A 144,179-nucleotide genomic window follows, 5' to 3' on the forward strand; every position below is an offset into this window, starting at 1 on the left:
GCATTATGCTTTTTTAAACGCCTAGTTCATTTTTTCTGACTCTATTGTCCAGTGACACACTGAGAAAAAGTGTTCATGTTCATATTCATAGTATTCTGGATTCATGTTCATGAATCCAGAATAGTAATGATCTATAAATTCTCACCTATGTAAAAATAAAAAAATGAAAGCTTCGTAAGAATAATGAATTGAACAAAGGTAGATAAAAACTGAAGATCCATGGAAGTAGTAATGTCATGGTTCTCTAGGCCAATCTACTCAGCAAATATATGTGCAGGATGTTTATCCTGAAAAAAAATTAAAAGTACAATAGGTACACAGTTGAATCTACATGAAGTAGTGATACAGTGATATTAGTATTTCATAAGATCATTTTCCTATTCTTCTTTAGAGAAATCATGATGTTTGGATTATCAACTCTTAATAAAATCTTATACTTCACAATTTAGCATTTGAGGTATTTTATTGATATAGCAATCTTATTTCAAAATGGCATTATTACAAAATGTAAAAATCCAGCTAAACCAGAAAAACAGAGATTATTTTTCCTGGGCCTTCAAACTCATTGGTCTCAACCTCCACATTCACCAAAATTACAATTTCCATTGCTGGCCTTATTAAACTGGTGCAAGGTGTGCCAGAATGGCCTTGTATAGATAAATACATCGAGATAGGTAAAAGCTGTAAAGCTAGCTGCATGCAACAGGTTCTACCAGGAAAAATCCCCCTTGAAGATAACCATGAGATCTAAAGAGCAATGCAGAAGCAAGAGTTCTGTTTTAGTCATCTTTGTCTTTTGCTCCATGTTTCAGGATGCGTGTGAACTCAATGTAATTGAAATTGCCCTTTTTATCAATTGGTGCCTCTCTGAACAGCTCATCAACTTCTTCATCTGTAAATCTGTCTCCCATTGTTGTCAACAATTCTCTCAAGTAGTCTTCTTGAATGAAGCCTAGAAATGTGAAAAGATTTCAAGACAGAATTTTAATACAAGAAATTTTAGTATAACGTATTATACACAAAAATGCAAAAATGAAACAAAGGGCTCTAAGTGCTTTTAAATTTTTACTGATTCAGCAGTTATTTATACTTTAGGAAATAAGTGATTACATGAACAAATAAAATGATTGTAGTTATTTAGCAAATAATTGCTACTAAATAGCATTTTTTCTACTCTAAATAAACTTTGTGGATTCAAGTCTGAAGTCTTACAGAATTTGATTATGTCAGTTATGGCTGACAACAAATTTAAAGCTGACAACAAATTTAAAGTTAGGACTAAGATCTTAAATAAAACTATTTTAGTAAATGGCCTAGGCTACTGGAAATAATAAAGTGTGAATGATGCTGTGGTATCATTATCAAGCAGTTGAACATATCAGAGAAGCAAGGATCAGAAATTTCTAATTCTGATTGTGAAACCAAATGATTTATTCCCCAAATGAGAAAAGTTTCCATTTTTAGAATAATCCATACCAAACCATTCCTTTGCAGAAAATATCCCTAATTTTTGAGGTTTTAAAAATTAAATGTCACAGCTTTGCTTTTTAGCAACCTATTTTGCCATTGTGTTGGAAGGTGTTTCATTCTTTTGCCTTGAACTTGTATATAATTTTACACATAAGTAGCCAAGATTATATATTTGTAGTCAAAAGCTATGAAATTATTTCTGATACTTTGTAGCTTCTTACCTGTTGCTTCTTCATCAAAACATGCAAAGGCATTCCTGATTACATCTTCTGGATCAGTACCATTTAATTTTTCGCCAAACATTGTGAGAAACATAGTGAAGTTTATGGGTCCTGGAGCCTCATTCATCATGGCATCTAGATATTCATCAGTTGGATTTTTCCCTACAATCAATTAACATTTAAAATTGAGCCACATCAATAGTTGGAGGGTTATATTTCAAGGCGCAGCTCTAAAGTATTAAATAAACATTCCTTACACTTAAACGGGGGAGCAAATTTGCTAGAAGAGACATAACTGAAGTAAAATAGAAAAAGTGATTACCAAGTGAAGCAAGCATATCATGCAGATCTTCTTTGTCAATAAAACCATCTCTGTTTTGATCAATCATATTGAATGCCTCTTTAAATTCTTGTATCTGTGACTGATCAAACATAGCAAATACATTGGACGTAGCACGCTGAGGGCGCTTCTTAGTGGTCTTTGTCTTTGCTCTTTTGCTTGACATGTTGGCTGCTAGACTCTAGGAGACAAAAAAAGTCACCGAAGTAAGGAACAGTAGAGAAAAGAAGCAACAATCTATCTATCTTCAAGGCTGTTTAGCTTAATTTAACAATTCATCACCACCACAGTTACAATTTGTTCTAAACGGAGAACTCTTCACTGTAAAAGCATGATAGGAAAACAAAAATAGTGTGAAGAAAAAGCCAACAGGTTGTATTCAAATATTTAAAAATCAAATTTAAATGACACGTTACTCCCTGAACTTCAGACTTACATACCCTGTGACATTCTTGTTTTATTTACACTTTGAGAAAGCAGGAGAGAGACTGCAATTTAACAGACCCGATAACTTATAACTGTATAGATTTGGGAATGCTCACCCTTCCACTGAAAACAAGTTCATAAATGAAGATCAATCTGTTTTCAGCAGCCCACTAAAATATGTTTTGATTCCTTTGCTGTTAAATCAAAGTGCTGAATTTCTAACTGAATTAGAAAATAAATATTAAAAGCTATTTAAAAATTAAAACACTTTTTAAAATCACATATCTGGATTTTATGTTAATTTATATACTAGAGAAAAACCTTACCATGATTCAAAATAGATTACAGCCCAATAGTTTAGTCAAACTTCAGACAGCAGGAAAAGATGCTGCTGGTGGTTATATATTGAAAGGAAAGATCTATAAATAGGTAATACTGATATCATCCACTGATTAACTTCACAATTTTAAACTTGTGTTCCATCTATTACAACAGTCCCCTGACATATAAGAACCCAAATTACTGTCTGACTAAAAATAAGCTCATGCACAAGTCACCCAGCAAACATTCATTACTCCATAGCTAGAACAAGCATAATGTTTAGAATCTTCCATTCAAGTATCTTCAATTTTCTTTCAGATATTAAATGATCTAAGTCAAAATTACTAGAATTAAAAATATTCATATTTTTCCATATACAGTTAGATATAAAATCTCTCCAGGTATAATTGCACACACCTACTGCTCCAATTATCCTGGAGACTACTGTTTTATTTAGCTGAAATATTATTTATTCAGCACCATACAGTAACATATGCTGCATACAGGAAAAATTTTCTAAATGTCAAAATAGCTGAGGAAAAACTGATGTGAAAAAATAATTTAAAAATAACTGCAATGGACTTTATTACAAGAACTGACACTAGAAATCCGATCATGTGATAAAGCTAATCTCTGGACAATCACCCTACCATCAAATTAAAAAAAAACATTCAAGAGTTTTTAAAAATATTTAAAATTTATGACGAATAAGCACACTATAGATCAGGGGTGTCAAACTCATGGCCTGCGGGCCAGATGTGTCACATGCTGGCCATGCACAACCCGTTTAGCGAAAGGGGGGGGAGTCACGATACATCACATGACAACAATGTGACATAAATTTGACACCTGTGCTATAGATTGTTGTCAACTTACAACCATTTGTTTAATGACTGTTTAAAGTTACGATGGCACTGAAAAAAGTGATTTATGGCAAGTTCTCACATTTACAACCCCATGGTCACATGATCAAAATTCAGTTGCATGGCAATTGGCATATTTTTAAAACAGCTGTACTGTTCCAGGGCCATGTGATCAGCATTTGTGACCTTTCCATCTGGTTTCCAACCAGCAAAGTCAATGAGGGAAGCCAGATTCACTTAACAATCACATGATTCACTTAACAACTATGGCAAAAAAGTCATAAAATGGGGCAAAAATCATTAACTGCTTTGCTTAGCAACATAAATGTTGCCTTCAATTGTGATAGTAAGTTGAGGACCAGCTATATAAAGAACTACAAATAGTACTTTGGAAAACCATGAAAATTCCTTTTTAACATAAATGTAAAGTCTGGTTACTATAATTAAGATAAATTTAATCTTAGAAATTTACAACTTCCAAATATCTTATTTTTTACGTAAAATTTAAAAATACAAAGTAGAACAGAACAGAACAAAAAGCAAACAAAAAAGTGCATTAAAGAAAAAAAAGAATAAAAATCAACCCACCCACCCTGGTTAAATATTAATAAATATATTTCAACACTAACAGTTTTCCCTCCTTGCGAAATAGTCTACAATATATAAGCTATTTACCCTAGCAATTTCACCTACCATTTATCTACAGTAAAAAAAAAAAAAAAGTTCATAGGTAAGCCCAACGCCAAACTTCAAAACCACTCTGTTAACAATCTATCATTCTATTTAAAGTCTGCAACTGCTTCAATTTCAGGCTTATCCATTACAGTCATTGTTTCTGATCTGCCCATGATCAAATATCCTTGAATGATTCCTGATAATATAACTTTTCCTTAAAATTATAAGTAGGGTATTTCCATATAATTTCATTTCATTCCCCAAAGTTATAGATCTCTGTTGTAAATATTTTCACAGCATGCTTTTTTTTAAAAGTCCATGAATTTTCTTAAGAAAGTCCAATTCATTACTGAACCACCATGACTGGATTCATCACCCATTCAGACTTCCTCACCAAACTTTTGTTTCCAACAAAGTTCCTCCAACCCTATCAGCAACAAATTAATTTCCAATCCATTGGATTGACTACACCTGAGTATCCTCTTTTAAGTTGATTTATAATTGTTGCTACATTAAACAGCAACAAATAGTTGTTGCTATTAAACCTATTATCTAAATTTTCAAAGACAGCTTATAAGTTAAAAAGCATTCTTATTTTGAAGGCTTTCAAGAAGGCTTTTGTTATTTTCATTTTTAATGTAGTCCAAGAACATAGGCATTTCCTCTTAAGGATGGTCTGTTCCATCACTGGCTAACCGCAGGAAGGACTGAAATAATTTTTCCCACCATAGAGAATGAATAGAAGAGACAAAGGGAAAAGTTCCTCTCTTAAAAAAAACAACCAGAGAAATATTCAGAAATAAAGTACAGTAAAACAGCAAAGTTCTTATAAAAACTGGTAAAATACAAATTCCTTACTGCAAGAATCCAGAGTTCATCAGATTGCAATCACTAGAAAAGAAGAAATCTTCACCCCATCAAATTCCATATGGCAAAAGCGAAAGTATTTTGTTACTCCCTCCCAAAAAAGTAAAAATAGTTTTAAAAATTATGTTTATAATCCAGCATGGCAGTTCAGCATTCAATCAGATGTTAAGCATTTAAAATGTAAGTCAGAATCAAAAGAAAAGAGTTTCAAAAAGTGATGTTAAAGCAAAGATGCAGCTTAAGAATCTGAACAAGTGATAGGAAAAGATGGGGACTCCACTCTCTCGCCATTCTGACCATGAACTTCAACCACTAAGATTTCTCATTACAGGTAAGTAATTGCATCATCCGAAAGTCATCTAGGGTTGTTCCTAGTTGCTCCCCATTAAAATCTGGGCAGCATGCTGCCAAAAAACCAGTTTTTGCAGCAAAATCTACTATTAGTCAGCAGGGGAGAGAGAGAAAAAAAAAGCTTCCAGTCACTCAGGGCGCCATTTTCAGAGGATCCTGACCTCTAAATATCTGATAATGATTGAGGCTATATAAATTAATTAAAATTAGAAAGCTGGCAGAAGACAAAAATAAACATTCCTATTTTTTTATATACACAATCTTAAGGAATGTTTTTCTTTTAGGAAATTTAGGAACCCTTTTCCGTACTGCTTAAAGCAACTAAAACTCCAACACAAATATTTTAGAACTAAGAAAGTAGTAAAACATATTTTTTTTTTTTTATTTCTATCCCAGCTTTATTATTTTACCAATAACTCAAGGCAGCAAACATATGTAACACACCATTCTCCTGCTATTTTCCCCACTTCAGAAACCCTGTGAAGTGGAGTGGGCTAAAAGAGAATGACTGGCCCAAAGTCACTCAGCTGGGTTTCATAACTAAGGTGGAAATCAAACTCCTGCTTTCTAGCTTGATGCCTTATGCACTAGACCAGGGGTGTCAAACTCACATTGTCATGTGATGTATTGCGGGTTTTTCTCCCACTAAACCAGGTGTGGCCAGTGTGTGATGCATCCAGGCCAGGGGCTGCAAGTTTGACACCCCTGCACTTGACCAAAGATGTAAGATGTACTGTATCTTAATCAATTAATAGCCAGGGGATTAATAACCCTTCTTATAAATCAAATACTTTAGCCAATTTTAAATTATCAGAATTCTAGAAGGCAAATGTAATGCAGTATACTTCTATTCAGGATTCAAAAGTGTCCATTACATTCATCAGTCACCACTTTCCCCCCCTTTCCTTTAATCAGTCTAGCTTATACCAAATGAGAATGCTCAGTCCTCACTGGCCTCTTTTAGTGATATCCTTTCTCCTCAATTTTTCCTTTTAAAATTATTTTTTGTTTCTGAAACCTCCCAAATCCCAATGACAGTACTGATACCTCTCTGAGCGAACAGATCTTTTCAGCAACCTAGAGTCAAAAGCACTGAAGTATGATTTATAAAAATGAGGCTTATAATAAAATGATACTATTTCTACCACATGGTTTTCTGATTTCTCCTCCTTGAAAACAACCAGCATTTTAAGCCTAGTGTGTGCATTCCTTTTTCAAAGTGGTGGTACAAGAGAGAAGCACTGACTTTGGACAGATATTCACAACCTTTTATTTCACACAAGTCCTGTCCTACTTTGCATACTCAAAACATAAGAACTTCTGAGTGTAGGTAAGTCTACGAACATTAAGTGATCTGCCATTAGATTTCGTAGATGAGCATTCCCCTAAAATGTGCTGGATAGCACAAAACAAAACCCAAACAATCTGTATAGGCAATCCTCGACTTAGCAACATAAATTTTGGGATCAACTGTGGTCGTAAGTGAAACATTTGTTAAGTGAATTTTGCTTCATTTTATGACTTTTCTTGCAACAGTGAATCACTGTAGTTATTAAGTTAATCGAATCTAGCTTCTGCGTTGACTTTGCCTGTAAGAAAGACACAAGAGGATCACATGACCCTGGGACATTGCAACTGTCATAAATATGAGTCAGTTGCCAAAAGCACCTGAATTTTGATCATGTGACCATGGGGATGCTGCAACCCTTGTAAGTGTGAAAAACGGACATAAGTCATTTTTTTCAGTGATGTTGTAACTTTGAATGGTCACTAAATGAACTGTTGTAAGTCAAGAACTATCTGTATTCATTTCAAACTTTATTTTCCAGAGTAAGGTGAGCATGAAACCACCTACTGTCTTTCTAGATTGTGTTCACTATACAGACTTTGAGATTAGGGTTCGGAATACAGAAGAAACTATTTTGTTAGAAACTATTTTTTTTTAAATTGTTTTTAGAATTGGGTTTGCCAATTTCAGTACTGTAACTGGAAACTAGCAGAGTGCAAATCTTTTTTTAACATGGCTTCCTTTGGAATGTGCAAAGCAGAATGAGCTAAAAGGGCTGGGAAAATAGTTCAAATTCCTCACCACCATCAGCACATTTTCAGAGCCCAAGGTTTTCCAGACTTATTTTTTTCAGTCATTTTCTCACAGAAACGATAAACATCTTCCTGTGCTAAATTCTATGAATTTTAATTCAGATCAGCTTTATCATTTTTCTGAGCTTGAAAATACTATGCATGTACGATCACAATGAGCGAGAAGAATGTATCTGTTCCCAAGTTGAATACAAAAACCATATTTTAGGTCTTCGTTTTGGAACAAATCAAATTCTCAAGTGTTATTAGTTATTCATTCCTTAAAAGAATAGATCAGAGAAACATCCTCTATAAAAGTAGCTGTGCTCAACTCAGAATAGTTTGTTTAGTGACCATTTGAAGTTATGACAACCTTGAAAAGTGACTTATGACCATTCTTCACATTTATGACTGTTGTAGTGCCCCATGTTCATGAGATCAAAATTCAGACATTGGCAATTGACTCATACTTATGACAGTTGCAGTGTCTCAAGCTCACCTTTTGCAACCTTCTGATAAGCAAAGTCAATGGGGAAGCCAGATTTGCTTTACAACCATGTTACTAGCTTAACAATTGCAATGATTCACTTAATTGTGGCAAGAAAGATCATAAAATGGGGGGGGGGGGAATCACTCAACAACTATTCCATTTAGCAATATAAATTTTGGGGTCAATTGGGGACATTAGTCAAGGACTACCTGTACATGGTAGCGTACTGTACACACGTGAGTTCTCCACACAGACTAATTTATGTAGCAATTTACAGAGTACTTCTTCTTCCACCTAATGCCTGCTAGATGTAGGATGGCAAATCCCACAGTTCCCAGCCAGCACAAGTTGCCAAACTGGAAGGAGAACCTGGGACTTATAGTGTTATCCTCCCCAACCTGTGAAGCTGTAAGAGGACTATTAGGGGAAATATTTTTTAAATTCCAATTAACAAAATAAAGGCAATACTGAGCCCAACTTATGTCAGTCCTGCTGGGCTCATTAAGCGCAATGTTATATGACCACATCTTGCGACTTCCTGCAGTTTCCCCACTCTGCTTGTCAGAAGCCAGCTGCCCAGGTTGCAAACAGGAAGCTATAACCATTAAATAAATTCACACAGTTGATTGCTAAGCATCCTAAACTGTGATCCCATGGATGTTCTGGCTATCTTAAGTCATAAACTTACTGTTTCAGCACCATTGTAAGTTTGGATGGTTAATAAGCAGGACAGTCATCAACCAAAAATTAACGTGTAACTTACATCTCCTCTGATATTGTAGGTTCTGCACTGCATTGAGGGCTTTTTGAAGTTTTCTGAAATGCAATGCTTTGGTTGGATCCACCTACTACTATACTTACACTATGGAGTTCTGTAACTATAGCTGGAGTAAATTCACCTCAACCATGCATCCCAAGGGGTCTGCGAATCAGGCCTTCCGGATGCATTTGACAGATCTGGCCCCCAAAGCAAGAGATGTGGCTTTGGCTTTTCGATAGGAAAAGAAAAATCGGCACCATCTCATAGCAAGACGGGTTTGAGGAAACCACCAACTACACAATACCGCTTGTTGGGAAATCCGGCCAAGCAGAAGAGCAAGCAGCACCGAATCTGCTTTGCTTTTTTTTTTTTTTTTTTTTGGGGGGGAGGAATAGAATAGAATTAGAATAAGAATAAGAATTAGAATAAGAGCTAGAATAAGAATTAGAATAGAATAATAGTCAAAGCACTTCAGAAAGTATTTGGTTCAGGAAATTATCCCATAAATTTCCATCCTCCAGACCAGAGGCTTCCAAACATGGCCACTTGAAGTCTTGTGGACTTCAACTCCCAGAATTCTCCAGCCAGCAAAGCTGGCTGGAGAATTCTGGGACTTGAAGTCCACAAGTCTTCAAGTGGCCAAGTTTGGGGACCTTCTCCGGACAGATTGGTCAGCTCCAACCGTTTCCTTACAACACCAAATTGCGAAAGGCAAGAGCAGCCTTCGCGGGTTCCTTCCACCCCACCCCACCCGCTTCCTTTATGTTTCCAGGCTTCTCGTTTTATCCGATCCAGTTACCATCGCTCCCATCGCCCTTAATTAAACCAGCTCTGGTCTGCTGCGGATGATGGGGGGCGGGGAGCCAATCCACCCAGCGAAGATCCAACCAGTCTCTTCAAAGCATTCAGAAACGGCTTCAACTTTTGCCTCTCGCTCCCCTCCTCTCCCCCCCCCTTCACTTTCGGTCGGGGCCAGGTAAAACCAACGGCTCAGCCTTCCGCCGGACAACCCGGCCCCAGACCGGAGATCAGCCGAGGTTTGCAGGCTTCGGGAGATCGGCCGTGACCGGTGAGGCTCCTAACCCCTTTTCCTGTTCTCCAGCCAGCCCACCCAGTCCCGGGACTCGCCGCCGAACACCCCGGCCATCGAGATCTGCCCAGCCGTTGAAAAGTAACCGAACTTCACAACGGCAACGGAAAAACGGGAGGGGCGGGAAGGGAGAGGAGGAGGAGGAGGGAGGGAAAGAAGAGAACCACAGGGGGAACCTCCAGTCTTTCTCCCCACCACCCACCCACCCACCTCCGCATCCTTTATTCCAGCTCCCTCTCGCCAACGAATCCGCCCGTCAGCCCAACCGCCGCCGTGTTTCCCTCACCTCGATCCTTAACGGAAGAAATTCGGCGCCGATAGATCGCGGCAAAAGACGAACGGCCGTTCGAAGCGAGGAAACGAACAGCCCCGGCACTTCCGGAGAGCGCGACGGCGGGAGAAACCACAGTGGCGCCAAGAGGGGGAGGGAAGTGGGAGCAAAATCTTTAATTAGACGGTGCAGTCGGTAAAAAAAAAAAACATAGCCTGCTACTAATAAGGCAGGCGGCAACTACAGGTTTTGTTTTCTTCTAATGTTCAGGTACGCGCTGGAACCCAAAAATCCGACAGGAAAGGAGTGGCTGGTCCAACACTTCCCTCCGTTATTTTATTATTGATTTGGTACAGTCCGATCGGCTCGCCGCATTCCAGGAGACGGGGTGTGGCTAAAATGGGAAGGAGAACTTGGGGGGCGCATGCGCGAGTGCGCCTGATGACCTTGTAAGGGAATTGAAACTCTTTTCCTGTTCAGTTGTAGTGGGTAGGGCGCCGGTGACGTCAGGAGGCTCGCGCAGACCCCGCTGACGTGTTTCAAGTCGCACTCTCGAGGAGGAGGAGGGGATCGCAGCTTTGTCTGAACGGAGCGGGAAGCTCCTCTTGCGGGGTTTTGAGCTTTCCCGCTTTTGAGATATCTTCCTTCGGTTCTAGGAGGTTCCCTCGGCTCTTCCCACTTACTCGTTCCCAGTACGGGAAGCTTGATCCAAGGGATGCCCCATTTATTTTTATTTTTTGTTTATTTGATTTGATTTGCCAATTGTTTACAAGATAATAAGTATAAGCGTATACATAGTTGTGAATACATGAAATGGGTACATATAAGAAAAATAAAAGAATAAGAGAAACAATAGGACAGGGACGGTAGGCACGTTGGTGCGCTTATGCACGCCCCCTACAGACCTCTTAGGAAGGGGTGAGGTCAATAGTAGACAGTCTAAGGTTAAAGTTTTTGGGGTTTGGGGAAGAGACTACAGAGTCGGGTAGAGTATTCCAGACGTTGACCACTCTGTTGCTGAAGTCGTATTTCCTGCAATCAAGTTTGGTGCGGTTTACTTTGAGTTTGTATCTATTGTGTGCTCTTGTGTTGTTATGGTTGAAGCTGAAGTATTCATTGACAGGTAGGACATTGCAATGTATGATTTTATATACCATGCTTAAGTCAGACCGAAGACGGCGTAATTCAAGGTTTTCTAGTTCTAGAATTTCAAGTCTGGTGGCATAAGGTATTCTACAATGAGTAGAAGAGTGGAGAACTCTCCTTGTGAAATATTTCTGGACTTTCTCAATTGTGCTAATATCAGATACGTAATGAGGGTTCCAGACTGATGAACTGTATTCGAGTATTGGTCTAGCAAATGTTTTGTATGCTCTGGTTAGTAGTGTGATATTACCAGAGAAAAAGCTACGTAGGATTAGGTTAACAACTCTTAATGCCTTTTTGGCTATGTAGTTGCAGTGGGCTCTAGCACTTAGATCATTAGAGATGAGTATTCCAAGGTCCTTTACAGAGCTTGGGTCATCAACAAGTTCTTGACTATTCAGCTTGTATTTTATTTTCTGATTTTTTTTGCCAATATGTAAGACAGAGCATTTATTTGTTGAGATTTGAAGTTGCCATTTGTTTGACCATTCAGATACATAGTCGAGATCTTTTGAAGGGTAGCAGTATTGTCTGTGGTATTGAACAGCTTTACATCATCAGCGAAAAGAACGCAATTGCTCTTAATATGATCGCAGAGGTCATTTATGTAGAGTATGAAGAGAGTTGGTCCTAGAACACTGCCCTGGGGGACACCACTATTGACAGGTACTGGATTTGATAGGACGCTCCCGATTTTGACCATTTGTTGTCTGTTTGCCAGGAATGCTTCTATCCAGTTATTCAGTTGTCCAGAGATACCATAGGATTTTATTTTTAGGAGTAGTTTGTCGTGTACCACTGAATCAAAGGCTTTACAGAAGTCTATGTAGATTGCATCTATTGCTTTGCCCTGGTCGAGTTGTTGTGTCGTCCATATGTTTTTGCAGTGTAAGAGTTGCAGATTACAGGATAGTTTTTTCTGAAACCAAATTGTTTATTGGAGAGTAGGTTGTTTGTCTCTAAGTGGAGGATAATGGATTGGTTAATAATTGATTCCATGACTTTACAGGTGACGCAGCATAAGGAGATTGGCCTGTAATTTTCAACTAGGCTTGGGTCTCCCTTTTTGAAGATGGGGATGACTGTGGCTTGTGACCATAGGTTAGGCAAGGAGCTGGTTCTGAAAGATTTTTCAAAGATTATGCTTAGAGGTTTGGCTATGGCAGTGGATAGCTTTCTTAAGAAGTAGGCACATATTCCATCCGGTCCAATAGATAGAGATGGTTTTAGATTGCGTAGTGATTTTTCAACATTGTCTTCTGTGAAATCGATATGTATTAGATCATTGTTGTTATCTGTGGTATGGCTAGGAAATACTGGGCATGATCCATTGTGTTTACAAATACTGAGCTGAAGAATGTGTTAAAGATGTTGGATTTAATGGTGTCGTCGTTGCAGTCTTTACCATCAGGTCCTATCAAGGGAAGGATGGACCTTGAGTCTTTTAGTTTGTTGTTTACAAAATTGTAAAAAGCACGGGTGGAATTGGTGCTTAGAAGGTTTTCCTCTAGTTTAATGTGATAATTGGTGCATTCGGTCTTTATCTGGTGGCATAAATTTTTGTATCGGTTTTTGAAATTGGCAACGTGACCAGATTTGTTTTTCCGCCAGAGTGATCTCTTTTTGGATTGAAGTTTCCTTACTGATATGGGTAATCTGCTTTTTTGTTTTGTTTTGGGAGTTGTTGTTGGAACATATAGTTTGATGACTCTTAAGTTTGATGACCCATAAAGCACTCCAGACTTGATTGCAGGAAATACGATTTTAGCAACAGGGTGGTCAATGTCTGGAACTCACTATCTGATTCTGTTGTCACCTGCTCAAACCCCCACTCCTTTCCCCTCAAACTAACCTCTATGGACCTCACCCCATTCCTAAGAGGTCTGTAAAGGGGCGCACATAAGAGCACCATCGTGCCTACCATCCCTGTCCTATTGTCCCCAATTATTAGTTACTATTTCTTACATTTAAACTATGTTTATTCTTATTTCTATTGTAAGCTTTTGAGCTGACTGAATAAATAAATAAATAAATAACCAGGCTTTGGTTTTGGCTAGTCTTAAAGAAAAGTAGGACTAGGGGTGACAGTATTCCAGTACTTGAGGGGCTTCCACAAAGGAAAGGGGGTCAAATTATTCTCCAAAGCGCCAGAGGGCAGGACAAAAAACAATGGTTAGAAACTAATCAAAGAGAAGCAACCTAGAGTTAAGGAGAAACCTAATAGGACAATTAACCAGTGGAACAGCTTGCCTCCAGAAACCATGGGTGCTCCATCACTGGATGTTTTTAAGAAGAGTCTACACCAGGGCTATCAAACTTCTGGCCCTTGGGACGGATGTGTCATACGCTGGCCATGCCCATGCCCAGTTTAGTGAAGGGGGGGGAAAGTCACGATACGTCACTTGTTGCTGCTGTGACAATGCGAGTTTGACACCCCAGGTCTAGACACTAGACAGTCACTTATCAGAAATGCTATATGTTGTCCTGCTTGAGCAGGGGGCTGGACTAGAAGACCTCCAAGGTCCCTTCCATCTCAATCCATCTATTCTAACTAAATCTGTGGCTCCTAATATATGACGAGTCTCTCTTTTAAAGCTCAGGTATAAGATGTCTAGGTGTACAGTATAATAAAAGCATTCTCATCAAACTCTTCTGGTTTTTTGCATCACACGGTCTTTTTTTTTTTTTTTTTACCCGCTATATTTAGGGTCAACTCGAGGTGGATGCACCTAATACTCCTTTTTCCTCCTCCTTTCCCAAGAACAACAACCCTGTGAAATTGGCAGGACTGAGAGAGAGGGGCTGGCCCAAAGTCATCCATGCATCCATTGCATGTCTAAAAGAGGTTTTTACTGTAGGTTGCTAGGCCAACCACATAACCTTAACCACTACATCACACTGGTTGTCTTCTATATTTTTGAATATAGAGCTGTTAACACTTTCATGGCTTCTTTCTCTCCCAGCAATTCAGTTGCTATTTTATCTGTTCTTGGAGATTTGCTATTTGACAGCCTGTCATACTTCAATTTTTAATGGAGACAGTTCTTCAATACATTTTTTTTCCAAATGTTTTTGTCATTTTATTCCCTAAAAGTTTAAGTACAATCTTTCTCTAACCTCATTTCCATTATAGAGCCTTTGCCTGACTACTCTTGATTAATACTACTTGGCTCTAAAATTTCCTATGATTTTGCTAATCACTCATTTTATGGTTATTCTATATTTTTTCACATTGTAGTTAATATATGATTCGTGTATTTTCTATCTTAGAAATATGGATTCACCTGTCAGACAATGCCCTATGGTTTCATCTGTCTTTCTTTGCCTATTCTGATAGTATGTGTCTTATACCATAATTTATGTGACAACCAGGATTGTCGGGATGATTACATCACATCCAATGTTTTTAATAATATCTTAAACCAAAATAGGAGGAGAAAGATGTGTTGAATGTGTTTGCTGCCTTGTTTGTAAAAAATGATAAAGGTGGGAAATAAATAAATCTGCCTATATTCTTGGAGAATTCTGTTATCAAAGTGTGTGACATCAGTATGATCCCCACAATCAAGGGCCTGATTTGCCAGTACAAAGGGGGAAAGATGCTACAAATGGAATAAATTATATGCTGATAATTTCTCAGCCTTTCAACCTTGAAGTTTGCTAGCTAAGGAAAACAGATGTCTTCTTTGGGTATTGAAACAAAAGTATAATTTATCATTCAAATTAAATATTAATGAAAAATTAGCAAAAGAAATGTTTTAAACTGAGGCATTCATATGAAGAAAAACAGTAATGAGAAAATAGTGTTGATAAAATAATAGACACGCTCTTAAAAAAAAATTCTCAAAATCTATAAGGAGGCCGTAAACATGGGACAGACCCATGCTTTGTTTGTCCTGCTCATCAAAGCACTCATATTAATTGAATTTCTACAATGACAGTTAACTTTGGATATAATAGTTATTGTAGGCAAAGATTGTAACCAGCATACATTTTACCAATATTTAAGGGATAAACGCAGTTCAAGAAAAAAATCCTTTTTGTTCCTTTGAATTCCTCATAATTATAACCTTTAAAGGTGGGGTACAATGGATAAGGAGTTAAAGACACTGAGCTTGTCAGCTGGAAAGCTGATAGCCCAGGTTCGAGACCCGAGTGCTGAATGACAGGGTAAGCTCCCATTACTTGCCCTAGCTCCTGCCAACCCAGCAATTCGGTAGCAACGTGACTGGATGAATAGGTACCACTTTGATGGTTCTATAACAGCATTCTGTGTGCCTTGGCATATAGTCATGCTGGCCACATAACTAAGGAAGTGTCTTCATTTTCTTGTCTAAGAAACAGAGATGAGTATCACCCCTTAGAGGCAAACATGACTGGGCAAGGGGAAACCTTTACCTTTATAACTGTTAAGCGATTTTCACTTCAGCTACCATAGCTTAAATACATTGTTATAATACTGTATTCCTTTTTCCTGAAGATCTGTTTCCCATTTCACATGATAAAGGGTAGGGTTGGGGGAATATTCCTAAGCGTTTCCACCATGCCTCAGTCAAGTTCCTCCATATTCATTTGATAAATGGTCTCTCTACCCTGGATATCCCATTAGGTCTAGCAGAAAAGGTCCCGTCTACAAGGGAATGCCATCTGTCATGGTCTAGGAAGAGACCCTTTTTTCGTCTTGCCCTTTGGAACATCATCCTGGGGAGATCAGACTGGCCTTGACCCTACTAGTCTTTTATAAGGCTTTAAATATATGACTTTATTCAATTATTCAATGTTGATGCAACAAAGCCCTCCTTTTCCATAGTAGTTATTTTGTAAGAATAATTCACATAGTTTTCTGTCAAAATTCCAACACACCAAACTAGCCCATCAAATCATCAGTAACTTTAAATCCAGAGACAGTGTGACAAAGCATTGGATATCTCAATTGCTTTCTTTGACTGTGAAATCATTACCTAATTTGATACAAGCATTTTTCTGAAGTGTATAATGATTAAAATAATTTAACTGTGTAGATAAATTACATGTTAGAAAGCGTATTGACTTCATGATTCCATTGGATAGTCTGTCATCCAAACACTATAAACACTAACAGGCAACAAGACAGGCAACAAGTTGACAATCATTTTAAGTAACTTTGGGGAGCAAAATACCATTTTAAAAACTACATTTGAAGTTATTTTGTTTACTATTTGAAAGAAAATTAGGGGATTTTACATACATCAGCCCATAAGGCAAATTTTTACATGGAATTGTTTTCAAGTTAAATGTAGATAGGATTCTGCTGTGTAAAAAAACAAAACACACACACACACACACACAGACTAAAACTCTTCTAATTAATGGCAGCATTAACAAGTACCAGTAATATTCCCCAGATACAATTCTTAGTCAGAGAGAAGGTTGATTGAAAACCACAAATGTAAATATTTAACTAATGATGCATCATAATGAAACAGTAATTCCCTGAGGGGGTCTAGAAACTTTGGAATGAATTGCATGTGCTGTGCTATATTTGTGTACAGGGAACTATGATCCTTTAAAAAGAAAATAGGTTCACAGAATATTCAAATAAAGCAATTGAAGGAATCTTTATAAATCTCATCTGTGATTATAATCATATACGTAATATGCTAAGAGTGGGCCTCTAAATAAAACAAATATTTTTTTGTTAATGAATTTAAACATTCTCCTTCCTGGATCAAAATGTTTGTCTTTACTAAATATAAAAAATATGTATTTAATATTTTGAAATGCTACATTTCTAAAATTCCTATTGCAAGTTGTGCAAAATTTTAAGGCCTTCCCAAATATTTTATATTGAGATTATTAGTATGTATTCTACCATTACAGAGGGAGGGCCAAATATGTAGTTATTTAATTAAATTTCAGGGATCTTGACTCCTGTTTTAAATATTCATTTGTAGATTACAGTAGACATTATTATTTGTCAAAGAGAAACTTCATTAAACTGAAGTCAGCTATATAAATAGAAACACAAAGAGATGGAAAGTACACTGTATGGAAATAATGATGACACAAGAAGTTAATGCTTGTTTATATTATGCCACTGTTTTTTTAATTAGAAAAGTTTTTTTCATGTAAAAGGTTAGCTAAGTCAGGATTCACAAGTTTTTATCAGTGTTTATTTTGCTAAAAGCCCAATAATGACATTCAGCTACAGGTAATCCTTGGATTACAATGACATTTGGGATTGGAATTTCCACTGTCACTAAATGATGTCATAAAAGTGTAATATCATGTGATTGCATCACCTAGTGATAGCAAACTCAGCAGTCCTGGTTGCCATCATAATCCCAGGACAGTGTGGGTCATTAAGTGAGAACCTCATGTGACTGCAATGTGGGAAGAGGTGAAATCCCAGACAACCAGACCAGTAGGTCACAGGTTTTTTTTAAATTTTTCTTATATGTATCCATGTATTCTTAACTATGTTTTTACTTATACCTATTATCTTGTAAGCAATTGACAAAAATAAATAAATAAATAATAAATAAATAAAATAAGTGTGTACATGTGCACAGATGCTGTGGTGAGGTAAGCAGGAGCTGTGGGGAGGTGCTCTGGGGTGTGAATGCTGCAGCTAGGAGCTACTGGTTTGTAGCTGGGTATTTTGGGCAGTGAGTACTATGGAATATGGGGCTGTGGAACATGGGTGGATGCAATATGGAAAGAGTCTTGTCCTTTCCTTCTTTTCCATCCATGCAGGAAAGGCAAGCAATGATCTCCTAGTGGCTTCTTTTAAGGGATGTTTATTTCTTCATTGGTCCCTATGGTTTCCTTTGCTTTCTCATCCTTTCCCATATTAATATTAAAGCAAACTCTTTCTCTTTTGCCCTTCATGTAGCATTGCTGATCTTATGCTACAATAATCAAAGCAACTACAGAACAAACTGTACTTTGTTTTCTTAAATTCCTCTGTAGATTCATGGAAACTTTGTATAAGGAAGAACTGATAGTTCAGCTTTACAGAAATAAAGTAGCAATCTTCCTATTTTATAGTATAAAGGGGCAGTGGTGGGATTCAAATAATTTAACAACCAGTTCTCTGGCCTAATGATTTCTACCAACAACCAGTTCACCAAATTGCTCAGAAAGTTAACAACCAGTTCTCCCGAAGTGGTGTGAACTGGCTGAATCTGACCACTGTAAAGGGGCCTAAAATTTAGAAAAAGAGGAAGAGGGAAGCTTTGCAATTATGTGGCTAGGAGATGGGAAAGGAAGAAGATTATGCTTTGCCAAGTGAGCAGAAACTGAAAGAATGCCTACTTGGAGATATAAGGGTTGAATGAAACATGATCTTCTAGGCTTAGGGTAGTTCATTGATTTCATGAGACAGTGTTGAAACAGTGTTGGATCAACTGCAAAATCATGGACAAAAAAATCATGGAGAAAAAAAATCCAGCAGGACAAACTAGCTGGACCAGCCACTGGAAAACAGGTAGTCCTTGACTTACAACAGTTTATTTGTGATTGTTCAAAGATGCAACGGCACTGAAAAAAGTGACTTATGACATTTTTCACATGTATGACGGTTGCAGCAGCCCTGTGGTCTTATGATCCCCTTTTGCAACCTTCTGACAAGCAAACTTAATGGGAAAGCCAGATTCACTTAACAACCATGTTTCTAACTTGACAACTGCAATGGTTCACTTAACAAATGGGACAAAAAAAGGTCGTAGAATGGAGGCAAAACTCACTTAACAAATTTCTCACTTAGCAACCTAAGTTTTGTACCCAGTTGTACAGTTGTGGTCATAAGTTGTGGTCATAAGTTATCATTGCAGCATAGTGCTCTGACATATTTAATCAGATAGTTAAACTCGATGATGATGATGAAGATGATGATGATCACAATTACAATCCTACTTCAATGTATCTGTCTTTCAGACGATGTGTCCCAGATCTCAAGTTAGGAGGTACTGCCAAGCTGTCTTGACATGTTAGAACAAATAAATCCTTATGAGGCAAAAATTTTAAAAACAGGAAATAGCTGAAATTTAAATAAACTGGCCAACCTTTGATTTAAGGCTCCTAATTTGTTTTTATTCCTAAATAAATTGTTTTACTTGACACTATGTTCTTAATTTGGAACCTTATCTTAATAGATACTGTGAACCTCAGCTTTCAAACTGAAGAAAAAAAAAAATTAAAATGCTAGTAAGGGCTTTATTTTAGCCCTGTTCTGTAGGCCACCATCTTTGCCCCATCACTGAAGTTTTCATTTCTGCCCGACTGCATAGTACCAAGCAGTGGTCCTTTCATTCTCCTTCTTGTTCTGACCAACTTTTCTTCCAACCAACTAATAGTAGAATGCCAAAACCAGGAGGCAGCCAACTCCCCAACTCCCCATTCCTGCTCTTCTCTGTGCAGGCTTAGTTGTATACAGTAAGGGATGAAGAAAGAAAAAGGGATGGGGGAAAAAACACACGATCACTGTTAGAGGAGTGCCAAAGCTGCTCATCTGTTGGGTGGCAGGAATTGGGGAAACCAAAGCACTGTGACATCTTGGTTTTGGTAAGGAGGGGAGGGGGGAATCTTAAAAAAGAAGCAGCATGAGGAGGGAATCCACACTGTCAACTTGAGGAAGCACTGCAAAAACAATGATCACAGCATCTTCCCTCATGCACATGTCAAGTCGATTTAACTTCAGAGTTAATTGGTGCTGCTTTCTGAGACAGCTAGGAATCCCGCAACTTTGTGAAAACACAATTTCCCAACATTGTATGGGAAAAGGGGATGTAGATATTTGTCACCAATTGATTTAGCTTCTATTTTAGAGGGAGGGTATTAGTGCTACCACATTTCTAAATTAGATTTATTTATTTAAAAAGTAGCACAACCACACTTATATCATTTCTAAGCTGTCAGAAAGGACTTAGTTATGATTTGGAGACAGAAAAGTTATAGCTTAAAGCTGCTGTCATCATATATTTGCAGAAAGATTGTGAGCGTTCTAGCTGCCTCTTTGCTATTGCTATTTTTAACAACCTTCGCAGCCTTAAAAGGTTGTGAGTGTTGCTTTGACATTCCAGTGACTGCTGGCATTATTTTTGTTCTGGACTTGAGAGCCCATCCTCAACACAAGTCTTGTCTTCCACTTTGCTAGACTGATCTTTAATTGGATTTCTCTCTTCCTCTCATTCATCCTCATACAAGATTGAAATACTGTAATACTGAACCTGGCTTCTGGTAAGTTTATATAAATATTGCTCAAACATATTTGCTTTGTATGTTAAACTGTGGACAAAATGCCACTTTTTCTTTCATTTCTAACTCTTGCACAGATAATTGTTACATTTGTGCAATTATTATGAGTTTAGCAGTAGCCTGGGAAATTTCTGGTAATTGTGGTAACAAACCAAAGGAATCTTAAAGCCAAATAATAAAAAAATCTTAATATTTTACTAATTTAGCTATTAAAATCTTTCATTTATTTTTCATATTTGATGTAATGGCTAAAATAAAAAGATTAGCTGAGCAACAATTATCCTCTACATTTGGATTTGTGTTATGAGAACTTATTTCAATTTTTTTTTCTGATTACCAAAGTGCTAATATTCTCTTACACAGAGATTTTAGTGTACTTTTCAAAAGCATTTTACTTTCATGCATTCAAATATAAGAAGTTTTATAGTATCTTGTTAGCACTGATATTTTCTATCTATGTTCTGGTGAATGTAACTATGTCAACCAGTAGTTGTTTCTTTATTGGAAAAAAAATTCACTCTTTTTTTTAAATTAATTTTACTAAACTAAAATTAACAACACAGACACCTACAGAAACACCTACATAGACCAAAATAGACATCTAATATGTACTGGTGAAAGAGATATCAACATTTTTTCCTAAAAAATTAAAAGAGAATAGGCTAAAGAAACTCCCAAGAATGAATGTTTCACAAATCAGGATTAATTTAAGAAAAGGATGTACATTGCCACCCCAGCAGAACATCTTCATAAGGCCTTCTTCCAACTGGATAGGTTTATAATCAGAGAATCTGTTCCTTGGATAGTTTCTATTATTTAAAGAATTATATTATCGATATTTGGGTTGTTGTTTTTTTGCCATCATGCAAAATTAACTTAATGTCAATTAAATTACACAAAGATGTTTTGAAATCCTTTCTCACAAGCCTGTTATATATTGTAAAGCTGATGGCAATGTGTAGAGCGAACAGTGTTTTTAAGCAATGGTCCACAAGCAGGTAAGACTGACAAAATGAAGGTCAAGAGGTTTATAAATGTGTGGGATGACATTTTATGTACTGCTCTTGAACAAAATTATAATTGTATAAATCTTCAGCTCCAGAGTACAATGAATAAGAAGAGACTATTGGTTTCCATTCATCTGGATTAATATAAAAGAGAACCAACAGGCATGAAAATAATAAATAAATCACAATTACAATGGTGAATATTTTAAAATGTAAACTCTACCTATATTAGGATTTAGAACAATTACATATTCCCATCTTGCTTCTTTGTTTTGCAAGAGCCAATAACTGAAAAAACTTATTTTTATGGGAGCTGCTTTTTTATGTTAAGTTTTGATTTGATAGATTTTTACATTAGATTAAATGGATATTTTGTTATATTTTTAACCAGTATCCATTACCAGTTTTTTTTTTCACAGTATCCATTACCAGTTTTTTTCCCCACATAAAACACATTCAGATATCAGAATCTGTATTTTAAAAAAATATGCCAGCAGTCATAAATATGAAGTAAAAAGTATTTTTTGTGTAACTAGTATTCTTAAGACATTATTTGTGCATATTCTAAGTTTTATTTATATTCCTGTGAATATTTTGTTCTTAAAACTTGACATTGTATAATGTTAGCATTTTTAATGTTATATCTTGGTGGCAGATTTTTTTTTAATAAGTTCATGGAGAAATATTCATTTGATGGTTTTGCTATCTTTACAAAAACATAAAACATACTGTTAAGTTGAGAATAATGACTAACTAGTTTTTTTTCTTTTCACAGTTTATCCAAAGTGTGAATTGAGTTAGGAGAAATCCAAAAAATGTCTATACCATTCTATCAGAGGCACCATCAGCATTTCGACCGAGCTTATCGTCACAAAGAGCTAGAATCCACACTAAGTCAATATCAGAAAGAAGAAAAGCAGAAATCTGCCATTTATACACAAGGCTCTACCGCCTACAGTCACAGAAGCGCATCAGCCTACCATCAGGAGTCAGCTTTTTCTGACCAAAAGTCTGCAGAAGCCAGCCGAGAATTAATAGAAGCTCATGCCCACAAATCTGCAGCTCACAGTAAACGATCTGCAGCTTACAGTCTAGGATCTGAGTTGGTCAGTAAGAAAGCTGAAGCATATCATCATGGATCTGAACTGATCAATAAGAAAGCTGAAGCATATCGTCTTGGATATGACCCATACAGTCTCGGGTAGAGTAAAATACAATTTTATGTAGTATGGTAGCTTTCCATCCATTTTCATTTCCTGGGTATCAAATTTTGTGATCATAAATATTTTTTGGGACAATAAGCTTTCTCAGATTACCTTTTTACAAAATGTTTCTTTCTGTTTTTGTATATTTGGCTTGTAAAGCCATTTATATGCCATGTTGTACACTACAATGGATGTTACATTATCAGAGTCATAAACCAATCTGTTGATAGCACTTTAACTAGTTATGTAGTCTGTGGGTTTGACTGAGGAAATGGAGAAACATTACTCGAAATCTTCTTAGCCATTTCCCCCTTATTCAGAACATTCAGCACAGCTGCTTTTCTGTCTATAGAAAGAATACATCCTTCTCTGGGTGGAAAAGTAATTTAATCAAATATTTGATGATAAATAAAATAGCTGGAGGGAAAACTTTCTACTTAGTGCTTCTGCTGAGTTCTAGCTCAGACTCATAATCCCACTGCTGTTTTTCTGGAGGAGAAAAGTGTTACAGGAATGTTGCATATACTTGTTGTGTTATGCTTATTCTGGCTTTGAATTCATAATATTTAACCCGGTGATTTATTCTATAATGCTATAGTCAGAGAAATTAAAGATAATTCATCTATTTGTGTTACCAAATAAACATAAATAAAAAGAACCCATTTACGGTAATTTAACTACTGTTTGAATTGTATCAGCTATCAGTGACTATAGTAGTCTTATTTAAAGATAAAGACAAATTATTTTTTACCATAATTTAAGTTCATACTTTATTCTGATAATTTCAGAATAAATGCTGGCAGTTGAAATCCAATACAGTAAGGAAATACAGTGCAATCTATCAGCAGATTTAAAAGAAAAGGATTTTTTTTCTGAAGCGATTAATTTATATGTTAGATGGATTTAGGCTTGTGGGTAAACCCAATGTCAACCTGTATAATTGGATTATTGTTACTCCTAAACATATAATCACATTCATTATTTTACTGGCTGTGTTATTTCAGGTTCAGAAAGCAGTTTTAATGGTAGATGCCGAAAGATCAACTGGATTATTTAATAGCTAGAATTCGTGGCTAGTTTCGTTTACAAGATTATGTAGTGAGAAGGATAAAAAGATAAATTCCTTACTTGAAATCCAACGATAATAATTTGGTCTTACTGTCTTTTATTTTCTAAACTTTTTTACCATCTTGTAGAAATGTTTCTTTTCTTCTGTAATATAAAAATTCATTTGAAAAGTGTTAAGTTTTTGGTTGTTACAGTAATTTCTTGATCATATGGCCAAATATTACAATATTTCTTTGCCAGAGGTGAAATCCTCAATTCAGCAGACTGAACGTAACTTGAAGACATTCCTTTTGGTATATTATGTCTTTAGTCATCAGCTGAGATGTAGAGAAAGGCGTGGGGGGAATGTAGACATTTGATTCCTAATTAGCTTGTCCTGCAGGCTTAGAAGCAGTTTACACTTTTCAGCTGCCTCATGGTGAATGTTTTAAATTGCTTGACTTGATAGATTTTATAATGCGGTGAGTAGCTGATGAGTAAAGCAATGGTTTCTAACATTTAGAGGCCTGTGGCCCCATTTGTATTACAAGTCTGCTGCTATTGCTTTCTGGTTTGTCCAAAAAGTAGCTGCCATGGAAAAGGGCCTAGTCCCAAAAGAAGATCTCCAAGAAGTTCAGTGCAAGACAGAGATTGGCATTTTTTTCTCCTCCAAAACATTATCTCCTACAATAACAAATTTTGCCAAATATGTATTTAATGGAAAGAGAGCTCAGCACAAATAGGAAAATAACCTTCAGGATAAGCTACGTAAAGAGGACTAAGTGTGCTTAGACTTTAAAAGCCTTATTTGCCTTGTTAAAGTGAAATCAAATAATAATACATTAATACTTAACAAAATACCCAATGATAATATGCTCCGAGTGCCTTTCCAGACACCTGAGCTTAACTTTTAGAAGTAACAGGTTCCTCTTCATCCAGAAGTAGTATTCAGCAGGTTCTGACCAGTTCTGGAGAACCAGTAGCGGAAATTTTGAGTAGTTCAGAGAACCAGCAAATACCACCTCTGACTGGAGATTTTACAATATCCTTCCCCTGCCACGCCCACCAAGCCACGCCCACAGAACTGGTAGTAAAAAAATTTGAATCCCACCACTGTCTTAATCCCACTTCTTTAAAAAAAACACATTTATTTAAATATTTGGCTTGTCCAGGTATAGTATACTATTCCTTTCCTTAGAACGTTTGCAGCCCCACAGATTTTCCAATCCTAGAAAGATGATGGTTAGTTGGAAGACAATTCTTTGCTGACTATTAAAATCAATGGTACTTTCTATTTCTTAGTAAGATTAACCAGTGGTGGGCTGCTGGATGGTCGGCAGGTTCAGGCGAACCCCTAGCTGGGATCTCTGGCTGGGCCCACCCACCCGCACTTGTGGTATGCTTTCCCTAAATAGCTAACTTTTCCCTCACCCAGGTTATCCAGGTGAGTTCTGCGCTGCCCTGCTATACTGACTGGAGCTGCCTCAGTCGATTAGCTGCCTGTTTGAAGCTGTGTTTCAGCCCCAAAGTGGCACATGCACACTCACGACCAGCGAACCCCTTGCAAATGAAAGTGCAGCTCACCTCTGAGATTAACTATAAGTTAGGAATCTAAATTAAAATATAACACACAAGATACATGTAAAAATTCCCCCAAAAAAAAACCCCACAGTGGATCCGTAATTTATAATTATGTTATAAATTAATGAAAAACACAAACAATTGTTATATTGTGATAAATTGAATAGGGTTTAAGGACCTACAGATTTGTCTCTTGTTTTACTGCTGAAGATTGATAGGGCTACTCATCAGGAAATTTATAAAAATATTAATAATACCTTATATCTTGATTATTACGGATGAAAAAACAATTGTTTCTCAATTTTCACATACAGATTTCAAACTCTTACTAATCAGCTAAGGATGTTCAACTAAGGTTCAGCTTCCATTATGTTCAACATGCATTACAGTAGATAATATTAAGGAAGATGTCTTTAAAAATTTAATAATATGACATTTCTTTCAGAAGTCTGGAAGATCATACTCTAAAGTTGAGTCCTAAAGCAAAAAGAGCCAAACAAAGTATATTGTCAGATGAAAAAGAAAACACCATTATTGAGTATGTTGTCCCTGTATTCAGTGGAAGGTATGTGTCTTTACTGTTGTTTTGTGAATGGGCCAAAAAAAAATAATGATTGAGATAGAGAGTAATTTTTTTTTACAGCATTATAATGGCTTCAATGCTAAATTTCACCATATAAATACATTGCTAATGAGTCTTTCTATTGCCCATAAAAGTGCACAAATGGTGAGGTTGATTAAAAATATAATCTCCCTGACATTAACTGTCAATAATAGTGCAGTCCTATCTATGTTTCCTCTGAAGTTTTGAGTCTTTATCCTTAAGAATCTGTTTACTTATATGTGGTATTTCAATTATGAATGAACAATTGAAAAGCAAGAGAATCAATAACGGAGAGAAAACAGAAAGATAAACTGAACTAAATACTTAATGCTATCTTTTAAGTATCTCACTGTTTTGCATTTTCTGTGACATTTTTAATAGAAAAATTGGTCCTCTGTCAATATAAACATATTAGAACAGGGGTGTAGACTCGATTTCATTGAGGGCCACGTCAGGGTTGTGTTTGACCTTGGGGGGCCGGGGGTGGGCATGGTCAGGAGTGCGCATGGCCATGGTGGGCATGACACAGGACTCATGTTGGGGGCACCTGTAGTGGCCAAGTGCTAAGGCAGCACTTCTCTGAGACCATCCCTCATTCTCATTATAATCTTCCTTCCTTCCCTTTTTCCTTCCTTCTTCTTTTTCCTTTCTATTTCCTTCCCCTTTTTCCTTATTTTTTCTTCTCTTCCCATCTTTCTCTCTTTTTCTTTGTTTTTCCTCTTTCCCTTTCTCCTTTCCTGTCCCTTCTTGCACGCAAAAGCAAAAGGGGAAACAGTTCTTCTTTTGTTTTGTTTTTAGTTTGTTTTGATTGGCTTCCTGCAGCCCTCTGCCAGTGAAAATAGAACTCCAGGGGGCTGTGCTTCATTTTCACTGGCAGAGGGGTGCAGGAGGCCATCATGGTCAAAAATGGGGTGCAGGGGGCCCCAAGGTCCATTTTCATTGGCAGAGGCACCGCAGGCCAGCCTTTGCTGTTTCTAGGCCAGCCCCAGGGACCATATCTAAGCATCCCATTGGCCGAATCTGGCCTTGAGTTTGACACCCCTGTATTAGATGATATATTTGAGTTGTAGTATATCTGAACTTGAATTTAAGACTTTTTACACAGAATATTGATGGGTTTGAAATTTACAGAGGAGGCTATGTTTTTAACAGAAATTGCTACTGAAATTCTTGAATTCTTTCAATGTTTGTTTTCTGTACAATGTCAGCATAATTGTTTTCAACAATTATCTGACAATGTGATTTCAGTCTGGATATATTTGTTGCTGTTTCCAAAGTATTTTTAGATTTAGAGAATTTACTTTAAATCTTAGCATATAAAACAAATATCATAATATATAATTTTGTTGTCTTGTCAATTTAGTCTCTGCCAGTCTTTCTTAAAGGAATAAACATTTAATTTGATTCATAATAAGTCTAACCTTTCTTTGTGCCGGAAAGTATTGGACTGTGTGATACCACTGCCACCTATTTATTATCTGAAAGATACAGATTCATGTTATACTTGTAAACCATATCTAAATTATTAATTAGATCAGTTTGCATCTTTCCATTATGAGATAATTGTTAGAGACAGACCGTGTAATTTTAAAAAAATCTAATTCCTTTTAGGGAGCTGATAGTTTGTATTGATTGCTGGCCAACTGATAAAGATAGATTTGGACCCAAAATAATTGGATTCCAAAGCTAATTTAGGAATGTTCTACTAGAATGCTGTGATGAAAGACATCCACTTTTAGACTGCTGACTTGTACACCCTTGGTTTACATTTAGTGCCACAAAAACATTTTAGAAGGTTTTGCATTTTGGACATGATTTAAAAATAATCCTTACCATAGATTAGTCAAATTTATGAATTCTACTTATTTTCACTGCAATTATTTTCCCACTCCTATCGCTAGATTATTAACATTTCAAAATTAATAATATTTGACATCTACTTTGATTTGTTGGTGTTCTGAAGGAAGCCTTTTCCAAACAAATGACCTTCAGAGGTATTTTGGATTTAAGTGTACATAACCCCTAGCCAAGCCAAGAGTTACTGAATGTCATCATCTAAAATATAACTATTACTGTGCTAATATTCCAAAGGTATAATTCAGTCATCTGATTTTATATGAAAATCTGCCAATCTACACTCTCTGGCTAAAGTTTAAAATCTTTAAGAATTGCATTCAGGATCAGCCTAAACATTTGGCACTTCATCTCAAGAATGCTTTCTGTACCTATTCTAATTGCTCAACATTTGAATTAATGTTTAGAATGATATGGATAGCCATTTCATACCTTTGATATTCAGAGTGACTATATGTGTTAATTATATAGTGATAAATTATATATATGGATTTGACCACAAAACTCATATGCACATTTCAATGAATTGGCATTTATATTAAAATATTGATAAAGTATTAAAAGAATACAAGATTGGATATATACTGTAGATACATGTGAAGATTTGCTTTATAATCAGTAACTGCAGCTGCTAACTGAAAAGCTAAATAAATAGCCCATTACTGTTGCCTTTTCCAATCCCAGGTGCTAGCTTTCTAAGCAATTGTTTGCTGCATTCATAGTCTTAATTATGATTTATATTGCAGAAGTATATTACTTTGATATTGAAATATACTGTATTTATACCAGATGTAAAAGACTAATAGCTATAATGTATTTAAAAAGGATCAAGCTAGTTTGATAACATCGGCATCTTGTACAAGTATTGGTATCTTTTAATACTTACCTTTATTTTCTTAAACTAAAGAGACAATAAGATGATAACTAATATTTTTCAAGAAAATCATGAAAAACAGCTTCTCCACCCCACAACATATTATGCAGAAAATTGGACTAAAATTTGTGTCATCCATAACCTTTATTCCTAAATTTTATGTCTACAGCACAAATTAGGAAAAACTGATATAGAAAGGCCATTGTCTTGATATATTCGGTGGACTATATTTAATTTATTATGTTAAGATTAACATATAATGTCTTGTTTTCCAATATGCAATGGTTTTTTTTTTAATTATTGCAGAGAAAACTACATTAGTGGAATTACAGATAAAGAAGAAGAAAGAATTAAGGAAAGTGCTGCTTATATTGCTAGAAGGAATCTTTTTTCTACTGGGGAAGGGATCACTACAACAAAAAAGAAAATTTCCTCTTTTGTAGAAGAAGAACACCATGAGAAAAAATCAAGAAAAGTAGCAATACGGGAGACAGCTGAAAAATTGGCTTTAAAGAAAACGGTATTAAATTACTTATTCATTAATGATGTGAGGCTTTGTTGTTGTTTAGTGTTGTTAAAAATATCAAAATACAGGACAAGGTTACAAAGGTAAGCCATTATTAATTATTATGTTTCTGATTGATTTCAAATGGGGGAGAAAAACATAATTTCTGAACTATTAGGACTTAAACATTTAGCAAGATTCAGAATCTAAATATGAAACATTGTAGAATATATTTTTCAGGTATTGTTCCTGTATCTCTACAAATAAAAATAAGAGAATTATAGGTCTATAAAGATTGGGCAGAGTATGAATCCTATCTGTTTCCTTTGAGAAAAACTCCAGCATCTTTCTTGGCATCTGTTGAAGGGCAAGAATGTAGAAGGATCAGTTTCCCATCCCCAGTACTCTCTTTGTTTAAATAAAAGGAATTCCCTCCTGTTGAAGCCAATAAATAAATCAACGTCAGCTCCAGAACTGCTGTAGACTGTTTTTTTTGGCTTGGAGTATGACTGTGCATACCAAAATGGTTTTGCAACCAGCAGATCTATTGTCCCAACTGGCACGTGCTGTGGCCAATTTCTGACCCCTCTATATTTCACTTCATGTAAGGAAAAGGAGCAAAATTCCAAATTAGATACTAATATTTCCATAAATTCACATTTCTCTTTTACTTGGCCTCATTGCTTCCTTTAACAGCATGATTTCTGTGTTGTTCTCACCTCTTTCTTAAGCCAACTTCAAAAATGCCTGACCCAAATGCAGAGAGTTGGCAATGGAGCTATGTGTTCAGTCCAGATCATGGCTGAATGTCATTTCTCTGTTATTTCCCTTTCAATCCATGCAGAGAAGAGACCTCATTGGCTGATTCGGTGCCACTTCTTATTTTCAGTGATTGTTCCCTTTTTACTAGTTGCAATTCCATGTGCCTTTTCTTATATTTCCCAGTTGTTTGTGTACATGGATACCTTCTCTTCTCACATTATCTTTTTTTACCCCAATCCAGACTTTTTCTCCCCCCACAAGATGAAAGCAGCAGGAAACAGGTTTCTTTTTCATTCCTACATCTTCCTGCATGGACACTTTGTAATAAGAAATAATTGATAGTTTAGCTTCAAAAAGCAAAGCAGCAACTACAGAAGCAGCTTTACTATTCTTTGAAAAATAAAAAGGGAAGCTTTGCTTTCCCTGGACTGGGTAGAAAGGAAAGGATGTCCACTGGAAAATAGATCATGAGCTTCCAGAGTTAAGAATGGTTCATTGTAAACTGTAAACATTGCATTTTAAACAATAAGATTATTGTTATAGATTTTTTTAAAGGTAGATACAATCAGGAGAAAACATAGCAACCCAATTGCTGTGCAGTATAATGATTAGTCACTGGAGGTTGCCAGGCAGCACAGCCATTGGAGACAAGTTTTTATCTAGATTAGAAGAAAATTCCAAAAACCATCAACTCTGAAGGTCTTAAAATAATAGAAAACATCCATTTGAATCAAAGCTGGAAAACACGGATATGGGGAACACTTGCAATTTCCTGAGACTGAGAGTGGGATGGGGAAGTGGAAGGAAGAGAAGAGGGAGTAGGGTATCATTAGTTTCTGCACTTAGGAAGTAATGGGCAGTCAATTCTAGATTTGTCTAGAACAGGGGTCCTCAAGCTGGCTGGAGAATTCTGGGAAGACTTGAAGTCCACAAGTCTTAAAGTTGCCAAGTTTGGAGAGCTCTGGTCTAGAATCTGGAGAAAGCAATAATGTTTTCACTTTATTCCATGGTCATCTTCTTTAAGAAAACATTGCTTAAATGGCATGTTGAAAATTATGATAATATTTTATTATATTTATGAGATGTTCAACAAATATATTTTATATAATAGTCTACATCAAAGCTAAGGCTAGTGTATGTCTAGAGGATGATTTTTAAGGTGAAATGTTTGTACTTACAGTTAATAGAGACAATGGAATTCCACAAAAAGTTAAATGAAGATAGTCTGCTACATGCTCCTGAATTTGTTATCAAACCTCGTTCACACACTGTCTGGGAAAAACAGAATGCCAGGTTGCACTGCACTGTGAGAGGCTGGCCAGAACCTCGTGTTACATGGTATGTTTGTCTGTTTATCAGCATTGTCAGTTGATGAAGTAATGAATTTAGAATAGGTTAGCATAAAAACAAAGTTTATTATACATATTGTATTGAGAAGTAATCAAATTCAACTCCTAACATTATCTAGTGAATTTTTGCATGCTTAAAGTAATTAACACATTATTATATAAATTCATGTTTTTACTTTAATTCAGTACATGTATTCATTGTGGGCTATCTTATCCCTGCTATATCTTAGAGAACTTATACCTGCTACATTATATCTTATTCTTGCAGAGGGCTTGAGAATAATGGCTATTATTAAGTGTGCTAAACACAACAATTAACTTTTGCCTCAATGCAACAATTAATTCTAAATGAGAATGTTCCAAACCACACAAGGAATAATATTTCCATAATTTATCAATTTATGTTTCTATATTGTATGTTTTATGGCTAAAAGCCATTTAATGGTGACTTGCAATTTAAATCTAAATGAATAATAGTATACATATCTACTCATTTCAAGAAAGGAATCAATATCTATTTATTTTGGGTGTAAATACCGATGTTGGCAGCCTTATTGAAAAGAGCCAGAGCTTTCAAGTGAGAAAAAAATTCAGGTGTTAGTGGTTTGAATGAGGAGGAAATTCATGTTTGATATAAATTTATCAGACTGCACTTCTTGAAACAATATGCATTAACAGTTTGATTTTGGCACTACCATATTTTGTGGCACAATTTGCCAATTAAAAAGCATTTATTTCATAAAAAGGTGTGCTCCAAATACATTTATATGAAGAAAAGTTTGCAAATCTGACAGTGAAAGGCATTACATTTATATATTTTAGGAGGAATGTGTACAAAAAGGTTCTATATTTTAAAAATGAATGCAACTTGATTAAGAAATAAGAAAAAAACTTTTTCAAGGTCAGAAATACGACAACATGGTTACTTTGTCATAATGATGTCTAACCCAAATAAATATATTGATCCCATTACTCTTCTCAGTTGTTTTCGACTAGATAGCGTGCCTGGAATATAATTTGAGAATGTGAATGATTTAGAATTGCATCACTCCAATATTGTTATAGAAGCTACATCCAAGAATTGAATTCACGTTAAATTAAATTAGCTATAAATATATCTACTTAGATATGTGTATGTAATGTGACGCAGTACTTTTATTTTTTATTTATTTATTTTTATTTATTTGATTTGCCAATTGTTTAAATTGTGGTAACACTGAATATTTAAGTTTTGGTCCTATATATCTAGGAATTCAGTGTGATTTGCTACTGACTGAAACATGCAGAGAATTGCATTTTTAGTACTTAGTTATCAGTGGAAAGAATGAGCATCAGGCAGGTGTTTGCTTTGGGATATGAAATGAAATCTGATAACTCTCGCTTATCATTTGTTAAGTAGATGTCATTCACATGCTTGAAACAAACAGCACTTACACAACATGGAAATGTGATAAAAGTTGTGAACCCTTAGTGTTCTCAGTTGAATAAATGTTTATACTGCATAGTGAATTATATTACATTCAATCATGTTGTTTTATTAGCTTTACTAGGAAAAATAAGGAAAACCCATATTATTTGTGAGTTCAGCTGTCTGTTTGAACTGCTAACCCATAAAAAAGAGTAAATGTGTTGCAGTTCCAAATTAGCAAATGACTTCCCTCTTCTGGAATGTTGGTAATCAGATACTAAAAGTGTGTGACTTTTATTTCATGTCATAAATAAAATGGTATTCCTTAAAATAAGCTAAAGATGAAGAAGAACATGTTGGATGCAGTACATGTCAGATGCAGTAGCTTCTAAAGTGACAGAAAAGAAGGGTTTCCAGAATTGTTCATGATGTAAAATGATGCAAGAAGAAAGAAAACAAAATTTAAGTCAGATATTGTGTTGTTGACTTCAGTTTAATACATCAGTTCAGGTTGCTTCTAGAATTGGTACTTTGAAGAACATTGACAAAAAATGACAATTATTACAACTTCGACAATACTGATCCAAACGTAATAAAAGTTTCTGCTAAATTTGACAGTAGATTTGGTCTTTCAGATAATTTACATTTGCATACCTTAGACCTGAGCAATGATTAGAAATAATGGGAGCTACATCCCAAAAATGTTTGAAGGGCAGTATAGTGCCTATTTCTCTGAGTATAAGGATGCTCTGAATATCAGGGAAGAGCTAGAGTGTTCTGAGATAGGACTTCGTTTTATCATTCACCCCATTTCCATTCCCCACTCTTGAAATAGCTTTAATGAAATATAATAATTTAAATTAGAAAAAGAGATGGGAGGAGAAGATTAAATGCTGCCTCCCAATATTTTCCCAGTTTCCAGAGATTATCCTGCTGTTGCTGATTTTCAAAACAAGAAAAGATGTGAACTTGTAATCCCTGATTTCTGGACCATATTCTGCTTCACTAATATTGTGGGAATGTGGAAATCCAGCCTTACTTAAAGAGATAAGCTGGACAGAAATGGAGAAGAGTAGGGGAAATATGTATACTATTCTCAATTTCTAGAAAAATGGCAAAGATCTTGAATTACTATAATGCAATTTCATGACATTGGTGATCTGAAACTTCTGTAATCGTAAAAGAATTGCTTCTTAGAAAACATTAATTTTGAGTTTCTGAATGCATTTTCTAGGTTTTCATCTTGTGCATCGTATAAAAGTATAATTCTTTTCTTTATTAAAATTATGTGCTCTGGTACATACATAGAAACCTGACATAACTCTTGCATTGTTTTTTAACAGATTGTTTGTTTATGTATATTATTTGTTCCTAACCTGATCTTTCAAGTCTCCCAATCATGCCCTCACAGCCACCATAATTTTTCTTTTTCTGTATGGCAACATCAGCAAGTTGACACCTCAAAGGCTTTAATTCAGTAGCACCATAAAGACCATTAGTACTGCAGGATCCAATCTGAGTCGGTCACTGGGACCACAGATAACAGATAATCAGAGTAGGAAGGGACCTTGTAGGTCATCTAGTCCAAACCCGCCCCCCCGCGCCCAAGCGGGAGACCCTACACCATTTCTGACAAATGGCAGTCCAATCTCTTCTTGAAAGCCTCAAGTGATGACGCTCCCACAACTTCTGAGGGCAAGCTGTTCCATTGGTTGATTGTTCTCACTGTCAGAAAGTTTCTCCTTATTTCCTGGTTAAATATCTCCTTATTCAGTTTCATCTTCCAAGCTTTTGGACTCATGCTGGAGCCCATCCTCAGGGAACTTCTTGTTCTGACGTAGGCTTCCCAAGATCATGAAACAGACTCCTCATCCTGATAAAACCCCTTTTATTTAGGTTAAAGTGAATTCCTCTCCATAAAGTCCTGGCAAACAGTCTTTCATGAGATTCCGTAACTACAGACCTTTATCAGGCTTGAAGAGTTGCTAGGCCGATATCTTCCAAACCAGTGGTAGGATTCAAATTTTTTACTACTAGTTCTGGGCGCAGCTTGGTGGGCATGGCAGGGGAAGGATACTGTAAAATCTCCCTTCCCTCCCTACTTCTGGAGGAAGGTTACCACCAGTTCTCCGAACTACTCAAAATTTCTGCTAACGGTTCTATAGAACTGGTCAGAAACTGCTGAAAACCACCTCTGTTCCAAACACCACATTGTAGCAGAAATTACTTGGCAATTAATTGGCAAGAAATTAAATGAACTAATTGTCTCCTGCAAACCCCATTCTTCTTTCGCTCCTCTTTATCCCCTATGGGAGGGACCATTCACCTTCCACCTGTGTCCTTACTCCCAAGTCGACCCTTGTTCATTAACTGTTCCCTTCTCCTGGCAGCTCTGTGCATGTGCACACTGGCAAAATGCTCCAGCTGTTCTTCTGCCTCACTGAACTCCGACTCTGAAGGCAGCTAATAACTGTCAGATGGCCCTGGCCCTATCTCTGCCTCCAATGCAGAGCACTTGTCAGAGCCTTCCCCAGACTCCAGGACTGGCCCATGTTTGTCCCCAACCTCCTCACTGTCTGAGTCTGCTGCCAGCTCTGCTGGCGAGCCACAACACTTCTCTCTAGCAGAGTATGTGCTTTGGGCTATTCTGTGTGTGGTATTTATATGGTGCCTGGTTGTGCGTGGCAACAACTAAAAAGGATGGTCCAGCACGAGTCCAAAAGCTCGGAAGACTAAACCTCTGGTCCCAGTGACTGACCTAGACTGGATTCTGCAACATTATCCTAGGACACATATATTCGCCTTCATCATTAGCACTCTGAAAGATCCTCGGCTCATCTGGCACTTTATTGTTCATCATTTTATTGTCTATCCAGTGATTTTCTTAGTAAAAATACAGCAGTTGTTTACCCTTGCCTTTTTGCATGTAGTATGAATTGATGTCTTTGCCATTGTCTTTAAAGCGATTATCTGCCTCCTCATGTTTCTATAACTGATTCCCAATATAGGTGCCAGCTTGCTTAAATTGGGCAGCTGGGATGACCTTCATACTTTGGGTGACCCTGCCGGAATGTATAATCTTGGCATACACTCGTGACATTCTTTGCCCATGCCGCCCAGGAACACCCTCCCATTTCATGATAAGGCCCCACAGCAGAGTTTGGGGAGACTTTAATTATTAGTTTTGAAGAAAAATATTGATTCTTCTGAAAATTAGTACTCCGTATTTAAGAGCAGCCTGAAATAAAACATTCTTAAAGTTTCTTAAATATGTGGAAGTTGCTATATCTTGTCTACATCAACAATTCCAGGTCATTTTGTTTATGCATGTATGCAATCTATTCTGGGACATTCCATTTGAAGAAGGAGATATATTCACATATTTAGAGATGAAAAAACAAGACAAATAGCTACATTATATTTATACTACAGTGAAGAATCAGGGTAGCTTTTTAATTAGGGCTGAAGTAAGTTTTGTATAATCATGCTTTCATAAAAACATCCTTTCATAAAAAAAAAGCATGCTTTCATATAAGCATCATAAAAACTATAGGTAACTCGATATTATGCAAATCAGCTTATTAAAAAAATTATTTTTGCATTTCAAACATTTCAAAAGTAAACATATTAATACATACACACACACACACACACACACACACACACACACACACACACACGTAGAGATAGAAAGAGAGGGAGGGAAGGACGGAGGGGAGTCATTTTTAAGTCTCTATTTGTTGAGAATATTATCTGACCTCATAGTTCCTGAATCTAATCCAACCAATTACTCTGTTCTCTCTCAGTCACATATATTTGTTTAAATTATTAAGGTATTGTAATTAAGAACAGAATAAGAACATCTGTTCTGATATTTGTATGCACCAGGTAAATTCCTATTCATGTAAAAAAAATCATAGGTTCATTCAGTTTAGTATTTTGCTATTTAGAATATTCAGAATATTAGACTATGCAGAGTATTCAGAATAGATAGTTATATTTAATAACTTTATATCTTTAGTCCAAGTAATTTAGTTCAAAGTCAACTTCAGCTTAACTTTTTTTCATATAATTGTTAATACAAGATTAACAGGGGTGGGATTCAAAAATTTTAACAACCGGTTCTGTGGGTGTGGCTTAGGTGGTGGGCGTGGTTTGGTGGTCATGTGACTGGGTAGACATGGCTTGGTGGTCATGTTATTGGCTGGGTTTGGCCAATTCAATATCACTCACATCGAGGCACGCATCTGCTCGCCTGGCCTCTCATGACTGTGAGGATGCTGCAACAGTTGTAAGTGTGAAAAATGGTCATAAGTCACTTTTTTCAGTGCCATTGTAACTTTAAATGGTCACTCCACACAAGCAAAGTACCAGCAAAGGAGGGAGAAAAAACTCCAGAGACATTCCTGAGACAGGAAATCTAGTCCTGCCAAGAATGTAATAAGGGTTAATGGAGAGGCAGTTTCTGTAAGCAACACCAGAATGTTTCCTTCCTGCCTTCCTTACAGGATTAGGCCAGTAATCTCTTCTAACAACTGGTTGTCCAAACTGCTTAGAATGTTAACAACCAGTTCTAGCGAATAGGTGCGAACTGGTAGAATCCCACCCCTGAAGATTAACGAAGTATTGTTATACTGCAAAATAATTTGTAGTTGAAAAGTGAGGAAACTTAAGTTTTGTTGCTGGAAATTGGAGAAAAATGTAGAAGTTTTTTTTTTAAAAAATCTAGCATAGGCTTATTCTTGATTTAACTTTTTTCCTGTACATGTGTACTAATTGTTAATATGCTAAACTAAATAATCCTTAAGAACCCACTGCTTTAGTGCAGCTGTTAATTGAGGTAAAATTTGGTCCCATTTAAATTTAATATAACAAGTGTGTGCTGATCTACATTTTCCATGACACAAGCTGTTGAAAGGCAACACCTTTGAATGTGAAGAGGGATAGAAGACATATTTTTTGTTGTGTCTTTCATTAGAAGAGCTAAATATAATAATTTTGGATCTTATCCAACTAGATGTCACAGCTGTTTATCAAAAGGAACCATGCTGATCATAGAACAGTACTGCAAATTACATTTTTTGTCATAAACCAAAATCATGGATTAGACTATAATCACAAAACAATACTGTACAAGTAAACTGTAAGTTAAGAATTTGAGACATAAAAAATAATATAATCAAGTATACAATCTATATAAGGTAATAGAATAATAAAATAGTAAAATTATTGATCTAAAATATATTGGTCCATTTTAATACTAAAATTGATGGAAAAATGGAAAATTAATATTATTATTACTATTATTATTATTACTATTATCATCATCATCATCATCATCATCATCATCATTATATCTAGAGAAAATGTAGTAATGTAATGAATAAGGAAGAATAATACATAAAGAGGGATTTTGGTTTCAAAATTAAGAGTCAATTCCAGCCTTGATCCCTCCCAGTTCCAAGCCTCAGTTCTTCCAAGGTGTAAGGGATTGCCTCCCCTTCAACTCTCTCCAACTACCTATTCCTTCTCATCTCTTTTGGCCACCTTGCACCCTCCATTGACCTGAGAACTATGTGGTCCTGGGGCTCCTTGCCATGCTGAGGCTTACGGGCTCTTTGGTACAATATGGCTCTGGGTCTCCAAGAAGCCCCTGAGAAAGCTACAGTCACCTCTGAAAGTCTCAGCTGCCACAATCTGGTCCAGCAACACAGTGCAAACTCCAGTCTTTCCGGTCTCCAGTGTGACACAAAGCAACAATTGCTCCAGAAGTCCAGCAGTATGGTCAAAGCCACAATCATCCTAGTCAGTCTCAGTGGCCCACCACAGTAGTCTTCTCCATCCTATATCTTGAATCCCTGCCACCCTGGATGCCACCACCTCAGCTGACTTCTTGCTCTTAATGCTGACAAGGTGTGTATGCCCTGGCCATTCATTAGGCAACTTCTGGCTAGCTGAAGCCATCATTCCCTGGTTTCACAAAGAAACTGCTGGGTACGATCTTAGCAAGAATGTGTCCTGCAGCCCACAGTTGCCTTACCATGGGCCACACTGGGCATGCTTGGTCAGCAGCAGGAGCAATAAGAAAGCTAAGGTCAGCTAGGGCATCAGGGGCCATGGAGTGCAAGGGACCAAAAAGGCATAGATGAGGGTGGAGGTAGGCAGGTGAAGGAGCTGAAGCACCCCTTGTTTCAGCTCCTTCACCTGAAGTGTGGATGAGCTGCAAAGTAATAAGTTTTGCTGACATGACTGCAAGAACACAGCACTGGTCATAACTTCAAGGACCAGTCATAAGTAACTTCAAATGGTCTCTGAACAACTAGTATAACTCGAGGACTCTCTTATGCAAATATTGCAAAGCATGAATCATAAACCATCCCAAACAATACAGAAACACAAACCAAGATCAGATTTTTAAAAAGAGTTTTACAAAAGAGAATGTGGTAAGGTAAATAATTGAATATTCATTAATTAAGATTTTAAAGTTCAATAGTACTACCAACAAATGCTTCATATTCCATGCTGATGGAAATATTTGCTGCCATCTTCTGGACATTTTCCCCCCTCAAATGTTTTTCAAAGCTAAAAAAAGCCTCAGCAGTCTTTTTATTATTACTACGTATTCCTTTTCATAAATATATACAAATGAATATGTCATTTTTTTTCTACCCTGCAATATTCCAGTTAGATACTTAAATAATTATCAATTGGTTTATTTGTGAACAAGGAGTTCAATTTAGTTTCATTCTTCCGTTTTTGTTAAATCTATTTTTATGAAATTTATAATTTTTCATTTCTTCTTCATGTTTGATGTGTTTATCAGAAATCCATTTTTATTCCATAGGTATAAAAACAATGTTCCCATCAATATCCATACTCATCCTGGTAAATATGAAATCAAAAGTCGGTATGGGATGCACTCTTTGGAAATTAACAAGTAAGAGAACAATATATAGTTTTTGTAATCTTTTCCCTTTTTCTTTAGAATTACAGTATATAATAATTTCCTATAGTATATGAGTATGTATTTTGAAGATGGTGCTACCGGTAGCAATATCATACTGGAAGAATCTGTTGAAATAGAAATTACTGGTTTTTATTTTATTGCAGACCCCGAACCATCTTATAAAAAGTGATACATATTCCGAAACTCCTTGTAAAAGTATAAGATACCCTGAAGCTGATTTTATGTTTTGTATGTCCTTCTTGATAAATTTCTACCAGTACTGTATTAAGATTACTTATCTAGCATAATTAATATTAATTAATTAATATGTTAATGTTTATATTTAACATATACTTAGATAACTTACTGAATTCTAGGCACATTAAATTCTAGGTAATTTCTAATGGTTGAAATTAATATTTCAATGCCAGGTAATGCTCTTAATCTTTAAGGGATTTTGGCCTTTAAAAAGAAACATAATATGTCTGTGTTATTGGACTTTTTAAAATTCATAATTAAAAGTTTTTTTTTCAAATCTTGTCCTTACAAGGAACCTTTTAAATCTCTCAATATAATCTGGGTCTTGAACACCACCAAAATATTTTTATATCTTTTCCACATAAGACCATCTATCATAAATGGCTTCAGCCAATTCAAGTAGAATTCTGCAATTTCTTATTTAACCAAGTACAAAAACTCATGGTTAAGGAGCAAGAGGTCCTGTTGAGCTTTCACAAATTTTAATTTCCCATGACTGCAGGGCACACAAGGAACTCTGCTGGCCCTGCTCAAGCTTCATATTTTGGGATGCTGTTGCTAGAAGAACAAAACGTGTATATGTTTATGGGATGTGTAACCCTGGAAAATATGGGAGGAAGAACTGGATGATTGAAAGCTATCTTGGCCTACTGGGACAATAACAAATTATGAAAGCTATCAATATATCTGTGCTTTGAATCACCTAAATAAGATTTTGTGATTATTTTATTATATTGCATGTAATTGTTTTTTTAAAAAAACATGTTAGCATAAGGAGAATGGTGTAGTAATGAGAAGTTTGACAACTGTACATGTTATAGGAAACTATGGCAGACAGCCTTAAAACCAATTTAATGTACCTTTATTTAGAAATTAGATTAATTATTATTTAAATTATTATAGGAAAGAATGTATAATAACTCAATCATTTGCTGATTTGACCTTATGTAGAATAAAAGGTACTAATTAAATTACAAATATTTAATCTTTTTTATTGACTAAGTATGCCAACATAGCAGAAAGTTTACAAAAGTAACTTACAAATCTAATAGTTTGTGGAAAATATAAAATGTATCCAAAGAAGGTTTTGTTGTACTAGGTATGTTCCTTATAACATTTTACGGCCTAGTATGTGTTTTGGTAGCAGGAGTAATAAATTATATAATATGGTATTCTTATTATACTATATTCTTAAATACCTTTAAGAGTAAGAAATACCTCTTGATGTTAATATAGACTTTACATTTTTGCATATGTCCAGTTCTCAAATGCTGGTATAAACTTATATTATTGTAAAAATAAGTAGTGAAAGCATTGTGGAGGATGTTTGTTTTGGAGGATGAGATTTTCAGAGTTTTTGTTGTCTTTTCCCTGTATTTATCTTTTCTTGGTGCTCCAAAAAATTAAGAATATATGGAATATCAATTATTTTAATATAGAAAAGATTTAAACTAAAATGTCTGCATTTAGGTAATACAATAAATGAAAATGTGTATATGGATTCAACACAATGTTGAAATATAAGTTATATAGCCTATGAATCTACATCTATTTGCTAAAAGGAGAAATATGACATATCATTTTAGTAAATAAATGTATACTTATAGGACATTTTACTGTAGAAGTAACCCTTTTCATAATTTTGGGCAGTATATATTAAGGGCAAAGGAGACCAGGTTAATATAGTGCCTTCTTTTCCTTACTCCCCTTCCTTTTATTATATTAAGCATAATTAGCTATTCCCTGGTTTTCAGCAAACAATTAACATATTAGACTTGCCAACAAAACTGGCTCTATAAATTTTGGTAATCTAGGCAAAGACATATTCTGGTGGTCCCTAAGATTTTACTTATCTTTTGATTTTGTTTTTACATTGAGCTTTTGAGTTTAACATTTATGATATTCTGTCCTGGACAATTTATTTTCTCAAACATTTTCACCCTATTTACACTGCAAAATTATATTTAATTCATGAGCAGGGATGCTGGTGTGCAGTTACTGTTTATAGTTTTTTATTGCATTTTTGGAAGTCTTTTAAATTGTGGCACCCCTTAAAATTTGATGCCCCTAGGCTGGTGCCCACTCAGGCTTTAGACTAGATCTGGCTCTGCTTGTCAGTGCAGATATTATCTCACAGAGAATGGAGGATGATAGGATTTAGCATTGGAATCAACTAACATGTCTTCATTTTCTGTTAATTTCAAGGGAAGATCAAATGCCCAAACAAGCTATTGTCTGTCAATAGAAAAAAATTGGGAATGGGAAAGCATTTCTTGAAGGATGTGAAGTGCCAGAATTAAAGATTGAAAAATGGCTACTGGTGGAAGAAGCTAGAGATAAAATGATAGTGTTGTTGTAGTGGAAATTTATCTAGATTCTAGATATGTATTGGTTGCTTGCCCATCCAGCAAGCAGAATCCATGTAATTTAAATCGCTATCCCAAAGCTTGAAAGATTTGTAAGGTAGTCAATAAGAGAAACATGTAATCCAGGATCTGATTATCTTATCAATATAACATTGTCTGATCAATGCAGGTAACATAGGATGATGAATCTAGTTGAATTTGTCCTGTTCAATAACTGGTCTGACTTTGGTGATATGAAGGTGGGCTAGTGTGGGATCACTGGTTAAGTCTCCCTGCAAGTTGCTTCATCTAGCCTACACCAAATTCTGAGTTATGATTCTAAAGCTTGTGTTTTCAGAAGTGTACAATGGTAAACTTGCTGTCCTGGTGCTCAACAGTTTTTCTACCTTGTCAAGGTGTTCTTAAATGTCATGTTAGAGTATACCAGCCATTTTCTTCTAGAAATGTTGATGTCTACACTGAAATCTTGTCAGAAGTAATCATGGCCTTCATAATTACTCTATGTAAGGTATTTTATAACTGCAGTTAAACTAAAAACTCATTAGCAAAGTATTTTTGGTGCCCCAAGCAATGTCCGGATATATCACAATGTAGATTTTTAACAGGATATACAACTTTATGAATGAACATCAGGTTTTCATTGATATGTTCCACTAGCTCTTGTACAATGTTATTACAGTATAAGGAATGTGATCAAAGATCATTAAGAAATAATGTTTCCTTGCTGAGATATTGTTTTAACTGAAACTATTATTTACAGATTAACTGTTTTCCAGATAATTGTGTGAGCATATGATATCTAGATCCTCCTTCTATATCTAAAATTTCAACTAAATAGCCACACATAATGCTAGAATGTATTCAAGCAATAAAATAAAATAATATTTTGAAAAGGCATAACCATTATCTGTCAGCAATTTCCATAACAACATTATTAGCAAATGAGTCTGTTAAGTTAGATTTCTTTTTGCTGTTATCTTCATGAAGTATTCTAATCCTATTCTGAAAGCCATTAAAATAATTTTCTAATAATTTTAATAATATGTAATTAATAATAATTTTCTAATTCTATTCTATTCTATTAACTAGAATATAATTTTAAGCACTTAACAAATACTAGCAGCAAGACTAAAAATGAATTTCAGACAAAACATGCCTCTGTTTACATTCTTAAAACAAATAGTTCTTTATCAGACCCTGGGCTTTAACTGATTCATATTTTTTTTCATTCAAACACTCTTCCATTCATGTAATTCTATGTACAACTGGAATTCATTGCCCATAACTTTTTTCTTTTGGTGGAAAAATGAAGATTTTACTTTTTAGAGAAACTGTGCAATGCAAACTGCCTATTCTTTTTTTAAAAAATGGCCCTAGTGGAATCATCTGTAATAAGCTGATGTGTACAAAATGAAATTTAACATCTATTATTTCTACAAGTATTAACTTGAACCTAAAGTACTGCAGCTTCTCTCAATTACAGAAATCCAGGAGACCCACACAGAATGATGTGCTACCTAGTAGAAGGGCTAAAAGTCATGGAAGATGGAAAATAATAAACAATTATGACCACACCCATCATTCAATGAGTGGATGGAAGCATCTTCCACTTGCATGTGTCAATCTGACTTAAGATATTTTTCTGCTTGTGGTGCCGGATAATATCTTGGATAATATCAGCATTCAAACAAGTTATTTTGGCACATGAAACAAAACATATCACAATTCCTTCACCTATTATCTTGCAAAATATATATATTAGAAACAATTAAATGACTAAGGTTTGCTGTCTTTTCATGAGGCTTAGAACTTGCTGCTGGGATATCACTTTATTCTGCAAATGGTTTGGCTGATGTTATCCTGACTTCAAGAATTCAAGCCACTCTGATGATTGATAACCTCATTTCTTGCCCATTAAGTGTAAGAAAACCACACAACCTGTCATAAAGATTCACTTCTTACATTTCATCTCAAATGATGAACAAAATATCAACTGAAGTAAATTAACATTCCTCTTCCATGAACTCCAGCTCAGTCCTATGATCATGCCTAGGCTGACATCCTAAATAGAGCTAATCAGATTAAGGTCTTAATACAATCAAAATGTTATTAAGAATTAAGATTACAGTTTAACTGCATAGGATATAACATCCTGGTGCTATGTAGCACATTATCCTATTTCTTCATTGGCAAAAGACAATCCTTTTGTATAAACTGAGTCAAATTGTTCCATGAAGAAAAAGGAGTCCACAGGAAACTGCTTTTGTGGAGAGATTTGTTCCCAAGCGGAAATATTGAGAACCTGAGGTAAGGTTGAAAGAACAAAACAAAACTCAAACCCAAACCAAACCCCCAAACCCTTTAACAGCCTCTTCTTTCATTTTTTTGTTTTGTTTTTGTTGAACCCTTCAATTATATGTAATATTTCCCTTTTCCCCATCTAACTACCTTGCATATTCCTATTCCCATCCTGCTCCTCATTCATTCAAACGATTCTATCTGTCATCTATCCTTTACTAAACAGAGTTTTGAAAATACTGTAGAAGAACTGAATTCAACAGAGAAATTAAATTATTGTCTCGTGGTAAAATATCAAACTGGTAAAATATGGGTGAATTTTGTAGAATAAAAGCTATTCGTTTTCATGCTTTAAGAATCAGAATGCTCTTGAGATGTAGGAAAATGTTCAGATATAGTGTAATATTTTATGATTGTTTGCCCCTCAAAGTCACTTGTTTAAGAAGGGTGGCTATAGAGATTGCATCAATAAATAAACATTAAGTAAAAGTGAACAGTCAAATTAGCTACTGGCATTAACGTATTATATAAATCTTAGAAAATAGTGCAATGAAGGTGAAATCATATTGGAAAATGGGCTAAATTTGGAAACTGGAGATATTGGACAATGGGGCAAAAGAACAACAAGCTCCTTTAATTTATTTATTTTTTAAATGCCCCTGCTACATCACATCTGCTTTTAAAATCATCATGAAACTTACTCATACTCACCCACTCTGAATCCTACCATGCAATGTAACCTTTTTCTCTTTTGCTAACATTTTCATCTAGTTGAATGAGCAATTTTGGAGGGTAGGGAACATGGTAAATAAATCTGAATAAAATTTGCCTAACTAAGATAGAAGAAAGGCCCCTTCCACACAGTGACTGGCTTTGCTCTGATCATTCCATGAAGACTCTCACTTTCCTTTCCTTTGGACAGCTGGTAGCCCTTCTGGGTGACCAGCTGGGAAGCCTAAATTGGTAGCTGGCTGGTGCCTTACTCCTTTGTTTTTCTTCCTTCCCTATTTGCTTTTCATGGCAAGGAAAACAAGTAAACACACACAAAAAAATGGGTGACTTTGTACGGTCATAGTAAAATAGTCCCTCTAGGATCATAAATTAATGCAGGATGATGCCATGCAACCATGGCAACTTCATTTCAGGAGACAAGAAACCAAAAGGAAGAACAAGACAGTCATTTCTATTAATGGGAAACTGCCCGTTCAGCTTTGATAAAGAAAGACAATCTTCTGTCTTCACAGCATTGAAGACAGGAGCAGGAGTCGACCGATTAATTTCTGAAGCTGCAAAGCCCATTGGATGATTCATGCATATGGGGACATGCCAAAATGATAATACTCTAAAATCAGCACAGCCTTCATGTGTGGAAGAGACCAGAGGATCAATTTTTTAAAAAATTGCAAAATATAGGAGTATCATTCTTTTTTGTGACATTGACATTATTCCTAAATCCTTCATTCCCCACAGATGTGATTTTGATGACACTGCTCAGTATCGTGCTTCTGCCATGAATGTCAAAGGAGAACTTTCAGCTTATGCTTCTGTAGTAGTAAAAAGTAGGTTTGTACAAATATTGATTGCTTAGCATTTTTTTGTACCACTTGCTAAAATTTTGTCTTGGGGCCTGCAGATAAATAACAGTAGAAATTTTCTTTTGCTTTTTTTTTTTAACTATAGGATATAAGCAAGGAGAGTTTGATGAAACTTTTTTCCATGCTGGAACTGCCACACTCCCCCTAAGCTGTAAGTTGTTGATAAACTTCATTATGAAGAAAACTATAATGGGTCATTCAGACATGTATTAGTATAATTTTTTAATGTTCCATATAGTGTTTTGAGAAGATTATTTAAAGAAATACATTATTTTTGAAAGTATTAATATTTCATAATGTTTTATCATACACTGCAATATCAGATGCAGTCGGAGGCAGAGAATGTTGCTTAGTTCTGCCTATTAGCTTTGGTAATACATGTGATAGAATTTAGTTTAAGATTCTAAGCATTTTATCTTATTAAGATAAGCATCATAAACCCCCAGCCCAAAAATCCCCCAAAAAAAAAAACCCCCCGGAAACCCCCCAATTTTTTAAAAAAAAAAAATTAAAAAATTTCTAAAAAAAAAAAAAAAAACCTACAAAAAAAAAAAAAAAAACACCCCACTCCCCACACTCCCAAAAAAAAAAAAAAACAAAAAAAAAACAACAAAAAAACAACCCCCCCAACAAAAAAAAAAAAAAAAAAAAAAAAAAAAAAAAAAAAAAAAAAAAAAAATCAAAAACAAAAAAAAAAAAACCAACCAAAAAAAAAAAACAACCCCCCAAAAAAAAACTTATAAGTTTATTATATCAACTTATAATAAAGTATCTTGCAAAAAGTTATAACATGTTGATACTATGCAATTCTAACATTTTTTTTTTCCTGTCATCCATGATCTATAATTAGATCATTATTTCAGGGGATCACAGCATCATCAAGTTTGAGATATCCCCCATCCCCCCCTCCATTAAAGGATTAGACTTCTAAAAGTTGGAGCCTGCAAATTCCAGTTGATCACTAGATGTTAGTAAAGATGTACAAAACCCTCTAATATCCATTCAGTATTCTTTGCTGCCCAGATCTGGCAGTCCTGCTGAATTCATTGCTTTAATCTGGTTTTCATTAGCCCATGACTTTAAACGCCCTTCATAAGAATTACTTTGTTATTTGGTGAACAAAATATATAGAACAACACAGGAAAACAATAATTTACTATCATTAGGATTCTATAGTATATTTGCTATGGTGGAAATCAGAGTTCGCTATTTAGCATAATAGAAAGAAAAATTGACAATAGAAAGAAAAATAAAAAGAAAAATGTCCGAGGCAGAAAGTAACAAATGCAGCCATTTGAAGTCAACCTATTTTGCCAGTATTGCTTTCAGAAAGATTATCTGGTTCCCTAAAGTTATTATTCAGGTGATTTCAAAATAAAGACAACAGTACAATCTCTCACTGGTTAATGTTTTAACCAAAGTGCCATTTTTTTGAATTTGTCAGGACTATTGTTAAACTAATAATGTGCAGCTTGAATTAACTGAGTGCCAAACTCATTTTTAGCAGTTATATAACTTAGACTTGTAATATCCAGCCTATAGAAAACAACATCCACTTCAGATGGTATTCAGCAGGTTCTGACCAGTTCTGGAGAACCGGTTGCGGAAATTTTGAGTAGTTCAGAAAACTGGCAAATACCACCTCTGACTGGAGATTTTACAGTATTCTTCCCCTGCCACGCCCACCACACCACACCCACAGAACCGGTAGTAAAAAAAATTGAATCCCACCACTGATCCATTTTCATGTTAAATCATGATCAAAAGATAAAAAGAAATCAACTTAATTTATAGAATAATGAAATATCACTTAAGCATCACTTAAATAATACAATGAAGAGAATGGTGAAGAGAATTTGAGGCATATCTTTTTAAGTGGGAACTTTGATCTTATAGTAAAGAAAACTGACCAAATTGTACCTACCTTAAAGAAAACTGATCAACTTGTACTTACTATTATATACTTCCTAGATTGGTATGCCTCTCTTTAGAACTGCTGCCACTGTTGGGGATCTGAAAAATTACCTTTTCAGCAGAAGAGGGCTTAGGATCTGACTTTAAATAACCCAGCTTTAACAAAGGAATAAGCATAGTTTTCCTTCTTACAGTTGGCATTGGTGTTAGTCCATATGGCTATGCTTCCAGGTTTGAAATACATTTTGTGGATGCATTTGATGTTTCTTTTGGAAGAGAAGGTGAGACAATGAGTCTGGGCTGCACAGTTGTCATTCATCCTGATATTAAGCGTTTTCACCCAGAAATCCAGTGGTACAGGAATGGTAAGCATGCACTAAAAGATAAACTTCTTTGTTTCAGTTTTAGATGATGTCTGCCTAGGATATTTCTATACATTTGAAGTTGTAAGGGGGGTAGTGGATCACCCAATAGAAAGAAAGCTATGGCAAGAGGTAGTGCTTGGATTACAATGCCAATTGGGATTGGGATTTCTATCACTAAGCAATGCAATTGTAAAGTATCAAGTCATGTGACCACTCAATTTAGTAATACCAATCCTGGCAGTTCCTTTTGCCCTCATAAATCTAGAACCTGTGGGTTGTTAAGTGAGATGAGGCATGAGTTCCACATAAGGAGCATGGGGGTATCATGGAGAAGCCATGGGATGGCTTGCACAGGCCACATATGAGTCAGAGGAGGCCATGCGAGGGCTGGTGCAGGTTGCATGTGGCAGGGTAGATGTGCTGCAAGTAGAAGAAAAAACTGGAGCAAAAACTCTAACTTTCCCTGCTGGCTTCCTCGCTGACTTTGTTTGTCGGAAACAAATGGCAATCATGTGACCACAGCTTCCTGCAGCATCATAATCACAAGCCATGCACCTGAACACCCAGATTGTAATAACATAACTGTGATAGCCAGAATTTCAAGGATCAATTGTACATTTTTTTCAGTACCTCTGTAATTTTGAATGGTCACTGAGCAAATGGACATACACTGAAAGCTACCTATACTAATATTACTTTTATTCTCAGACTGTGGCCAAATTACATACTACAATAAACCAGGATATTTAACTAATGACTTGCTTGTAAGCTATCATAGCACAATAAATTATAAAGCTATTGGTTATTCAGATTAAGAGATTTTTTCTTCATTAAAGACTGTAATAAATTATTTGTACTGTATAGCAGAAAAAGCTTCCTATATCATGTTAACTAGTTAGTGAAAGCCTCTTCTGTTTTCTTGTTGAAACTGAGGACTGGTCATATTGTTAGACAGAGTGGGAGGGGAGCCCCTCAATTGGCAGATACTTAAAATATAGAATGATTAGTGTTATATACACCTTAAAATCTCTCCTGACTCTTTAAGTTACGCTGTGTTCATGGGTGGCACTTGAAGATACTTTTATGACTTGAGATAAGATTTAACTGCCAAGCCATTTCAATAAGTTGAGTGAAAATAGCTTTTCTTTGCCTCGAGGATGAAAACATTTTGGGAAGGCTCTGAAATCAATAAGAAGACTTGGGAGTGAGATTAATTTCCTAAGGCCAAGCCACAATTATTAAACCAGTTGACACTCATATATGAAGAAAATGTGCATTTTTAATATCACATGTGAGGAAATGTTAGATTATTTTCATTCTCCTAAGCACACACATTATTGATTGAACTTTTCCATATATGGTATGTAAGGTTGGAAAGAAAACTAAAAAGACTTACACAATTTTGTGCAATGTTTTGGAAAAGGTGGCTTCAATGCGTTAAACTCAGTCAAATGTATCATTGTGAAAGGGCTATTAGGTAGTTTCTTGGTAAAGGAAGTTTATTTGAACATGAACAATTCCATTTGTGAGTTCAGGGCCTTTTTTTAATTTTTAGGAGTTTTGATTTCTCCATCAAAATGGGTTCAGATGCATTGGAGTGGAGAAAGAGCCTCACTGACCTTGACTCATGCTAATAAAGAAGATGAAGGCCTTTATACCCTTCGTGTGATAATGGGAGACTATTATGAGGAGTACAGTGCTTATGTTTTTGTTCGAGGTAAGACATACCATAGTAATTATAAAGACAGTGATGCAGGTGGCACCAATGACAGTGAAATTTCAGTATTATATTCTCTTCTCTAATATAGACACATTTCATATGATTATGATTTATAGCTCTGATTACTGTTAATTACCATTATACTTTTAATTATCATTAAAGTATCATTTAATATAGGAATTTTCTTCTGGCACAATAGATATTTGTACTAATAAAAATGTCGCCGCTTATTAAAGATATATTATGTTTGTCTTGTGTCCTATCCACTTTGATCCTATACGTTATTCTTCTAGGCTTTATTAAAACTGAAATTCAGCCAATGTGATATAATGTTTAAGGTGTTAGATTATGATTGTAAAGACCCATACTCATGTTCCTCCTTAGTTACAGAAGCCCACTCACTAATTTATGTGACTCATTGAACTCTCCCTATCTCATTGACAGAGACAAAATTGAATAGCATTGAATGCTATCAGCCCATATTTTCCTTCTAGACAAAAGAGAATACACTTCTAACTAATAAATAAATATAAATAATATAATTAGAATCCTCAATAGAGAATAAAAAAATGTATATACTTAATCTATAATATCTAAACAGGCAATATTAACTAAAACAGAATAGGAAAAGCATGCAAAGAATGTGCTTAAAATTATTTACGGCCCCTTAATAATAGTTCCAGCCTGGCTCTTGAGGAGGAATCAGAGAGGAGGCTAAGAACCAAGAAGTGGTACATTCCTAACCACTGCACAACTGTCCATCAATTAGGCTGACTTGGGGACGATGATGATGATGACGATGATGATGATGATGATTTTCAAGTTCAGTCTTTATTAGAAAATTGTCACATTTTTTTAGTTGTTTTCCAATTTTCTATTGTGTAGGAAAGCCACCCAGAATCACGTTTTAATGGAAATGGGTGGCATAAAAATTTAATCAATTAAATAAATCAAGAATCAAAAATCAAAAATCAAAAATAGGTTAGGATGGAGAAGATGTTTCAGAACTTTACTGTTTGATCTCTGAACTAAAGCAGATGTGTGTATTTACTACCTGATCCAAATGAGCTTTCCCAAAATTGATTCTTTCAACAAATAGCCCTATCACTATTTTTGTGTCATCACATAAGCATATGCTTGAGAACTATGGTTTCTATACTAATAATCGCACTATGCTCAGAATTATCAGAATCTTTATGGAATGTTTTCTTATGAAGGCCAATCACAGATTTTTTTGAAAAGAAGACTTGTAATTCTTTTAGCATCACTTTATCTAGTTCTAAATTTATATACATACATACAGTAGTTTTGTACTTTGTTAACTATAGATATTCATGCTGTTTTTTTTAAATCGGGTTATTTTTAGATTTTTGTACAGATGATGCATTTCACCAGGGAGCTCAAACTTTTAACAAGTTCTGGAATTTCTGTGGCACAAGTGTTGGATGATCACATTTCACTAGTCCATGGAGCGCCTCAATATCACAGTGTCAGCTGTTGAAAGCAGCTGAAGAGAGTAATGCCAACTCTGAAACTCTTTAAATTCTTGACTCTCTGATCAAGCCCAGAATGGCGCCAAGTCAGCAGGTCCTGGGAAATAACACTCCTCTTGTTGAACATGATCAAAAATATATGTCATCACAAATATAGAACATTCCCAAGAGATAGTTATTTGTAATTTCACAAATAACATGAGCCAATAGACGAGTTAAAATTCCAGCAATATCTGATTGGGAACAGACATGGAGAAATGGAATTCTATTCCATGCAGCAATGGAAAAAATAACAGTATGTGTGTATGTATGTGTGTGTATGTGTGTATGTATGCCCCCCCCACACACACACCCCAAAAGACTAACCAAATTTAAGCAAGAATGATAGCCATACATACAATACATCATGTATTGTACAGCCTGCAAATACAATCAGAGCCCTGGCTTCTAAGGATGCTTAAAGCTCTGTAGTACAGCAAATTAGCAGACATAAAGGGGGGAATTAAAAACTCCATAGATCTTTTTTTTCTTTTTTTTTCTTTTTAACTTTTTTGGGTACCTTAGCTTTTGTAAAATATAATCTACTTATCTGTTTTTCTTCATTGTATTAGCATGTTTGTGTGTGAGTGTATGACTTCAATATTAAGCAATCAGCTTAAGACCAAAACCTACATTGTATAACATTTTTATCTAATTGGCAAAAGTTTCTTCTTTCTAATCTTACAATAAAGTTTGTATGAAAGTCAAATAATTTATGCTCGCAATATTGATGTTCTAAGTTTTAATAATAGATATTACCAGTCAGCAATCTAGTGTGTATACATGGATATTGTGGGATTGAATAGATGCACTGAGGGAAGGAATGCGTAATCAAAAATAGTTTCTTATTATTCTTAATGAGACTGTATTTTATTATGACATCATAGATAAATTAGTAAAAAAATAAAACTGTACTAATAAGGTAACAGAACTTATTTTCTAATAAAGAAGCATGTCTTCTTCCATGTAGATGCTGATGCTGATATAGCAGGAGTCCCTGGTTCTCCCTTAGATGTGAAGTGTTTGGATGCTAACAAAGATTATGTCATCATCTCTTGGAAACAACCTGCTGTTGATGGAGGACATTCTATTTTAGGATATTTCATTGATAAGTTAGTATTTATGATAGATCGGGATAACAATATGACTGTAAGGAAGATTTGGATTAAGAAGTTTAAGTGCATCTGATTCTTATAATATTGGATGTGTTATTTTCTCAAGTTAATACATATTCCAGAATATGACTTACTACACTGGTAATACATGTAATCATACATATATACATGTAAGTTTTTAATATCTTTTTCTCTCTGTTTCACTGATTATAGTGAATATTGCATATTGTGGGATTTCATTATTTCACCTTCAGTTGATATCCCTGTAACTCTCACCTTCAAATTTTATTGTATTGTGGCTATGTAAAATGATAAATGAACTTACATTACACGTCTTACCTATGAACAAAACTAATTGTTTTAACTGAGATTAAAGCAAGAAAAAATAAATTCATTATATAGTTTTAATACATATATACATATAAGTTTTTAATATCTTTTTCTCTCTGTTTCACTGAGAGAAAGTTTCATTAAGTTTTAATCTATTTATCATGGGAATTTTCAAACTTTGTAATGTTACAGCTACACTTTGTAGGCTTGCGTAGACAAAATAGAAACAAAATCTGGAGTTACTTTTGACAATGCTTTCACTTTGTCTATGCAAGTCTTATCAAATTTTAAAAACAGTTGTGACCATCATCAGGGGTCTTAGATTGCAATTTGAGAAACCCTACTTTAAACTGTAAACACACATTGAACATAATGTCTGAAACAGAACATTATTTTTATGTACATAAAAAAATTAAGCGTGCTGAGAAGAAGCTGTGTGGTAGTGATATACAGATCAGGTCAATACATTGACACAGTCCTTCATGTTTAGATTGAGCATGAAAAGAAGTCCAAGTAAAATAAGTAGACTAAGCTCATTTAAATAACTGATTAAAAGTGCACGAGGATTGAGTAGAATCATGTAACTAGTATCATTATGGTCAATAACTCCTAGTATATTAACATAAGAAAGACTTTGCTAGTTCAGACCTTTACAATCCAACATCCTAGATGGTATATATATGTTTATGGGGATATCCAGAAGGATTTATAAGGACTGTATCTTTTCCAATGTATTCAGTTTACAAAGATCTTTGAAATGTATTCATTTTGCTTTATGAAGGGACAATACATCTACACTCAGTGGCCATAAAAATAGTTACCGAATTCCCATACCTTTAGGCAGTTCTTGAGGAAGAGGAAGCAAGCAGGTGCATTAAAGCAAATATTGGAAAGAACTGAGATGTATTTATTATTTCCATGTCATTTTACCTTTCTTGCTTTTTCCCCTCCAGATGTGAAGTTGGTACCACTCACTGGTCCCAGTGCAATGAAACACCAGTGAAGTTTGCTCGCTTTCCTGTCACAGGATTAATTGAAGGGCGCTCATATATATTCCGTGTCCGTGCTGTGAATAATGTTGGTATCAGCATTCCATCTCGCATCTCAGCACCTGTGGCAGCATTAGATCCTGCTGATAGAGCCAGACTTAAAAGTAAGAGACTTCCTAATGTATGTCAACAAGACGTTTGAAATTTTAATTTTTAGACAATATGAATGAAAAGTAAGAGCATTCCACTAGAGGGAGCAATAATAAACAAAACCTTCACTAATCAAAATAAAATTTGGAGAACAAAACATCTTTGTATTTTTATAACATTGCAACCATATGCTCATCTGAAATACTCAGTAAAAGAACCAGAGCCATAATCCTACCCATAAAGAAATTCTGTGCTATAATTTTCCCTTATGAATTAATCTTCCCTTTAGTCCTTTGTCCCTTTCTTCTTACTTTTCTCATCTAACTTGGAAAAAAGCTCACCAAAGTAGAGGCTTTCTGTGAAGCTACAGTCAAAGATCTGTATTCTCCAGCAATTCTCCAGCAATGAAAGGAGAGGTACAGAGTCCCACAGTGGGATGGGTGGACTAGATCCCACAATAGGCCATTTGGAGTCCAGACGTTGTCAGCCCTCCAAAGACTCCCCTGCCTTGTGATATAAAATGTTCCCAAAGCAGTTATGATTCTATTTACTGATTCATGACACTTCTTTCTGCTGGATCACCTTGGCGCAGCTTCAATATGTCTCAGCATGCTGGCATTAAGATGGAGGCTCTTTTGTAGAGAAACAGGAAGTAGGTCTATTCAGAACCAGTGCAAAGCTGCTGTGTGAATAAGCACTTTGAGAATATTTCCCAACTTGATGTTTACCAGATGCATTGGTCTGTAGCTCCCCAGCACTCATGACCAGAGGTGATTGTGGTAGTTCTAGTGCAGGACATGTGGACACCACAAGACACGTGGCGCAGGACATCTAGTGCAGGACATGGGGACACTTAGAAAAGTCTGTGAGTGCTCATTTTTATGTAATTATTATGATAATTTTTGGTTGCCTGTTTGTATAATTTGTTACTGTTGTTATAGTTTTAAAATTTGGATTGAGATGGGTTGCTATAAAAAATTGAATAAGATAAACGAATAAAAATAAATAAATTTGCACTCAAACATTGTATTAAGACCTGAGGCATCTGAATTCTTTCTATGAGAAGGAAGCTGGCCCAAATAAGTGATGTCATTGCGAGCTGTAGTCCAATACATTTGGAAAAGCCCAGTTTTGGAAAACATGATGTAACTAATGGAAGGAGATAACTCATGTCTCTATTCCAAGTACTATATACAACTGAGTTATGTATGTACAGCAGTTATGAACTAAATCAGGGAAGTAAGTAGAGATTGGACTTTATTACCTTAATGGTTTCTGTTTTCCAGACTGAAATATTAATGTTAAAGTTATTTCGTTACCATAAGGAAAGTCAAATAATTGGACAAGTAATACTTAACTCAACTAATCACTGTCAATATGTTTAGGTCATCCTTCTGCCCCTTGGACTGGACAGATTATTGTCACTGAAGAGGAACCTTCAGGTAGCACATTTTTTTTGGATAGAAATTAAATATTTTATTTTGAGATCATATCTGCATTGAAGCTTACATGCCATTTTGTCTTGGCTTCTCACATGAAACTTTATATATGGACTGTAGTTTAATCAGGAAATATGGCTATGCTGTTTAAAATAATTGTGTGAAAAGATGTGCAAAACCTTACTCAGAACAGTGTAAAATGTTTAAGTCATTCTTCAAAATATTCTATTTCTCTTGTTGGACATGTTCTGAGAGCTGGACTACATCTGGACAGCCACAAATCATTTCTGGTTCGAAGAGTTATCATTAAGAAAGTCATCAGACCACTCCTAGAATGATCAAATTGGCTTTGTTTGAAAGTTAAAAGCAAGGTTCCAAAGTTCTCAGAAATACTCTATTTCTGGAATAGCAAGTTTTGCAGATACCAAGTTATTAATTTTAGGTTTTAAAATATACATTTTCTAGCCACATAAGTAGATTTGCTGGGTTGGACAGAAAATGCTTATTTACTTTTATTTTCTTTGAGAAAATACATTTCTCAAACTGAAATTTTCTAGTCTCAGGTTGATTGCTTACATAAAGGCATTCAATTGTTCTGTAGCCTCATTTGCTTTCTATTGTTCAGTGGTATAACGTAAGCCACTCAAAGCATTTTGAAGTTGGCATAACTGCAGAAAACACAGATCATCATGAGCCAATCTGTGTTTTTTATTGATCTCACCAATAGAAAAGTATAAATACTGCAAGTCAGACAGACGTCAATGGAAGCTTCTAGAAGAAAAAAATTGCCCGGTGTAGAAAATAGAAAAATAATTGCTAGTTTTCAGTTACAGCCCTGTACTTCAGTTCATGCTATGTTCATTTATTTGGCAATAATAACTACAATTTGAGCTGTTGGACTGAAGGAAAACTCATTTAGCATCAAAACATGGATCTCATTGAAATCTATAATGCTATATATATGATGTTATAAATTTGCAGCCAGGAGCTTTGTCTATAGTTGTGGTCATGGTTGTAAATTGTAGCATAGAACATATCTTTACCTATAAGGTGAGAAAGGGTCATTACAGATACTAGACAATAGGATGAGGCTTTATATTGCTTACATAAACAGAGAAATCAGTAGTGCTTTACAAGGATTACAAAACTGTTTAGAATACTAGGATTAAATTTGGTTGTGTGTGAAATCTGCTAAAGAACTCTGAGCTCAAGAGCAGAGTGCAAGTGTGAGGCAAAATCCCTGAAAGCAGGAAATGGTCTACCTCAGACACCAAGACATTCCAGTACCATTATTGCAAAGGGGGAGTGTTGCAATTTGAGCTGCATCACAGCTGAGCCACTTCTTAGATGCTCAAGAATACAGCACCAGTGCTAAATCAATGCAGATGCAGCATGCAGAGGGGCTCTTATTGGAAAAAAAAGTGAATAAACTTTTTAAAATAAACTTCTGCCAATTCTCCTTTTTTTCTTTTGCTTCTTCAAGCAGAAGGTATTGTTCCTGGACCACCATTAGACCTCCGTGTTACAGAGGCAACTAAGAACTATATAGTACTTAGCTGGAAACCTCCACATGAACGAGGCCATGAAGGTGTCATGTACTTTGTTGAAAAGGTAAAACCAAGATGACCATGCACTGTTTTCTCATGATTTTTTTACCAAGCTACTAGAAAATTGGATGGATGGATGGATGGATAAATGGATGGATGGATGGATGGATGGACGGAGTGATACTTAGGGAACTAACTAGTTCTCTAATTGTTGAAGTACTGATTGGATTTAATATTGAGAATGTTGAAAGAAAGAAAACTTACAAATATATATTTTTATACTTGCTTTTAATTGTGGTCCTTGGTACCTTCAAAGTCACTCCTAAGATTTCAATAACCTTTCTTGCTCTGATTATTGGTAATTTGTCTTGAGTTTACATTCTGACAGCAGTTCTTTCCCAATCCTCCAAGCACCATTGTGAAAGAAGCTCTTAGGTCCACAAGAATATTGATATAGCAGGCAAAACAGAAGCTAAGGGAGAAAACCAGGAAAATGTGATCCAATGTGATCAACTCTAGTACAAGAACAAGAAGGGCATTTTGAGGATTGGTTTATTCATCAAATGGCATAATTTGAAATATAAAAGAAATTTCAAAGAGAGCAGAATAAGTTCGAGTCACAGTAATCAAAATAATTTAATACTATGGATATTATTTTGCCTCTGTCTAAAATTCTCAGAGAAATCTTGATTTCATCAAATCAAGGAAGAATTTTAAAAATTAAAGTGTCATTGTAATGAGTAGATGGCTAGATCTGGGCATAATAAAAGTTGAACTTTTTTTAGGTCGTTCAGATTACAGCATCCTAGAACGTTTAGTCAATTAATCAAACTAAACAAGAAATAAACATGGATTGTCTACATTCTGAGTAGTACCCAAGATTTTGTGTGTGATATGAGCATTGTTGAATACTTTGAAACCAATGATCTCATTCTATTAGATTTGTGGAAAATGCTAAAGTCCTGCACATTCAGATTTTACTTTAGATTGTGACAGAAATACTAGAAAACAGATAAGTAACTTGAAAGGAAAGATTAAAACTGTTCACAATGTTTGGGAGAAACATATTGTTTTTGCCAACTGATTTAAAAGTGATCAAAAGATGGATGCTTCATAATTTTCTTATATATTTTCTTTTTTAAAAAATATAACTCTATGCTGAGTATGTACATCTAAAATGCATAGTAGAATTAGGCTATGATTGATCATTCTCCAGAGTAATAATGGAACTTCATTAAGCATTATTTAAAGGGGGGGCTTGTTTGCTCATATTAGAGAAAAGTCTATGAATTTGGCTGAAAAAACTGGTCTTTTCCAATCCTGACATTTTTATTTTAGTGTGTTGCAGGAACAGAAAATTGGCAAAGAGTGAATACTGAGATCCCAGTAAAGTCTCCTCGCTTCGCACTTTTTGACTTAGCTGAAGGGAAATCCTACCAATTTCGTGTTCGCTGTTGTAATTCAGCTGGAATTGGTGAGCCCTCTGAGGCCACTGAAGCCACTGTGGTTGGTGACAAACTTGGTAAGTATACAGTGAAGTTCACTCCAATATTAAAATGATCACTGTCTTACATATTACTACTCCAGTGCTATTTGAGACACTGTTCAGTTCTCAGGGTTTCTGCTATCTTATATGAGCTGGTACTCTGGGTCCCCTTGATTAAACATTTTAATCTTTCAAGATCTGGAAGCATGCTTTCTCTGTCATGGTGTCTTCCCTCATGGAATGAGATCATATGGCTCCTACCCTAATGCTGTTGTAGAACAACTTGAAAAACTGGTTGTTCCTCTGGGCCTTGGGTTAAGCTGGATATGGTCCACCTGTTAGAAGGGTATTCTTTTAAATACTGCTGGCTTTCCATATGGATGTTATTTATAAAATATATTATGTATATTTTATACCATATATTATATTTTGTATGTTGTTTGCTTTAAATGGTATGACATTGGAGTTCTCAGTTTAAATAAATAAATTTAAAAAAACTATACTGCAGTTAACGTGGGAATCCTACGCTCTAATAGTTTATCTTTCCTTCTAGATATACCTAGCCCACCAAGCAACATTATACCCACCCGAAATACAGATACATCAGTAGTTGTCGCTTGGACAGAATCTAAAGATGCAAAGGAATTGGTGGGATACTACATAGAAGCAAGTAAAGTAGGGTCTGGTGATTGGGTGCCATGCAACAATAATCCTGTGAAAGGCACAAGGTAATAAATTGTACAATTAACTATCATTTGCGAAATAATATTTGAAAAGGAGCAAAAAAGAAAAAATATTGCATGAATGTTCAGTAACTGTATCCCTCCTGAAAAGTGCATGAATGAAATATTTGAGTTGTAATTCTGTAAAATTATGTGACTTTTGGTTGCCAAATTCTTTTTCTTCGCACTGATGTATTGTATATCCTAATTTCCTATTCCCTGTGTTCTATTAGTCTTGTATATCGCAGTACAAATAATTTAAATAATCTAAACAACTACATATAAATTCTGATTGTATATTCAAGAACTGCTATTAAATCTTGTATATACACTATACATCAAATATGCTAATTCCAAGACCTGCAAGAGACCACTTTTTCTCAATATCACACCAATGATTTGTACCATTATGTCAACCATAACAAATCATGAATGATAAAACAACATATATTATCACATATATATCGCAAACAACACACACACATACCCACACATATATATTGTTTGTGAAGTACTGTATCATAAGTAGAGGCCCATTTCAGAGTACATTACTTTAAGAGGATTGTGCTTAAGTTCACATAAACAAGTAAAAATTATTCAACGTATTGACCAGTTTGGCACTTTGTGGTAAGATATAGCTGTTGGGACATTTTAAAGGATTACTGTTGAGGCGTTTCTATAGATGTTATATAAGAGGCTTGAGCAATTTGTTCATTCCCCCTCCATAAATTTAAGCCTTCATGCAGAATCAAGTTCCTTCAGTGCAGTCCCACTATCCCCTGTCCCCTTGATGAAGAAGGAGAAAAGGAAGATAAGAGAATAATTATTAAGTAATTTTTAATGGACCTTGTCATTTTTATATTCTTTATAATAACTGCATTACTTAAGAAACTTGTCCTGTGTTTCATCTAAGAAATTGTTTGTATAAAGAGTGAAATACTGTATAGTTTCACAGTGTTTTAATTAATTTAATTTAATTTAATTTAATTTAAACATTGATTTACTTAAGATTCACTTGTCATGGACTTACTACTGGAGATCGCTACATTTTCCGTGTTAGAGCTGTTAACGCAGCTGGATTAAGTGGATATTCACAGGACTCAGAAGCCGTTGAAGTCAAGGCAGCTATTGGTAAGCAATGCACTGTTCCTAAAGGAAGAGCACAAATCAACGTTATAATTATAACTAGATTAACTTCAATATTCCACACCGAATATGCATTGGTAATGTTTAATATTTCACTTCCATCGTTTCATAGTCATCCAAGCAATAAGCACTTGTAGACTGCTCATCTTCACCATCTCAGATATCTTTGGGTGTGTTCCTTGTAACTCTGTATAAACAGTACGTTCACCCTCTTATTACTTGGAAATCATCTGGCAAACTGATCTCATAATGAAGTACTTGTCTAATCTCTAACATGTTATAGCTTGGCAGATTAAGTTGATGAATTCATTTGTCTAATTTACTTTCTTGTTAACCACTCTTCTCATGTAGTCATGATCTGATTTTTTTAAATCTTGCATGTTTAATTTTATTTACAAATTGAAATAATTAATTTACTTATTTAATTAATGTAAAATAATTAAAATACCAATAATCTTATATTGTTTGACTCCATTTTAAACATGAACTCAATGATTCATTATTCTGAGGTTGCTTAAATAGATCGTATAACTATTCCCTCATTCCCTCATTCCAAAAACTATAGAACTTTTTTTTTAAGATAATGGAAGGTCTTTTGATGGACCATTCGTAGAAATATTAACTGCATGACTACATGTTTTAGATTAAAATGCATATAATCCAACCATATCACACGTTTTCTGTAGCTAATGCTTTGATGTTCTTTCGTTGTCTTGCTTTGTCTCCATTTCTTCATTTTGTTCAATAATGGAGAACTGGGAATGAACTCTAATTTCAAATGTCTTTGTTATTTTCTGGCAATTATAGGGGGAGGATTGCTTCATGGTGTATGTCCTGGACTAAGTGATAAAGCTGATGGACTAACAGGCCGCACTGTCAACTGGGAAGGCATGCATGAGTCCTCCCAGCCTATCTTTGACACAGATGCTTTGTTAAATTGCAATGCTAAACCCAATAGGCAAAAAATGCCCAGTAGTTCTGGTAAGCAGAGGAGTCCATCAGTCAGTAAAGGCAGTGACCCAGTTCCTACTCCTTCATCACAAAAGACAACTACCAAGCACCCACGTAAGTCTGTTCCTGGAAATCGTTCAACACTGGAGAAAATTCAAAAGAAAAACGATATAGGTGAGCTTTGATCACATGCAGTGATTTTATTCGTTAGCTCCTTCATTTCAAACAATTACAGTCTGTGATCATCCAAGTTGCAAATAGACATCTTTGCCAATGCGACATTTTGATCATCTCCATCTAATAAATGCTCAGCTTCCATCAAAGCTCATTACATATAGAGTATAGCGGTCACTACGTCTATGACACATTTATATGTTGCGTCTAACATCAAGCTTGCATGTTGCATTTATTTGCTAATTTGGTTAGATTACTTTTACTGTGTTATTATTATTAAGAGATAACAATATATATTGCATCTAAAATATTGTGGTAACTTTTGATGCCCTTTAAACATTCAATTCCTGTGGCCTTATTTTGTAGTAGTATCACATTTCCAAGATTTTTTAAAAAATTTCTTCCAGTTCTTCACAACAGAAAATAAATTTGTACATACAATTATTAATTAATATAACATCAGTCATTTTCTGAGTTAGAAAAATACGGTGCACTGATAACTTTTTATCTGAAAAGCAGGAAATATTGAATACATTGCATATCTGCATATTTCAAATCACCAGGACATTGCAGAAAACATTTGTAAAAGAATATCTAAGGGGAAGAACTCTAATTATAACTATCTTTCATATTCAGAAAACAATAAATCCAAAATGTTTAAATTTGGAAATACTAAAGATAGTTACTATCTAGCACAGATCATCAACCTGCCATAATCAGGAATACATTATTAAAGATATTGACAAAAAAATTTGTACACCACATGTTTGAAGGTTGCTGCTGTTTAGAGGTCTAACTACCATAATATTTTACCAATGGCCATGGTGACTGGAACTATCCTGGTATAATTATATACATGGAACATACTACAAATACATCTAATCTAAATTATTTATCAGTTCACGATTTATAAAAGAGAATACAAGCCACAAGATAATAACATAAATAAAAAGCAAGAGAAAGTTGCCCAACAATGCAACTATTTAGCCAATGAGAAAGTGTACGAGTGAGTAGAAACAAATTACATTCATTTAAGTAATTCTATGGAAGTGATTTATGATCATTTAGTATTTTTTCTCTAGCTGGTTCAGTTTCTAATACCAAAAGAATTGAAAATGTTCATATACTTTACATGAGATGACTCAGACTATTAATTTGATGTTACCTTTTTTTAATGGAAAGATAATCTCAAAACCAGTGTTCTTGCTTAGATTTGAATTTATTAAAAAAACATTCCTGCTCTTATTTTGCCAGGTTATGTGCAGCTTCCAGTACTATACCTAGAAACTGTTCCACACTAGCAGGCTTGTAGACCTGCATTCCTATTGGTCCGGAAAAGCCGGGCCGTGATTGGACAAAACTAAGCGTTCTGATTGGTTCTTATTCGGCTGCCGCGATTGGGTAAAACCAAACGCGGCAAGCTCAAATGCATGTCATAGGCTGCCTAGCCGCAGCCAGCTCTATAAAAGTAGCTGTCTCGGCTGGGAGTCTTGTCTCAGTATCTGGTTTCCTAATAAAGAGCTGTTGTCACTACTTCGAGTCTCATCTCTCCTTGGGACCCACCGCCCAGACTTAACAGAAACCATACTTAAAACCTAAATAAGTGATGTATATTAAAAGTATTTAAAAAAATTACTAGAAACTAATAGATTTTGCCTTGTTTTACAAATGTCACCGAGAAGCAGAGAGGTATGACTAAAGAAGAAATGATCTGTATGTTAATCTGGCATGTGCAGAAAAATCTTTGCTTTAGGTAACACTGTATTTTTTTAAAAAAAACTCTTTTTCTCTATTGTTATCTAAGCAAGTCTCTTTCATAGATCTTACTGTGAAATCATGGGAATCTTTGGGTAATTCTTTTTTCTAGTTAAAAAATAAGAAAACGTTTTTGCAAAACGATGCAGCAACTGAAAAACAGAATTCTGAGTAAACTTTTTCCAAGTTACGATCGCCTATGGCATTTTCATGAATTTTCAAGATCAGGAAGGCATTGCAGGAAAGAGAAGAAAGATTAGATGTCAATGGAGATTGATCGAGATTTATTTTTTCTCCTTGCTGTCCTCAAAAATATAGCTCCAAATATTTTCATTTGTATGTGAGTTGGATTGCTGTGACTTGTGATGGCCGCTTACTGGGTAGAAGGTAGGTGTGTATACAGGTGTGATATTAGAGCATTATGGATATTAAAAATTAAGAGTGGGGAAAAAGAGGAAAAGAAGCAAAACATCTGTGAACAATATGCTTGGATTCAGCAAAAGTGTATTGGTATATATACACACACACATTATATACGCATATATACATATATCAGCATACCACTGGTATGTCTATTTTTTTTAATGTCATTGTTGTGAAGTAGAGCTAAAGTCATTCTGTGCTACAATATTCACTTCATAATATATTACTTTTTAAACAACTCATCTTAATATTTTTATTTACAGAATATGGAATTTAGAGAAGTCTATATTTCCTATCCAGAAGTGTTTCAATTAGTTACATGATTTTTTTGTTTGAAGAAAGGAAATTCCAGGATAAACTATGAGTAACTCTATACAAAGGTTTGATTGAATAACTGAATATTTCTATCCTAATAATAAATTATTCATCATAAAACAGCACCTCCATCTCCACCATATGACATCACAGTGCTTGAAAGTGTTCGTGATTCAATGGTTCTTGGATGGAAACAGCCAAAAGTTATTGGTGGAGCTGAGATCACTGGCTATTATGTGAATTACCGGGAAGTGATTGGTGAAATACCTGGAGAATGGAAGGAAGCTAATATTAAAGCCATTAGTGAAAGAGCATATAGGGTAAGAGAGTTTTACAAGTCTCTAGACTCATGATTGCTATCTAATTTGGAATATTCCACAGTGCCACCAGCCCTAGCTTAAAAATTTTCTTTTATTAATATTAAGTTGGTTTATGTTAGAATCCAAACCTATAACTGGATTGTTTTTATCGTGTGAGTACCGTTTTAATTATATCCATAATATATGTATTCATTAACCAATTATCACTTAAAAGGTTTTGCATTATCAAAGATATCTATTCTTAGTCTTGATTTTTCCCCCTCCAGATTTAAATGGCCATTTTGATCACTATTGGTTATCATCTTGGTTAATAAGGTCTTTGCTTATTATTCATGATTTTCAAATACAGTGCTAATGTAATCTCTTAATTTTTCCAACAATTTGTCACTTCTTATAAAGACGTTGTTCTGACAATTGTCCTGTTTTAAGAACTGTAATTTTCAAAATGCAGTACTAGTTTGGACTATGATGATAGTGATGTTAGATAGATAGATAGGTAGGTAACTTTATTACTAGATCGACAGACAGACAGACACATTGAGTAATAAAGTTAAATAAAATTGAGACTTCCGGTAATTTTAAAGAGTAATATAATGTTTGATATCTACATCGGTGCTATATAATTTCATACAATCATACATACACACATACAAATATTAATAAAAAAATAAAAATAGGATCTTAAGTATTTTTATTTTTTCTATGTCAGTCATTCAAAGCATTAATGTCTCAGCAATATTTATTTTTAAAACAATAAAAACTTGGAATATTTTGTTCATTCCATTATATGATAACGTATTAACGTGTTGTATTGTTTCAATTATATGGCAGATAAATGATCTGAAGGAGAACATGACATACCAGTTTCAAGTGGCTGCAACTAACATAGCTGGGGTTGGCGTACCTTCTCCTGCTACCCAATCCTTTAAATGTGAAGAATGGACCATTGCTGTTCCAGGTTAGAATCAGGAGTGGAACTTCACAGGAAGGAAAGGAGGGGAAGAGGGAGGGAAGGACTACTGCTTATATTAGCAAATTCTTTGCTAGCCTCTTTGTGAATTTTTTAGAGAAATTTGATTCTGGAAGTTGGGTGGGTAACCCCTGGTTCTAATCACTTTTGCATAAACTCCAAATCCTCAAAACTTGTTAATAAAATTAATACTTCTTTTTCCTTCCCTTTCTGATAGGCTACATGTATCTATTTTTATGACCCCTTTTTCCAGAAATCTACTAAGCACACAGATAAAATAAACTTGTTACATTTTTTTGTAGATGATAACTGTTTTAACTGTACTCTGATAATTACTGTTGTTTTCTCTGTATTGCTGTTTTTCCTAACTTTCAGGACCACCCCATGATTTGTCATGTAATGAAGTTAGGAAAAACTCCATAGTTTTATTATGGAAACCACCAATTTATGTTGGCCGAAGTCCTGTAATTGGTTTTTATGTTGATGTGAAACCAACAAAAGAATCAGATAATTGTTGGAAGAGTGTGAATACAAAACCTATTACAAACAAATTCTTAAAGGTATAGTGATGTAGATTAAAAAAATCTATACTTCTGTACTTATACTAATATTTTATTTTGTATTCCTTTGGGGTTTAATTTATTTGTCCTTTCCTTAAAAGAGAAACTATTACACTTGGACTTGAAAAAATGTGATCTACTACATCAAAACCAAAAATATTATTCAAGAAATGGGCAAATTAGATATCATGGCAATGGTTGTTGAACAAATAAATACTTAGGACAGTGAGTTTTGTACTCATCTTATTTTTCTCTTTGTTTTTGTTTACTATACCAAGAAAAAAAGAACAACTAACTACAGTAGTAATTAATAATCTAAAAAGGAAACATTCACGACAACATTATAGTGGTTGCCACTGTGGTCTTTTCTTAGATCAGTCATCCATATATTTTGTTACTGGTTGTTTTAATGTTTGCTTTTACAATAAATATATATCTGATGCTTGTGGTATTCATAGTTCTATATTTCATGAACAGCTTTTCCCAGTGATGTCTGGTTTAATTGTAAATTCCTATTCTGGCCCAGTGAAGAATAAACCTATAAGTAGGAAAATCATGAATTTTGATTAGGTTTGTAGAAAATGCCTGATACCTTAAATAAATCCTATTACTATATTTACTTATCGACTCAAGTGACTTTAATTAATTCTGTATCATTTCCAAATGATGCGTAATAAACCTTTTCATAGGTGATTTCTCTATATTGATGTCTTCTAGATAAGCAGCCTCAAAGAAGGCACCAGTTATGTGTTCCGTGTACGAGCAGCAAATAAAGCTGGAGTTGGGAAGCCATCAGATCCTACTGACCCTGTAACAGCAGAAACCCGACCAGGTTTGTTGATTTTGCCTGATGAAAATAAGAGTTTAAATATATATTAGAGTAATTGACAACATACAATGGTACTAATTTAATTAAATTAATTATTATAGTTATTCAGAGAAAACTAACATGTTTCATATAAGTAGACTGTAACTACTATTTTCTTTCCTCTTCTAGATGAAGGCCTCATATTTGTCACTTCCTGGAATATCTGATGTATAAGCAAGAAAGCTTCAGAAAAATTGTAGAGTAATATAAAGGTCACCATCCTCTAGGAAGACCACATAAATATGTTTCTTTTTGTATGTCAATTCAAGCAAAACAAAAGCAAAGATGATAGGGAGGAAACATAGATTACTTATCAGCTTTTCATAACATGGCCAATATTATGAAAACATAACCCAGGAATATCTTTCAGAAACTGGTGCTTGAAGCATGACCTTTTATAATTGACAGATGGAAATTTTGTCAACGTGCAGATTTTCTAAGTGCCATCCAACATTTTTTGGTGTAACACCCAGTGTGTTGAAAACTGCTAGGTTCCCTCCTCGTTTATGCCATAATCCTTCCCTTTTGATTTTCAGATCTTGACACTTTGTGATCTCCAATTTTTTGTCTTCTAGTATTGCTACATCAGTTATCTACAACTTCCTCTTTTCAACCAGTTTAACTCTGGTGGGTTACGAGCCAAAACTTTATCAGTTTGTATTCGGAAATCCCATAATATTTTAATCAGTTCATTATTTACTACTTTATATATATATAATTTTTCGTTACTGGCACACAATAATTTTTACAGATATTTCAGTGAATGGTTTTGGTGACAGTGTGATATCATTGTTTATAAGCAGTTAATGCAGTCTTTGTGCATGAGTTTAGTGTATGAGCTACTGTTTTTCTGCTTCTTTGCATCTGAACTTTGAATCATTTGATGATCTTTCAAATTTGTCCTTGATTGCATTAGTTTGAATAGCTTGCTCTTGAGCAGCCAAAATCAAACCTTCCAATTCCTTTTTAAAATGTCCTGTTGTAAGCCATAATCAGGTTTTATCTTAATGGATCTTCCCCTCGATCTTTTGGAGAAATTGATCATGTGGTACTTTTCCTTGTCAGCATTCTGTTCATGATTTTATTATATTATTTTGATGTCCATGTCTTACTGTGTTTTTAAACTTGGTCAATGCTTGTTCTTGGCTGTCTTTTACATAATCAGCCAATATATGCTTTTCTTCTTCAAAACAGTTTGTTAGACTTGATCCATTTCTGTAAGTCTGATATAATTAACCAATATCAATATGGGGATGTAGTCACGGGTTTTCTTCTTTGGTTTTCTTCTTCTTCTTTTAGTACAAATTGTCCAGTTCTGCTTGTGTCCAATTAATAATTCCAGCAGTTTATCATATTATATCACAGACAGGGCCCATATATTGATGGCTTCAATGATGTTTCCACCATTCATTCTTGTCCTTAGCAGTTTTCTCATTCACTAGGTGTATTCTTTACTAATTGCATTTTTTAACTTTTCAATGTTTGATGTTATTAAACTGTCAGTTATTGAAATACTAGTTTTTAATTAATTAATTTTTTATTTATATTCCACCATCATCATCATCATCATAGTTGTTGTTGTTGTTATTGTTAACAACTTGGCGTAATGAACATACACAATGCTCCTTCCTCCTCCTATTTTCCCCACAACAACAAACTTGTGAGGTGAGTTGGGTTGAGACAGAATGACTGGCCAAAGGTTACCCAGTCAGCTTTCATACCTAGGGTGACACTAGAACTCACACTTTCCTGGCTTCTAGCCTGGTGCCTTAACCACTAGGCAAACTGACTGTCAAACATACTTGTATATACTCATGTATACAATGTACTTATAGGCTTCATTCTGATGGTTCATGATGGTTTGGCCATTTGCCATTTCAATTCCATTACTATTCATGATTTTATTTTGATTTACTGCTATAGTAGCATATTTCTCTAGGCCAAATTCCATTACTATATCTGTGCTAAAAATTCTTATGGTAGTTGTCCATGATTAGATTTGAATTTCTAATTTTCCATAAAACTTTGGAATATTCATATAAAGCATATGTGGAGATTTTATTAGCATATTTTGCTGTTTATAGCAAGATTCGTTTTCTTCAAAATCACTGGAGGTGGGATCACAGCAATGACAAATAATAAGGGTGATAATGAATTGCCATGAAAGATGCCACTCCTAATAGTAACATGTCCATATTTTTCATACCAGTCACCAATTCTATTTTCATTATTTTTTCTATAAACACTTTACTGTTTTTATTGACACCAGTTGTTTCCAAACATTTGATGATCCAACTATGTTGTAATGAATCAAGTGCCCTTTTGCAATCAATCTTTATCAGATATGTAAATGGTTATTTTAGCTTTTGCAATTCTGCAAAACCAAAAAAAAAATTTCTGCAAAAAATCAATTAGAAGTTGATTTTTGTGCCTCTACTTGTCCTTTTATTTCCTTTCTATTTTATTGAAGGATGCTACAATCATTCTAAATAACATTGGTTGTTGTCTGTTATTTCAGTGAGTAATTTAAAGTATTAAATTATGCATGATAGTCTACAGTTTCACAGTCTGATGGAAACTTAATCATTCAATTTCTTTCCTGCTTCTTTCTTTCTTTCTTTCTTTCTTTCTTTCTTTCTTTCTTTCTTTCTTTCTTTCTTTCTTTCTTTCTTTCTTTCTTTCTTTTTCTTTCATTCCTGCCTTTCTGCTTTCTTTCTCATTTTCAGGTACAAAAGAAATTGTGGCTGAAGTTGATGACAATGGAGTAATTTCACTGAATTTTGACTGTGACCAGGGGACATCAGACTCTGAATTTATTTGGTCCAAGAATTATGAGCCAATTGATGATGATTCTCGATTAGCCATTGACACCAAAGGTGGAAAGTAAGAATTACTATAAAGGTTTATTTTATACTTGCATGTTATGTGTTATTTTATTTGTAAATTTAATTCATGTGAGGGGGTTTCCTCTCACCTCCTTTTTCCTGCATTATAAGCCTCCAACCTTCAGGAGAATTGAGATGTGTGCTGAGAAAAAAAAAGAAATAAATCTGCCAGCTTGCACATTTAGATTCAAAATATGAGATATAATTCAGTAGAGTGGTAGAATTATATGGAATATAATTCAGTAGACTGGTAGAATGTTCTAAATCTACATTTCATTTGAAGGATTCATCTCAGATGCAAATCTAATGGATTCTGTCCATTCTATGGCTATTTGTGGCTTATACTAGGTTTGGCTGGATAAATGAGAAAAGACATCCACAGATCTGCCATACAGCCTCTTCTTAGCTTGCTATCTCTGTTTATCATTGTGTTTTTTTAACATTACTTACACGAGGCTAGCTTTCAATTATTTGCTCTGTCCATTTGAAAAATAGACTGTAATGCCTGAATTAGCAATTCCTCAGCACATGCCTATTAAACACAGCAATATTCCCCAGCCTGGTGCTTTCCAAGTATATTGGGTTTTAACTCTTCTAATTGTCAGGATGGGCCATGCTGGTGGAGAATTTGTGATTTGAAACCCAACATAACAACAGAATATTGAGTTAGGAAAGGTAAACTATAGTAAATGTAAGTGAACTTTCTTTTATATTTTTTGAAACCCCTATATCTTCTTTCAGCATTTTTTTTTGCCTTAAAGGTCAAAAGCAATATTTAAAGATCTCAATGAAGAAGATTTAGGTATATATTCCTGTGCTGTAACTGACACAGACGGTGTCTCATCAAGCTATACAATAGATGAGGAAGGTGAGAACCAAAATGCTTTTTCTACATGTCAGTCTTGATCTTTGTCTCTGATAATAAATACAAATCAAGATACGTTTCAAAATAAGCATGAGACTACGAACAATCATAAAAATAAAATGTGGGAATATTTACATATTTATATCCTGCCTTTGTTATTTTTATAAATAATTCAAGGTAGACAGCATACTTCACCTTCTTATTTCCCATACAAAAACAAGCCTGTGAGGTAGGTTGTGCTGTGAGAGAGTGACTAGCCTAATGACCTAGACAACTTTCATACTTAAGGTGGGTTTCCTGATTTATAGCCTGGTGTCGTATGGTAGATCAAACTCTACCAGTAGATCAAACTCTGTCTCCCTCACTTTCTCAATCTATCATCCATCCATCCACCCATCCAATATTATATTATCCTGAAAATTACTGGAAGTCTCAATTTTGTTTTACTTTATTATTCAATGTGTCTGTCTGTCTGTCTGTCTGTCTGTCTGTCTGTCTGTCTGTCTATCTGTCTCTATCTATCTATCTATCTATCTATCTATCTATCTATCTATCTATCTATCTATCTATCATCTATCTAACATCCATCCATCTATCTATTATATATCTCTGTATATATGCACAAAAATATGGCTTTTCTTACCCCTACACTATATTGCTTTGCAGAAATGAAGCGTCTGCTTGCACTCAGTCATGACCACAAGTTTCCTGGTAAGTAAAGAAAAATGAAGATAAACTCTCTACAGCATTTGCATTTCTGAAATATTTTAGCAAAATAATGTCAGTCTCACTTGCACGTGTTACAGTAGGAAAGTGAAGTTCTTGGTGCTCTCTGAATTTGGTTGCCCAAGGCATTTCTTGACACCAATACTGTGTACAGGTAATTTGCCATTGTCTTTTTTGAGGAAGTATTTGCAACTTCCTAATCTAGTCTACAGACCCAGTATTCCTGGAAGGTCTCCCAGTTAGTTCCAGTATTCAACAAGTCTAACCCTGCTTAGTTTTCCAAGATCAATCAAGGTCAGCTAGGTGCTGCCGCTTGCTGTGACTATCTTAGAACTGGCATTTGTAGATGGCAGTTTATAAAATAGTGAAATGAAAACCACTCCTGAGAGAAAAAGTGGAGGTCCTGTTGCTCACAGATTCTTATGTTCTGAATGCCTGATCCCACAGATAGCAAAGCCTTTTCTGTACCCTGGAGACTGGTACTTTGATTACTCAGAATGCCTTCAGATGTTTTTAGCAAATATATTTAGATATTCCAAAGAGCATTAAGAACCAACCTTCCTTGTCTTACTATTTTAAAATAATTTTTAATATATTTTTAATTTGTATATTGTTTATTTTATGCTTTATGGTAGAACAGGTTGCCAAACTTTCAGTAGTTTTAAGTCTTTTCCATTCTAATTCTGGATTTTAGGCTTTCTTTCTGTTCTATTTTAGCCTAAAATATTCAGAGCTAATTATATATAAGAGCTTAAAATTGCCACAGCTCTGACAGTAAAAGTCAAGTAATATAACAAAGTCTTTTTTTTTTTTTTTTGGAAAAATACTTTATTAGTTTTACCTTTAAAAGAACAACACAACTACAAGTTATGTACAACAAAAAGACAAACAGGCCTTAGCATAGGCCAAGAGGAGAAAGAGGAAAGCCTAAGAGAGGGAAAGGGAAGAGTAAGAGAGGGGAAGGATAGAGTAGGAAAACAGTTAAAATAAAACCATATTTTGTGACTGTCTGTAAGATCCTTTCTTCTTCAAAAGTATCATTGGCGGTGCTTTTCTTTATCTCTGCTTCGGAGGCCCTCGGCCATAATTTTCCTAGAGGTGATCTATCTTTGGTTTAGCCAATTATACAAAGGATTCCAATTGTTGTAATAGGATGAGGATTCTTTATTTTTAGTGCTTGGGTTAGTTTGTCCATTTCGGCGCATTGTAAAATTTTCTGAATAACCATATGTTCAGTGGGAATGGAAGGTAATTTCCAGAGTCCTTCCTTCTAGGAATTTTCGATAAACAAATACCCAAAAAATCGAAGTATATTGTAATTCATATCTTAACCGCAGCCAGACTGGCATTTGCCCAGTGCTGGAAATTAACAAAGTCTTTTTTTATAGCATGGGCTGATGTAAGTATTATCACACGTGGCTTTAAAGTTCCTTGGATTTAGAAGCTACATGAGATGATAGGATTGAATCGTATTTCTTCTTTCACAAGTAGATTTCAGAACAGATGTAAAGTACCTTGTTTTCTTGAAATGAATTTTTCAGGCTCTCCCATTCTTCCCATGATTCTTATGCAAGGTTACCATTTGCCATTGTAGTTTGTATTCCTGCTTTAAAGGATCAAAAGGAACAGAAAACAAAAATTAAGTAATGATCTGTCCTACTTCCTCAGTACCTTGGATTCTTTTGCAACAAAACTATTGCAGCAGATTCCTTGGGCTGTGGTGCAGTTTCCAAGGAGATGTGATGGCCAGACAGAATCTAAATTTGGGGACTGTTTATGCTGTTCTACTTCTGCAAAACACCCTTCTTATATCCTGCTGGGGATGTGCAATAACGTTACAGATTAAATTTTATACAACTTACATTGCTGTGCCATAATGTAGTTGACTATAAAGTAAATAGATTTCATTATGTGTCAGACTAGGTATATTTTAAAATTAATTTAAGCTTATCTGCAATGTTTGAAAAAGTGAGCAAGGAGGATTTGTTTTTGAGAATAAGTCATCAACAACCATAAGACTTTCTTCAACAAGAACAGAGGAACAGAGTTATTCAAATGGTGAATTGGGAAGAGCCACAGATAATTGCTCCGACACCAATTCCATCCTCAGTCCCCCATGCAAACATCATATTACATTTTCTATCAGAGAAAAGTAGTCATGATGCTTCCATGTAGTTTCTCAGAATTATTTCTGCCTGTCAGTGTTGCTTTAGGAAAAAAACTCCCTCCACAAAATAACATGTTACAAATGTGATAGTCCTTTAGTAACTGCATAACTCCTAGTTTATGAAGAACATGGCAAATGCCATTTTCAGCCCTGCTTAAAAGAGGGAGATGCAGAGGAACAATGGCCAGCAGAGTGTAAGAGAAAGAAGTAGCAGCTGTGAATTCATAGTGCAGTATTTAATCCTGAAAACATTATCACTTGTATAGATCAACAATAGTTGTTGATATTGACATCTATAACATGGACCTCCAGAGAGAGATGAACAATAGCAGAGAAATGGTAAAATGTGCATATCCTGTTGTGATTTAAGCAGAACTTTTGTTGTGACATTCCCATGCATGTTTCACAATCTCTGTTAGCCTCTTCATATTTTACCAGGGAGATAATGTGCACAGGAAAGTTCTGCAATAGCAAATTCAGCAACATTATTATCATTGTGAATAGAAAGAGGGAAAATGTATCTGAAAGAGATGTTTGGTTTTGCGCTGCTTGAGTAGAAGCAACAAAATCATGATTGAAGGGCAGTGTCACGTCCTTCTATGTATAAACTATGGATTTGCAGGTCTAACTGGGAATCCTACAAACAATATATGAACAATATAGATCACATATATCTCATATATGTGTAATATATATATATATATATATATATATATATATATATATATATATATATATATATATATATATATATATATATATATATATATATATATATATATATATATACCCTATACTCCCAAAGGTGCTTTTTCAGGAGGCAACTGGGGTTTCTTGGTTTTTTTCTTTGAAGACCTTTCGCTTTTCATCCATGAAACTGCTTCAGTTCTAACATGATAGTGGGGAATGGAAGGATTCTATCAGAGCTGAAGAAGCATCTTGGATAAAAACGAAACGTCTTCAAAGAAAAAAACAAAAACTCCAGTTGCCTCCTGAAAAAGCACCTTTGGGACAAGCATGACCTGGATGACTGAGAATCTCTAAAGACTTGTACAGTATACTGTTTGCATGATGTTAAACAGGTATAGGGAAAACATGTAAAGACACACACATATTTGTTAGAGACTTATTACCATACAATCTTGTAAACTCGGTACCTACAGGATTGCAAAAATGATTCTGATATTACTAGCAAAAGCAAATCTCACATATCAAATAAAATTAGAGTATACAAACTTCAGGGAAGAAATACAGTATCTGTTAGTTCTGAAGGATGTGTTATTGCCATCTTTTACTTATAAAACAGATATGGATTCCAAATTGTATACTTGTTTATCCACTTATTTGAATTACATTATATTGTATACAAGAATCAAGCATCATTTATTTCAAGAACTACCGTATCTGCAGTTAAACCTGTAGCTGATGAAGAAATTCTATCTCTCAAACAGAATGGACCAGAAAAATTAAATCATTGCACTAAAAGCAGAAAACAAAACCAAAAAATGCATACGTTTTCAGATAGCCATTCAATAGGAAATTGTCCATGCGTATATTGGGAAACACAGTGTGTTTGTGAACACAATGAAAATTCTTTTTCACATTCTTTTTCTTTATTGTAGTTGTTCCTCTTAAGTCTGAATTAGCAGTTGAAATTTTGGAGAAGGGACAGGTGCGATTTTGGCTGCAAGCTGAGAAATTGTCTAGCAATGGCAAAGTCAACTTTGTATTTAATGATAAGGAAATTTACAATGGAGAGGTAAGCTAATGATTACGCCTATCAGAAAAGGATTGCTTGCTGTTACTGAATTTTAAAATTAAAAATTCAAACATACTGTAGGCCTTGACTTACAACAGTTCATTTAGTGACTTTTCAAAGTTACAATGGCACTGAAAAATGTGGCTTATGTCCATTTTTCACAGTTACCACTTTTGCAGCATGCCCATAATCATGTGATCAAAATTCAAATGCTTGCAAGCTGTTTCCTATTTATGACCATTGCTGTGTTCCAAGGTCATATGATCCCTTTTTGCAACCTTCTCATAACCAAAGTCAATGTGGAAGTCAGATTCACTTAACAACCGGGTAACTAACTTATCAACTGCAATGATTCACTTAACAACTGTGGTAAGAAAGGCTGTAAAATGGGGCAAAACTCACTTAACAAATGTTTCACTTAACAACAGAAATTTTGGGCTTAATTGTGGTCATAAGTTGAGGACTACCTATATTGTTGAATGTTGTATATTTTATTGTAGTGTATATTTTATTCTACCCTATAGTCTTATACTTGTGTTGGGTACAATATTAGAAGACTAGGATATAATTTAACTATTATGGCATTAAATATCATAAATAAAATAAAAAATACAAATATATGAAAGTATATCAGTTTGGATTTTCCGTGACATTGTGAGGCTTGTCTTTCACATTTTTTTCCACCACTCACAATATCAGCATTGGATCTTCTGTTGATAAATTTATAAATCTAATTTGTGTGATACATTAATCCATTTAATCCGATATTGTGTTTGAACCAGAGACACTTGATTTCCTATTCTGTCCTCCAGACCCAGAGCCAACTACAAAGTGAACTTGTTCCCAAAACAATTGGAAACTGCTATGCCCATTTCTTTTTCATCCTCTGCAATCACAGAAGACAATTCCTTTGTTGATCCAGAAGGTTTAGGGGATGACAGCCTTACTCTAACTCATGAATAGTGATTTTGATGCCGATTGGGCCATCATGTACCTGGTTTTGTTTTTAATTTTTGTGGTGAAGGGTAGCACTGCAAGAGTAGTTAAGAGAAGTGGTTAGGAGAGCACGATGTTGAAAATGAGGAGACACGCACTGTGGTTCATTTACCCATGAATAACTGAAAGAGTAACACAAATGCTGCCTTGTCACTGGATCTAATTCAGAATTTCCTCCTCCTTCTGCATTTTAAATAGATCATTTTTCTTTGTTTTCAATGTCCTTTATGCTTATTTACTCAAACTTTTATTTGTAAGAAGAGTTGCTTTCAGGTTGGCATGATACTTTATCACTAAGTGCTATGCATACATGTGTTTATTTGCCAACTTGTTTTTCCCGAGTTTCATTCAGGAGAAATTTGCACATGTGCCCAAAGCCAAGTGAACGTGGTTATGAAATGGAGCAATTATGTTACATTTTAACATCTTGGATTTTGCTATCAAACTGTTTGAAGACTTAGAAAAGATTACATTTCAGTTTGGAAAATGAAATTTCTCTTTGTAATATTTGTTATTAAAGAAATACAAGATGAAGATTGATCATAATTCTGGTATGATTGAAATGTTTATGGATAAACTTGACGATGTGGATGAAGGTACGTATACCTTTCAACTTCAGGATGGAAAAGCAACCAATCAATCCAGTTTGGTGTTAATTGGTGATGGTAAGATCTTCTAATTTATTTTTCATTTTAAAAAAGACTATAGTCTAAAGCAGGGGTGTCCAACCTTGGCAACTTTAAGACTTGTGAACTTCAACTCCCAGAATTCCTCAGCCAGAAAAGCAAAGCTGGCTGAGGAATTCTGGGAGTTGAAGTCCACAAGTCTTAAAGTTGCCAAGGTTGGACACCCCTGGTCTAAAGTTTATTAGTGGAAAATACTGAAATATTTGTTAAACTTGGAATAATGTTGATGTTCCAGCTTTTCAGATCCTTATTTAATTAATTCATTCTATGTTTAATTAGAGGAATAAATAATAAAAAATAATTGTGCCAAAGGTGCTTTTTCAAGAGGCAAATGGACTTTCTGATTTTTCTTTGGAAACGTTTTGCTTTTCTTTGAAAAAGTTTAGCTTCTCTTCCTCAGCTGAAGAAGCTTCTTGGATGAGAAATGAAATGTCATCAAAGAAAAACCAGGAAGTCTAGTTGCCTCTTGAAAAAGCACCTTTGGGACAACCATGAGATGGATGACTGAGAATCTCCATAAACAAAAATAATTACTAAAGGAATGTGTAAAGTTTGCAATATTTAGTTTGTATTCTGAATGATTCAGAAAAGTCTGCTTTATCTCAAAGTGATTTAGAGCCACGTTCATCCAACTTCTTTTATTCTTTATTTTATTCAAGATCTGAATCTTGATTCAAAAATACAATTCTCCCACTAACTGGAATTTAAGATAGAGAAACAGCAATATCTTTGGTTTTTTATATAATTACATTCAATTTACAGGAATATTAACTCCTTTTTAGCCAATTCAACTTCCAGAAATTGACCAATAAAAACAACTTCTTTCTGTTGTTTTCTGTTCATTTAGAAATAGTGCATTTAGAGAAAGACTTATGCAACTGATGTATTGCAGAAGCAGAAAGAATCCACCAGCAAATATTTCCTAACCAATCATATAATTTCTCAAATCTCAGAAATCTTTTTCTTCTTTTGTTCCTGAAAATTATAAAAAAAATTACAGGAACATTAAATGTTAGAACAGGCCCATTTGATATTATTTACTATTCTTCCTAAAAAGAACTGTGTTTGATAGACCTGCTAAAATTCATTGTAATAGTTACCACAAATTCCTGCCATCATTATCATCATCACTTCAATGTCCCATCAAATGTGTGAATAGTAGGATTCTATAGCTGGATTCAATCTATTTTGAAAGAGTTCAGCTTCTTTTCATAAATCTATGATGTCTATCCAAATTGACTTTAGTTGAATTCAAAAAACAACACATATATGATAATAATGATCCTAATTCATATAATGATGATCATTTACTAATAAATACTTATACAAAGTAATTCTATAAATACTGAAAAACATATTTATAGGTTAGGATCAAAAGGTATTTATGTCTAGTTCTTCATTTTCAGTTGGATCTGTTCAAACAGCAGCTTTCTATATTGCAAAACAAGTTATAAATAGGAAATTTGAGAAGACACAAAACATAATTGTCTAGTGTTTTCAAGAGGAGGAAGCATTTCAGTTGCACATTAAAAGTTTTTAAATTATTTCCGTCAGAATCTGGATTGGGTACTGTATTAAAAACAATATTTTGAAGATAAGCTTTAAAAAAGAAAGATTCAAGGTGTACAGATTGTTTTCATTTAGCAATCACAATTGGGGACCAGCAACTCAGTTATTAAGTCACTAAATGAAACTGCAATTGTCCTTGTGTTACTTCGATTTTCCTTTGCTTTACACACTTATAAAGTCATAAATGTGAGCACTGATCTTAAAGTTACTTTTTTATCCCTCTTATTAAATGAGGGACTTGCTCAAAGATGACTATCTCTATTTTTATTTTTTCTGGTAAATATGAAGAAGCCTACATTATAACTCTTCTAAATTAATGGAACATTATCTTTTCATTTCATATAAATGCAGTATTTTTCATAAGCTATGTTCTCTCTACTTATCTAAACATTTGTGAAATCATTTCCCATACATTTATGGATATTCATTTATCCATACATTTTGACTTTATTTTATTAAATTGTTCAATTGTTTTAATTTGGGTGTATTTATTCTTTTAATTGCTAGTTTTCCAGAAATTACAGAAAGAAGCATCGTTTCAAAGGCAAGAATGGCTCAGGAAGCAAGGTAACATATTACATAATATAAAAATGGAGAAAAATATTTTAAATTTAATTCAGTTGCCTGGATTTATATTTTTGAAGGCATTTATTTTACACATTATTTCAAACAGGTCCACATTTTGTTGAATATCTTGGATGGGAAGTTACCCCTGAATGTAATGTATTATTGAAATGCAAGGTAAAGAACAGCAAATATTTTGGCTTTGTCCTCACAACAGTAAAGGGAAAGTATTTTTTAATGATAAAATACATTTCAAGTATTTTACTGTCTTGAATTGCTTATTTTGAGATCTAATGTAAGTAATAGCCACAGGTTCAGTCTTCACAAACATTATATATTGTGTTGTTCCATACCTGAAATGGCCTCAAACTTTGAGTACTGTAACTCTTTACTCCAGTATTAAAATGTTATTATTTGAGCTGTGATCTTTTCCTTTAGAAAAAAAATAAAAGATGCTTCCTTGGGAAAAAAAATGCAAAAAATTGATTAAGCACACTTGAATATTTTTTTCTTTACCCAATGCATAGTTTACTAAGATGACTCTTTCCTACAGATATTGTTGGAGTTTGTTATCAATGCAAGTAATACTTTCTTTCTAGGTTGCTAACATTAAAAAAGAAACACATGTTATTTGGTACAAAGATGACAGAGAGATAATGGTTGATGAAAAGCATGATTTTCAGGATGGTGTATGTACTTTGCTGATAACAGAGGTGAGTGAGCTCTCTTGATTCTCTACTTTAGCCTTCTCCTCTTTGAGTAAAGGCCATGTTTTTCAGATGCCGAGTGACTTATACAAGCTTGGTTATGAAAGGCACAACCCAATCTCTGAAACCGAGAATAAGATGGTAGAAAGAAAATATCACAAGATTTGTTTTTACGACGTACTAATAGTTGTGTTTTAACACATTCTTGTTTCCCTTTAGAAAACTATAGAAAGCTCTTTTGATTAAATTGTTTATCTGTTTGTTTAATAGATGTGATATGTCATTAACTCCTGTAGCTTTTCAGCAATTTACAATAAAATATGGTACAGATAAAAGCTGGAAGATTAATTTCTGATTTCCATGTTAGGCCCTTGTACATAATGTCACTTTTACACAGAACGTAACTTTTTTTTATTTAAGCTTCGGTGTTCCTTTTAAACTTGTCAGCTCTTTCCCTTTTGTCCTTACCTCTCAAGATTCCAGAACTTCATGCTGTAGAAATTACTTGCAGGAAATACAGAATAATATTTTGATGAATGTTATTTTGTTCACAGTTTTCTAAGAAGGATGCTGGTATATATGAAGTAATACTGAAAGATGAAAGAGGAAAGGACAAAAGTATATTGAAGCTTGTGGAAGCAGGTAAGAGTGCTCTGAAAAATAATACTTAGGCTAATGCTGCAAATGTGGACATGGATATAACCCTCACTGACTTATTCCCTGCTTAGTGGGAAATTTTCTGAATAGACATCACTACTGTATTCTATTTCAGTCTAGATAATGCAGCAGTTCTGAGTGATAGAATAAGAAGGATAGATTATCTCTGTTCCAAAGTCCTGTGCCTCATGGTAGTTAGAATTAAGACTGTGAGATTATTGTAGATGTACATATTAAAAGAGAGTTTGTCTTTCATATCTAAACCCACTGAAGAGACTGTGAGCACTAGAATTGCTTTGGGTATGGATTAATGACCACTTAATATAAAAAAATGGTATTGTCTAAGCAAAATACGTTGGGTTTTGAATTCTGTTACAACAGTAGGAAAATAATGCTTATACCACCAGTGGCTTTAAGAAACAGTCCAGATAACCTGTGTTTTGATGAGGATATTCAGATTTAAATCTATGATTGCAATGGGTACTGCTAGCAATATCAACCCAGATTACAACATTACAGAGGATCTTCAGTCATAGCATGTCACAATACTATTTTCTAAAGCAGCTATTTAAAATTGAATGAGATTTCAATTTAACTTAACATTCAGTATTAGTATAGAAGTGTTATAATATAGAATAGTGTTTTTCAAGCTCGGCAACTTTAAGATGTGTGGACTTCAACTCCCAGATTTCTGGGATATGGGCTTTAGATGAAAAGTGTCCTGAAACATGCAGCCTGAAATTGGTGTAAAATGAAACAATTAAACTGCTGGAAGCTTCAAAATATGAGGATCATGTAACGCCTAAACTGCACATTCTACATTGGCTATCAGTCTTCCGGACACAATTCAAGGTATTCACCTTGACCTTTAAAGCCATTAGCAGACAGAGGCCTTGCTCTCTACAGGTACATCATGGCCTTTCTCACTATAAATCCATCCAGCTATTTTTAGCAACAGCAGCAACAATTTTAATTCTGATGTTGATTTATTTTATATCCTGCTTTCAAAGTCATCCTTGATTATTGAAGAAACAGAAAGGCAAGGGAGAAAAAACAAAATGTTTTAAAAAGATTTGGTGTCAAATTAAAAATAGAGGGTTTTAAATGCCATTAAAGCAAGTCTGGATTCAATCAAACACATATAACATATTTCAAAAACAAATTTAATTTCCTATCTGCTCCATCTCAGTCAATGGACCTCAGGGCAATATTCAGTCATAACCAGGAATATATGATCTGAGAGCACTGAGTATTTCTCTGGATTTGTTTCCTCAGCGTTTACAGATTTGATGACAGAAGTATGCAAAAAGATTGGTGAGTATTAATTCCTCCTAATGAATGACTTATTTGTACACTGTATGAATGACTGTAAATCTTTAAAAAACATGTGTTGTTTTTCAGCTTTATCTGCAACTGGTTTGAAAATTCAGAGCACAGGAGAGGGCATCAGATTATACTCCTTTGTTAACTACTACTTGGAAGATCTGAGAGTGAGTTGGTCACTCAAGTAAGTGAAGAAATCTTGCCGGTGTTGCTTACCTCATTCAAGAAGAATAATTGTATGCATGTTGAAATGTAGCACATATTTATACGTTTTCAGGTTCTAAAAATGGGGGACAGAAAACTTGGGAAAGATATAAAAATGCTATGGACCTTCTTCTCCCCAAGACAACCAATTGTTGATAAGGAGTTCTTTTTCCTGAAACAACTCAGTTCTTGGGGAAGTTGAGCAAATCTATTTCATATATACATATGCATTTAACATATTTTTAAGCTTTAACAATATCCTTCAATCTTCAAATTTGTAACTGGAAGCATGGAGTACTCTTCTCTATGCATTGCAGTTCTAATGACTATTTTGCCTCCAGAATAACTGTCCTGGAAATAAAATTGCAAATGCTCTGTGTGATATCAATGAGGGAAGGTTTAAGAAAAACTTTCATGGAAAAACATTAAAAAAATTCTTTACATGATCTACAATTTCTTTAAGATGTAACAATATCACTATGATGATCTAAAAAGGCACTTTTAATTATCATTTTAATTTCATGGTACTGCTGTATAGTAGAAGCTGAAGTTCAAGTACACTTGGAAAAACTCTTGTGGAACATAATAAAGTTTAAAAAAAGTATATCTACAATAAAAGTCCCCAATTGTCACACAACTGTCATCTATCTATTCAGATTCCCAATGCATGCAAAATTATTATCTATATTATCTATTTAATAAAACTTGTTAGAGCTTGGTTGTTTTCATGCAGACCCATCATTTCGACTCTGAGCTACAAATTTTCTTCTTTATTGGTACATTTGTTTTAATTATATAAATGCATCTGAATTATTATTTGTATTATTTATATATATATATTGCATTTTTTAGTGATGTCAAAATTAAGTACACAGAAAGAGTTAAGACTGGTGTTACAGGAAACCAAATCTGGTTGCAAATTAATGAACCAACCACAAATGATAAGGGCAAATATATATTGGAGCTGTTTGATGGTAAAACTACACACACAAAAATGGTGGATCTTTCTGGACAAGGTAAATAATTAAATTTTAATTAGTGATATGAAATTATTAAGTTTTAATTAGGGATATATAGTGTGTAGCATTCCAGGAATACAATGTTCAATGAGACTCCAGCATCTTCCTTTTTATTGCAAACCACATCTGAAGACATTCTAGACCACGAGTGTCACACTCAAGGCCCACAGGCTGGATTTGGCCTGCATAGTGCTTAAATCTGGCCCGAGGGGCTGGCATGGAAATATCAAAGGATTGGCTCACAGTGCCTCTGCGGGCCTCTAGCAATACTCTGCCAGCCAAAATATTTTTGGCCAGGAGAGTGCTGCAGGAGGCCATGAAGCCAAAAATTAGGTGTGGGGGCCCCTATGCCCCGTTTTGGCTATCAGAGTGCTGCAGGAGGCATCCGTCCCATTTCCCCCTCTGCTCCCTGCTCCCCGGCTGGCCCGTGGAGAACTACAATGCTGATCCAGTCCTCGAAGAAATCTCATCTGACACCCCTGTTCTAGACAAAATCATCTGCAACAGGAAGTTATTCTGATATTCCAGAGGTATATTATGTTCAAAACACCAAAAAGTGTTCCTTACTGCAGGAGATTTCCTCTCAGAGGCTTTTACTACTAGATCAACATAATTCAGGAAAAAAAGTTCACCAGAATGTTCTGTTACTGAAATGATTTTATGTAGCTGTTAGTGCCATTCACAAATTAGTGCAGAAACTGAGAAACCTGCAACTCTTAGTGATAGCATCTGTTGCTCTTCCAGTTTTATGATTTTACAATAACTTTCAGCTACTTAGAAAGATCTGAGAAGCTGGCCAGGGTCGTTATAATTTAAATTTTGAACTGTAAGATGATCTCAGTAACTGTTGGTCCTCAAGTGACAATTCCAGGTTTATGAAGAACTGCTGAGTTTGTGGTTGATAGTTTGCATCTTACATTTAAATTTGATGTCTTAGTTTACTATTTTAAATGTTATGTTAAGGATCAGCATGCAAACATTAAACCAATTGATTAAAATATGTGCAATTTTACTGTTTTGGATTCACCTCATTTAACATACTGAAACAGAGTTATTGATGGCAGTCTTATCTTAGAATACTAATGTCATTAGTTTGTATTTAACAAATAGATTAAGGACACTTCCTTAGATGTTTCTCACAAGGATTTATTTCACAAATTCCTTTAAGATTAATTATGAATATTCATTGTACTGAATATAGTATGTGAATGAAACAAAGAGATTATGCCTCACATAATTAATTAATTTCACCTTTACTTTAAATAGTATCTAGTGTAGCATTTATTTCTTCTTCTTAAAATAAAAATACATTCTGATAGTTTATTCATGTACTTACACACTGCTTGAGTTTTAAAAGTCCCTAGTGCCAAACTTCTATTATTATGTAAAAAAAACAACCTATCAAGGGTAGAGGGTATCACTGTCCTAAAACTCTTTAGAATAGGGTGCAGGATATGATATAGTTTTCCATATATAATTAATAAGACAATTAATATAAGAACACAATATAATTTGTATCACTTTCTCAATGTTCCAATATATTGTACAAAAAGCTAAATAAAGTAATAGCATAAATTGATTTCATAAAGTCAGATGCTATCAATATAACCTTTTTCTTCTTTTATTAAGCATTTGATGATGCCTTTGCTGAATTCCAAAGATTAAAGTAAGTATATAGTTTAAGTAAAATAAATTCTTATGTTTTAATTAGGCCTACCATATCTGGGCTGCAAACCTTTGACGATGTATAGAGTTTTCCACATCTTTGTTTTCATCTAGAAATAATCCAAATGATGGCAATCTAGACCTGGTAACCCTAAACCTTCTTACTATCTAGCTTAACTATCAATTTAAACTATCAATTTTAAACTTTGTTCTAATGGTAGGTCACTTTCAATATTTTTGGAATTTAAACATTGCCTGCTTTAATTGAAGTGCAATAGATAAGTTCAAAACATAATGGGAATTTATCTTTTCTCCTTTTTCCAAATAGTAGTTCAGCTACTATTTGCTACTGAATAGTTAGTTGAAGAGAATTCTACATCCAGAACAAATGGAAGATGACTTTTCCCTCCAGTAATCCAGCATATGACAAAAATAAAAAATAAAATTCTATCTTTATCTAGCTATTATCATTATATATTCAAAAGATGAAAATCTAGTGCTTCATTTACTGAAAATAGTTTCATCATTATTTGGAAGGCTGATGCTGAAATATCATAGAAAAAATAATTAACAAAGTGAGATATACAGAATGATTTTCTTCAGCTGTTTAGAGTTGATACAGGGGTGGGCTTCAAAAATTTCAGCAACCAGGTCTCTGCCTGGTTGCTGGTTGGGTGTGGCCCTGGTGGGCATGTCTCCTGCACCATGGTGGGAGGGGTTTCACCCTCCCCGGGCTCCAGAAACTTTTCTTGAGCCTCTGGGAGGGCGAAAACCACCTCCCCCGGACTACGGAAGCCCTCTGGAGGCTGGAAACAGGCCCATTTCCAGCCTTCCGGAACTTCCGAGAAACCCCCTCCCTGAGCCTCCATGCAGACCCTGCACTTACCTCACATCCAAAATGCGCTGCTTGGAGACTCTTGGGAGGGGAGGGGAGGAGTGGGCGGGGCCAGCCAGGGGTGGGATTTGGCAGTTCGCCAAACCGTCCGTAACATTAGCTACGGGTTCACCTGAACCTGGGCGAACCCATAGCAGCCCACCTCTGGTTGCACATAGTATTGCTTTTCCATCATTGTGCCTTACTATAAAGCTGAAATTTCTTTCTCCCTTTCTCCATTACAGAACAGCTGCCATTGCAGAAAAAAGTAAGTGAATTCTCTTTTTGTATTGGTGTCTGTTTTGTCAATAGGATGGAATGTTTCCTATTTATTTCTATTTATTTGTAGTGGTAGGATTTTTCATAACAGTTGCATCATAGAAATCTTTTTTTATTATTATTTTAATCAGTCCACTCAAACATTTACAAATATATAAGTTAACTCATAAAGAGACAGGGAGTAGAAAGGTGATGCAAACAAGCTTAAAGTAACCTTAATGCAATATTGTTTAATCAACTTCAACAATCCCAAACTTTTCTCCCTTGGTTAACAATTTGGAATATGATTTGCACTTGCTGTTAACCTTGGGTGTCTATTACTGGCCATTATTCCTGACCATTTCATGAGATAAACAACATGTGACTCATAACAGAAATTATATCACAATTATTATGTTTAGGCAGAATAGGGCAGAAATACTAGGAGCCACTATCTGATTGTATGAAGCACTGGCAGCTTGTAGAAAAATAAGACACTATTCTTCTATCTGTCAGACAGAACAGTTATTACAGGGAAAATAAAACCATAGACCCAGATTAATTTGCAAGAAATGTTACATTTTTATTTTTGTTTATTTATTTTTTGCAGATCGTGCTCGGGTACTTGGTGGTCTGCCAGATGTTGTCACTATTCAGGAAGGCAAGGTATAAAAAAGTAGCTGAGATATTTAAAAGAAACAATTCTACAGCCTTCTTAATTCTCAAAGAAGAGCAGGCTCCCAATTTTTCGAAAGCCCTGACTTTGATAAAGAAATAGATTTTCTAGTCATCTTTTATATGGAGAACATAATTTCAGCTTGTTACATGGCCAGCTTCATGTATTTAGGGCACTTCTACTTCTTAAAGAGAATAAGAAAGAGTGAAGAGGGAGGGAAACCAACTTCAGATCATAATCCAGCAGAGAAGATTATGGACTGGCATTTGCTGCTCATCTCATTGATTTTCAGAAATCTTTGCTCTATCGTATTTTAGCTCAATATAAATGAATTATTTTCTATCGATGCTTCATAAAAAAAGTATGTGCTGGAACAAGATACCCCACAAAATCTTAAAAAGTCCTTGTTTAGTGATTGAAATTGGCTCCAGTGAAATGGTTGTTAAGCAAACTACTGTACATGTGAGTCAGAGAGACTGCAAAGATCACTGCCCTTTTATTCAGATAAAATTCCATTCTACAGTGTCCTTTGTCTGACCCTTTTTCCTTCCCCCTTTATTTTGGTTCCCTTGCAAAAAGATTGCCTAACACTTCTTAAACTGTTTTTCTCCGCAGCACAGGGCTTCTCTAAAAATTGCTAAGCACAAGTTAATAAACTCAGCTCTATGAGCTGAATTAGCTACTTAGAATACTACCAAAGCCTGGCAGTTGCTGCCTGAAATTGATCAGATTTTAATTAGTTTCACACTGAAGGCCTTTGTTGTCACAAACGCCTTCATTGGTTGCAAAGTTATTTTTTCATCACCAAAGTAGTTGCAAATGGTCGCTATCTGAAGCAGTCAATAAAGGACTACTTACAATCTGAATATTTTTCCCCTCAGTCAGCCAGTAATATATAACTTCATAAATAATTTAAAAATACTGTTCGTTATCTGTGTTTTCACTAATGAATAAGGTTCAAGATACAGGTCTTGAATTTTTTTTAAATTAAAAACAGTCATGGATCAATAATCATGACAGGTAATCCTTCTAGCTTTTCACCTTTTTTCTTTTTTGTATTAATATCTCTTACATAAAGGAGTGGGGGTAAATAACACTCCTCAATTTAAATGCCTGTAAACGTTGAACTACTATGGAGTTTAAACTCATAATGCCCATGTCTGTTCAGATTTTTTTCTTCCCATTAATAGAGATGCCAATCTAGTGTATACAATTAAACCTAGAATTACCTAACCCCCCCAAAAATCAGAAACTGGAACAGAATGGGGAGGTAATTTATATTTTGTTGTCCAGTTTAGTTATCATGCCGTTCGTATTTCAGAAGAGTTTAGAATGCTTCTAATATTATTTAGATTTTAAACATCGTATATGTGAGATCTAGATTATATTAACTAACAGTAGTCTTTAACTTTAAGATTCTGACCTGGCTCAAAGTTATTTTCAGTAATGTATTTGGAAAATTACTTATCTAAGCCACAATATATTTGTCACAGACACATTTTCTCATAAAACCTTCTAAGATCAATGTGGTTTGGAAAAAATATATAATTTCAAATTAATGGTAAACCTATCAAGCATACAGTTGTTATCACACTCTAGAAAAAGTTGTTTTATGTAGTTTAATCATATTATTTAAATTGAAAACCTGTTTTGCAATCATTTTATTACTGGCAATGTAACTTTTCTTTGAGCATAAACAGGGCTGGTTGCCAATTAACAGACTAATTATCCAAGTATTTTACATTTATTGTTTACATTTATGATAAAACAAGTATATAGTTTCTGATTATCTCAAGGAAGAAAACACAAAAAGTTTCTTGTACAGAAGTAATAATGGAAAGGAAGAGGAGGAGGAGGAGGGAGGTGGACATAATAATAAAGTATAGTAATGATAGTGTTTGTTGAGTTCTTAATATTTATTTATATTTCCATCCTTTGTATGTTTCCTGCAGGCACTTAATCTTACATGTAATGTCTGGGGAAATCCTGTCCCTGAGATTTCATGGCTGAAGAATGAAAAACTCCTGAAACCAGATGACAATATCATCTTAAAATATGAATCAGGAAAACATGCCTGCTTCACTATTACAGCTGTCAGTACTATTGATTCGGGCAGATATAGCCTTGTAGTAAAAAACCAGTATGGTACAGAGACAAGTGATTTCACTGTCAGCGTGTTCATACCTGAGGAAGGGGTTGAAATCCCACAGCCCGAATTTGGCAAAGGAGATAAGAAAAAGAAAGCATGAAGCATAACTTAAGGGCACATGTTTCTCCCTCCCTTAATAATGTTTGTGTAAACTACAGGTAGTACTTGACTTATGATCACAATTGGGACCAGAATTTCTGTTGCTAAGCAATATGGTCATTAAGTGAGTCATTACATGACCAGACCCAATTTTACAACCATTTTTACCGTGGTCATTAAATGCATCACAAGATCAAGTGAACCATGTGTTGTTGTTTTTTTTAGCAAATCTGGTTTCCCCAATTGACATTGCTTGTTGAAAGCTGGCTGGGAAGGTTGCAATTTATGATCAGGTGACTGTGAGACACTGCAATGCAAACTGTTGATTGGGTGGGTGATGTGACAGTCACAACTTTGAGGACAGTTGTAAGTCACTTTTTTTGAGGCCATCATAACTTCAAGCCGTAGTTAAACAAATAGTCGTAAGTTGAGAACTACCTGTGTTTTACCTGTATATAAGTTGCATCTGTATTCTTCCATTAATTTCATTTGAAACATTAAAACTTGAAGTACATTAGACAAAAGTAATTCTACATCTCTTTCACCATCTTCCCTTTATGACCATTCAAAAGCTTAATTAGCAGTCCATAATAAGGCAAAATCATCAGTGGGTGCATGTGACAGATAGTTTAGATATTCTCTGCTGTCCAGGTGTTTATGAGTAAAAAATATACTACATATAAATCTACAAGGAAATGAAAGAATAAGTATGGTTTACTGTAGTAATATTCTAGTAATTCAGAATCTAGAAATTGTTATACTGGTAATCTCTGAATTTACTATAGCACAGTAGTAGAAAATGAATATTAATTATATTAATACTGTTGTCAGCAGAAACTTCAATTCTGGATACTCATTATTTACAAATAAATATAAGAAACATATTTCTTTCACCATATGGGTGTCAGCTTGTCTTTATTATTTGTTCATCTCCTGATACTTTACTATTCATTTAAGATCAGTATTCTTCTGAGTTTATTTTGCTTGTGATAACCTTTTTTCCAGTCTTCACTACAGCAATTATAAAGGAAATTCTGATATTTTATTTTTCTACTAACGTCTGATTCTTTGCTCTACACTATACATCTACTAAAACATTCCAATGACTTCAAGTTTGTTAATATTTTTAAATGGAACAGAAAACATTTGGGTATTCTTGTCAATGGACAAAAAAGCAACAATTTCTCATTCTTTATTGAGGGGGAAAAAGTAAATTTAACTGATTATCCATTCCTCTGATCAGAATGGATGCATTTTCATTGCCAGTGGTTGCAAAGATGCAGTGATTTTCTCTTCTCTGGAAGAAAAAATAACATTATCAGATTCTGTTGCAAAAATCTGGATCATCATTAGAATATAGCTAAGAAAACAATTTGCTATATTCTAGCAATCATTTGGCCAGAAAACATCTTTCTTTATATGTGTATAGATAATCCTCACTTACCAACCATAATTGGGACTGGGGACTTTGTCACTAAGTCATAAAGCACAATGTAGCTGTTAAGCAGTTCTGGGAGTTCCAGATACTATTGTTAGACAAATGCTGTATGATTTGAATCCAATCTCCTGTGGGCTTCCCCAATGATTTTGTCAGAAACCAGCAGTAAAAATCACAAATTGTCCACAGACACTGCAATATTGTAATTGTGAGCCAGTTGCCAAATGTCTGACTTGCAATTGTGACCGCGGGACCCTATGATGGCCACAACTCTGAGGATCCATCCTAAGCTCCCCTCATTCAATACTGTCATAATCTCAAATGGTTGCTTAATGATTGATTGTTACACATATATAAGAGTGTGGGTGTTGAGTAGAGCTTTGTATGCATGTAATTTATTATGTACATATCTGCATGTGTGAATTGTGAAGAATGTTCTCTGTCTCATTCTGAATGCAAACATGAATAGAATGAACAGAATGAACAGACCCCCTGAATTATTATACATCTCTCGCAATGAGATGGGTGGCAAACAAATTTAACAAATTATTAAATAAATAAAGTGGTTCTTATGGTCTGAATTCCATTATTATTTGCTTAACAAAAGTGCAAGGACTAACATAATGATTAAGTAAATAACTAACTTCCTGTTGAATCCAAACTACTAGAGTTTTATTATTTCTTTTTGTATTCAGTTCTAACTGGAGCATTTATTAGCATATTAAGTGTTAGCGAAATCATTTCGGTGATTTTTTTTTTGTTCGCGCAAAATTTAAAGAATGTAATATTTGCAATTCACCACTGAAGTGCATATTTAAAAAGCCAAACATTTTGATTCCTTCTGATTTATTTGCATACCTACCCTGGCCTTCCTTCACTTAGTCCCCTCCAGTGGATGTAGATTGCTACAGTCAATAACACAAGTTGTCCTTGATTGGAGTTGGAAGGAATATTTAGTCTATAGTGTAGACTGCAAATTGAACAAAATCCAGAAAAAAAGTCAAAATAAAGTAAAAAAGTAAAAACACCACTGCCACCCCAACTCTGATACTGTTTTCAAAACAACCCTATTTGGATGTATCCATGAATATATTGGACCTCAAATTCAACTCAATAGAGAAGTTAATTCAGAAGTATTTATTCGAAGCTATTAAGTGGAAGATACTTTTAAGTAGGTTTAACAAATTTGTGAACATTGGTTGTTTCAAATTAGTTGACAAAATTCTCTCCAATTAGCACTTGGCATCCAGGAAATACTTTATTATCACATGAACATTACATTTAATTTATTTGCTTTTATCTCAACTTTATTATTTTTAAATAATAAACTCAAGGCAACAAACATATCTGATGCTTCTTCCTCCTTCTATTTCCCCCACAACAACCCTGTGAAATGGATTGACTGAGAGAGTTACTGACCCAAAGTCACTGTTGGCTTTCACGTCTAAGGCAGCACTAGAACGTGTGGTCTCTCAGTTTTTTACCTGGTGCCTTAACCACTAGTCCAACAACAGATAACAACTCTAATTTAACAATAAATCACTTAAATTAAGGTTGTATGGCAGTGTCTTTAATTTCTTACTGCAAAAGGGCAGTAACAGCATCACTTGGGTCACCGGGGGTGGAAATATAGAATTTGATATTGCCAGCATACTGCAGATATGGTGATGGATGATATTGCCAGCATACTGCTTGATTCATGGTGATGGATGATCTCACCCAGCAGCTTCATGTAGATATTAAAAAGAAGTGGAGAGAATACCAAGCACTGTGGCATGCCACAAAATTGTGGCTGATGGCTAGACTTTCCCCTCCCTATTAACATTGGGACTGGCTATAGTATAGAGAAAGGAGATGACACAGCGAAAAACCATGCCGCCCAGCCCTAGTCTCCATAGCTGATCCAAAGGATGCCATGGTTGATGGTAATGAAGACTGCTGAGAGGTCAAGGAGAATGAGAATGGTTGCACTATCTCCATGCTGCACTTGCCAGAGATCATCAACAAGTGCAACCAATGCCTCTATGATTTCTTTCAGCTGAACTTATGAAAGGCTAGCTTTATGAATGGCAGCATGCAGGGGGAGGGAAAGCCTGGAACTGGCAATAAAGCACCCAGGATCTAATACATCCTTAATTTCTGCAGAATTTCTAGTTTCAACAGCAGCACATTCCTTGCCAGCCAAGCCACAGTTGAACTTGAGCTGGAAATAAACAGGTCAGTGATAGTATCAGACTGTAGGGCTAACTACCAAAACCATGTGTGGAAGTGTCTACAATGTGCCTACAAATGATGCAAATTCTCATATACTGCCTATGCTTGTTCTTTTAAAAGGATGCAGAAAACAGCAAGAAATTAGAGGTTTTTGAGGCAAAATATATGCATCTGCATGTACAACATGTTTGCACAAACAGTACTAACAAGTTAGCAGATTTCACCAGTGCAGAATATTATTTCAAGCATTATGGCTGTTGTTTTTTATTGAATGTCAAGGATGTAATGATATTTTAAAAAAATACTAATGCAGGTCTTGTGTACCACAGTGTATTTTCATTTTTTGAAAAGTAAGTGTCTTGAAATAAAGTGCACTTTTAATCCCTATTCTTTTGGTTCTCCTAAAACAGAAGGTATATGTATTAAAATTTCACAAGTTAAAGCTAAAACTCTGGAAAATAGCATAAATCGTAGCTTTAAATATCCAGCTTTGGCATATACATGGTTTTAATCTGCATTTGGTGTTCAGCCATTGAATAGGGAATCTTTCAAAAGAATTTTCTAAATATATGAGAGTTATAAATTTATGCAATAGTATGTGAAGTGCTTTACTGGCATCAGACCCAGATCCATAAAAAAGGCACCATGGCAGCAGTTCAGTCAGTCTCAGAACCGATATCTTTTTGTGTCTCTCTTATATCAATAAACAATGACGGCATCTAAGAGGCTAAATGCTTTATTCATAATGCATACTTATATTTATTGCAGTATTGGTAATTGTAGTATCTGGAATGACAGAAACCAAAATATTCCCTGCCATTCTTTCTCATTTTCAAAACTTTACAATCACAAGGGCGCAAGCAAGAGATCTCTTACTTTGGGAACTCTCTGTGGTTTTAAACTACTGTACTATGTTTTCTGGCCACAAACATGAATATCATCTGATGAATAGTGCTTTGGAAACTTTCTCAAAATGGCTCAAGCAAGCAGTTTTCCTTAAGTCACCCCATTTTTTTTCAAAAGATCAGTAATATGAACAGCCTGTTAGTAGATGTTTTGGTGAGGAAAAATATTTACTGATTTAAAATATTTTGAATCCCTTTGAAATGAATGCAATATATGAGTGATAATTTACAACTTACATTACTGTTCACAAGGAATCTACAAAGAGTTGGTCACTGCTACTATACCTACATACCAGTCACTGAACTATATCCAACTTGCTCCTTTCACTTTCACTAATCATGAGTCATGCTGCTCTTCAAAGTAGTTCTTATTTTGTCTCCTTAAAATCTGTTTGGCCATCTGTAAAAGCAGCTAATATATTTAAAATATCTCTGAAACATGTATTGCATTTGTCCATCACTTCAGGATATTGAGATTTTTCTCATATCAGATGAAGTCACTATAACTTGTATTATATATTCTTCTTATTGAAGAAGATGGTGTCTATCATTCTATGAGATCATTAAACAATTGATATATGGAATGTACATTCTGCTAGAGCATCTCACTTTACCTAAAAAGAAATCTCAAGTGATAAATCTCCAGCTCAACATAAAAGGATATGGATGGTTCAACAGTTAAAGACACTGAGCTTGTCAGCTGGAAAGCTGACAGCTTGGATTTGAGACCTGAGTGCTGTGTGACCGAGTGAGCTGCCATCCTTGCCCCAGCTCCTGCCCACCTGGCAGTTTGAAAGCATACAAATGTGATTGGATAAATAGGTACCACTTTGGTGGGAAAATAACAGTGTTCCATATGCTTAGGGCTATAGTCATGCTGACCATATGACCATGTAAATGTCATTGGACAACGCTGGCTCCCTCGGCTAAGATATGAAGATGAGCACTGCTCCCTAGAATCAGACACAACAGGACAGGAGAAACCTTTACCTTTAGGTTTTCTATGGAAATAAATATATTTCACTAGAAATTGAAAAAACCAGCATATTATTTTGACTTGCACTTCTCAAGATGAATGAATCAAAGGCATATCCTAAGAATGTTTAGCTTCTTTCAACCCAATTCAATTTCTGATTACTTTCTGAATGTACAAGCAGAATACAAACTAAATTCCATTTAAATAACCCCCTTTCTCTTCTGATGTTAGTGTGGGTGTAATAATGCAAACATTATTAATATGCATTACCTTACTTGATCTGTTCTAGTGCTATGAAGCCAGCTTGTACATCAAGATGTTGCAAGCTGTGTATGCAAAATTATTAATATGCATTACCTTACTTGATCTGTTCTAGTGCTATGAAGCCAGCTTGTACATCAAGATGTTGCAAGCTGTGTATGCAAAATTATGTTTTTATCTTTCTATATACACAGATGGATATTGTTTTATGGCAAGATACTGTATATAATTCATCTCTAGTTAAGATTTGTAATAAGTATTTTGTCTTAATTCCTGTACCTACTTGACAATATCACCACTAAGACAGTGTAGGAAGCCCTGTCTCCTAGAGAAATAAATATTTTGGGGAATATTAAAAGAGATAGAATATTATATTTTCCCAAAGGAGGGTTCTTAGAGGCAGAAAGCAGCCCCCAGTCTTTCTTAATAGCCTATAGGACAGTGATAGCTAACTTTTTTGTCATTGCATACCGAAAGTGTGCATGTGCGCATGCAATGCAGACATGACCCCTGCTGTGCGGCCTGTGCCCTCCTGCACATGCACGTATGATCCCCTGCGCTCCTCTGCGCCCCTGCACATGCGCATGCATTTCCTGCATGCGCCCCGCCCCCATGCATGCACGGCAGATACCCAAAAATCAGTTGGCTGGTCAGAGGTGCACATGCATGCGCAGTAGAACTGAGCTGGGGCGACAGCTCACATGCCGGCAGAGATAGCTCTGCGTGCCACTTCTAGCATCGGTTCGCCATCATGGCTATAGGAGATGCCCATTAAAAAATCCTGGGCCAAGCCTATTCACAAACCATACATCTTTACCTCCCGTGATGGGATTAAAATTTATATTCTTTTGCCACCCAAATTCTAAGGACAGGACATGACTTTTTAGCACATAATAGGATTAATCCACACCATTAGAATAGCAAAAGACATCAGAGTCACTACATTGCACAATCCCTGCAACATTTCAGAAACTGTATAAAAATCCTTGCAGACATCAAGCTGCATGCTGTGGTTCTGTTCATCAATAAACTTTCTTTCCAATCAGCCTCCATTTTATTTCCAGCACCTTTCTCCCAGCTTGGAACTGAACCAGATGGATTTTCTTCCTCCAATTGTTAGGCAGAACAATTAAGTTGCACTCCACCATGGTGTTAAATAACACAAGACAGAATCTTTCTTTAGTTTATTTGTAAAGCAAGGTTCTTCTCCCTACTGTTTAAATAGACTGAATACACAGCAATTAAACACAGTTTTGGATCGCTGCATGACATGAAAATGTCATTCATTATCTCCTCAATGCTTTATGGCATGTCTCCTTTTACAGTTTCCTTATTCAAGAATTTTAAAGTCACTTCTGCAGGGAAAGCAGAATACGGAAAGAATAGAGTATTCACCAGAGAGCATAAACAGCATTCCTCATGTTGGGGCCTTGGGAATTCTGAAACTGTTTCTCCCAATACCTTTGAAACATGGCATGAAACTGAAATCAATAGTGAGCATATAAAAATAATTGGAATGGCTCATGACCAGGGAATTCTCGGGCTGCAATAAAACAATGAATGAAATACTGTATATTGGGAGTGTTTATTCCTACAGAAATCTGTTTTTAAAAACTTGTTTTTGTTGTGGTTTGATTTGTTGTATGAACATTATGTAGACAGGATTATCTATCATCAATACAGTAACTACTTTTCTGAGTTCTTGTAAATTTATTTTCACAGTAACAATACAGTATCTAGTTGTTTCATCCTCTGCTGTCCTCCTTTTTGCTTTTAATTTTGTCTCTCATCTTCACATTGTTTCCAAAATTTTCAAAAGCTTTAGCTTTTATTTTAGTATTTCCTCTGTCCCAGTAAGCAGTTTGGGTTTGTTTCCTCTGGTGACTGAAGTATTTCTCCTTCTCATGGTCTAATTCTCAACAATTTTCTCCAATAGCACAATTCATTTTTTAGCCAACTTTCACAGTCATATTCCTATTGGGGAAACCAAATTTCTATGTGTATGTGTTATGTTCCTTAACATAATCCGTTATCTGGGGAAATGCTTAATTCCTCCTCTCTTTTGACCTCAGTCCATACTCAGTCACTAGTGTGCAAGGGGCAAAACAATCTCCCAGAGCTGACTGTAAGGAGATAATTGTATGATTTGGAATACTCTTCTCTGTTTAGCATGTGCCCAATTTAATCAGAAGTACTATGGCAAAATGTACAGACTTCCCTTTCTATCAAGATAGTATAAGCATCTCCGATGATGAAGCTTCTGGAGGCAGATCGCACCCCAATCTAGTGCAATAACCACATTTCAATATCAGACCCTGAGGCCCTTAGTTAGCCACGAGGAATTTTGATGTATGACAGAGAACCAGTTTTGGAAAAACCAAGTCCAGTTGCCTTTAGAAAAAGCACCTTTGGGACAATCATGACCTGGATGACTGAGAATCTCCATAGGCAAAGGCCTATTTGTAACCCAGCAGGAATGTTCATTCACTGTAATGTTTGTAATGATATATTCGAGCGGAAGGCATCCTTGAGCTCATGCCAAGCTCGATGCCACCTACCAACCCTCTATAATCAAGGGATCGTGACTCAAAGGAAGCTTTCTCGAGAAAGAAACAAGGAAGCTCCTCCTCCCCCCCCGCCCCCGGCTGCTGTCACACCCACTCATTAGACCGGGTCGCCAGACGTCGCCTCAAAATGCAACGGTGGGTTGGGCGAGTAACGTGGCCTTCGCCCTCCCCCCTCAGCGTCACGTGGGATTCAATTTTTCCCTCGCCCCCCCCTCCCACTCCGCGCTGCCTTGTTGCTGTTTTAGCTCTTAGACTTAGCCCAACAGGAGGGGGGAGGAGCTAGAATTTCCGCAGCGATCTCGTGCGTCACTGCTGCTTCTCCCTCTTGCCTCCTCCCTCCCTCCGCCTCCCCCCCCCCCCGTTGAGTCCCGCGCTGGCTGCCTGGCCATCCCATTCAGTTCACTTAACCGCCGCCGCCGCCGCCAACGGTCGCTGGTTGCTGCTCCTTGCGTCTTTCCCGGTTCCATCCGGTTGAGAGGGATAAAAAGGTAAGGGATGAGGAGGTCCCGCTGCCCCTCGACGGGAACGCGACCTTGTGTCAAATGGCCGGTTTAGCTGAGCGGGGCTCGAGGGGCCGCATCCTTTCTTTTCCGTTTCTCTCCGCCGCTTCGGGTCCTGTCCTTTCCCGACCTCCATCCTTCATTGCTTTTCCTTACCGGCTGCCTCTTGGTCCCTTTCCTGTGCCGGCATTGCTGTGAGCCTGGATAGCTCACCCAGACGACCGTGGAGCCCTAATTTAGATGCGTCTGTGTGGCTTCGGTCCTTCGCGTGTATTCTTGCCCAGGCAAAGTCATCCCGGCAAGTCTGCCGAGCCCCTTCCGCCGCCACAACACACACTCCCCCCACCCGTTCCCAGGCCAAGCGCTGGTTTTTCAAAGCCCAAGCAGAGGGAGAAGGCTCGGGTGGGATTTTTTTTCTTATGGGAATGGGGAGGGGGATTCTCCTCTCCTCAGCACGGATGATGTTACCTAGTTTGGGTAAACGGAACGTCTGCAAGAAAACAAGCAAGCTCGGAGAGCACCAAGGACCCCTCTTGTCAACCCACATATTCTCCTTTATTGATTCTCCCTTATTGATTTGCCCCTCTCCATAAGCCAACTGGGAAAACTGGTACTTCTTAAGTGCCTGATTCCGAGGGTGGCATAATAATTAATAATTAATAATAATAATAATAATAATAATAATAATAATAATAATAATAATAATAATAATAATAATAATAATAATAATAATATAATGGAGAAAGAGGAGGTGGGGGAACAATTGATAGAACTAAATGGTTTAAAATGGTTGAACTGCAGTTTTAAAACAAACGGGAGGAGGATGCTTTGGGGGTATGACTGAAACACCTGACCTGTTTTATACAGTATTACAGTATACAGTGCACTTACTAGAATTAGTTCCTTAGCATAGCAATGATTGCCTTGCTATTGCTAAAATTGTTATTAAAGTTAAAAAGAACGGTGGTTTTTCGATTTGAAGCAACCTTTGGTGTGATCTTGGTTTCAAACAGGATTAAGTCCCTCAGTATAATGATTGCATTTTGAGGGTTGGTTACTTTTGCTTTCATTGTCACCCTGGCTTTGCCTAGTTTCCGCATAGCCCAGTCTTTCATTAAAACAATGATAATAGAGCCTGTTGTGTTTGAGAACAGTTATATTTCATTGTGATAATTGGGCTTAAAGTTCTCAGATAAATTTGGAAATGTAGAAATAGGCAAATATCTAACTAGTAAGTTTTATAAGACCAACCTGCTAAGGAATTTATTGGATTGGAGTAGTTTTTGTAAGATATTTCTAGAACATTTAAGAAGCTTGCATTGGATTAATATAAGGTCTGAAAGTGGTAGATTAATATTTGATCATAATGTCTCCATTCAGCAAATGTATCCTATACTTGGATCATATCTTTGGATACTTTTTCAAGCTTCATTCCAATTACCAAAAAATGTAAACTTTTGGCAAATTCAAGCATAAATGGTCTATAATTATATTTGTTGTCAATAACCATAACTTGTCTGTAGAATTTCTCAGTATTTTTTTTCAGACTTCACTAATATATTAAGTAAAACCTGTTCCAGTACAGATTTTAAAAAATGAATTTCAGAGGGTTAGACCAGACTTCTCAGGGAACAGCATGGTTACCTAGAGGTGGAGCTCTTGCCTCCCAATCAGGAGGCTGTCAGTTCAATTCTAGAAGGACAGATCTGGGTGCAAAGAAAAAAGTATCTGCTGCAAACTTCATGTAGGCGTCAAGAAGGGCATCCGGCCAGTAAATGCTCAGATCCATTCAGTCACCTTGATTCCATCAGGATGCAAGGGGATTATAGGGTCATTAAAAAAAAAGACCAGACTTTCTCAACCTTGTTACCCTGAAGAAACCCTTGAAACAGGTCTTAGGGTACTCCTGCATAAAAAAACAACAACCTTCAGTTCACACTGTTAATGTGATTCATAAACTGAATTGTGGCATATAAAATTTTACCACCACTGCAGTTGCTAGCATTGAGCAAAATTAAAACACAATGTTTTTCCATCACAATCTTGTGAATTGTGACCACTAATGAAACCCTCATCAGTGGTGATCACTCATGAAACCCCAGTTGAGAAAGGCTGCTCTAATGTCAAAGAAGGAATGTAACATATGATTTTCTACATTGTCAGTCAGCTATGATAAATTATATTCCTTTCATAAATTTCAAACATTTCATCAGTATTGTATTGGCACCCATTAACTGATTAATAGTGATCCCTATTCAGTGTATGATTAAAATAAAAATAAATAAAAGCTTTTCCTACTATTTTAAAATAAGAATTATTTATATCCATTTGGCATGAGATATAAAATCTTTTCCTTTCCAGTAAGGCTCAAATATTTTGTATTGCCTTTAGTGCTAGAAATACAATAAGAATTCTGTTATGAGTAGTGCTTGCTAAATAACCATTTGTTCAGTGACTGTTTGAAAGATATAGCAACACTGAACAAGTGATACTTCTGCCTTCAGCAGTCTCAGTCAGCTGCTGCTACCCTTCTGTCTGTACTTTAGCTTCAGTGGTGGTGGGGCCTCCACCGAGGTGGGCCACCTCAATCCAGTGCAAAGGACCAGCCACCTCCGCTGGCCTTGCTGTGCAGAAATGACCTTTGCCTATATATGGCAGCTGCTGGCCATGCCAAGCCTACTCCCCAAGCTGAGCAGGTTTTCAAAATTGTACGCATCCTTACGATGCTTTGGAAGGTTTCTGAGAAGGTCCAATGTGATTTGGAGAATGGTGGGCATGGCCTTCTCATGAGGTTTCAGAAGGTCTCAGAAGCCTTTCAAAAGATTACAAAAAGGGCACACTTGATTTGAAGAATAGTCTACATGACCTTGGGAAATAAAACCTGGAATGGCCAGCAGCTATGGTGGTCTTCACCAGCAGTGGGAAGAAGGCAGTGAAGGTCATTTGGGATGGCAGGGACAGTGGATTGCGGGACAATGAGGATGGCTGGGGCTTTGTGCTGAGGTAGCTGGTTGCAGGGCAGGTCTTGAAGTGGCACTCCTCAATGGACCAGTGGCGCTGGGGCTGAAATAGAAACTTTGGGTACCAGTGGCTGCCTAAGACTATTGAAGTCTCTGGTCCTCTGCTTCAAACCCAGGGCCACTAGTGTTGCTACCACTGCCAATGAGTGCTGCTGTGTAGGGCGGCCAAAATAGGGGGAGCTCAAGAAAATACAGTCACTTTATCAAGGTTTGGGACTTGGGAGAGACCAAACCAGAAATGTCTTATATCAGATTGAATCCTTGCCTAATATCTGGGGGGATTTGGTTAATAATAGCAAAGGGACTGGTCAGATTTCTGTCACTAAGCAATGCAGACGTGTGATGTGCTTTATAATCATATTGCTTAGCAACAGAACTTCAAGTCCCTGTTACAGTCATAACCCAAGTACTACCTTATTTCATATGGCCTAGATTTAATTTATGGATAAAAAAGTGACTATATTATTATTTTTTAAAAACTGTGGGAAAAGTAGTTTTTTTCCTCTCTTTTATTTTCTCTTCATTTCTGTTTCTTGGTTTTTACTGTTTTGTTAATCTAGTTTTTGTGATAAATGAAATGAAACATATTGATTTGATTGGCAACTGTTATTATTCATATTGCTTTAATTATTTTTGGTATTGGTCACTGGCTCAAGGTTGACTCAGCTTTTCATCCTTCTGAGGTCCGAGGACCCAGATTATTGGGGGCAATATGCTGACTCTGTAAATTGCTTAGGGAGGGCTGTAAAGCACTGTGAAATGATATATAAGTCTTAAGTGCTATTGCTAATGAAAGCCAGTTTAGTATAGTGGTTAACACATTAGTTTAACCAGGAGATTATGGGTTTCAGTTTCACTTTATGTACAAACCCAGTTTGGTGACCTTGGGCCAGTCACTTTTTCTTCAGTCGTAGGAAGGAGGCAATGGCAGACCACTTCAGGAACTTGATTATTTCGGAGAAAAAGTAAAGCGGCTACCAATACTTGTGGCCGAATTTGTACACATAGTTGTAGGCAGCCACAATATATTTGATTGGATATAGCACATCAATGTGCTTAATTAGGTAAAAAATTAATAAAGCAATACTATGATATAATGAGGACAGTGCTACCAAGACAGTGGCATGTTTGAGAGAATAGATAGGCAGTTCATGGACATAGATTCTCTTTAGGGAATATTTTTGAGAGTTTATCTTGTAATGACTTTGCTTCCCAGAGCCTATGCTTGTTACCAGTATCTTCCTTCCAATTTTGTGCATTCCTTGACCTTGTTTTATGGCTGAGCTGACAGAGTTCATGGTTTGTAAGTCCCTGTGTAGGTTAAAAGGAATGAGAATGTTTTACTTTGTTTTGCTGCCCTAACTCTCGCACATTTTTCTCCTTTATAATATTATAGAATAACTAGTGGCAACAGAATAATGTATCAGATCTACATAAAATAGATATAATTTTTTTTAAAAAAACCTTGAATAATAGATAGGTTGTGAAAGCATAGAACAACTTAACATGTACTTCAATATTGTATGTCTTTAAATATTAACTAAAAGGAGGGAATTTTTTTGGCCATGCTGTGACTTCCATTTGCTTTTAGCTATCACTGAAATAAAAGTTTTAAGAAAACCTTGGTGAGAGCAGAGTCTGGGATATGGGGGATGGATGCTGAGAGTCTGGATTCTGCATTTGGTGGGAGTGGAGTTGGAAGAGGGGGGTTATTTGAGTGTTGGTGGTTGCATTTAGGATGGCATGGTGGCTGCAAAATCTCCCTATTGCGAAGTAAAGCCTGTATATTGTTAGAGGTTATTGAAAATAAAGAGGTGATGGTGTTGGAGAAGAGAAGAAGAGGTTAGTAAGACAGCACTTTCCTCTAAGCCAGTGGTTCTCAACTTTTTCTTCATTGTGGACCCTCTTTAAATATCTTTTGTGGTCACGGATCACTAAGACTTAACTCAATATTTAAATCATAACATTTCTTCAAGCCTTCGCAGACCCTCTGTGATGACATTGTGGCCCTGCAGGGGTCCATGGATCACAGGTTGAGAATCATTGTTCTTAGCAGACCACAAGAATGACATCATGAATGGAGTTGAGGACTTAGAAAAGGTTTCATTAAATCAGGATTGTGATGGGTCTGTACATGTTAGATCTGATCTAACTTAAAATAGAGTCAGTTTGGTCTAATGATTAAGGCACCAGGCTAGAAACCAGGAGACCGTGAGTTCTATCCCACCTTAAGCAAGAAAGCCAACTGAGTGACTTTGGGCCAGTCACTTTCTTAGCCACAGAGTCAAAGACAGGCTCAGATGAAAAGCCAGTCAGTCAATTCCTTTGGCAACCAAATGAATATTTAATATTAAATCCTTTAGTTGATCCTTGCTTAAAAAGATGCACAATAGTGATTATACACTTGTGAATATTAAAGGTAAATGTGACCAGTGCATGAGCAGAGAACAATGATTGTCTGCCGTTTCCTAAGTTTATAAACTGTTAATTTTGAGTTTCCACTTGACTAAGGTACCGGTACATAACATGTGTTTTGTGTAACTAACCTTTGATTTGTTTAGACCCCTATACATGTATTACCAAGATTATTTTGCAATTCATTATAGTAAATGGGTTTGAACTTTAGTCTCATAACATTTTTCAAAATTCTTAAATAATTGAAAGTGTACTTCTGACATTTTTGACAATACACATTACCTCTTTTACTCTGAAGTTATGATTTATTTATATTTTCAGTATCTTACACATAACCACAGATCACAATTATCAGATGGATTATAAATTAAAATTTATGATAACATGGTTGTGCATTGGCTTTTTTAATTTAAAGATCTTTGTATTTGAAATAATATTTTCAATCAACATTTCTTTTTAGCTTTAAAATATGAATTATGTTGGACAGCTTGCTGGACTTCTGGTTACTATGAAGGAATTGTATAAAGGCATTAATCAAGCTACACTTTCAGGATGTATTGATGTAATTGTAGTTCGGCAGCAAGATGGTACATACCTATGCTCACCATTCCATATCCGATTTGGAAAACTTGGTGTCTTACGTTCAAAAGAGAAAGTGGTGAGTACCATGAATATCAGAGACTAGGAAAACAAAATACCTTTTTTGCCAGTTGTAATATAAATTATGCTGTTATTGAGGTACATAATTTTTCCAGATTCAATTAATACTTGTAAAGTAGGATAGGCAGGTAAGCCTTGTTATACAATAGCAAAGTTCTGTTCTGTTATCCAGTACGGCCAAGATCTTTAGAGGTCTTTAGAAGTCTGGCCATAGAAAGCATAACAATAAAGGGCATAAACATCAGCTATATAATGGTATAACTGATGCATTCCACAATCATAACTATTAACAATTGCATCATGATAATAATGAGATATGATATTAAATGCAAGTAAGCATAAGTACAAGTGGAGAATGCAATCGCAGTTGTCAAATACAAACTATTTTCTTTATTCTTTCATTTGGCCTGCCTTATTGCCAGTTCTTCCCTTCTTCCAAGAGGGGGCTATTGATGCTCTTCCTTTTGTGTGTGTGTTCATTTACATAGTTTTGTATTTTAACCTTTTAAAATTACTATTGTAGTTACTTTTTGTTATTTTGTTGTATTATTTTATGTTTTAACTTTGTGCACCACTCAGAGCGGAATGAGCAGCTCAATAAAATTACCAAATAAATAAACAAACATGGCATATTGGTAATTCTTTTGTTTCAGTGGTTTAGAATTAAAAGAATAATATACTGATTAAGTATATAAACATACATTTTCAGGTGCATTTTTATTGCAGCAAGTGCTCTGTTGTATTTTTTTATAGATTGATATTGAAATCAATGGTGAAGCAGTTGATCTTCACATGAAACTAGGTGATAATGGAGAGGCCTTCTTTGTGCAAGAAACAGAAGAAAAATTTGTAAGTCATCTAACAAATGTAACTTTATATAATTCTAATATTTGGGCAGATGTTTGCTTTTTATTTATATATATTTTTTGCAAGCCAACTGAATATTTCAACCTTTATCTTTTATCATTTTCTTTCCTTTTATTCCATCACTTGCTTAGTTTTAATTTAATTTTCCCTTTCTCTTGTTTATTTTTATTCCTGGATGTTTTTAGTCTCCTATACATTCTGTTTCTCTCTTTCACACGTAACATGAGATACCAATCAAAGAATATTAAGTAATAATAAGGAATGTAACTCAAAACAGTAATAAAAAAATTAACATAAGACAGCAGTTAAAAATATCCATGAAAAGTAAACAATAGAATTAAGAAAGACCTTATGTCGCTTTTGCTATTTAGGGAATCTTCTGAGATGATAGTGGATAGATCCCTTCAAAACTAGTATACATGTAGCACACTCCCAATTAGGTCTGCATTGAAGTTCCATCCTGTGGAGGTTTTTTACTAGCTTACATAGATTTTGAACCCTAGTTAAGTACATCTGCTTTTCAGTTATGTCATTTCACTGGAGTTTTACAAGAAAAGGAAGCCAAATCTCTTATTTTAGAATGCTTTAGCTTTCTGCCAAAAATGAGACCATCAAAGCTAAAGAGTCCTTGTTTTTATCAAGTGGCGATAAGACGGACTCAGTATCTGTTTCTTAACATTAATTGGATTGAAGATGAGAAATCCCACTCTGCACAGCTGACAATCTTTCAGTGAAACCACCACCCCTCAGTTCTGAGTTTCTTAACTTCCAGATGACCCTCATTAGGATTCATAAACATGTTTACAATTAATTCAGTCTTTCAGTCTTTTCAAATCTTTTAATCAGCATTTATCTATTAAACCATACAGATTTTTCCAAGTATTTCTAATTTTTTGCCAGTCCAAAATAATAGAATAGGAGAAGCCGACTATATTGGTCTTGCATTTTAAACAAAATGCACTTCCAAATAAAACAAAAAGGATCTCTTTGGAATCATCAAAGCTAATTATAGTTGTGAGGTGCAAAATTGCTGAATCTTTGTAATTTTTGCCTTAAATAAATAAGGGTGATAGAGTATGAAATTTAACAGTGCATATAGATATGGAATGTGCATTCATCAACCATTTTCTTGCTGTGGAATTAAGATAAGAAGAATTTTGAAATTTTTTCTTTCATTTTCATTAATTTTTTTATTATGAATCCCATAGTTTAATTTTTTATTATGACTTACATATTTTAATTTTGATCATTTGCTTTAAACAAATCTGTTTCAGTCAAATGTTATGAAACTGTCTTGTTTTTACCAGACTATAATAATTAATGAATATTGAGGACTTCAGGCTAAACAGTGGTTAGAAAAAGTGTCCCTTAGTTCTATTAGCCAAGTATGCTTTTCATGATGAGAAAAAAGACAGTATCAAAATCTTAGTGAATGTCTGGACATCATAATACTTCTATATCTGTTTCTATTGTCATCAGTGTTAATTTCTGAGTTAAATAATGTAATAATTTCATACAATATATATAACATATGAAATTCATGTTCACCTAAATGATTTCTAGGAAAACGTTCCATCCTATCTGGCAACATCACCGATACCAACAGAAGATCAGTTCTTCAAAGGAAATGATGACAATTTGATGAAGTCAGGTGAAAATGAAACCATAGATTTAAGCTTAGAAATTCCACAAATTGTAGAAACAGAGTCTTTTTTCCCCTCTGGGTCAGTGAAGAAAAAAAAACGAAGAAAAAGAAAATGTAAACAAGACGTAAAAAAAGAAGAACAATTCTCTTCTCTTGGAACTGAGGAAATCTTTGAAATGGAAATAAGTTCAGATGATGACAGGTGTATTCAGCCTTTGAGGTACTTTTTTAAAAAGGTCTGCTTGGTTAGATTGACATGTTGTAAAACGTTTAGTAAGAATTTATATAAAGTCCAAAATTAAAAGAATAGTTTTTATTTTATTAATTCAACTCATTAAAAAAACTCTTTAAGTTTAATTTAACTTTCAAAATTCATATTGAAAGTACTATTTGTAATAATAACTTTAAATAACTTTAAATAATAACTTCAAAGTAGCTAGTGGAATAAGTAATGAGCAAGATTAAATACCAGTAGGTATGTTTGCTACAAACACAGATTTTGTAAGTGCTTTTTAACAAGTAAAAAATTAATTATTTTTACTATCAAATAAGAAACATGAAAAGGTAATCTTTTCATAAGTTTACAACTTTAAATAATTGATCTAGTTAATATTAAGTAACCATTTGTGGAACTTTGTAAGGATTGCAATTGAAATATAAAACTTCTATAAAGATTCTTATATTTACAACAAGGTAGATCTTTTTTGCATAAATATTAGGATATATTAATACATACTTAAAAATAGGTGTATATATAGGCTATTTTTCAAGATCCACTATAAAGCCCCAAATATACACCATTCTACAGAGATCTTTACTATATAGACTTGAAAGGGTATCAAGGAGCAAAGACAATTACTGATCTTTCAAGCTTTGATCTATTAAAAAATGTAGCTAAAACAGAATTGTTAACTGAATTGCTGATATTGGGATGAAAGTGTCTACCAGCTTATCCTTTTTCCCATGTGAATCTGTGTGTTAAAATAGGTTGTTACTTTAATGCTGTCATTTCATACTAAATTAAAATTCCTTTAATACATGAATTCTGTGTTACAGAAGCATTGCAGATTCTCCACCAAAGGTTGAAGAATATAAAGACACGTTGATTTACCCTTTAAAGGATGATTACCCTTTATCAGACGGAGACTGGTCTGTTTCAGAGAAGTAAGTCATCTTCATGTATCATTCTTTTATGAAAATGGTATTAAGGGTTAAATAGGGGGCGTGCATAAGCGCACCAGTGTGCCTACCGTCCCTGTCCTACTGTTTTTTTCTTATATGTATCCATTTCATGTATTCATAACTATGTTTATACTTATACTTGTTATCTTATAATTGCTTGACAAAATAAAAATAAAATAAATAAATAAATATTTTTCACATAAAGTCTGCAGAAGGAAAATCATTCAGTTGGTAACTGTGGACTGCCTTCACTTTTTGGTATTGTTAGGGATCATGCATTTTGAAACACTACTCTTTTCTATTCTTAAGATTCATTGCAGAAACTTTCTGACAGATCAGCTCTTTAAGTTTAGGACTGTTTTTTAAAAAAACGTGGGTGCTTTTCATATATCCTTAAATTATCTTACAATTCAACTTCCCTTTTCTTGTTAACTCAGAAGTAGCATAGGTGTCTGTGAATGGAGAGAACATATGAGAAACATATGAGAAATATATGGTAACATTGTGATGCAAATTCTGCTCCTTATGTGTTATATTGCAATGCAAATATGAAAGGACAGAGCATGTGTTGTGATATCAAGATGCATATTCATCATTTTTGAATCATCACGGTTAGATTTTATGATTATATTTAAATTTTGTAGTGTAGGGCCATTGATCTCTTTTCGCTGCCCTTTCCAAGTATATGGAAGTAGTAAAAAAAAATATTACTGTTGAGACTGAAAGAGAAGGTGAGCAGAAAAGTAAAGGAATATAGCCAATTTCATGCCTTCCTCCCAAAATAAAATATATTTCAGTGTAAATTATGTGTAATTTTCAATCATAGCCGTCAAATCAATGGTTTTTTTCATAGCTTTTGAATCTGTTTTATGTATGAAAAAAGAGTTCTACATGCATCAGAAGTAACTACCTGTGAACTGAAATGAGGCTTATCAGGGCAGACATATTAGTTGTGCTGATAAAAGGATTCATTCTGATTTTTAACATTTCATTTAACATTCATTTCACATAATTGAATTAATACTAGTACAATAGCACTTGGTTTGAGAGAATTCTGGCTTCTGCAGATTTTGCTAAATTTCTGTTGAATGTATTGCTTTGTTTCTAGTTAAATCTGTTACATAACAATATTGGCAAGGGATCGTAGGTAAACCTGTTTTGATATTGAAGCACACTTTGAAGCATGCTTTTAAAGCATTTAATCTGAGAATCAGTAAAACATAATAAAAAAGATAAAAAGATAAATGTTCACACTGCTATGATTTTATTTTAATTTTCTAGATCAGTCTAAACACCAGCTTGGCTTTGTGCTTTACTGCTGAATGTTAATTAGAGAACATTCTTTGTGTAACCTTGTCCAATAAATGCCTTTCCTTTGTTTTAACAGCCCTTTTAGCCAGCCCACTTGTCCTAAAAGTGATTCAGAACTGGAAGTTAAGCCTACAGAGAACTTACTTATTAGAGGAGAATCTCACATGGAATGGACCTGGGGAGGTTTTCCTGCATCTACCAAGGTAAACCTCTTTGCAAATCATTCTGTTTTCTGAAAACTTTTGATAAATAAAGTAGGAATGTGTTTATCAGCAGTAATGTTATGAATCGTTTTCTGAAGAAATAAATGAAAGGAGCTGCCATTTGTGGTTCAGTATAGGTCATTTTATAAAATAGTCAAAACATGTACAAATGTCAAAACATGTACAAACATCAACAAATAAATGTTCTGTCCTACATATTGGCAAAAAAAATCAGAAAATAAAATACAGGCTGAATAGTCAAGACCTTGTTGATGATCCAAACTCTGTCAAGGATCTTGGAGTACTCATCTCTAATGATCTAAGTGCTAGAGCCCATTGTAACTACATAGCCAAAAAGGCGTTAAGAGTTGTTAACCTAATCTTACGTAGCTTTTTCTCTGGTCATATTACACTAATAACTAGAGCATACAAAACATTTGCTAGACCAATACTCGAATACAGCTCATCAGTCTGGAACCCACATTACGTATCTGATATTAGCACAGTTGAGAAAGTCCAGAAATATTTCACAAGAAGAGTTCTCCACTCCTCTACTCGTTGCAGAATACCTTATGCCACCAGACTCGAAATTCTAGACCTAGAAAACCTAGAACTACGCCGCCTTTGGTCCAATCTAAGTATAGTATATAAAATCATACATTGCAATGTCCTACCTGTCAATGAATACTTGAGCTTCAACCATAACAACACAAGAGCAAACAATAGATACAAACTCAAGGTTAACCGCACCAAACTTGATTGCAGGAAATACGACTTCAGCAACAGAGTGGACAATGTCTGGAATATTCTACCCGACTCTGTGGTTTCTTCCCCAAACCCCCAAAACTTTAACCTTAGACTTACTATTGACCTCACCCCTTTCCTAAGAGGTCTGTAGGGGGTGTGCACCATCATGCCTACCGTCCCTGTCCTATTGTTTGTTTCTTTTATGTAAAGAAAGAATCTAAAAGAGTGTTACTTAAGGTCAATGCAACAAAACTTCCCTCTTCCCAACTTTTGCCTTTGTGAGCAATTTGGGAAATTCTTCTAGTTATTGTAATGATTCTCATTGATCTATTCTAAACCTTGAAATTTGGTATCACTAGTAAACTTTGCAAATGTTTAAAATAAATTGCCATAAGCTGAGCACGTAAAATAGTGCTAAAAGTTGTGCTTATTTGTTTAACTCCCGCTTTTCTACAGACATAATATATATGGGTTTCAAATTTTAGAATTTTATTTAGGCTTGCAGGAATTATTTTGCTTAGTGAAGTCCTAAACAGCAGTTTAAAAGTTATTGAAGTCTACCATCATGATTAAAGCTTATGTAGCAAACAGTAGGAAAGACTTTATTTCATTTGAATTAGAATGCTACCAGTACAGTGTGAGCCACCTAGAGGATTCTATATGAATTATATGTATTTTATTACAGAGCATGGATTGTCAAGGACCAAGCTACATTTTACTTAAAATATATTACATGAAGCTGCTTCTCTGTGTTTTATTACTTACTCAATGATAATGTACCATGGTCTTCTTACAAGAAGGATATGATATAAATATAAGAAGTAACCAACTATAGCGTAATAAGCTGGTCTTGGATCACACATTTTCTGTCACTATATTTTGTGAAAATAGCAAGAAATTGGGGATCATGAAAATTTGTTGCATCTGGTACAAACAATAAACAGATTAGAGCACCTTATAGAAATAGTGAAATTTAAGGTACAGAATAGTTTATAAATCAATAAAGTACCAAGATTTAACATTTTACTTTGTATTTTTAGATAAATATTGATGACAAATTCATTTGTTTCATTTGTGAAATTGATTTTTTTCTTATAAATTGATGATATATAGATATTATATAAAAATGATAAAATAAATTCATGTAAACATTAAAATAAATATATGGGACTAGTAATGAGAAGTTTAACCATTGAAATTTGGGCTAACCGCAGAGACCCATAATTGTTGAAGTTTTCTTGCGTTTGTTTTTTCCTAATTCAAATTATAGAAAGGGTTTTTTAAAATTCAAACTGACTTATGTAATAAATATTAATCAATCTTTATAATTTATTAAAAACAATCTTACATGCTTTTTAAAACATGAGTATAGATTATACATGTAATAGCTTGTAAGTTTCATGAGGCTGAGTTAAAGGACAAGCAGCTTGCCAATTATTGCAAGTTTTTCACTGATTAAATTGACAGTATGGGAAAAATAGTTATACTTTTATCAGTGATTTGACTCTTAATATGAGATTGCTTCTTACTGAGCCAATGCATTATTGTAGAATCTATTTCTCTAGGACCTGTTTTAGAGTCACAAACAGGGAGAAAACTTTACTGAAAAAGATATTGAAAGAGTGTGAGAATAAAGATCATATCCAAACTGGAACAAACAAGATATCTATATTTTCTATAACTTATTTTATGATAGATCATCATAGTCAAACATCCTTCAAGCTTTGCTAATTTATAGGTTTGATCAGTTCTCAGAGATCTGAACTGATCAGCACAGATGATGAATAACAATTTTAGAAAAAGGATGCTTTCCTTTTCAGATAAGCAAGAAAGAAAAACTGGAACATCCTAGAACAGCTACCATCACTCCATCAGAGAAGACTCATTTTAGGGTAATATCTAGCAGTGATACAATTGAAGATGATGTTCTGATGAATGATTCAGTTTGTACCGTTTTAAAACCGGAGCCAAGAACACACCCGCTACTTAAAGAGCGAGATATCAAAGACAGACTTACTTCTGCAGGAACAGAGCCTGTTCTGGACATTCTTGAACATTCTCCTGTCTTAGATTCTGATATACTCCCAAGCCCACTTGTGGAATCACCATCAGAAATTAAGCCACCATCAAAGCTTGATTCTCCATCAAAGAAAAAAGGTATACACTTTTAAACTAATTTCTTTTTAACGTTTTGAAATACTTTTCTGTTTTTCCTAGCTTTCAGACTTTTAATCAGTTTTGAGAGGTAAGCAACAAATGTATATAGTAGCTTTGCTTGCAACCATTTTTTAAATCTAGAATAAAGAATAATTTGTATATCTGATATGAGCATTTTGATTTTACAGATATCATAATGTAATTGTTTTTCTATAAAATTACAGAACAAAATATTCATCTCCTTAATCCTGGTAGCCAGCTTAGTGCTAGTTGTACTAGTGTCCTCACAAATATTCATTAGTGGCCTTGTTCATATGTTTTAATAATAAAAATCTAAATAGGAAGCAAACCTACTACTAAGCTCCACCTAGTAGATAGTATCTACTTATCTTTACTTTTCTTTATAGTAATGCCTATGTGCCTCAAAGCTCTGACTGGGATGGTAGAGAACATCATAGGGAGCTGTTTTGCTTTCCAGTAAATGGCAGTCATTTTTGAAGTTACCACTATACTCATTTTAGTAGTATAGCTAGTCCTCTACTCATTTCATAATTGGAACTGGAACTTCTTCCAGTGCTAAGCAATGCAATTGTTAAGTTAATCATGCCAGATTTTACATCTTTTTGCCACAGTCATTAAGTGAATCTGGCTTCCTCCATTTACTTTGTTTGTCAGAAATTCCCTGGGAATGTTGTAAATGGTATCATATGACTCCAGGATGCTGTAAATACATTCCAGTTGCCAAGTGCCTGAATTTTAAATGTCACTGCAGAGATTGTGCAACAGTCTTAAGTGAGAGGACTGTTCATAAATAAACTTCAGATGGTTGTTAAATGAAGGGTCATAAATCAAGGACTACTTGTATATGTGCTCTTAAAATTACAAATTTTAGAATTTTGTTTATTTGCCATATATCTCCATCTTTTTTTTTCCTTCTTAAGAAGCCTAAACAGGGGGAAGTCAGTTTCTTTTTGAACAATATGGGATAAGAATCAAACAGTATTGCCAGTAGAATAAAATATATATAGCTCATGCTTGAACTGAAATTGTTATTGTTTGAACCTGGTGGTTTGCTTGAAGTTATTTTGTTACAAGACATCTTCAAATATCTGCAAGCAAATAATCAAACTCAGAGGATTCCATATAAGAGGATTTTCAAAGAGTAAATACCTCAGATCACGCAGAACTATGTTGTTTAGCTTGCTAGTTTACTTCTTACTGACAAAACGTAATGGTAAAGGGCTTTTCCCCCCTACAGAAGCATTTCCCTTGAAGCTTCTTTTCCTACTGTATTTTTTAGACTCCTCAGTTGATCAATATAATACTTTTACTTTTTAGGGATACATAAAAGAAGTCAGCACCAAGGACCTGATGACATATATTTGGATGATCTGAAGGCTCTAGAACCTGAGGTTGCTGCTCTTTATTTTCCCAAAAGGTATTTAACAAAAATCTAAATATTGCAGCCAACATTTCAGAAACTTTGTATATTTAATATCTCTTTTAAGAATATATATGGAATCAAAGAGAAGCTGCTAAGGGCATTCTTAAACTGTGATGTTTTAAACTGTTTAACTGCTCCCTTTAAGTAGCAGTTGTATATTTCACCCTGTTATTTTCTTTTCAATAATATTCATCCTTTTTATAATTTACCCTGATACATATGAATAAACTTTAGGCTAGTTTGAAAAATAAGTTTTCAATTCATCATAGCTCCTCATACAAACAATATTAGATATGGAGGATGGAAATGTCTTCCCTGACTTTTTAATAATTGCATAGCTGACTATGAGAGTCTCCTAGTCAGATATAAGTGATCTTATAAATTCACTTGTTTAGTGACTGTCCAAAGTTAGGTTGGTGATGAATGAGGAGGACTTATGATGGGTCCTTATAGTTGCATCCTTTGCAACTTCCTTGGGGTCACATGATTATGATTTGGGCACTAGGCAACAGGCCTGCAATTATAACATTCCAATGTTGTATGTGATCACATGATTACCATTTATGACCTTCATTGCTGGATTCCAACAAGAAAAGTCAATGGGGAAGCTGGCAAGAGGTTGCAAATGGTAATGTCCTTAGGTTCACATTAGTTAGCAACATTGCTAACTTTAGTCCCAGTTAAGATTATATACAATACTACAACTCAAATAACAGAAAAAAAATGCAATGACAATCTTTGTACCATACTTGATAGGTGAATGTTGCTCATTGCAAGAAGAGTTTGAGCAGATCAGCCTTTGTTCTAAATGCATAAAATAATTTCTACGAATTTACAGTGTAATGAACATCTAAATGATTTTTAAATGGCTGTATAAATAATACTTAAGTTTTTTGTTTTAGAACTTGTCAGTTTTGTACATTTATATATACATAATTTTATCTTTCATGATTTTATTTTAATTTCTTTCAGTGTGGTGAGGTGTAGTTGAGAATCAGGCAGCATGCAAATTTAATGAATTATTACCATTGTGATGGTTGTAAAAGGCTTCTTTTATGCTCTTTAGTGATTCTGATCCAGGTACTAGACAGTGGTTGGAGTCTGACACTTTCTCTGGTTCCCAGTCTCCACAGTCAGTTGGAAGTGCTGCTGCAGACAGTGGTACTGACTGTATGTCTGATTCTGCCATGGACTTACCTGATGTTACATTATCTCTTTGTGGAGGTCTTAGTGAAAATGGAGAGATATCTAAAGGTATATTTTTATCCTATTGCTACTTATATAACTTGGCGAGGTGAAATGAATACAAAAATCTGCAGTATGAAGCTACAAAAGTGTACATGTAAGATAGAAGCTTTCTTTCTGAAGATAATTTCTATGTAGACGCGCAATGTGTAAACTGTTTAATTATATCTACTACTGGAAGTGTTTTGTACTGTTTATTTTCCTGTGTTAGAAACATAGAGTATATAGAAATAGACATTTACTGTATCTAGTTTAATTGTATGTTTATCTCTAATGTTCAGGAAGACAATCCTCCTAACACATTATCCTTGTTTTTGTACCTTGAATGTTTTAGTCTTTATAATAGAAATAAATGCCTTATGGATTATGTTCCTATATTTGGTGCAATGAATTGGTGGATTGATACAAACAGGCTCTGCCATGTATGGACAAAAGTTGTGTCTATTTGCTGCCTAATTTTGAAACATCGTAAGGTCACGTAAATCAGCAATCCCCAGCCTTTCTAGCTTTGTGGACCGGTGGGGGAGAGAAAATGTTTTCATCTGCATGCATGACACTTGTGCAAATGGAGCTTTGTGTGCTCACCTGCCACTTACACGGCCTGGTTCCCAACGGGCCATGGACCAGTACCAGTCCATGGACCAGGGTTGGGGACACCTAATGTATATAGTTACACACAGTTGCAAGAAATATATCAGTCTTTCTTTTTCTTGCAGCTGTCTTCATTATTTTTATGAATTAATGTTTTAAAGGGTAGCATATATTTTAAAAATATTATTAAATTATTGTAGGCACTTTTTAGATTTGTATGTACATATTCACTATACATATGTACATATTCACTATATTTCAACTACTTCAAGGAGGTACCTTGTTGAAGTAGTTGAAATATATAATGCTGCGAAATATGCTATAATATATGAACTTCTTGTACTAGAAAGTGCATGCAGTAGGTATAGACAGAGCATAACAAATGAATGGAAATATATTCAACAGCAAAATGAGCATAACTATGGCAAAAAGAGCATAATTATATAAGAGGAGCCAAATGAAGAGATTGCTTGTAAAGAAGATGAAACATATTTCAGTCAATTGATGAAATATCTTTGCATTGCAGAAAAATTCATGGAACACATAATTACTTATCATGAATTTGCTGAAAATCCAAGTCTTATAGATAATCCTAACTTGGTAATAAAGATATACAACAGGTAATGGTATATAAGTCTTCTGTTGCTAAATTGTTTTATTCTAATTTTACTTTATTGACAGATAATGTGACTGTCTTTTTATTAGATCCTTCTTAAAATTATTTAAAATTAAAGTTTAACTTTATTCAGAAAAAAATGAGAAATTGCAGCAGTTTTCATTTTACTTGCCAGGAATCTGAGAACTGTAAAAGAAATAAAACATTTTGTTTACAATGAAGAATGTATAATATATTCATAATGATAAACTGTTACGTTTACAATAGGTATTATAATTGGGCATTGGCTGCTCCCATGATTCTCAGCTTGCAGGTGTTCCAGAAAAGCTTACCACAGGTAATTAAATGACAGTAAATATTCCACGACTATTCACATTAAGTCATAGATGCAGAAACATATCAAAGTTCTGAGACAAGAAAGTGTTCAGGAGGGACAACCTGACAGAAAACACACTCAGATAGATATTCTGTGAAGGTAAAAATGCCAACTGAGTTGTTACTGGTGTGCATGATGTAATTAGAGAGGGATAAGGTGGGGATGAAATGTTGAGATACAAAAGCAAAAGGCAAGGGAATCATGACATTATCCTGCACATTTTGTCATTGTTCAACAATGCAGTTTGTATTGGCTGCCCATGCAAACAATATATGAAAGATTACCAAGAGATCCATGTTCAGAGCCATATTTATCTGTGAAACCCACAAGATGAGTTGTTCTCAGTCCGGACCACTTGAGACAGTGTTGTGAATATAAAAATCTAAGGTGGCCTCATATAACCTGCTGTTACCACTGAAATATCAGTGTCACCCTCAAAATTGCAATTCCTTCTCTGATACAATAGTTAATTTAGAAAACAGCTTTATTTCTTGTAATTTGGAATTGCATTCGTACATGCATACACATTAATGGATAAGTTGTGGACGGTGTATGATATATTTAAATGAGACCCAGTTTTGGTTTTGCCATGTTCATTGATATATCTTTTCCCATTATTTTAATGTGGTTGGATCATCCCCTTCCCCCCTCCAAGTTCTTAGTTGTGGAACAATTTTTTATTTTCATTTTTTTCCAGTGAGCTGGAAGAATAATCTGCAAGTCAGAAAACATTATGAGAAATCAGTGTGCGTTGATTTGGCAATACCCTGCAATATGTAATACTAAAATGTGAGTCAGGCAGAGGGAGCTGTTTCTCTTTTTCTAAAGAGAAGAAAAGAGTCCATGAAGATTATACAATTGGCTCCAAATTTAAACATGGGAAGTAGGAAGTTTAATATACCGGTAATCAAATGACATTAAAATATATATCTGCATGGTACCATGTTATGTATGTTGCAAAAAAAAAAAGATAACATTGTAAATGTATATTAAAAAAATTACTTCTTTAGACAACAATTGAATCCTGGATTAAAGATAAGATGCCAAAGAAGTCTGGAAGGTGGTGGTTCTGGCGAAAAAGGGACAGCTTGATTAAACAGGTAAAAAATTTAACACATCAGCTGCAAATCTGGACTAGTTTAGAGGTTATATCCCAAACTTTATACTTCATAGTTCAGAAATGTGGGTTAAACACATTCAGGTATGGAGTGAATTTGTATTTGTATAATTCACTTTGTGTCACTTGCATCACATCTCTAATAATATTAATTTAATGCAGTTTATATTTAATTTTAAATTATTTGTCATTAACTATATTGGCTGCAGAGATCTGTGCTAGGTTGGGGGGGGGTAGAAGATAGTGATTTTATTAGTCACTTCAAACTGCTGACAATATATCTAACACTTTGCAATGTTAAAATACAGTATATGTCAGGTTAACTGAAGCTGACAATTGCAAATTAACTCAACATCAGAAATGCTACAATGCTTGTTTATCATATTCCCCCATTTGTTATCAACACTGTTTACTCCACATCTTCACTCCACATCTCACATCTTGATTTTTTTCCTTTGGTGTTATCAACAGTCTAGAACTGTGAAGAAACTTTCAACATAATACCACAAAAAATAATATATTTTGAAAATGTATAAGCAATTGCAGGCATTATTTTCTAAAACTGCTAACTTATATTGCTTTAATTTTAATTGGAATATTTTATTTAAATGTAATTATTACCCTACAACCAATACTGTAAGTATGCTATTAGTAGTAATTCTGTTTTAGTAATGAAATCTATTCTCCCATATTGCTCTATTTTTCATATCAAATACTCTTGTATGTGTCAGTGTAATTAAAAATTTGCTGTATTTATGTGTATGTTATTTATAACTTTGGAGTCTGCTGAATAAAGTTGCATCCTGTTCTTGGTTTAGCAGTGATGTTAAACAAATTATTAAATATAATATTGATGCTATTACAAATTTTTGCAACTAGATTGATATGTAATTCCAGAATGCAACAGTTATCTTTTTGTTAAGGTGACAATGCAAAATGATGTGGTCCTAACATACTTTTCTGATGCTAGCTTCCAGAAACAAAGGATGGGAAATCTGAGGCTCCAAAAAATGACCAATCAACAACTATAAAGGAACAAGTTGAAAACCGGTATGTCACTTTGAAAATCAATTTATGCTTAAAGACTCTTGCCTTTTTAGAAAATTTGATTTTTTAAATACATAATGTTTTGATGTTTTGGAAGGATTATATGACACTAATAATATCTTTCATAAAAAAGATTTTATCCTCAGTCTGTGGAATCTTCTGGTAACACTTTTAAAATCCCCATCCTGAACTCTGAAATGCAATATTCAATTGTGAGCTGTATAGACTAAGAAAATTTCATCATAATACTCCATTTTAATTTCAAACAAGTGCTAGAATGCTATGGCCACTTGGCATTTTTTATTTTTCTAAAATTCAGAATGTAAAAAAAATTGGTTGAGAAACAGTTATTACCAAAGGTTAACTTCCATGACTTGAATTTGGATATCTCAGGTCCTAGTCAAGCAGCTTAAATAGCTGCACTAGTTTTAGAATACTTGAGACTAAACGATATCTTAGCGAGGCTTAATTCAAGCAATGTTACAAAACCAGATTATAAAAGTAAGCCACTGACTTTAGAGGAGTATCCTTGAGAACATACTTCAGAACAAATGATCGTGTTATGTTGAAAAAATGATTTGTGTTTATGTAGAGTTGTAATTGCAGGAACGCTCTTATCTTGGATGGCAAACCTCAGATTAAGAATGTTTATCAAGCAAATACAACTCAGACAAACAAAATCACTAATGTAAAGAAGGATTAGAGAGAGGAAGTAAACATGTGTTAGACTTTAACTAGAGATAATTAATTGTGTTAATTACTATGCTAAACAGTAACAAAAGTTGAGCAACAACCAAAGTTAACCAATATTAGAGGATTACTAAAAATGTGTATAAATACAAGACTAGACTCCAATAAAGTCATCATGATTCATGTGATCATGATCAAACACCTCGACTGCCTCGTCATTACAACATGTTTAAATTGGTTTTGTCTTGAATTAATAAAAATTCTTCCTTTTGCAATATTTGATCCAATATGCTGTTACATATTACAAGCTATCAGGTGATATATTTAAATAAATGTCTGAAAGTCTGATACATCTTGGTATATCTATGTCATTTCAGGCCTCCAGATGATGAATCTTCTAGTGATGATGAAAGTTCACAGGAACTGAAACAATCCTTAATGGCAGATCCCCTTCCACGTGAACATTCAAGCTCTGGGAACACAATGTCTTATAGAAAGTCACTTAGATTGTCTTCAGATCAAATTGTAAGTTGTTATTTTATCCAACATTAAATATTTATGAATCTGGTTTAATAAAACTTAGCTGGTGTATTTTTGATTAAATTAGATCAGTGAAGACTTCTTACACTAGGTTATTGTTTTTCTCAGATATGCCACTGAGATTATTAAGTTCTACTGCATTTTTTTTTCAGTATAAGACACTCCAGATCATAAAATGCACCTAGCTTTTTGGGAGGAAAAGAAGAAAAATAATCTGCTTTTGCCTCCCAGCAGTTTGCCTCCTTGCAGCAAACAGTCTGATTTAGCACGAGCTACTGATCGGCAGTTGATCGGCCTCTTGGAATACTGCTGATCAGCTGTTCCAGGCTGCGGGGATTGCCCACACCCGTTGCCACCTCTGTGCATCCTATTTTTGGCTTCCGTGCATCCCATTTTCAGCCTATTCCAGCCAGAGGTGATTGCCGTCACTGCCGCTAATCCCCGCCACCTGAAAACGGGCTGAAAATGGGACATGTGGAGACAGAAAATGGGTGCAAGGAGATTGAAAACGGCACATGCAGAGGCTGAAAATGGGGCATGTGGCGGTGGCAATGGGTGGCAGCAATCCCCACAGCCTGAAACAACTGATCAATGGTATTACGGGAGGCTGATCCAACTGCCAATCAGCTGCTCGTGCTCAATCAGGCTATGCTGAAGCTGACCAGGCTGTTTGCTGCAAGGAGGCAAATTGCTGGGAGGCAGAGGCCAAAGGATGGTGGCTGGCAGGTGTGTGGGGCTTCAGCACATTCTCTCTATAAGACGCACAGACATTTCCACCCACTTTTTTGGGGGGAGAAAGTGTGTCTTATAGTGCGAAAAATATGTTATTTGGATTTTGGTATTTAGAAAGATTTGATAGTGAGCTTACTTCAAGCATCTCAATTTGGTTTTTTTATTTGAAAATTAATAATAACATTGATAAAAATTTAAATGTATTTGGGATATTAATAATGCCTGGATTATTTTAAGGGGTGCGATGGCTCAGTGGTTAGACACTGAGCTTGTCAGCTGGAAAGCTGACAGCCCAGGTTTGAGACCCAAGCTTCGCATGATGGGGTGAGTTCCCATTACTTGCCTCACCTCCTGCCCACCTAGCAATTTGTAAGAATGCAAATGCGAGTAAATAAATAGATACCATTTCAGTGGGAAGTGAACATTCCATACATTTCGGTATATAGTCATGCTGGCCACATGACCATGGGAATTCTTCAGATAATGCTGGCTTCCTTGGCTAAGGAATGGAGATGAGCATTGTCCCCTAGAATCAGAAAGAACTGGATAGGGGAAACTTTTATTACAGATTATTTTACAATATTTTAATGCTATTAATTATTACTTAATTAGTATTAATTAAGTAGTACTATTAGTACTAATATCTCAATTTTATCTCAGTGTTATGCTGAAACAAGTACTAAACTAGAAACCCATTTTAAAAACCGTTTCTTGCACATCAGTCAGCTTTTAATGTTCTTTTAGAGTTAAGATGCCTTGCATCTTATTGTTGTTCTGTTATTAAGACCAGCACTGTTTGAAAAATAATGCTAACATAACTCAAGATTTTAAAAGTTGGGTACATGTAGTCCTTAAGTAACAGGGGCAAAAAAAGTCGTAAAATGGGGCAAAGCTCACTTAACAAACTGCCTCACTTAGGAACAAATTTTGGGCTCAGTTGTGGTCATAAGTTGAGTACTACCTGAAATGTAAAATAATTTAGGAAAAAACTATGTTATTTTAGTTACCATTTTTACATATTTTCATGTTAAAGGAAAAGCTGAAACTTAGAGATGGACCAAATGATGTTGTGTTCAGCATTACAACTCAGTATCAAGGAACTTGCCGTTGTGCTGGGACAATATATTTATGGAACTGGAATGACAAAATAATCATTTCTGATATTGATGGAACAATAACTAAGTAAGAAAAAATAGTTTTCTTTTTGATGAAACTCTACAATGATGTTAACATTCAACTGTTTCTAATAGATATGCTTTGAATAATAGTTACTGAAAAGAACTTTCCTTAAATCCTATTTTGCCTGCCCTTATTCTTTTAATTCTATTCAAGCATTTGAAGTTACTTGACTTGCTGATTTAATCAGAAAAATAAATTCAGTTAAGAATTGATAATATATGAGTTAAGACCATTAATTGTTTTTCTTTGTTTCTGGGTTAGGTCTGATGCTTTAGGGCAGATTTTACCACAGCTTGGCAAAGATTGGACTCATCAGGGTATTGCAAAACTCTATCATTCTATTAATGAGTAAGTTATCAATGTTTGTAAAATAATTTTGTGTTTGAGTTGTGTTTATAACTGTTTCTATTCCACTTCTATGCGCTAACATGGAATCTGAAGATTATGATACGTTTATAATATATGGACAAGTTAATGTTGCTGTGAATATCATATATCACAACAGTATCGCTATATGCTGAGGTCATCACACTTTTCTGATCCAGACTTCAGGGTGCAATCTCATTCAATTTATTCTTTCCTTATCCCAAAATTATAATATGGGAGTATCAATATGTTTTGAATGTATTTTGTAGAGTTTCAGGAACTGTTATGTAGCCTTGTTATGAATTCTGTATGCAAGAATTTATAGCAAATGTGAAAAAGAGAAGATTTTTAAATTCCTTTTTTTTAATTAACTGAGGAGCAACATGATGTTTGATGAAAAAGTGGCTTCTGTAGAAATTTGAAAGAAAAGGCAAACCTGAACAATAACAGGCTTGGTTTCTTGCATCATTTCAGAATGAATATAAGTTATTTTAGAGTAAAATAAAACATATAAGTTATTCAAAGATATCCATTTAATATAATAAGCTAGTTTCTATTTTACTGGTTAAAGGATTAAAAAAAGTTTGCTTTAACTTTGCACAATCATTACTAATCAAAGGAGTTTTCATTGTTTTCTGGTCTACTTACATTGGACAAGATTGTCATATTATTAATCACCCTTTTTTTCCTAGGAATGGCTACAAGTTTCTGTATTGTTCTGCTCGGGCAATTGGAATGGCAGATATGACAAGAGGATACTTACACTGGGTTAACGATAAAGGAACAATTTTACCCAATGGTCCTTTGATGTTGTCACCTAGCAGCCTGTTTTCTGCCTTCCATAGGTATATAAACGAAACACATCTTATTTTTGATCATTTAGTGTGTTGTGCAATACAACTTCAGGAACTGCAAGAATTGCTTTTGTCATTTATCCTGGTATGATCATAGTGGCATTATTTTAATGTGTGGTTTCTGTAACATATATTCAGGGGTGGGATTCTACCAGTTTGCACCTATTCGCTAGAACTGGTTGTTAACATTCTAAGCAGTTCGGAGAACCGGTTGTTAGAAGAAATTACTGGCCTAATCCTGTAAGGAAGGCAGGAAGGAAACATTCTGGTGTTGCTTACAGAAACTGCCTCTCCATTAAACCTTATTACATTCTTGGCAGGACTAGACTTCCTGTCTCAGGAATGTCTCTGGAGTTATTTTCCCCTCCTTTGCTGGTACTTTGTGTGTAGTGACCATTCAAAGTTACTGAAAAAAGTGACTTATGACCATTTTTCACACTTACCACTGTTGCAGCATCCCCACAGTCTTGAGAGGCCAGGTGAGGAGATGCATGCCTCGATGTGAGTGATATTGAGTTGGCCACACCCAGCCAATAACATGACCACCAAGCCATGTCCACCCCAGTCACATGACCACCAAGCCATGCCCACAGAACCAGTTGTTAAAAATTTGAATCCCACACCTGCATATATTGTATATTAGTCTATCATGCATTTAGGTTTACAGGTAGTCCTTGACTTATTCATTCAGTGACTGTTTGAAATTACAACAACACCGTATGAAGGGACTTACAATCTGTGCCTGAAGTTACATCTATTGTAGCACCCCTGCTGTCGCATGATCAGAAGTAAGGTGCATGGCAGCTATCCTGCATTTATGGCCATAGGGATGCTATGACTTGACCTGTTCTATTCCATTTTACCATTATCACTAATTGGCAGCAGTGACAGGGATGGGTTTAAAGTAGAGATCTGGGGTCTTCAGTGGCTTCTTCCAGGTGCCACTGCCCCTCAGGCCTGGACTTCAGCCCCAGCACCACTGCTGCACTGAAAAATGCCACCTCAAGTCCCATATCACTGGCCTTTCCAGCCTTGCATCTTTGTCCAAGCTACAGGTTCCATATCTTTTCCAAGCTACGTACCCCAAAGCTACCACAGATTGCCACACTGAAGGTCCAGGTTGGGATGACTGAGGCTTCCAGAACTGGCTGAAGCTTTGTACCATACTGCAGTGGCCACTCAACTTACATGTGGCCTGTGCCAGACCTTCCCACGTCATTGTAGTTCTTTTAAAGTTGTAGCAACGTTTCAGCAGAATCAGCAGACTTTTTGTCTGACTCACAGACGGACACAATACAGAAGCCTGATGATGGCAGATGAGATTCTGCTGAAACGTTGCTACAACTTTAAAAGAACTACAATGACGTGAAATACCTGAACCAAGCCGAACACCATACATGTAAGTACCCGGAAAACTTAAGAAAACATATATATATATATATATATATATATATATATATATATATATATATATATATACACACACACACACACACACACACACACACACACACACACACACACACATTCCTTTGCCTCACTTACAATTGATGACTTATAAAAACTTAAGTTTTAAATCATGTGCTTGAAGCATACTTATTCTTTTCAGTAATCACCATTCTCGTTCCTTCCAGAGTCTTTGAATAGCCTTTTCCATATTCTCTTATTTTGTTTCCATATCTATTTATTTTACTTACAAATATTTTTTTCATGAATTGCATTTATTTAGAATGTTCCGTGGCTTTCCCCAAACGTGTGACTGATTCTTCCTTTATTACAATTCAAAGGAAAATAACATTCAATTGGCCACCTGGTTTCCTAGATGACATCAGTTCATACTTTCTGATGTAATTTTACCTCTTTCATTTGTAATTCCATGATTCACCAATTCCATTCTGCACGATCAAATCACCATTAGTCAGAGCAGTTACATCTTTTCTCTTAATTTGTGAACAAAGTTATCTTCCTTCTAATTCATGCCAGTAGCTGACATAATGAAAGTTTTGTAGCTGTTCATATGTTATGGGTATCACCACAAATATTCAGAGTTCCACTGGTTACCATGGTTTCAGTCTTTTGCATTATGATTAATATTGAGACGGATTAGATATAGATTTCAAAGCTTAATCCTCATTTTGCTACTTGTAGCATTTCCTGCTAATAACAGTACCAAGTCAATTTTAGCACATTTTAGCCAGTATGTACAAGCAAGAATTAAAAGTTCAATTTTATGCTAAACATGCTTATAAGTAGTCTCTCCGAGTTCACATCTCTAAACTAGAGAATATCTTGGCAAGACAGCATAAAATTATTTACATTCAACTAATTCAGAGGCATACTCAATGTACATATCTATTAATTCATTTGATTGCCACTCGATTTCTGAAAGCTCTGAGCAGCTTATAAATATAAATTTTAAAAAATCAACAACTAACAGTATCAACTTGAACTGTTGTTTCTGCCTTGTGTTCTGTTGGCTATTTCATGTGAAAAAATCCCTGTACATTTACCATCTTTTTAGGTTACATTAAATTTTTCTTCTAAAGTTTCAAAATTATAAAGTGACCCTAATATCACCAACGGAATATTTATAACTTATTTAAAATAAAGAAAATTGTTTCTGTATTTCACAAGAAATTCTGACAGTAAATGAAACAATCACATTTCACATTTCTCCTTGCAGGGAAGTTATAGAAAAAAAGCCAGAGAAATTCAAAATTGAATGTTTAAATGATATTAAGAATTTATTTGGTCCATGTGAACAGCCTTTTTATGCAGCTTTTGGGAACAGATCTAATGTAAGTTGCATCATCCTACAATGAATTTACCATTTCTTTCCTTTTTTCTAAACTATATTATTGAAATGAAATTATTGTTACAAGATGGGTGCCTACTATGTAACGATGCATATAAATACTTAGCCAAATTTAATTAGATAACAAACTTTTCTAAATTAATCAAATTTAGAACTATGTCAAAATTTTGTGAGTGCCTATGTGATTTGGTATAACATAAATAATTAAATTGGCATCAGACTGAAATACAGTTAAGTTCTGTTTATCTGCAGGATGTCTATGCCTATATGCAAGTTGGAGTTCCGGCCTGCAGAATATTCACAGTTAACCCAAAGGGTGAACTTATCCAGGAACAAACAAAAGGAAACAAATCTTCGTAAGTATGGGATTTTAAAAATAGATTGGGAAAGATTAAAATATTGTGTGAAGTCATGGTTATTAATTTAAAATGTGTAATTGTAAATTCACTAATAGTCAAAGAACTACATTTCTTTAATCTAGTGCAAAAGGGATGATTAGAATTTTAATTTTGGAAATTAAACAGACTAATTGTACAAGTGGATTTTAAATATGATTTTAGAAATAAATATTACAATTATTATCTCCTTCCCATGGGAAAATGATTTTATTTTGATATTATTTTGAAAAATAAGATATTTTAAAAATCAGCCATTAAAGGGAATTACAGATTACAATTAAAGGAGAAGAACTCTTAAATTTAACCTACAATTACAGAGTGAAGAAAATATTCTAACACTGAATAATTGAAGGATATTTCCGAACAGTGGACCCAGTTGTTAAGTTTAATAGTCTTCGCCTCTATTAACTCAGTTCATGTTGCATAGTATAAATATTCTAATTTGCATGAAGCTTTTAACGGTTCCTAAATTGGTTAATATTTCCTGGATTTTCAAGTCCCAGCTTGGTGAAAATTAGGATATTGCCTACATGATTTTGAACAGAAGACATGCTTTCACCTGTGAGAGAAAAGTTCAGACTAAAGACAAATTAGATTTAACGCTCTCCCTTTTTAAACACTCAAGAAAGGATTTTCTTTCTTCTGATGGCTCTAATGCCTGGGTTTTTCAGGTTTTTATTCTCTCTGTCCACTACTTAGAATTCCCTTTAAGTCATGTCTGAACTTTTTCAGACATGAAAAAGTTTTTTCTCTAAATTCACTAGGTACCTGTGATAAATCTGTACATATCTACCTCATGGATCATTGGGGAACATAGCTTGATTGTGAGCATTTCCAACTTTGGATTTGTCATGGCATGTTCATTTTGTGAAAAATGTGTTCACATATGTGCAAACAGACAATAAAATTTAACATTTGCTAGTGTCATAATATTATGCCTGGTAGACTTGTAAAAAAGCCAGAAAATGTAGGGTTGTTGTTGATGATACAAAAATTTTACAACTTGAAATCAACTATTTTTGCTGGGATTAATAACTAGACAAACAACTAGAAAATATTGGAGAATATTATTTTATATGAGTAGTGCTGTAAGACCATTACATGCACAAAAATAGAGTGACTTTGAAATATAAGCAGTCTTTGACTTACAACTAATTTGCCTAACAAGGTTCTAAGTCATGACAGTTGTAAAGCAGGTGGTCTATGACCTATTTCACGTTGGTTAATTGAATGTTATGGTTGCTAAAGCAAAACACTAGTTATGGGCATGGTTTTGCCACCAAACTGGAAATAATTGCTGGTTTTTAGAAAAACCATTGTAAAACATAGTCCAGGCATGATATTCCGCTCTGGAAAAAAAATCGGGGCCGGACAAAAGAGACCCCCCGCCGCGCGCCCGGGGAGCACCCGCTGCTTTCCCTCGCCGGGGCCGGGTGGCGGCGTGTTGCACGGAGGCTGGTCTGTGGCTGGCCCAGCTCCCTTTTCCTGCTGCTCAGTGGCCTCCGCTCGCACCGCCCGGGCTCCGCTTAGGTATCCGGCTGGGGCTGTCAGGAGTTGCTACCGCCGGCGCAGCTCCACGCAGCTCCAGTCCCGCGTTGCCTCGGGAAGGGAAAGGCAAAACCAGGAGCCGCTGCTGCGTTGCAAAGCGCCGCGGCTCTTCCTTTTTGCCTTTCCCTTCCTGAGGCAACGCGGGACTGGAGCCGTGCGGAGCCGCGCCAGCAACTCCTGACTCGGGGCCTCCGAGGGGAGGGGAAGGAGGAGAAGAAGGGGTGGGGGGAAAGGAGGGGGCGATTCCCAAAAAAATCGGAATTCCGATTTTAATCAGAAGAATATCATGCCTGATAGTCACATGATCACGGGATGCTGCAGACAGTGGCTGTGTTACTGAGCATCTGAAGTTTGGTCACGTCTGCAGGAGGGGGTCAGACTGTCAGAACTTTGAATCCACATCATAAGTATCCCCAAGGCAAGCCTGTTGTAACTTTGAACAGTCATTAAATGACTAGTCATAAGTTGAGGCCTAGTTGTACCCAGAGTGGAGGAATGGTTGGCAAAGATAATGGAACTAGCAAAGAAGGCAAAATAAAGTTGCTTAGAGAAAATCAACTACTATTTTTATTAGCAAATGGGCTAATATGAACTTTTTGCTGACAAAAAGAAAAAAATGAATTTGTGAGGATTTGTAGAGTAGATTATGGAAAGGAAGAAATTATGTATCCTTAAAGAAAGAGGATAAATATAAATGCATTTATAACTTCTGTTAAGATTGCAAGCAGATCTTTGTAACTTTTTTTTGTATATTTCTTTTCTTACTGTTTTCTTCTTTTCTTTGCCCTTTTTTTCTTTTTCTGAGTTTTGTATGTTTTTACAATTGTAATTAAAATCTTCTAATATATATTTATGAATTTAGCATTTGCTAAGACTTGAATGTGACCATTATCCTTTGCATAAGTATATTTAAACTTAATGGGCCAAGCTTCTTTAGAGTAAGTATAGGTAATACTGTGCTATACAATAAGAATAATGTATTAATGCTTTTCCAATTTATTTTGTATACAGGTATTACAGATTAAATGAACTTGTGGAACATTTGTTTCCACTAATTAATAAAGAACAGAGTTCTGCTTTTGCGTGCCCAGAATTCAGTTCCTTTTGCTACTGGAGAAAACTGCTTCCTGAAGTGAATATGGAAGATTTAGCTTAAATAGCGTCACTCACACACAGAGCTTCTTTCTGGAGAGGCCACTATACTGTTTTGGTACTATATGTCTTATTAAATGCAGGAAGAGCCATTCGTTGATACAAACTAATGAAATGCAAAACTATTTCCTTTGTTCTTTACTCAAGCCTACTGGTTTTTTTAAAGATACTGGAAAAATAACCTTCTGAAATAGCAAATTTTCAAATGAATGAAAATGGATCAATTTAGCTTTTCATCTTCAAGAGTACAGTATGTGAAATACCAAAAAAAATGGAACTCGTAGCATTTCTGTTTGGTCTGCTATTCTGGATAGTACTCAAAATAGCATTTTAGGTGTTTTAGACGCAACAACTGAGAACATTATGCAGTTCTCTATGTATGTCTTAAGAATATAGTAGTTAATGGGTAAACCTAGAAAAATGAAATTGAAGTAAAAATGCTATTTTTAAATATGCAGGTTTGCCTTTAGCAATCTGTTTAAATCCTATACAGTATGATAGACCTGCCTGAGCTTTTTACTTGCAGCACTTTTTTCCTTTGGTAAGCTACTAAGTGAAATTGAAAGTCCATAGAATGATAAGAACTTTGCTGCAAAATGGGGGATTGTTGCCATTTCCTAATTACATTTAGTTTATGTATGATGGAAAAGTTACTAGGCAACATATATAGAAAATATTCAGGGATAAACTTGTTTTCTAAGTAAATAGCCAATTTTCAAAACTGGGAGTAATGTTTTGCTTTTCAGGACCTGTGCATCAGGGTTTATCAATTTGATTTTTAAAAAAAGGTGCAGGTCAGTGAATTATTTTGAAACAGCTATAAATGTCAGTTCTGATTAAATATTTTGTATTAGCTTCACAGTAACTCTAAAAAAATAACTAGAGTTCTGGATTAAGTAGCAGTTGTCTTACATTCTTTCACTTGTTTTCCACTGTTGCACATATCTGTTAACGGAAATGTCTATAGATAATGCAGCAGATTTAGCAGGTTTTTACCCTTATGTCCTAGCAAAATAATTTTAAAGATTATCTTAAATTTTATCTCATATTTTAAGAATGGGTAGGCATAAATGCAGGCAACACTTGTGAATGGGTGTTTTTTTTTTTCCGGGGCACTGAAACATCTATAAATATATCAAATGATCAGGTTGCAGTAGTGTTTAGAAACAGTGTTTCACAGTTAAGAAGAATGGCCTATTTTCTATTGAATTTGTATAGAAAATATATCTGAGAAAACTTAGAAATTAGAAATTTCAAGGTCTGGCATTTTTTACACTATTTTAAGTGTACAGATTCTTAACACCAATGAAATAAACAGTGTTCGGGCTGCAACATTGTAGATTAGAAACAAATCTACATTCCGACCAATATTCTCTGTACGCTCAAAGTATACAATTCTGATTAGTCACTGCCAATTGTACTGTATCAGATTCATTAGTGTATTATGTAATTATGTTCATATTTGATGAAGCACTTTCTTAGATTAAAAATTATTAAAACAAAAAGAAAAAATCCATCAGCATCCTCAAAAGTTGTGATAATATTTGTTCTAAACTGCAGTGCTATTTAGTTTGCATTTTAGTAATGCTTTATAAGTTTATTTTGATAAAGTGAATCTCTTAACACCATGATGAAGTAATCTGGAGTTAATTTTTCTGTGATAAAGTGGTTGTAATGGAGAAAACCTATGGCTTATTTTTTGAATGTTGAGAATTTCCAAATTGCTTTTCAAGGAAAAATTCCATTACACACTACGAATTCTTTTGTTAAATCTAAAAAGTGGTTGAGTCATCCTGATCCAAACATTACTTTTCATTGCAACAAATATACAAGTCTTAACATGGTGATTGTTTATTATCTATTTAAATCTTTCTGGATAATAATTACATAGTAAGCTTGGATTTTGCTTCAGTAACTCTAAAGCTAGCCAGTGATGAACCTTGTCTCAGTATTCACTTTCTCATAGAGCTCTTTAATCTATTTCCTGAGAGCAAATACTGATGAGTTGGGAAACAGTTCTTGTACTATTTCTGTTTTGGATAATTACATGTAAGCTAATTCTTTCTGTGAAAGAAATGGACATTTATGTTTATTTACTATGTCAGTCTGTTTTTTCAAGTGTAATTACTTTTACTTCAGAAATATAATGAATTTCTACACCAGTTAAATTGTTTAATTGGAATAAACAAATATTGTAATCTAACTGAGCGTGAAAGTCTTGATCTGAATCTCTGCAGATTTAAAAATAAACATAAAGCAGGACCCAAAATGTTGGTGTTTTGTATTGCCAGACAAAGCTCAGATTTCTTATTTCTGTTTGGGCTGTCAAAAGACTGAATATATTTCAGTAAAAAAAATGAATAGATATGCTTTTTTTAAAAAAAATGTTACTGTTAATATATTGGTTGAAAAAATATATCTTCATTTGGAAAATTAATATTTCACTAAATTTCATGACTCAGAATTGGATCACTCTAAATGCATTCAATTAGTATGATGTATCATATATAGACTATTACAATGTGTAAAGTATTGCTAAGAGGTCTTAAAATAATGCCAAATATTATAAAAATACATGAAAATATGTCTTTTCTGACCTAGCAACTAATAAAGTTGGCTTCGTTAACCAACAGAATTTTGAAACTTAAAAAGAAGCTCTACACGTGAACAGTTCAGATTGCGAGAGAGAAGAAAACTCTTAAGAACATTCTTGTTAACTGTGCTTGGATTTTTCCTTTGATATAACTTTGTTTACTTATTAATCAATAAACATTCCAAAACAGTGATTTTTGGTACAAACTGGATGTATTAGGAAAAATGTCATCATATTGTTTAATAAAGTTTATAGTAAAATTGCACCTGTGTCTTACTGTTTCCATAGAAATGTTTATAATAAATACTTATAGATATTATGAGAATTAAAATTCAATTCTAAATGCAGGAGGAGGAACTCTATAGGACCATATATAGTATTTTGGACAGGACAGAATGAAAAATGAATGTGTTAAAACCCAATTTGATGTTAATTTTGTTTTGCTGAAGAATCAAATAAGAATACAGCTATTGCCTTTGTATAAAAATAGTTCACATTCTAGTGGTTGCACTTGTGCTAGGTGTTGTATTCTATAGCCTATGCAGTTTTTTTGGCAGTTGTAGGAGTATTAACAAATTTGTCAGTATGCAGTGGAAATAGAAACACTGGAATCTTAGAATAAATTAAAGTAATAATTTAATCCTTTGACAATAAAAACTACTGGAGGAAGGCGGGGGGGTGGGTGGAGAAGTATTGAGGGGAATCCAAACAGTATGGTGCATACTTGGGATACAAAATACTGAATTGATATCCAAAAAGAATATAAGGGCTAGAAATTGGAACAAAAATACTCCACTATTTCTACTGTTCTCTCACTTGGAATGTTTTATTCCATATGCAATAAATATTTAGACTGTTTTTGGCTAAGCAAGAAATGAGTCTGACAAGGATCAGTAAGAATTCAGCTACTATATGCAAATGTTTGAAAACTATGGTGAAAACAGTATAAAGTGATTTGCCATTGACATTTCCTAGAAATATGGAATGTGAACTGCATAAATCCCCTATAATATGAAGATAAATTCAAAGATGAAACCAGTTATTGGAGAAAAAGGTGAAACAACTGGACTGGACAAAGTTGAATGGTGAAAAGGAGATGGGAACTATTTCTTTGTTAAAATATACTGTCTAACCAGCAGCAAATTTCCAGTTGAAAATACACATTTGATACCATTAAATACTTAAACATTGTTCTTTATATTTTGAATATACTCATTGTAAAGGAAGAACTGAACAACTGTATGCAAAATAAATTTTGTAGAAGACAAGCTAGAAATGGATACGTCCCATTTTACTGACATAGCTTATAAAACTTGAAAACACGCAAAACCAAATTTGAAAATGACATATGTGAATAACAATATAGAAAGGTTCAATTAAACTGATTTAGTGCAAAAAGCCAGTGCACAGGAATCTTATCAACTAAGAGTTGACACCTGTTTAGATAAGGATCAACAGCACTGGGGGTTGGTGTGTATTGTGGCATAGTCTTGTGGCTATGTAGAGTTTCTAGGTTGATTGCCTTTTCATTCTGCCCCAGGTTCTGCCATCCCTTCTACAGGATGTTATAGGCCCTTCTATTGAAAGCAATGATAAATTAGCCTGGACAAACAATATACTTTTGAGTTTTATTCAACTAGTTCTAAAATGCTTGAAATATAATATTGTTTCTAAATGGTAGAAGTAATTCCCAGAAGAGGAATTAGAATTTTTTTTTTAATTCTAAAAGCTGCTTATTGCTTATTGCTTTCAAATGTTAAACAAAGCAGCTGTTCACAATCATTAATTGGAATACAAATATTTGTAAAATGTATAGCACTGTGGCCCTCTATGGCCTTTATGATTGTCTGACAGTTTTGTGTTATTATTTTTCAATAAATCTGAAGTAAACTTATTTTTTTTAGAAATTAAAATTACCAGCTTTGCATTCAAGTAGATCCAAGTGAAATGGTAAAACAGAAAGCAATAAACTTATTGATTATGGGGTGGTGATAATTTTACTTCACTTGAGTGAACTGCAAAATATGAACAATTTCATACTTACATGTTTTCATAAAATTCTGAAGAAAATAATGCGTCTAGTTTGAGGATAGAAAACATTTTTCTACATATGTATCAGTTTAAAAATGAGCTCATCCTTCAGGAGGAAGTTTGCTTTATGTTGCTAAGGAACAATTCTTCAGGGATGGCTCATGGAACAATGAAAGACAACTATTTCTGAGACCTCAAGAGAGAAGATTAATGAGAAATAGTTAATAAATCTAGCTCTTAGCATCATTTGTAGCCACAAGTAGAAGAAAAAAAATGTTATTTGGCAGGCTGCCATTACAATAGTCTGCTCTAAAAGTAATTCATATGAATGAATAATACAGTTTCATGTTCTCTTGTGAACTTGTAAATTATTAAAACATTAAATAAAGAAGTCCTGGAAAAAAAGAAAATATTTGTTATAATAATTGTAGAATCTGGTGCAAATACTAGGTACGTGTTTTTAAAAGAATGGTTTCAGATAATGTAGAATTGGTAGAAAACTGACAAAAGAAAATGAGAATTTTGAAAAAATTAAAATAATTCTGTAGAAATTAACAGTATTATAGAGATGATAAAGCTATGAATTAATTTTATTCTTTCTTGTGTTGCACACTATATATAGGCAATAATCATGTTAGATTCAAAATTGTGTTATTTAATGTTGTGTGTTAAATAAGGCACAATTGACCAGAGTTCAGACAAGGTACTAAGCCATATGCCATGACTTTTCACATTACAAAGCTATAAACTATAATTTACAAATTATATGATTTACACAGTGATGCATGCCAACTTCTCAATTTTAGCCTTGCATGAGGGACAATAAGATTCATTACATAGTTGTTGCAATGATCTCAACAGCTAACTCAAGAATAGAAAAATGGGTGTAAACTGAATTTGAAAAGCCATCTGGAAGTATTCTGTTCACTTTCTGACAAAATACATTAAAAAAGAGATAAGAGGTAGAAAAACAGCAGTTCTAGTTCTTACAGTGTTCAGCATTGGGCTATGGACCATGACAAATTATCCAAGATGAAGTGTTGTCCTTGGAACATAAACAGAAGTTCCCATCCTTGAATGTGATAAGCAGCCTTCAAGCAGCAAAATTAATTCTTAATATGCAAATGACCAAACCTTCATGAGAATTCAGGTGCATACATAAAGATTTCATGAAATGTGGCTATCACTCAAAATCACCACCACTTTTAATTTTATAAGACAGTGATGGGTGCCCCTTCACTAGATTTTCAGATTTTGTGAGATAATCAAGTGCCTTGAAATCTGTTTGGGAATGAAGTACCTTTTAAATCATGTGCAGAGTATCCCTGTGATCAATACTACTAATGTAAACTCCCAATAGCTAAAGGAAGCTAATAAAAATGACTTGATAGAGACAATAAAGAGATATCAAATATATTGTTTCATATGAACAGTATATATAGAAATTTGAATAAAGTCCCATTATAGTATTATCATAGCTCTCTCAGATATTAGCAAATGTTGCAAAACATGTATTTTGAACATTTTATAATGTGACCATAGCTTGTCTTGATATGCATATTTTTTTTCTTACATTCAGTTGTGTCCAGTTCTCAGAGACTGCGTAGACAAGTACTTGCAGTTTTCTTGGCAAGATTTTTCAAAAATGGTTTGCCATTTCTCTCCTAGGACTGAGAGAAAGTGACTGGCCCAAGGTCGTTCAGGTGGCTTTGTGTCCAAGGTAGGATTAGAACTCATGGTCTCCTGGTTTCTAGCCGGATGCCTTAATGACTACACCTAATTGGGTCTATACATAAATAACCATACTCTATAAATAAAAAGCAAACAGGTGGGGCAGCACTTAAGCCAAATTACTGAAATGGAAAAAAAATGGAAAAAGCAACATTAACTCTTCTCAATTCATTTGTTTTTTTTTCTTCAGGTTCAATTTCTAGATATTTCATTCAGGTTCTATTTTCTGCTCAGGTCTGAGAAATTTCAGGGTACAGAAATACTCCGCTGAATGTAGAATACATTTCATCAGAGTCTGAATAGGCTAGCTTGCCCCCAGTAACTACAACGCCTACTTCTGCGCCTGTTTTGAGATGGAGAACAAGTTGAAAAGCCCCAGTTCCACCACAAATCCGTTTCCCTGATCTTGGCCTGCGATATTCAGGCAGGTCTTTCTGATAGCCAGCTGTGTGAAGCTGAGCAACACTTGAATTGGAGACAGACAGCATTGCTTCAATATATTCACCTCTCTCAGGAACTAGAACAGCTGTGATTAGGTAACGACCTTCATACGGAGATGTAAAGAAACCTGCAAAAAAGATGTATCAGTAAATAACACACCCCTCTAATTCTTACAACAGGACAAGTGCATATTTATTGGAGGTTTTTTCCAGATAAAGAAATAAGACATTACAGTTTTACTGTGAAAGTTTCCTATTTTATTAAAACTAGTAAAGCAGAATTCTTCACATAATTGTTTGTTTGTTTATTTATTTATTTATTAAATTTATATGGCTTCCCCTCTCACAGAAATGACTCTGGGTGGCATGCAACAGCCCAATAAAACATGATATATAAACCATCATTACTTAAAACATGATATAATTATGAAAACAACATTAAAAACTCTAACAGCAGAACTAAGAATAACTAAGAATAAGATGGAGGGATGTTAAAAATGATGAGCCATCTCACAAGTCCATCCATCCCCTGGTGTCCCCATGCCTGCTGACATAATCAGGTCTTGAGAGACCTTCAAGGGAACAGTGAGGCTGATCTCAACTCTGAGGTGAAAAGATTCCATGATGCAGGCACCAAAAAAATCCCTCTTGCCTAGAGCTCACCAAATGTAACTCCTTAGATGACAGAATCTGTTGGATCCAATGGGGTGGGCAGGTAAAATTGGGAAGAAGTGATCTCTCGAGTAACTGATCTCATGCTATTTAGATCTTTAAAATACCAGACCCGGACACAAACTTGGTAACCAGTGCAGCTTGCACAGCAAAGGTATCACATGCAATCTACCAGAAACTCACGTAAGTGCTCACACCAACTGTCCACTTTAAGGCAGCCTCATGTACAACACATTGCAACTGTCAAAACTGAGAGTTGACTTGGCATGAATGACTGTGAGTAGAGCTCCTTAATCCAGGAACATATATACCTGATGTACAATACAAAATTGTGTAAAGGCACTCTTAACCATGATTGCCTCCTGTTTCTTGATCAGGAATTGTAAGTTAGATGCCCCCCCTGATTGCACACAGGGTATATTTGGGGCAATGTGATTCCATCCAGCACCAGATATGACCTAGTCCTAAAACCAGATGCCCCCCAAACCAAAGCCATACAGTCTTCAGATTCAGTTAAAGCCTGTTGTTCACTATCCAGACTCTGAATAGACAGGTCTCACATACAGTGTCTTGCACAGTGGAGCAGCACCTCTGAAAGTTGAAACATGTGCACTGATGATGTTACTTAGTTTGGGTAATGAAATGTCTGCAAGAAAACAACCAAGCTCAGAGAGCACCAAGGACCCTTCCTTAGAGATGCAGGGTGGAAAAAGGTCACCCATGTACTAAACGGAACCACAAGTCCTGAGTACTTCAGAACTGGTTACTCCAGAACTGGCTACTTCAGAACTGGCTACTCCAGAATTTAAAATTATAATCTTGATTTATAGGATTTATAGGCTCTAAATTAACTTGGTTTGTTTATGCTTTGAACCCAGAAGAATTTAGGCCAATGAAACAATACCATACATATCAATCTGATGAGGCAAAAAGGAATCTCCATATTGCACTGCTTCTAATACTTAATTGAAATGAATTGGTTTAAATCAAGCTGTTTCTGCATTACTTGCTTGTATTATACCATATAAACTGCAGACAGAAATAGAAAACATACAGCTTGAAGAAACTGAAGCAGCTGAAAGTCAATACAATAACCGATTGCACAAATAAAATGAAAGCAGAAAACACAGAAAGCTATTTTCCTCCAGGAAATGTTTTTGCAAACTTGCCCAAGTCTGCTACTAATCTTTTCAGTAAGTAAAGTTATACCAATTTATGGAACAGCTACACCACCCTACCCTTCAATCTGTAGCAGCCATTTGCAACTAATTAAACTGTATGTAAGGATATAAAAAACTGGTCAGAGCAGATGAAATGGTTTTCAGAGTCAACTGACTGTTACTTTCTATTTTGAGCAACATTCAGAAAGATGGGAAAATATAAAGTATCAGAAAATTAAATGTGAATCTTTAATCTGATTAATTGAAGTCTGTTGTGGTAATTTATTTACATTCTCAAGCAAGTAGTTCCAAGTTATAGGCCCACCTTATCCCTTACCTGTGTTAGGGTTATAATAATTTCCATCATTTACAAGTACTTTGTTAAAATGTATCACACCAACATCTTCAGGGAAAGGCTTTTTTGTGAGGCCAGCAGAAAAAGATACCAATGAAGTAAAAGCTCCTACTAAATTGGAGAAAAAAATATAATTTAAATGTGTTTAAGAAAAATATTAATATTATACAAACAATGCTGAATTTGTCTTATACCTATTTTTTTTCTTTAAATTAGAAAGTCCTTAACTATACGCAAACCTTGGATATTACTTGAGTACTCTCAAGATCTTGCTTTTATATTTCTCTACTGTTTAAAAATCCTATTTGACATTTTTTGCACGCTTAAACTTTCATTCACCATTTTATCTGTGTGCAAAATGTATGACATACACATTTTACCTATACAAAAATTCACATTTCATTTTTTTAATTCATTATTTCCTAAGCTGCTGTGTCATATATCTATTTTCAGCATTACTCACTGAAGTATAGGATAAAAAAGAAAATTGCAAACTTTCTTTGTAAGCAAAAAGAAAGCAATAAATAGGCATTTTTTCTCTCTCTGCTTGCTTCCATTATTCTTAAGTACAGTATGAGATCCTTTCATATTTTAAAATTATGTTAAGAGATGTATTGTCTCAACAAGATTTCTCCAAATAATATTTCTAGAAATAGTATTTATAGTATAAATTGTTTCAAAATATCAGCAAATATATAATTTGGAAATTAGCTTTAAGAAATTAAGCGAAGCAATAGCATTACCTTTTGGAGATGGAGGTTTTGGTGGGTTTGGATAACCTGTAAGAACATATATGGAAAACATATTTTAAACAATTATTCTCATCTCTCTGTCCTTTTTTACTAGTGCAGTCTTTAAATAATTTTGGGGAGTAGTCTTTTCAAACTCAGTGATTTTGAGAACTGCTATCTGAAATGAAGAATTTGGATAGTGGTAACAAGAACTTTCCCTTTTGTTCTAGAGCAGAGGTGCCCAAACTTTAAGACCTGTGGACTTCAAATCCCAGAATTCTTCACCCAGCCATTAAAGTTGCCATTAAAGATTGGATATCCTTGCTCTAAAGTGATTTCTCAGAGAAGACGTGGGTGGGAGACAGAGTAAGAAAAATGTGATTGTTTCTCAGCCAAACAACATTTAAGGATATAGTTAGCAGCTACTATCTTAACACCTCTCACAATAATTCCAAAAAGGATGCTGAACTGTTGGAGAAACCCCCAAGGAGGGGTTGACTTCTGAGTACTGGATTTCAAGTCTGGTCATTTTGTTAAATAATTTTGTAGAATAATAATATTTGATACTCTGTGAAAGCTAGGTTAAATTTAGCATTAAACCCTGCAAAAAGTCATTTATGCAATTTATTCCTTTGTGGGTTTCAGACATGAATGGAAAATAAATTATAATACATTAATATCATAATTAGAAACCAGTATTTATCCAGAACTAGCAGCAGTTAATAGCAGATTGTGCTGAAATCACGCAGCACTTCTTCTTACTGTTGATTAACCCAAAGTAACCATCCACTTTCGAAGTACAAAAAGAATTAACTCCTTTCTTAATAGATTTAGTCAAGCTCCAAAGTGGTATTTCAAAAACCTTAATAATGTTCAGTCCCACTTTCTTTGTGTGCCATTTGTATCTATTATCCCTTCCAATAAGTGACAATCTTCTCTGATAGTGAATTTAGCAGTTAAAGCTTACAGAACTGGGCTCCCAAATGATTACTGGAAAACTAAAGGGAGGATATAACTGCCTTTAAGGATCTTGAGATTTTCATATATATTCAAAGACAAATTCTTTAAAATAATAAGGTAAATTTCACCCAAAATATCATAATGAGGATTGAGCTATGGAATGTTAAAAATAATTTGATATATAGCAAAAGAAAAAAAGAATGCAAAGCTGAAAACCTAAGTAAAAGCACTTATACTGGGAAGCTTAGTCATATTACACACACACGTGCACACACACACACACACACACATCAAATCAAATGTAAGAATGGCTTCCCATTTAACATCTTTTTTATGATGATATCGTCCATGTTCATCTATGCCTAACCAACACTGATGACAATCAATGCAATTTTTTTTCATAATAGTATCTGAACACCAAATTATAATCAGTATTAACTTGATTTCTTCAGTGACTTGAAAGAACTGGTCACAGTTTAAAATGATTTCCTCACCTGGTGCCCCTGCGTATCCTTCAGATATAAGCATGTTATTCTGGCCATCCTGTCCATTTATTCTTTTGGGCAGTCCTTTTCTTGACCTTAGAAGAGTACCAGGTGGGCCTGCCTGTCCAGCTTCCATCAATAACCCACCTGATCCAGGCAAAGGAGAGAACCCTGGTTTTGAAGGCTGTATCGGGACTCTGGAATCTGATGACTGAAGAGGTATTCCTTGCAACGGGGGCTGTATAATTATCTGTGGACGCAACGGCTGCAGAGGTATTCTTAATTCTGGAATTTGTACTGATATTTGGGGTTGTGATGGTTGCAAATGTACCTCTATTTGTGACTGTACAGGAATCCTTGGCTGTGATGGTGCTGGGAATTTGCCTGGCTGAGAGGAGTGTAATGGTTTTGTTGGATCTGAATGTGGCTGAGGAATTTGTCCTTGCTGTTCCTTTGTTAACAGCACCGATGATTTTTCATCTAAAGATATAGAGAGAATAGAAAATCCTCCAGTTAGATACAATAATATATCAGAATTAACATATTCATTACATCTGTAATATTCAAATTATAATACTGAAGTGCAAGTGATCATATGCTTCTATTTTACAATGAAAGGATCACATCAAGCAACTAATGAACCATAGTTATTAATCAAGAGGCCTAGTATTTTTTCAAAAGAGAAACAAGATGCAAGTACTCCTTGGCTTATGACGACAACTGGGGCCAGAATTTATATCACTAAGTGATACAGTTGCAAAGCATGATGTCACATGACCACACCAACAGCCATTCTGGCAGTCTTGGTTGCCATCATAATCCCAGGACCAAGTTCGTCTTTATGCAAGGACATTCCATGACCATGATGTGGGAAGAGGCAGGAATCCCACACAAACAGTCTGGTGGGTGAGAGCTAAGGGCAAATGCCAAGGAATCTGAGTGGGCAGAGGGATGCCATGGCAAATGCTAATGAGTGGGTGGATGATTGCAGGTGAATGGGTGCATGGTAGGAGTGCAGGTGTAGGATACCTGTCAATCACAAGTTCATCCATTAAAGCTGGTGCATATTTTCACTTGCAACAAACAAAGTTAATATTGTACTATATGGAAATAAAATAAGAAATGATAGTCATATGATTTTTCACTTAACTATGTCACTTTACTTAATGACTGAAGGAGAAACAGGTTGCAAGTCCAGTTGTGGTCATGTGAATTGTTGTGATGAGCAAGGACTGCCTATATACTGTCCACATGCTGACAAAAAAGTATCTTTAGCAGAATGGTTCCTGAACTAGTCTTACAATCATCCATCAAATCTGCTCTGAGGACTGGAGGAACCTTCCTAAATAGCATTTGGGTAATGATCAAAAGTTCAGAAAGGATATGAATGAGTAGGTCTACTGGATCAGGGTGGCAAAAATATGTATTACCATTAGGTGGCAGAAATGAGTTAGTTTTCTGTATCTCTTTGCTGTCATCTATTGATCATCCAAATTTTGACAGCCCAAATCTTGTAGTTCTACCAAAAATGAAGATGCATTAATTATTAAGGCAACATATAGTTATGAATTATTTCATCTTTAAATTACTGTTTATCCTGCCTCCATTTAAATGATTTTTTAAAGGAAGAGACATCAAGGAAAATTTTATAGATCTGTGCCGTTATTCTGTCTCTCTCACATATTTTTACTTGATTACATTTGCATTGGACTGAAGGACAACTTTTAAGTGGTAGTCCTAAAGATTCTCTAAGTTGTTCCAATTTTACTATATATTTCCACTGTATGCTTTGAAAGAGATACAGATTTAAAACTGCACGTGTCTCCTTTGTGTTTAATACAATGATTGGGAATTAGTTCTTATTTCTGTAATATAAGAAAAGGATAGGCATGGAATGAGTTGCCATTTAATGTACCAAGAAAAACAATCCATCCATGTTACTTTGACCTCTGATGGAAGGCATGATGTATTTAATAGCTGTGTACAAGAACAAGAGGTCAAGTCCTGCTTCTCCCAGTACGGTTTCTGAAAAGAAATGTAAGACTTATTGAAGTAGGGAGAAAAATCTCCCAGGGTCCGGAATAAAAGGAATGTTACTGGTAAGAAGATGGAAAGTTAAGACTCACATGATGCCAGGAAAGGAAACAGAAGGAAAGTGAATTTTTAAAGTGATAAAAATATATAATGTTACTTCTTAATATTATTTATTTTTATCCCTCTATTATTATTTTTTAAGTAACCCAAGATGTAAACTTTCATTACATTCCTTCCTCCTCCTATTTTCCTCTCAGCAATAACCCTATGAAGTGGGCTGACAGAGAGTGACTGGTCCAAAGATACTCAGCTTTCCATTTTGCTTCGTACTTAGCATGTACATTATGTTCTCCAGTTTGTATTAAATCATTTTTATGAATTTTTAAAATCTATTTTCTTCAGCAAGGGAGAAATAAAGAAATATATAAAAGTAACCTCACAATCTTTGTTCCAAGGGTAATTACAAAATACCATGAGTCAGGTTCTCTGGTCAGTAATAACAAGCCTTACCAAAAAGTGATTGGAGAAATAATCATATTTAACTACATCTATATTCTATTTTCTAATATTGTTCAGTTGAAAATTGACATTATTTAATCCTTTCTTTTGATATATTGAACATGAGTTTCCATGTACAAAACAGGCATCTATGGTATTATGAATTCTTGCCATTAATTAATCCTATTTTATTTGCTTGCCTAGCACTTTTGAGCAGAAATCCCATTTTTATAGAAAATAAATTTGCTCCCAAACTATATTTTCACATTTTGAGCAGATTTTGTCATTCTAAGGATGCTTTCCATAATTAGCTGAATCATCTTTATGTGACCAAGCATCTCACTACCTTAAATGGAATTGTTGACTAAGCAGCCAAATAAGGCTTTGGTCCATGTTTCATACATACAGTCTAATCATTAAGCTGTCAACATATATTTGAGTTGAGTCATTTAAAATGTCCTTGGCTCCATTGCACTTGAAGTAAATAAAACAAACTATTACATGAATGCAATATATTTCGCAGCCTAGAGAAAAGGACTGCAAAGAATCAGGACCAAGAAGCAAGTGAAAGAAATTTTTTAATAAAGGCAACAAATAAAATTTAAAATGTTGTACACTCAGTTTTGAGTAAGATAACTTCTGCTATGATATTAAAAAGAATATGCACTGTGCTTCCCCAAAAATAAGACCCAACCAAAAAAAAGCCCTACAATGATTTTTCAGGATGCTCGTAATATAAGCCCTACTCCAAAAATAAGCCCCAGTTAAGATCATCAGCCAGACAGACACATTTAGTATCATATTCCCTCCAAAATAAGAGCTAACCAGAAAATAAGCTCTAATGTGTCTTTTGGATCAAAAAATAATATAAGACTGAGTCTTATTTTTGGGGAAACATGGTAGATTGTCTGAAATGTATTTTTTTATATTGAGTACTTTATGTGGTGAGAGTCAGTTTGTTGTAGTGATTCAAAGCACTTGACTAGAAGCCAGAACACTGTGAGTTCTAGTTCTGCCTTACGTATGAAAGCCAACTGGGTGATTTTAAGCCAGTCACATGCTATTAGCCCTAGCAAAAAGGCAATGGTAAACCTCTTCCAAAAATATTATCAAAATATTAGCAAGAAAATTGCATACATCTCTTCATGTAGTCATCATGTTCAAGACTAATTTGAAAGCACCCAAAAAATAACATATGTCAAATGCATATATATTTATATATTTATATATTTATATATTCATATATATATATATATATATATATATATATATATATATATATATATATATATATATATATATATATATATATATATATATATATATTATTTTCTTCTTTAGTGCTCACAATCATTTTTGTGAGAAATCTGCCCAATGATATTGATATTTACCTGACTGAATAGCTAACTGCTACTGCTTTTTCAAGTTTGTTTTTTTTTAATTTTGAAGAATATTTATAATTCTGGGTTGCAAAAATCTGTGGAACTATTAGGTGGCAGCGAAGAGTTATAGTATTTTGTATTGCTCTGCTGCCATATCAAAGTCACCTTGGATTTTTCAGCTTCAGATATTTGGATTTTGTAATATATTTAAAGTTATGAAAACGTAGTGACTGCATTTACTTAACCTTGGCTAATTAAGTAGGATTGGCACTGGATTATTTGAACTACTTGGTAAACCAAAGTTATGGGTGTGGGAAACAAAAATCTTCAAAAAGCCAATGACAAACAACTTGTCAATGCAACCATCCAGCTTGACTCAATGGTAACTACTTTTACCTTAATAGTGCATGGAATGCAATATGAT

At 34.8% G+C, this 144,179-nt stretch overlaps 4 protein-coding genes across 17 annotated transcripts in view; 2 read left to right on the forward strand and 2 right to left on the reverse strand.

Annotated features, from left to right (window-relative positions):
- Positions 1 to 444: 444 nt before the first annotated feature.
- LOC113414819 (myosin regulatory light chain 2, smooth muscle minor isoform) lies at positions 445 to 10,324 on the reverse strand. Of its 2 annotated transcripts, none has more exons than XM_026671885.2 (4): positions 10,240 to 10,324; positions 2,014 to 2,212; positions 1,692 to 1,853; positions 445 to 952 (listed from the first exon to the last, which is right to left on the reverse strand). In XM_026671885.2, the coding sequence occupies exons 2-4, from the start codon at positions 2,195 to 2,197 to the stop codon at positions 780 to 782; spliced, it is 519 nt and encodes a 172-aa protein (XP_026527670.1). In that variant the 5' UTR covers positions 2,198 to 2,212; positions 10,240 to 10,324; the 3' UTR covers positions 445 to 779. The 2 variants fall into 2 exon arrangements, with proteins under 2 accessions (XP_026527670.1, XP_026527669.1); XM_026671884.2 differs by lacking the exon at positions 10,240 to 10,324 and adding an exon at positions 2,784 to 2,951.
- A 10,098-nt stretch (positions 10,325 to 20,422) lies between these two features.
- On the forward strand, positions 20,423 to 89,801 carry MYOM1 (myomesin 1). 12 transcript variants are annotated; one of them, XM_026671876.2, is made up of 38 exons: positions 20,423 to 20,589; positions 22,390 to 22,815; positions 25,893 to 26,012; positions 29,086 to 29,299; positions 31,227 to 31,384; positions 39,648 to 39,740; positions 46,142 to 46,230; positions 46,352 to 46,417; positions 48,375 to 48,545; positions 50,101 to 50,262; positions 52,768 to 52,909; positions 54,196 to 54,395; positions 55,767 to 55,823; positions 57,304 to 57,431; positions 58,706 to 58,889; positions 59,407 to 59,581; positions 60,585 to 60,706; positions 61,529 to 61,846; positions 64,463 to 64,659; positions 65,491 to 65,617; positions 66,005 to 66,189; positions 66,907 to 67,021; positions 69,784 to 69,940; positions 70,704 to 70,810; positions 71,474 to 71,518; positions 75,323 to 75,459; positions 76,976 to 77,120; positions 79,218 to 79,277; positions 79,384 to 79,451; positions 79,874 to 79,987; positions 80,536 to 80,623; positions 81,914 to 81,952; positions 82,040 to 82,145; positions 83,018 to 83,181; positions 84,814 to 84,850; positions 85,969 to 85,991; positions 86,592 to 86,647; positions 88,610 to 89,801. In XM_026671876.2, the coding sequence occupies exons 2-38, from the start codon at positions 22,430 to 22,432 to the stop codon at positions 88,904 to 88,906; spliced, it is 5,052 nt and encodes a 1,683-aa protein (XP_026527661.2). In that variant the 5' UTR covers positions 20,423 to 20,589; positions 22,390 to 22,429; the 3' UTR covers positions 88,907 to 89,801. The 12 variants fall into 12 exon arrangements, with proteins under 12 accessions (XP_026527661.2, XP_026527662.2, XP_026527663.2 ...); XM_026671877.2 differs by having other exon boundaries at positions 57,307 to 57,431; XM_026671878.2 differs by having other exon boundaries at positions 25,896 to 26,012.
- A 7,825-nt stretch (positions 89,802 to 97,626) lies between these two features.
- Positions 97,627 to 131,539, forward strand: LPIN2 (lipin 2). The gene is made up of 20 exons (XM_026671875.2): positions 97,627 to 97,754; positions 103,662 to 103,859; positions 104,615 to 104,710; positions 106,292 to 106,593; positions 107,430 to 107,537; positions 108,943 to 109,069; positions 111,637 to 111,973; positions 113,312 to 113,411; positions 114,484 to 114,671; positions 115,780 to 115,873; positions 116,137 to 116,206; positions 117,256 to 117,345; positions 118,333 to 118,412; positions 119,477 to 119,624; positions 121,405 to 121,553; positions 121,812 to 121,898; positions 122,609 to 122,761; positions 125,454 to 125,568; positions 125,838 to 125,941; positions 128,543 to 131,539. Exons 2-20 carry the CDS (start codon positions 103,671 to 103,673, stop codon positions 128,685 to 128,687), a joined length of 2,682 nt encoding a protein of 893 aa, XP_026527660.1. The 5' UTR covers positions 97,627 to 97,754; positions 103,662 to 103,670; the 3' UTR covers positions 128,688 to 131,539.
- Positions 131,540 to 133,879: 2,340 nt separating this feature from the next.
- Positions 133,880 to 144,179, reverse strand: part of EMILIN2 (elastin microfibril interfacer 2) — a 29,569-nt gene continuing 19,269 nt past the window's right edge. The window contains exons 5-8 of one of the 2 annotated variants that reach the window (XM_026671873.2): positions 139,851 to 140,321; positions 138,409 to 138,444; positions 137,648 to 137,776; positions 133,880 to 135,606 (exon numbers count right to left, since the gene is read on the reverse strand). In XM_026671873.2, coding sequence (XP_026527658.1) covers positions 135,269 to 135,606; positions 137,648 to 137,776; positions 138,409 to 138,444; positions 139,851 to 140,321 — 974 coding nt within the window. In that variant the 3' untranslated portion in view covers positions 133,880 to 135,268. The remainder of the gene's footprint in view (positions 135,607 to 137,647; positions 137,777 to 138,408; positions 138,445 to 139,850; positions 140,322 to 144,179) is intronic. The other variant, XM_026671874.2, reaches the window with a different exon arrangement.

The sequence above is a fragment of the Notechis scutatus genome, chromosome 3, assembly GCF_049901735.1.
Source record: "Notechis scutatus isolate UNSWTSFEM ecotype Mainland chromosome 3, rNotScu1.2, whole genome shotgun sequence".
Classification (NCBI taxonomy): Eukaryota; Metazoa; Chordata; class Lepidosauria; order Squamata; family Elapidae; genus Notechis; species Notechis scutatus.

Excerpts from the sequence above, each read along its gene's own strand:
- LOC113414819 (XM_026671884.2), bottom strand. Across the intron at positions 1,854-2,013 it reads TGATATGCTTGCTTCACTTG|GGAAAAATCCAACTGATGAA; the intron begins GTAATCACTTTT and ends AATTGATTGTAG. Across the intron at positions 953-1,691 it reads TTTTGATGAAGAAGCAACAG|GCTTCATTCAAGAAGACTAC; the intron begins GTAAGAAGCTAC and ends TCACATTTCTAG.
- MYOM1 (XM_026671876.2), top strand. The coding sequence starts at position 22,430 with ATGTCTATACCATTCTATCAGAGGCACCATCAGCATTTCGACCGAGCT. Across the intron at positions 48,546-50,100 it reads AATCCAGTGGTACAGGAATG|GAGTTTTGATTTCTCCATCA; the intron begins GTAAGCATGCAC and ends TTTAATTTTTAG. Across the intron at positions 61,847-64,462 it reads TCAAAAGAAAAACGATATAG|CACCTCCATCTCCACCATAT; the intron begins GTGAGCTTTGAT and ends ATCATAAAACAG.
- LPIN2 (XM_026671875.2), top strand. The coding sequence starts at position 103,671 with ATGAATTATGTTGGACAGCTTGCTGGACTTCTGGTTACTATGAAGGAA. Across the intron at positions 107,538-108,942 it reads GACTGGTCTGTTTCAGAGAA|CCCTTTTAGCCAGCCCACTT; the intron begins GTAAGTCATCTT and ends TTGTTTTAACAG. Across the intron at positions 125,569-125,837 it reads CTTTTGGGAACAGATCTAAT|GATGTCTATGCCTATATGCA; the intron begins GTAAGTTGCATC and ends GTTTATCTGCAG.